Raw genomic sequence first — 119,919 nt, 5'->3', positions numbered from 1 at the left:
ACCCATTCTGATCTCTATTTTCATTATTTCCTGGAGAAGTTGGTACGGGTCATGTCTCATAGTGTATCCCAGTTACTCAACTCTCCTTCATTTGAACGATAGTAATTGGTGAATTTTGCCGACTTTATTTAGTACCTTTTTATCCATCGGTCGGAGAGTCCAAGATCGAAACACGAGATCACAAAACGCAACATCCTGGTATTACGCCTTTTCCAGCCACATTTTCATGGCTTTTATCCTATTTTATCACTTTTTTTAGGGTCCGGGTTCATATTCTACATTATTATTGTTCAAATATATACATTCAGGACTCGGCACTTCACTTCCATAGCAATATTACTTCTTTTTATGTGCAATTTAACGCTGAAGGTTGTCTACGATTATGGCCATTGTGATTTTATTTGTATCTGCTCTAATCAGCGACCAAGTGCTATAAGTGGAATCACTCTCTTAATTTAAAGTCAATCTAAGTATGTTTATAGTCAGGATAAACGCATTCTTTTCATGCTAAAATTATCGACTTTGTCTTGTAATATAACAACATGACTAAGTATAAGTCTCCCTCCATAAAATAGCCAAAACACTCCAGCTTAACTGTCAAGCCAAATTATTATTAGCACTTTTTAGCCAAATTACATTATTACTATTGGCACTTTTAATCCATTTATATTTCTGATATCTATTGTATTCTTTCCAGTGCCCTTTATTTTAATCTAAAATAAAATTTATACAGTGTATAAAATGTACACAGGCCATGCCTTTGTGGGATCTTTTTTATTTTTTTGTTGTACTTTTAATTATAATATATTGTATTATGCAAAAATATAATAAATTGCTAGGCCTCACTGGTATCAGTCTCTTGATTCACCGATCTTCACTCCACATGTCCTGTTTTCGGTTTAAATCGTATCCATATTATTCTTTTGGTATTTGCGACATCTCTACTCTCATATTATTTTTTAACATCTCATCAAATATGAAGAAGAATATGGAAGTCTGGGCATTTACGGGGCTGACGACCGTCATAGGCTGGTTTAAGTGATCACTTTACACACGTGTAACATTCACCAATTCTACCCATCATTGACAACCACACTACTCAAATTCTCGGAATTACATCTCACCAATAGATGTCTCTAGTGAAGTTCTAGTGATTCAAGAACAAGGTTTCTAAATTGGTTCATGTATATAGAATGTCTAAGAATTTGAGTAGTGTGGTTGTCAATAATGGGTAGAATTGGTGAATGTTACACGTGTGTAAAGTGATCACTTAAACCAGCCTATGACGGTCTTCAGCCCCGTAAATGCCCAGACTTCCATATTCTTCTTCATCTTTGGTGAGATGTTAAAAAATAATATGAAAATAACTCCTGTAATTGGAGATAATCCAGATTTTGTGAACAAGTATTTGGATACACTCAAAATGTTGTATCTCTACTCTCACTTTAAGAATAACACTATACATAAAATGTCACTTTTGCGCATACCATCTAATTGAATTATTAAAACAAAGGAATCTTACAAAATTTATTGGAGTTTTGCTGCTGCGAATAAACTCTACATTGCAGGATAAACTGAGAAAGAACAGAATACACGCAAAACCAAAACAGCCAGCCATCGGGACGTTTTTTTACTCAATTCTGCAATGTTCTTGTTCAATCGCTACAAAAAATATACATAATTTTATGTATTATCTATACATTATTAAAATTAATGTGTTTTTAATGATAGGAAGTCGTGCAGGTATCAATAATTATATACTCGTATAAATCTACATTGTGTATAAGAAAAAAAAACTAAACAATATCGACATTAATGTGGTCAAAAGTTCTTACTTTGTTTATTTGGTACCTAATTATTTTGATTATTATCATTATATATGTATTATTATAAATAGTACAGAGAACTACAATAAGGCAATAGGATCTATCAATGTAGAGTGGAACCTCTCATAACGAGCATAATTCGTTCCAGCATCTTACTCGTTAAACGAAACATTTTGTTCCCATAGAAATCAATGTAAAATACGACAATGCGTTCCATGCCGAATGAATACTAAATTTTTATTGACATGTATTTAAATATAATTACTAATTAATTGTCAAGGAGTGTAACCACTAAGAAAACGATTTAGATTTGAAAAAAACGTAAATGGAAATATGAATTGATGACCTAATTAATTAATCCTTTTTTAGTTAAAAAATAGAAAAGTGTCTAAAGTCTGTCTGTTTATTTTGAAAAGTGTTTATTTTTGCCGACGCTTTAAAATTTGACGAAAATGTATCACAGCATTATGACTGAATACATTTGTAGCACGAATAGCCACTACCTTATTAGGGTGATGCTTCTTAATGTACGATGCAACAGTTTCCCATGCTTTCAGTATTTCTCTTATTGTGCTAGAAGATTGTTGCTCTGCTACTTCCTCCTCCTCCATGAACAAGCTCTCCTCCATAATTTCTTGCTGTGAAACACGATGCAACTCCATAAGCTCTTCGGTGGTCAGCTTTTGACTGTGCTCTTTCACAAGCTCTTCAATATCGTTGTTATCCACCTCGAGTCCCGGCGCGGAAGTCCCAGCTTACATGTGAAAGTTGTGAAAAAGGAACTTGCCCTTTCTCTGTAACTCGATATGCAAAATGTCGCTCGTTAATGGAGCAACTTTTTCACATTTTCTTGCTCTTTATGCGAATTACTCGTTATGAGAGGCTACACTGTATTTTTGAAATTAAATTTAATGATAAAAAAATAATGCTAAATAATTAGATGACGATTGATGTATATAAGTAAAATGTAAATATTTATTATTATTTAAGTATGACTTTATTTACAGTATCGATCAGATTAACTGAAACAAAACTTTTTTTGTTGTGTTTTCGTAAAAAGTTTTGTAAAATCTTTTGTTTATTAGTTACATCACAAATTAATATTTTATATGATCTCATCTGGGCTCAATCAAAGATTTTACTCGTCTTGGCATCTATTACATAAGGTTTTGGCACGTGGATGCCATTTTCGTGTCGTAACCATGCCTGAATTATGCACAAAATGAGCTTTTCCACCGTAGTGCAATCGATTTCGGAAAGCCGATTCTTACAGATTGCCGATAGATTTTCAATTAGGTTTATGTCTGGCAAAATGCTTGACCAGTCCAATACAGTTCATTGTTTTTGTGTGAAGAATTTCATATTTTTTTTGGTTTTGTGGCAGCGAGTTAAATCCTGCTGAAATATTCCAATACCATTTTTACCTTCGTTTTTGTATCTCTGGCAGTATCTTTTCCCGTTTCTACCGGAAAATATTGAATAAATATTCTCGCTAATCATCATCTCAGCCACTGAAAGAAGCAGCCCTGGTCCATAATACGAGTAACACCCCCAAAACATTTTTTTAGGTGCTGAAAATACGAAAAAAAGTTTTGTTTAAATTAATCTGTTCGATACCTACTGTATAATCGCAGAACAAGATAATGATATAAAAAACCAAATAATTTCATCAAAATATAATTAATTATCTGGAAATTAGAGTGCTACATTGGAGTAGAATGAAAAAATTGCAAGGAAGATCCCGAAATTAATTGCGGTTTACCACGAAACAATTAAACGTAGGTACTCGAACTATTATAGCTACAAACCATATATGAAAACTTCCTTCACGAACCCGGAACTCTTTTAGACCAATGAAATAAATTACTTTGAATTGGTTAACGACTAATTTTTAGTCTAACGAATTTTTAACGTTTCTCTGTCATCGTGTCTTCGATCAGTCTTAAACGATATTTAAAGTTAACATTTTAAAGATATTTTGACATCAAAAATAGGTCAAGAATCTTCTTCTTGGCTACATCCCAGCTTATTGTCCTTGTAGACTGCTGTGGTCAGCTCTCCTCGTCCTCAGGAGGTCCTTCTGTCCTTGACAACGTCGCCTAGGCCATGCCTTCGAATCATCATTTTATAAAAATAGGTCAATAAGCGAAAAAATTGAAATAAATTCAGCTAATAACAAAAAACCAACTATTAAAGTAACGTTTTTTGAGCGAACGAAGGCGTAGAAAAGAGCAGAAATTAAGAAATTATTCTAATTTATGTTTATTATCGTTGGAAATTTCTTTAAACATAACGCAACGGGTTGCGTTAATATTCATGTTGAGCACATAAGATTGAAGGCAATTCACAAATTCAAAACAGTATTGACTATTTGATGGAATGAGGGTAGGATACAAGGGTGAAGATTGGTATTTTCTTCTGTTTTGTATGGACTTTTCGTTAACAGCACTAGTGATTGCCATTTACTGATATTAAAAATAAAACGACGGTGTCACTGATGTTTATTATTTAAAAAAAATAAACACGGGTGATTAGTAAAACTGTCGATGAAAACAACTGTACTTTTCAAAAATAGTCGTGTATAATGAAATAAAACTCAATAAGTGGTATTATACAAGTGTTAATTTAAAAAAAATAACATGGCATTCCACAAAGTTAATGCTGAGTCAATAAATAATATAACTGTTGTGTCTTGAACGAAAGAAAGTAAAGAGAATATGCACGAAAACAATTTTTTTTATTATTGATACTTTAAATTTCCTTAAACTTTACGATTCTAGGGTGCGTTTACATTGATTTTAACCACATGGATGACGGTTGCATACATCGCTCTCTCCTTTCAACAACGTCTTATTCGTAAATCAAAAAACTGATTTTTCAGGAGATCGTTTTTAATGTTTAAAAATAAAATGCAATGTATTAAAAATAAATATCAAGCCACTTATTGAACTTTTTAATATGCAACAGATCTTTTTTGGTAAAACCTGAAGGTTTTTTCTCCCTTTGAAATATATTTAGTATATTTAAAAAAAATAATTAAACAACACCTTTTCTTCAAAATGCAAAAACAACACTTTCTGCCCAGTAGCGGGTAAACATAAAGTTAAAAATATACCGCTTTTGCTGGGATATAGTACATTTTTTGGGCATTCCGAAAACATGCACAACTCAAAATCGTCGATTTTTGTTATATGCCGTTGTTGAAAGGAGTGAGCGACATGGGGCCAGGATCGGCCTGAACTCTTTTGACTTATCGTTATAAGGTCAAATATAAATGTGATTTCAGAATATAACATTGAACATGTTTTATCTTGCACACTTGATATCTTTTGTTCGAGCTACCTGTACATATGATTGTGTAGGTATATATATTACACCTCACCTAAAGAGGCTACGCTTTGGGGCAATTCGTGGCTCGCAAGAGGGGCAGGTTGATCAGTCCTCATACCAAACAATGAGCTAATCCATATATTTGTGGATGTGACGTTTCTGTGCGTCTTTGCCAGAACACGGTGGCAAAACACTCTGCTGCTCTGAAAATGAGTTTAAAAAAAAAAGAACAAACCTTTCGGAAAACTGTATTGAAAGCTGTGCAACCGCATTCCCAGATCTGATACAGAAGGATCTAGGCTTCCTGGCAGACCTTCTCTTGCAAAGCATTTTTTTGTTTGTTTGTTTTGTTTTATGAACTCAGTTGCGAAATATATAGAAAATGTGAAACAAAATTGTATCGCGATTTTACTCTGAATTTATATTCAAAAGGCTTTAATATCCCTGTCACCTTACCTCCAGTAAGTATACAGAGAGGGTGGGTTTTGATTTTCTAATTTTAACAGGATGTGTGAATGCAGATTGCAGATTGTATTTTATAGCTGGCGCCACCAAATTAAAGTTTGCCAATTTGTGTCCGATTTACGTCCTTTTCGATTATTTTGTCGTTAATTTCGAAAAACTATGGTTCGTAATAAGTGGCTTGATCTAATAATCAAATATTTCAAGCACTTGAAAGTGGTCAGATCAGGAGTCGAAATAATTGGCGGGTATGTATTGAGGAGATTATTCATGGTTGTGGAAGCGGCGAAGAATGTTCGCAAAGACAGATTAGTGTGGCGTTCTTTTCTCTCTGCCTACCCCTGCAGATAAGCGACGTGATGGTTAGTTAGTTAGTTAAATTTTCCAAAGTGCCTCAAGGGATGATGGAATGTATATGCTACGAGTGTCCAACTTACCAAACTTGTGAGAGTACAGGTATGTAACTACGGATGCACTAGCCATTGCTGCTTTATTCTGCTAAGCTTCCATATTCTTCTTCGTCTATGTTGAGATATTAATTGACGATTAAGTTATTCAATCAAGATTCGATCCACTATTGGGCGCAGCCATTCGATAATTTTTTTTTAAATAGTACAAATTTTAAAAACGGTCTTTACAATAACAAAATACTTAAAAATAATATAAAATAAAATACCAAACATGTTTTTTAAGACACCGTGCAGGAATATGATGTGGCGTGTCGGAGAATATAACAATTTTAAATCCATTTACGTTAGTCTTAAATCAAGACAATTTTCGTATTATTTTTAATAGTATTTCATCACGAGTAATATCTTTAGCGGAACCGTATCCATGATATTGTATCCATGATAATTAATCACAATTACGGTCGAATAATGATTTGACCACACAAGTAAATTCTATCGACGAAAATATTAAATATTGAAAAATTAATGGATATCGTCAAGCATCATTCAAATATTAAATCTAGATCAAAGGTTTAATTTAACGGACAATTATATATTTCATGATTGAATTCAATTGAAGGTTATTTTATTAGTGAGAAAAAAAATGTAAATAAAACTTCCCGTATTCATAAAAATTTCCCATAGTAAGACTGTAGGTAAGCAACATAGTAATTTCATAAATATTTCATCTATATTTTTTCTCTTTACTTTACAAATTATGTATAAGCTTATAAAATTCGAAGAAAATAAATGCTCAACCGTGAATCAAATACCAATACGTGCATTATTCTTCTTCTTCTAACCCTAATCCACACTCAATGGTGCATAGGGCACTGTATCGTATTGATGCAGTGTCATCTCGATCGTTACTTACATGAAGGCATGATAACCAGTCCAGGGTAATTTTAAATAAATATTTGAATGTTAAATCACCAAAATTTATTTCCAACCGCCTCCTGGGAATCTAACCCGGGATAGAGGTATGAAGTTGACAAAAATTGATGATGCAATATAGAACTTCCAAGAATTTGAGTAGTGTGGTTGTCAATAATGGGTAGAATTGGTGAATGTTACACGTGTGTAAAGTGATCACTTAAACCAGCCTATGACGTTCGTCAGCCCCGTAAATGCCCAGACTTCCATATTCTTCTCCATCTTTGATGAGATGTTAAAAAATAATAAATATTATACATATTTTTTTTTCTTGGTAATTGCAACCTAACCTCTAACTTCGCCTGACCAGTAAGCAGAAATTTAGTCTTATTCCCTTTATAAATGACGAGCATATCGTATTCAGCGAACGTCACTCGATATGACATATATGTAGGTACTAGGTACATAATATGACACATGCCGTAGTGTATTTTTCTGCATGTCTGATGACACTAGACGGCTTCAGTGTCAGACTGACAGAAAGGTGTACATACTTGAGACACGAGACAGCGTAATATGAAACGGAAACCGAGAAATAAATAGTCATGTTACAAGATCCAAAACACAGAAAAGCGTCAAACAAAACCTAACACATATCTCCTTTCAAGAACGCCATAAATCAAAAAACTTGATTTTTCAGGAGAACGTTTTTAAAGTTTAAAAATAAAATACAATGTGTTAAAAATAAATATCAAGCCACTTATTGAACTTTCAACTGTGCAACAGATCTTTTTAGGTAAAACTTGAAGGTTTTTTTCTCCATTTGAAAAATATTTAGTATATTTGAAAAAAATAATTAAATAATACATATTCTTCAAAATGCAAAAACAACACTTTCCGCCATGTAGCGGATAAATATTATGTTAAAAATATGCCTCTTTTGCTAGGATATAGTACATTTTCTGGGCGAAAAGATGCACAACTGAAAATTGTCGATTTTTGATTTATTACGTCCTTGAAAGGAGGGAGCGATATCTCTTTTGGTCGCAGCATTGATTATTATGCAATAAAGCATTACAACCTGCTTCTATTCACCATAATGTGATTAAAAAACGAAATTTAGTATGGATAATGGAGGTGGATAGATCTGAAATAGATCGCATCATTCGGCCATGTCGTAATTTTCTTTCACATAGTTTTATAAATAACTTTTGTAAAATGTGCCTTCGTCGTTATGTGTATGATGAAGTAAATAAATATATTTTGTATAAAAATAGCAATTTACTTACTGAATAAATATTTTAATTGTGTATACTAGAAATGCATTTAAAATACGTTTTTGGGTTTTTCTTTCATACTCAATGCTACTTAAATAATTCTGTAGATCAAATGTTTTCGTCGGTTTCGAAATGAATTTTGATTCGTTGTGCCATTTTTTAAGAAAATTAAGTTATTGAACAATTTTTTTAAAATGAATTCCGATTGGTATTACCACTCTCTACGAAAATTTAGATATTGAACAGATTTTTTAAATGATAGGTAGTTAAATTTCCTTCGAAAAATCAGAAATTGACCAACTATTCTGAAATGAATTTTGATGAGTATTTCCATTTTCTACGAAAATTAAGATATTGAACAGATTTAAAAAAATGAATTTTGATCGGTAGTTCAATTTCCTACGAAAAATTAGATATTGACCAACTATGTACATTAAAATAAATTTTGATTAGTATTTCCATTTTCTACGAAAATTTAGATATGGAACAATTTAAAAAAAAAAATTGATAGGTAGTTCAATTTTTCTGCGAAATTTTAGATTCAGAAACACATTTAAAAAAAAAAAATTTTTCATTGGTAGTTCAACTTCCTTCGAAAATTAAAATATTGAACAACTTTTTAAAAATTATTTTAATTGGTAGTACCATATTTACGAAAATTTAGATATTAAACAACACAACTCATATAAAATATTAATTACTAGATCGAAAGCCACAATAATTGATAATATTCAAAATACTTGATGATCTTTTTATACTTGAGAAAATGTGTTATTTGAGGGCAAATCTATGTAATGTTTTCATTGTTTCTCTCGTTCACTTTGTCAAACAAATATATGTACCATAGTACATTTATTTCCATTTGAGTGTATTCATTCCTCAACACGAGTCACAAAAGAGGTTCCTTGTCGGTATTATTGAGTGAATCACCATAGATGATATCACTTTTTCGAAAATTATGCACATGCTAATACATCGTAAGTGAAGACCTGTTATTTTTTAAGACCATAGACATCAACAAATAATAATATATAAATAATAAAACCGTTATCCGCACCCCAATGGTGCATAGGGCACTGTTTCATATAAAGGCAGTGTTATATTGATCGTTTTACACATGACGGAAATGTGATCAGCCCTCCGCTTCAGGTACCAGTCAATATTTCAATAAATATTACAGTGAAAAATTACTTATATTTATTTGACCCCCCCTGGGAATCGAAACTGGGACCCCCAGAACGGTAGCCAAGCGTGCTGACCATTACACTACGGAGGCGGATAAATAGAGCCACAATAATAATTGGGCAGGCAATAGAAGTAGGTAGTGAGGTAAGCTAGGTTCTACTTACTATGGTAGGCAGTAGAGGTAGGTGGTAAGGTAAGCTAGGTACTACTTACTAGGGTACGCAGTAGAGGTAGGTAGTAAGGTAAGCTAGGTACTACTTACTAGGGTAGGCAGTAGAGGTAGGTAGTAAGGTAAGCTAGGTACTACTTACTAGGGTAGGCAGTAGAGGTAGGTAGTAAGGTAAACTAGGTACTACTTACTAGGGTAGGCAGTAGAGGTAAGCTGGTACTACTTAGTAAGCTAGGGTAAGTACTGTTAGCGTTTTTAAATGTCACGCCGGTAAGTTAGGAAGGCACGCCCCTGGGCCTCTAAATATTTCACACTCATTTCAACTCCAGAAAGTAAAAAGAAAAACAAAAAAACAAAAGGTCACTGTCATTATGAGTAGGTAACGAACAGGTAAGAAGACCGTATATCATTTTCATGTATGAACTTGATTAGACTGGAAATTTATTTAGAATCTATCTTTAGATAATATGTCATGCAGTGTGGATGACCGTTGCCAATGTACTCTATCTATAAAACTAGTTAAAACTTGTCGTTCTTCAACGAAAATGACGCTACAAAAATATATACTTATTAGTACATCATGTTGCTCACTCCTTTTAAGAACGTCATAAATCAAAAATCGTCAATTTTCAGTTGTGCATGTTTTCGGAATGCCCAGAAAATGTACTATATCCCAGCAAAAGAGGCATATTTTTAACTTAATATTAACCTGCTACAGGGCAGAAAGTGTTGTATTTGCATTTTGAAGAAAAGGTACTGTTTATTTTTTTTATTTTTAATACTAAATATTTTTCGAATGGAGAAAAAACCTTCAGATTTTACTTAAAAAGATCTGATGCACAGTAAAACGTTTAGTAAGTGGCTTGATATTATTTTTTAATACATTGGATTATATTTTTAAACTATAAAAACGTTCTCCTGAAAAATCAAGTTTTTTGATTAATGACATTCTTGAAAGGAGTGAGCGATGTGTGGAGGTCCTCACCAAAACGTTACATTTACATTGTAAATGATTTTAATCAGGAATTCTAGCTCGTAAAATTGTTACGTTTTAGTGAGATTTAATGATTTCATATTGGTTTAACACAGGATTGGTCACGTTTTGTCGCAACTTTAATTAAGATTTCGATAGAATACAGTAACATAACAGATTTGCATTTAAAGGATTTTTCGTGCAATATTGGAAATGTAACTTTTTGGTGAGGACCTCCACATTTGCGAAAATTATAACATTTTCCGATACGGTGATTCATTTTGTGCCATCTGTTTAATCAGGTATATTTTTTTATCATAGAATATTGGATTTTTAATTAATGTTTTACTTCATTTTGAGTGTGTCCAAATACTTGTTCACAAAATCTGGATTATCTCCAATTACAGGAGTTATTTTCATATTATTTTTTGACATCTCATCAAAGATGAAGAAGAATATGGAAGTCTGGGCATTTACGGGGCTTACGACCGTCATAGGCTGGTTTGAGTGATCACTTTACACACGTGTAACATTCACCAATTCTACCCATTATTGACAACCACACTACTCAAATTCTTGGAAGTTCTATATATATGAACCAATTTAGAAACCTTGTTCATGAATCACTAAAACTTCACTAGAGACATCTATTGGTGAGATGTAAAGAAGCTTTTTATTAAATACATACTAATCACATACTAATATAAGAGTTTCTGCTTAATAAAAAGCTTCTTTACATCTCACCAATAGATGTCTCTAGTGAAGTTTTAGTGATTCATGAACAAGGTTTCTAAATTGGTTCATATATATAGAACTTCCAAGAATTTGAGTAGTGTGGTTGTCAATAATGGGTAGAATTGGTGAATGTTACACGTGTGTAAAGTGATCACTCAAACCAGCCTATGACGGTCGTCAGTCCCGTAAATGCCCAGACTTCCATATTCTTCTTCATCTTTGATGAGATGTCAAAAAATAATGTTTTACTTAGTAAATACCACTATTTCTTAAAATATACTGTTACACGTGTTTCGATGCATTCCGCATCATTTTCAAACACCGTATGTGAAGCTAATTCTAAATTTTAGAGTTGGGTCCTTGGGACGTTGAAGGATGAAGAGGGGGTAGGAGGTGTTTCTTATTTTTATTTGTTTATTTAATTTTATTTTTTTATTTTTATTTCTTATCAGTGGGAACATAGACAATAGGGAGGAGGCTTTGTTCATTGTCATATTGTTATTTATGGGTTTATTGTTATTTATATTTTTATGAATTTCTATTGTTTCTCAATGTTGCAGTTTATGGCTTTTCGTATTAATTATTTTATTTTAGGATTTCACGTTATTGTGGTTAAATTTGTGATCATTATCTATTAAATGGTTAGCGAATTCCGAAAAATTATTATTTGTCAAACATAATTCATGTTCCCTAATTCTTGTTTTGAATTTTCTGGAAGTCAAATCAATATACGAACTTCCACAGTCGCAGTTTCTTCACGGTGCCCCTTCTTTCCGTTTCTTCCGGTCGGTTACTGGTTACTTTGCTGACACATTTTGTATTTGACACGTGACTTAAATAATAGATGTGCAGCCGGTTGACATCACGTCATAATAGCATAGATTGCCTTCCACCGGCTCCACTGAACCGTGACTACGCCCCTGGGGCATTATAATAAATTCGATAGTTATTATTTCAGTTATGGCTTTTGTGCATTATGGTAAAGTTGGGGTAATTATTTAAAATCAGTTGGACCCTATTCGGTTATTAAATTAAAATTTCACTGAACCTATATTTTGTATTTTTCTGATTATATATTGCTTAGTTGGCGGCAGATGTCGACAGGGGTGGATTCGGAAACGATTGATTTAAAAAAAAACATGTAAAAATAAAGTTTGGAACTATTTGACATACTTGTCGAATAGGCATAAACGCGTCCAAGCAATGAGTACACTTTGCCTAAGAATTAACAAACCTAAGAACGCTTGTGCACTACACGGAATTTTACCGTCCGGCAGTCCGTTTTTTTATTAAATAAAAGTGACTACGACAGTTTAGCATAATCGAATTTACGCGCACCGTGATCATGCACCGATCAAGCGCACCGATCTGAAGAAAGACGGCCAAAAGCACAAGCCAATCTAAGCCGATCATCAGTTTTATCATGCTAACCGGACTGCCGGACAGTAAAATTCCGTGTAGTGCACAAGCGCCCTAAGCCATGTCCTGGCGGTTTGCGGTGTTTGAAAGTAATGCGGAATGCATAGAAACACGTGTCACAATTAGATTTTAAGAAATAGTAGTATTTACTACATCAATTTTTTACAAAAAATGTAAAATAAAAACTTCAAAATTAAAAAAAAAAAATACGGATTGTTCCCGCGAATAAATCTTATTTCATTTTCAAACTAGTTAATCGATCCATATTTATAATTAACCTTATAAAAAAACAATTCAAATTAGTACGGAATATATGAAACTGAACTTAAGTCTATGTATATTTCCAAAAATAACGAAAAAAATCTAATTACAGGTTTTTACATAAAAATAATCTAAAATAACTTTCGTGCACATAAGTATAACTACAATATATAATATTATAACATACATTTCTTAATCAAACATACATCAACAATATTTCATCATAACACATCACCTTCCGTTATAGATAGATATAGGTACGAATAATATCATAGTCTCTTAAAAATCATTCGTTTTTTATTGCAGACCACTAACATTCTGATAATAAATCCCTTTTTGAGCTTTGGCCCTATATTTTTTATCTAGAAAAGTCTACAAAATGTGCAATAAACACAGGATAATAAGCAGTTGAAAAATGAGATATTAGAAAACAATTGAAAAGTCTTTATAAAAAATATATCTTGCATCACAGAAGACGATAACACAGGAACTACTCCTCTTCAAAACCTCATCCACATCCGATGGTGCATAGGGCACTGCATCACATAAACGCAGTGTTATCTTGATCGTTAACACATGAAGGAAAGGTGATCATCCCTCCACTTCAGGTATCAGTCCAGGGTTATACTGAATAAATATTATTATAACCCTTATCCGCACCCAATAGTGCATAGGGCACTGCATCGAATTGACGCAGTGTTATCTTGATCATTTTTTACATGAAGGCAAGGTGATCACTCGCGCTCCAGGAACCAGTCCAGGGTAAATAGTAGAAAAGTCCAGGGTAAATATTACAGTGTAAAATCACTAATATTTATTTTCACCCCCCCTGGGAATCGAACCCGGGACCTCCAGCACGGTAGCTAAACACGCTGACCATTACACGACGGAGGCGTACATAAATATTAGAGTGAAAAAATCACTTATATTTTTTTACAGGAACTATTGGGCTGGTGTAACTTTTTCGGACAAACATATAATTTATCTTGTGTTTTGTTGAAATTTTCACCATTAATCCCTAGTCCTGCCTTTCGCGCGAATGAAGTCACGAGTTTCGAATCGATAGGTCACCATTAATTTAAAGTGGGTGGGTGTCCCGCAATATTGAACTAAACTAAACAAAGCTCCGGTGGTTGGATAGAATTATTCTGTGTAATTGGCCATGATCCGTGATCACGGGCTGTGTATGCATGTCGGCTGCTATATCAATAATTGTTTCAGACTGTGCTTTTGCGGTTGGTTGTAGACTTGCAAAGAATGGAAATGCACAATCACCGGGTGTCTAATATGATTAGTTTTACTGCATATGCACTTACTCTTTAGCCAATCCAGCTGTCACGCGACTCCATTTTGTAGAACTAACAACGGTTTATTTTAATTTTAAATATTGATATCATTAGCTATAATTATTTAAAGGTGGCTCAACTTGATATGAGAAATGTATCGTTCGTTCTTCCGTTTTTATGAAAGAAGATGGAAATCTGAGCATCACAGGATGATCACTTTATACACTTATGTAACGTTCACCATTCTACAGCCAAATTTCAGGTCTGAAGTCATGGGATGCTCAAACTTCCATCTTTTCCATAAAAGAAAAAAATGGACATCTCATCCGTACGGTGAATAATCCAGTGTCCGAAATAATAAATAATATTAATATAGCTATAATTATCTTAACTAAGCGCCTTTGATGTAGTCTTTTACGAAAATGGTCCAAATTTATTATATTTATTGACTACTTTTATGAACTATATTTGTCTATTCACTGTAAACCAAGCTTTAATTTCAATAATGGATTCGTCAGTCATTTCATGGTAATATCTATCCATTTTTAATTTAAATTTTACTTGGTAAATACCACTTGTTATTGAAATCTATTGTTACATCTGTTTCGATGTACCTACTCAGTATTATTATCTATTACGGTGTTTGATAATGATGTAAAATGCATCGAAAGACGTGTTACAACAGATTTTTAGAAATAGTGGTATTCGCAAGTAAAATAAAAATAAGTTCTCATTTTTCTGACCCTTTATCGTGCCGAATGGTATATAGGGCACTTCATCGTTTATAAGCAGCGTTATCTTGAATATATAAATACTGATCGTCAAATACACGAAGGAAAGCCCTGAGCTTCATGTACCAGTTCAGAGCAACGTTAAATCAATTTTTACGTTGCTCAACGTTAAGTTACAAATGATATGTATATTTATTGTGACTCCTTTTTAATCGAACTCGGGCCTCCAGCAGGGTAGCTATACGCGCTGACCACTACACTAAGGAGGCGGACTACATATAGTGTTAAGAATAACAAAGTAATAACAATAATTTATTTGTTGACGAGTTAAAACTCAACAATATCTTTAGAGCCCCTTTCTTAGTTTAAAAATGAGAAAAATGTTTTAAATATTCAAGATCTTTGGGTATGTACACCATTTCACAAACAACAAAAAAAACAAATAAAACAAATTAAAATATGTTTGATTACATTTAAGATCTCAGCTAAAGACACTATAAACCGATTGGTTCTGTGAATATTGATTTACAACTAAACCATTCATCACGTTAGTGTAATTATTTTTTGGTTGTTTAAATGAATAAAGTATTTAGTTCATTTTCAACTTTGTAATTAAGTCAATGTTTTTTATAAACAAATATTGTTGAAAACTAACTATGCCAGTTTTTGTCAACCTAGATATTTTCAGTATGATTGGATTTTTTTGGCTAAACATTTAGTAAAACCAGTTTTAAACATTGGTAACGATGTATCGGGCAAAAACACTAAATATTCTTTAAAAAAAAACATACTACACATTTAAAAGGAGTGCACGTGTTAATCTAACTAGTAGAAACATTTATACGAAATAATCTTGCAACATATCATAAATTATTTCACAATAAAAAAGTACTCAAAATTTATTAAAAACGTGTGTACACACACACACACACACACACACACACACACACACACACACACACACACACACACACACACACACACACACACACACACACACACACACACACACACACACACACTTATGTGAATATTATCTGATACTAAATACATGATTTTAAGACTGATTGCAAATAAAAATATGTCCATGGAAGCTAAACTGGAGGTTTGCAACGGAGTGCTGGTACCAACAGTGATGAATGGAAGCGAAACATGGAATTGGCAAAGGAAGGATAAAAGCAGATTGAATGCTGTTGAAATGCGTTTCATCAGGCAAATATGTGGAAAATCGTTGTATGACAGAATTAAAAACGAAGATATTAAGAAAAGTTCTTTAAGGTGGTATAGTCATATGGAGCAAATGAATAACGAGAGAATGACCAAGAAAGGGTTTTTTGCTAATGTGAACGGGAGAACGGAACGAGGACGACCAAAAATAACTTGGCATGACCAGATCAACCAGAACCTAAAATCTGGTGGTGTGAAAAGTCTAGCTAATCGGAGGGTATGTTAACTAGATGTACGGATGTTAAGGAAGCTAGGAGTGTACGTCAGGACAGAAGAGTGTGACGTTCCATCTTCTCTGCCAATCTTTGCAGAGAAATGAGATGATGGTAGTAGTAGAAATTGCTGCCTATATCAGCAATATAGCGTTTTAATCAGCAATTTAATATTTCTTGTTCAATAGTGTCAATAACTGGGAGGGTAATGTCAATCAATACTTTCGTTTACCCTATATATTTATATGCACGTATAAGAAAGTCAAGATGAGTGAAATAATATTCATTCAATGGTGCATAGGGCACTGCATCATATAAAAGCAGTGTTATCGTGATCGTTAACACACAAATAAAAGGTGATCAACCCTCCGCTTCCGGCACCAGTCCAGGGTAATTTTGAAATAATATACGCAAACGTAAAATTGATTTAAAACAACTTTTCACTGAAGGGGTTAAATGAATGTGTTTCAATGTAAGTTGAACATAGCCACGAGTGTAAAATCAGCGCAGGACGCGTTGAGTTGTGCCAGTATCGGTAATGTAATGTGATTTTAATTAGTAACGCGATATTTTCAGCTGTTGGCCTCGTGTACATTCGCTACACAAGTCAACGGTCATAGCTGGATGATTGATTGATTTCAAATTATTATATACACAGATTATTACGGTTTTGATTTCCGAGCGTAATTACCATTTGATAATAAAGGATGTAGAATATTACCCAAAATTGATAGGTTTATTTAAAAAAAACGTTATATCGTAAACTTCTTGCATTTTCATATATAGCCCGGCAAATTAAATAGTCCCTATTTTTTTATATATTTATTTTTTATTTATTTGTCTGCCTCCGTAGTGTAATGGTCACGCTCGGCTATCGTTCTGGAGGTCCCGGGTTCGATTCTCAGGGGGGGTCAAATAAATATATGTGATTTTTTCACTGTAATATTTATTCCATATTACCCTGGACTGGTACCTGGAGCGGAGGGCTGATCACCTTTCCTTCATGTGTTAACAATCAAGATAACACTGCGTTATATGACGCAGTGCCCTATGCACCATTGGGGTGCGGATAAGGGTTTTATTACTATTATTTTTTTATTTTTTTATTTAATTTATTTGTTAAATATATATATGTACTTATAAATACATCTATACACGGTGGGCGTGGTCACTTCCTTATTTAAAAAAATCAAAACACAAAAAAGTATTGTCAGTATGGATTTAATTTTTTTTCTATATACAGGGACACAATTTAAGTTTTATTTTTTTTAGTTTTAAAAACGACATCTCGAATGTTCTCGTCGATGCGCTAAGATAGGCGAATTTCGACATTTCTGACAAGTTTTTTTCCAGCATATCTGTGCCCATGTTGGTATGCCAATAATATTGCCCTTCAACTAACCATCAAATATTGATCTGTTCCATGTGTCTGAGTGGGTATTCCGAATCGGGATTATTTTACAACTTTAACAAATTATTTACTTGTTATTTGTTGTCTTTATTGTTATTGTCTTTTTATGTAGATGAAAGCAGAGTGAACGCTGTTGAAATGCGCTCCCTCAGACGAATGTGTGGAAAATCATTGTATGACAGAATAAAAAACGAAGATATAAGAAAGGAATGTAAGGCTGAACTAGGAATAATTGAAAAGATTAGGAAGAGTTCTTTGCGGTGGTATGGACATGTGGAGCGAATGGAAAACGAGAGAATGACTAAGAAAATATATGTGGCAAATGTGAGAGGGAAAACAGAACGAGGATGAAAAAGACTTGGCACGATCAGATCAATCAGAACCTAAAATCTGGCGTTGTCAAAAGTCTGCGTAATCGGAGGGCATGTATGACTAGATGTATGGATGTGAAGGAGGCGAGGAGTGTGTCAGGACAGAAAAGTGTGGCGTTCCATCCTCTCTGCCTACCCCTGCGGGAAACGACGTGATAGTAGTAGTAGTTATTTGTATTATTAATATATACGCCTTAAATGAAAATTTGTCATGTGTATGTTAATTATTTAATAAATTGATTTGAAAAATCTGAACGAATCGGCATTCGTGAGCGAGATTTATTAAAAATTGAGATCCGGTCGATTAACTCTTTTTGAACGGATCATTGAGATCTGGTAGTTCTAAGCCCACTAATGTACTGATCTATAGTAGAAGAAGTTATAAATAAATGAAGAGATTTAATCACACTATCCGAATGTATTGTATATTTATTATTCCAGTTGTTTTAATCCGCGGAATTGCCGCCCGCACTTCCGTTCTGTATCCTGATTGTGCTTCCGTTCCGGCGGTTAGGTTTTGAAGGATGGACCTCCGCTCCGCAGCTCCACACTGCGCCACTCAGTTCCACTGTTCTGCCTTCTACCGACCACCATAAACCACTCATCACCTGCGATTTCCTTCAGGTTACATCTTAGCAGTGGCGGCGCAACCATCCGGACAAAATATGAAGTTTGTATTTTATTTTCTAATTCTTGATGAGTGTAAACAAAAAATCGCATATTGTTTATATTTATATGGATGTATGCATGTATGTTTTTATATGAATATAATAGATTATATTTTAATTTGAAATTCGGTAAAACAAAGTACCTACCAGGGATATTCTTAAGATATTTACGGTCGAAAAAGAAGGTTTTTTTAGATTTTTCTGTAAGATGTCGATAATTTTAGGTTTTGTCATTAGCCGTGCGTCGAAATAAATCTTAGTTGGACTTGCTATTTTAAGAAAAAAAATTCTTAGGTGTTACAGATTTGTAGACGAACCCTTTTAACTGATGAGTTTATTTGAAATGAAGATTTTATTTGGAAAGGGGCAGGTTTTTTTAATTTTATTTCTGATGTTGAAATAATGTATACTTGCGATGCATTAAATAACAATATTTTCCTGATTTTATGAATTATTTAAATGTTTTTATTGAATGTTTAGACTAAGAAATATTTTATAACATTTTGACTGTGTCCAAATACTTGTTTTCAAATCTGGATTATCTCCAATTAATCCAAGTATTTGGACAAATTATAATGGGCAAATTATAATCTAAAATGGGCAAATTATAATCTAAAATAAGTTGAAAATTATGTTTTCAAGCGTTTCTCAAGTATCTATGTGAATATGTACAATCCAGGATTCGAACCTCACATACAAATTGAAAGAGTCTCTACTTAATAAAAAGCTTTCTTTATCCCGCATGTAAATTGCTACTGTGAACTCGCGGATACTGTGTAACGAGTTTGATTAATATATCTAGAACTTTAGAATATTACACGTGTATAAAGTGATCTATTAATCAAGCCTATGACAGTCGTAAGCCCAGACTTCCATATTCTTCTTATGAAGAATTTTTTGTTGAGGACGACCCGCTTGAACGTGGACCAAGTTATCTTTGAAATACGCTTTAGTGGGCACGCTAAATGAAGAGATGAGGATAGAGTCGGGTGGAGACTAGCACTTATAATAATAATAGCCACTTATGGGATTGAGGCAAGAGCAGATACTTCAAGAACAAAATCCCGACTTCGAACCTCCGAGATGGAGACTCTCCGATCCATAATCGAAAACACATTGCGAGACCGAGTAAGAAATACTGACATCCGGAGCATGTGTAAGACGAACGATATCGTGAGGTGGGGACTACAACGAAGGCGATACTGGAATGAACATATAAACAGAATGTCAGAAGACAGACTTCCACGTATCGCCCTCCAAGGTAACCCTGCAGGACGCAGACCCCCAGGCAGGCCTCCGAAAAGATGGAAAGACAGCTGGGAGTCAACATCCCAAGAGCGACATGCGGAGGCACAAACAGATCCCTAGGATCTACAAAAAGAAGAAGAAGAGGAGACTAACCACGAAAGAAGTACATCAGTCATCACTCAGATTGTAACCGACGAAGAAGACTAGGTATACTCGTATAGTTATGGGTTTATGTGACATCACCGGCCGCCATTGGAAATAACCGTCGCACCCGCGCACCGTGACAGTACCGGAATAAGCCCCGATCCATAGTTCACTAGGCACTAGGCAGCTACCTACCCTCGCCTACCCACAACTCTGCAGGCAATCCACATTCAATCAAGTATCGGCGGTGTAAGTAGCGAGTACTTCCTGCGCTCAAATGCGGGGCAGGTGTGAACAGTACTTGCGTGAATTTGGCTACACAAACTACTGCAAGATGGTTCTATGTCCCCTTTTTCCAACTTCTTGATAAATACCAATATTTCTTAAAATCTATTATGACACGTTTTTCCGTGATTTCCGCATCATTTTGAAGCATCGTATCATATACGATGCTTTAAAATGTATTAAAAAGTTCAAAATAGCTTCAAAAGCTAAATCTAAATTTTAAAGTTGTGTCCTTGGGACGTTGAAGGATGAACAGTAGGAGCTGTTTCTTATTTTAGATCAATTTAGTGGTTTTTACCAATAAAACTTAAATTAAAAATGGATACATATTACCACAAAGTGACGAATTAATTAACATAATTTCATAACGTCACACTTTTTTTTTAATGGTTAACACGTTTGGCTTCTATTACAATTCACCAAGTTCTGGGATCGATTCCTGAGACTGATATAATACGATTATATCGGCTAGATAATAAACTCAATAACAATAATACCAAAAAAATAATGCTTTTATTACAATGGAAGGAAGGAACCGTTATTTTGAACGGTGACACTATGTTTTATTTATTATTTCAGCATTCACTAAAAACACAAACAATTAAAACACTTGTTTCTTACCACTTGAGTTATATTTATTTTTAACAGTTTATATTTAGACCCGAAGATGAAATTGATGCCCGCCAATGTACTTATTTATTTTCTGTACATGAAGTTTAAAATAAAATTAAAAAAAATATATATATTTAAAATATTCTCATTTCTGGTGATACATTAGAATTAACATAGATCAGTGCGGTTCTAAGTTCCCATTTATCCCCCTGACAGCGAAATGACTTATACTGTATGTACCATCTTCCACCATTTTATCAATGGATAACCGAAATTGAGTTAGGATTACGGAATTATTCATAGTAGACCCGTATACTAGTAATGAATGAATAATTCTATTGAATTATCGAGGTATAGATGACAATTGGGACGGATTCTTCTACATCTGCCGTTATACATATGTATATTTTTTGTTTGTTGTGGCTTAGTCTGATTAAATGGAAAAGAAAGAAAATAAAAAGCCCGCATTTCTAAAAATGTTTGTGAAGCAATGTATCTAATTAAAATCTATGAAACACATTGCAATCGAAAACATAAAAAATGCTAGGAGCTATTATTGAGTTCAATTTCAATTTCAAAGCAATCGGTGAATAACTTTTGGAGATTTGAATAAAATAACATCGAATTTATTTTATATAGATACGTGAACATGTTTAAAATAAACTATTTTTATGACGTACAAAAAATGGATTAAATGCATTCCTTTTAGGTCGAGTTTTTTTGGCACTATTCAAAAGTTATACAATTTGTATTTATTAATTTGTCCGCCTATGTAGTGTAATGGTCAGCACGCTCGGCTACCGTTCTGGAGGTCCCGGGTTCGATTCCCAAGGGGGGTAAAATAAATATAAGTGATTTTTTCACTGTCATATTTATTCAATATTACCCTGGACTGGTACCTGAAGCGGAGGGCTGATCACATTTCCTTCATGTGTAAACGATCAAGATAACACTGCGTTTATATGACGCAGTGCCCTATGCATCATTGGGGTACGGATAAGGGTTTTATTATTATTTATTAATTTTAGATTTAAGTTTTGTACTGACATTTCTTGGTCGAACTGCGTTTTATAAAATAAAATAACAACCATATTGTTTTTTCCACATAAATTTTATTTAACAAGCGACCGGGTTTCTTTGTAACCGACACCAGTCTGATGATGTCGGGATGAAACCCGGTCATTGGTCAAATAAAATTTATGTGGAAAAAACTTTGTAGATGTTATTTTATTATATTTAATAAAAAAATTTACTTGTGAGAGAAAGATTTATGAACTTTTGAAAAATATATTTTTGATAAGTTATTTTGACAAATCGCTCACTCCTTTCAAGAACGTCATAAATCAAAAGACTTGATTTTTCAGGAGAACATTTGTAAAGTTTAAAAATATAATCAACAACAGATCTTTTTAGGTAAATCCTGAAGGTTTTTTCTCCATTTGAAAAATATTTAGGATATTAAAAAAAAATTAAACAATACCTTTTATTCAAAATGCAAAAACAACACTTTCTGTCCTGTAGCAGGTAAATATTAAGTTTAAAATATGCTTCTTTTGCTGGGATATAGTACATTTTCTAGGCATTTCGAAAATATGCACAACTTAAAATTAACAATTTTTGATTTATGACGTTTTTGAAAGGAATGAGCGAAATGTTAAAAAAAAATTAGGCAAATATGTTCTCTTTGTGACGTTCATAGTACTCTTCGCAGTAGCTCTCACACGTGAGTATGCAACCCTAAGTGCCCTAGCTATTGCTGCTATTCTCTTGTTCCTATCCCTCCACCATTTTCTTCTTCTCGGAGTAGGTCTTGTGGCCTGTTTTTAAGAGAGATTAGCCTTTTGCAATATCGATCCCAGCTGTCAATCCATCTCTTTGGTGGTCTCCCCAGAAGTCGTCTACCTTGGGGTAGCTGTGTAATTTAATGTGGCGGAGTCTGGATAGTTCCATTCTCCTCACATGCGATTGTCTCCTTCCTTGCCTTCCCCACCTAACTACATCTTCAATCTCGCATATTTCTCTTATCCTGGTGTTCCCTATTCTGTCTCATAGACTCTTGCCAGATATCGCTCACTCCTTTCAAGAACGTCATAAATAAAAAATCATCAATTTTCAGTTGTGCATGTTTTCGGAATGCCCAGAAAATGTACTATATCCCAGCAAAAGCGACATATTTTTAACTCAATATTTACCCGTTACAGGGCAGAAAGTGTTGTTTTTGCATTTTGAAGAAAAGGTATTGTTTAATTATTTTTTTAAAAATACTAAATATTTTTCAAATGGAGAAAAAACATTCACGTTTTACTTAAAAAGTTCTGTTTCACAGTAAAAAGTTCAATAAGTGGCTTGATATTTATTTTTAAAACATTGTATTCTATTTTTTTATTTATGACGTTCTTGAAAGGAGTGTCTCTGCCTATTGATCGGGGGACATAATGCGATGACGCTGTTTAATTAAGAGAGGCAGCCACGATAATGACTGCTCAAACGGTAATCGGCAGGAATAATCATCGTGCGCGCTGGGTCGATCTGATAGCGATCACTCTTCAATTCCCCAACATATATCTGTATACGGGAGCATCTGTTACTGACTCTAAGGAGCATTCCTTAGAGTCTTCATTTCTGACAATCTTATTGTGTTTTATGTTACTGCAGTGTCGGCTTTGCATTCAATTAAATTTCATTCCAGCAATATCTTTCACTTTCCTCATCAAATATATCCCACTCCTATTCCTAAGAATTTGGAGATTCATACAAAAAAATATCATGTCATAAAAAACAAGGGATAAATAAAAAAGACGTATGAAAAATTTGAACACTATTTATTGCAAAATTGAATAGTAAAATATTTACATTTTTATTACGTGCTATGTACAAAAATACATATTACATTTTTACACTAGTGAATCGATACTAAAATGGCTTTTACATATAATGATAAATACAGAAATGTAGAATACTTGTTCTGAACCTTTTACATAAAATATTTTTTTTCCTAAAAAATATCTAAATATGGGGGAAAGAGATAAGACAAATATTTACAAGTTTTTTTTAGAATTCCAAAGGCAGGCACATTTTTGGCAATTTAGGTAACAGTTTTCAAAATAAAGTTACATTACATTTTGACATCTCAACATAGATGAAGAAGAATATGGAAGTCTGGGCATTTACGAGGCTTACGACCGTTATAAACTGGTTTAAGTGATCGCTTTACACATGTGTAACATTCACCAATTCTACCCATGATTGACAACCACACTACTCATATTCTTGGAACTTCTAGATATATTGATCAAACTCGAAACACTGTGCTTGACTTCACAAGAGGCATAAGCAAAAACTCTTTCATTTGTATGTGAGATGTCAAAAAATAATGTAAAAAATAACTCCTAGTTGGAGATAATCGAGATTTGTGAACAAGTATTTGGACTCTCAAAATTTTGTAAACTTACATTATGTTTTTAATTTTTTTGCACAACTTTTTTGATGAGATGAAACTATTTTAAGAGGCGTCACAACTAAGTGTTTTATTATCCCATCATAGATATTTATTTTACCATTAACTCTATACATAAGAATGATATATTTACATACTTAAAAAAAGAAGATAAAAAAATTAGATAAGTGTGAATAAAATTTTATTTACATACTAGTATTAAAACTTATTAACAATATCAATAAATAAAAAGGTAAAAACTGAACTAAACTAATAAACAAGGCTTAATAAATAATAAATACACGCCTTTATAAAGATTATCAACAAAAAATGGCATTAGCAGCATAATATTCTTTGGCGAATTATTTTGGGACTATTCTAACAAATGGGGTTAAAATTTTATACAGTGATGCCTCGTAAAACAAACTTTCTGTTCTTCTACTAAGCGACTCACACAGCGAACCTCGCTTCATACAATGGACTCTATCGTATTTCTTCTTGCTGCATAAAGGAGAATGTGGAGCAGCTTATTGAAGAAGAGCTAACAACTGAAGAGCTCCAAGGACTTCTAGTCCGGCAACATGATGAAGCTCAAAGGGAAGCTTCATCTGAAAACGAGGAGGAGAAATCAAACAATCTCAACTGAAAGGACATTCTGGTCGAATGGGGAGAGGTTTAGGAATTTACCAACACTCACTATCCAAACTCAGCTGGGGCCAACAGGATCAACAAACTCTACAATGACACCCTTGCCCGTCATTTTCGGCAGGTGTTGAAGAAGCGGGAGAAACAGACAACTTTGGAAAGGTTTTTCAGGAAGCCAGCAGCCAAGAAGCAAAGGATGAAACAAGAGGATTTGACCCTGTAAGCCTCAAGACTCCTAAATCTGTCAGACTGAAAAAAAAATCTTTTTTATGTTACAGTACCATATTTTATAGTACAGAATGCTTATGCTTAGATAGTCAGCGTGTGGAGTGTCTCTTAGAGACAAAATAAAGGAGTTCACACATTCGTGGAAGGCCTGCGTGCAATAGATATCAATAATAAGGTAGAGGAAAAGCAATTGAGATGGAATGGGCACATAGGACTTGGAGAACCTGAACATATTGTAAACCAGGCGATCGCAATGGATCTTCCTCAAAAGACATCTAGAGGAAGATCAAAAAAATTCATGGATGCTATAGAAAGATAACATGATTCGAAGGCATGGCGTAGGTGACGTTGTCCATGATAGAAGGACCTACAACCTAAGGACGCGGAGAGCTGACCACAACAGTATCAAAGAAGATAACTTGGGATGGAACCGGGAAGAGTAAGATTTTTTTAAAATGTATTGTTATGGGAAAAAAACGCTTTTCATATAACGCACTTGCTCCTGGAACGAATGAAGTATAGTATGTATATGCGAGGGATCACTGTATAAAGATAATAGATTTTAAACTAAAATATTTGTATGAAAATATTGGTGAAATCTTAAAAAAAAAAGAAAATACTGGTAGGTGGAGTGAAGTAGTTAGTTATAGGCCCTTTAAGCAGACTAGTTTCCGGTAATAATAATGATTTACAACTAAAGCATTCATTGTATTACCCGAATTATTATTTTTTTTGCATAAATTAAGGTTTAGTTCACTGTAAGCTATTTATGTATTTAAAAAAATTCTTAACCCTTTGAAATAATTTAAAAAAAATAAAAATACTAAACATGTCATTATTGGCCCCTAGAAAAAATGATTAACATTTTGTAATACGATCATTAAAAAACTAGAATAAAAACAGTTTGATGCATGGTATGTATGTACTATCTATTTTCACATTAACACACAAAGGACGGGTAAGGTATTTCTACCCGTTTGGTCGATTGATGCTTAAGGACGGGAAGGGTATTTTTACCTTCTGCGCCGGCCTCATTTCAAAGTCAGAAAAGAAGGAATTACATATTTAATGTTTTTATATGAATATTATGTACCAATCTCTTTATTAAGGTCTTAACCATATGTATATAATTATCAAATCCCATAGCCAGCGGTCTACAGGCGTAAAAAACACCAATCCTTAGTGTGTTAATATGTATAAAACTAAACATTATGGTAAAATAAATTCATAAAAATGTAATGTTAGTATGAGCCTTAATTATCTAATGCATTCCAGGCAGCGTTATAATATTTTAATTACTACAAATGACCCTTATCCGCACCCAATGGTGCATAGGGCACTGCACCAAATTGATGCAATGTTAATTTGATTGTTTATAATATGAAGGCAAGGCAATCGTGCTCACAGGTACCAGCCCAAGGTAATATTAAATAAATACAGTGGAAGTCGGTTATAATGCCGATTTGCAGTGTATCTGACCCGTGTTATATGATCACTGCGGTACAGTAAATGAACTATCTAAAATTATGATTTTTTCTATGAAGAATAAAGCATTTAAAAAAAATCTTAATTGTTTCATACAATTTTATGAAATAACAACACAATCACTTTTAAAAGCATTCAGTAAACGGTTTTTTCTGAAGTATCATTTTTGAGGATAGAATTTTTCAGGGAAACCAACTGCATGAGTCAATAATGATGTAATAACTTCCTGCTTATATTAAAACAGCACCAGATCTGTTTTGTGGGTAAGCTTTGGTTGCGTTTTGTATAGTAATTCATTGATTTGATTAATCCTAATTGAATATATAAACGTGTGTATTATGCATGTAACTAAAACTGAATATGTACATCAAAAATGATACACACTGAATATTTTCATAAAACAGACAACATTTATCTGGGTTGTTCCTTGCAGCCTATGAAGTACTTGAACATATGTACATTATTGCATGTTTCGTTAATTGTTAATTAATACATGCAATATTTTATTCTAGTAGCCTTCAATATGAAAGAATTTCTTAAAATTAGTCCTTTAATATTAAACAAATAAATACATAAAAAATATAGGAATTTCTGTGTAATTAAAAAAACAAAATCAAAAAAGGTTCGAGTAATTTTTTTTTTAAATTTGTGAATAGAAAGCTTTTTTACTAATTGATTCGGCAGTCACTTTGTGGTAAAACCTATCCATTTTTAATTAAAATTTTTACTTAGTAAATTCAAAACAAGAATCAGGGAATATGAATTATGTTTGAGAAATAATAATTTTTTCTGAATTCGCTAACCATTCAATAGATAATGATCACAAATTTGACCACAATAACGTAGAAATCCTAAAAATAATTAATACGAAAAGCCATAAACTACAACATTTTGAAAAAATAGAAATTCATAAAAATATAAATAACATTAAACCATAATTGACAATATGACAATGACTAAAGCATCCCCCCTATTGTCTATGTACCCACTGATAAGAAAAAAAAATTAAATAAATAAATAAAAATTAGAAACAGCTCCTACCCCCTCTTTCAACCTTCAACATCCCAAGGACCCAACTCTAAAATTTAGAATTAGCTTCACATACGGTGTTTGAAAATGATGTGGAATGCATGGAAACATGTCGCTCACTCCTTTCAAGAACGTCATAAATCAAAATTTGTCAATTTTTAGTTGTGCATGTTTCCGGAATGCCCAGAAAATGTGCCCGCTCCAGGGCAGAAAGTGTTGTTTTTGCATTTTGAAGAAAAGGTATTGTTTAATTATTTTTTTAAATAAACTAAATATTTTTCAAATGGAGAAAAAACCATCACGTTTTACTTAAAAAGAGAAGTCACAGTAGATTTTAAGAAATAGTGGTACATATTTACTAAGTAAATTTTTTAAATTAAAAATAGGAAACTAGAACTGTATTTTAAATAACGAAAAAATCAATCAAAAGGCCCAGCAGTTGTAAAATAGAGGCTAAAGACCTATGGCCAAATCGCTTACGGAGCAGTATAGTCGCAGCGGTTGATGGGTGTTAAAATTGTTATTTTTTTGGATATTTTTACATTGCTTATTTGCCTCATCAAATAACAGTGATTAATGAAACAAAACTCGTGATTCATTTAAAAATCAGACCTTCCGCCACTCGCCTTCAACCTTTAGAGCAGTGGTTCTTAACCTGGGTTCAATCGAACCCCAGGGGTTCCGTGAGTCAGTCTCCCGGGTTCTGCGGAGGTCAAAACACACATCCAACTTATTGTACGATATTATGAAAAACGATACGACGTACGATATATTAATTTATCCAATAGATCTAGAATATTATTTGAAACGAATATATGTATCAATCTAGCAATAAAAATAATACATGACCTCAAACGCTAAAACAACACACCTACTACTGAGCATCGTAGTTTTTTTTTTTTTACTAGGATGGGACTTCAAATAAGTCATACCAAATGTACTAGATCTATTCGGCTGTCCAAATTTAAAACACAGTAAGGGACATTTTTTTGTAGTACGTTTTTTTTTGCATTTTTGGACTAAGTAGAGTCTACTTAGTCCATAAATGCAAAAAAAACGTACTACAAAATAATGTCCCTTACTGTGTTTTAAATTTGGACAGCCGTATTGTTATAATGTATTGTCATTGCAAAATGTGTATTATTTTGTTTTTGTTTTTATGTGAAAATCGTGTTATAATGCTTTTGTTTATTTTGTGCACCTATGTATAAATATATACCTTTTATTTTATTTGAAACAATCATATTTTATTTTTCATATGAAACGGTGGGGTTCGGTACTTCTAACACGGTTAAGAACCACTGCTTTGGAGTCTAGTTACACCCTTTGTGCTTAGTATGGCGGGGATTATGATCAAATGAAGGCCAATTAATTTTAATTACCAATGTATGATATGTTTAGCGAATTTTTAAGAGCATCTGGAGGCTGACATATCACCCCTCCGGTTCTTCTTTGTACTATTGAAGAAGGGGTTGGATTCTTATCAGATTTCGTGAATGTTGAGCAACCTGAAAAATGAACACATTTTAAAATTATATTATTTTTAAGAAAACAAAAGGTAATAAGTAATTAACCATAATTCACATCTCGCTCACTCCTTTCAGGAACGTCATAAATCAAAAATCGTTAATTTTCAGTTGTGCATGTTTTGGAATGCCCAGTAAATGTACTTTATCCCAGGAAAAGCGGCATATTTTTAACTTAATATTTACCCACTACAGGGCTGAAAGTGTTGTTTTTGGATTTTAAAGAAAAGGTATTGTTTAATTATTTTTTAAAATATACTTAATATTTTTCAAATGTAGAAAAAACATTCAGGTTTTACATGAAAAGATCTGTTGAACAGTAAAAAGTTCAATAAGTGGCATTTCTTTTTAATACATTGTAATATATTTTTAAAATTTAAAAACGTTCTCCTGAAAAATCATGTTTTTTGACGTTCTTGAAAGGAGTGAGCTATCTGTGTAAGCACCCTTAAGGTAGTATGTATTCATAAATTCTATTGGATGGTTAAATTATAATATTTTAAACTTTCTACTGTAGATTGAGCTCAGATGGAGCTAGACAGCTTACAGATTGAGCCGACAATATATAATGCAGTCAAGAAAAAAATATTACTGAAAATAGTGTGCATGTGTCAACTCAACTAGTAGAAACATTTAGACAAAACCATAGATGCGTGCATGCAATGCATTCATGAAAAGGTAATATACTGAAAAATGTGTCAAATATTCATCTGATAATATTAACATACTTCGGACGGGAAAGGTAATTCTACCCGTTTGGTCGATTGATGCTTAAGGACGGTAAAGGTATTTTTACCTTCTGAGTCGGCCTTTTCAAAGTCAGAAAAGAAGGTTTTATTCAATATTTTAATATGAATATTATGTACCAATTTCTTTGTTAAGGTCTACACTATTTGTACGCAACTATCAAACGCCGTCGCCAGCAGTCCACAGCCAAAAAAAAACACCCGTCCGAAATGTGAATAATAATTTGTAGTATTGTGAATACTGAATTCAATATTTTTGTTAAATATCTATCTACTACTGACATCAGTGGTAATCAAGTGTAACTTCTTTAAAAAAGACATAAATATTTAAATAACATTTTGTTTAAATCTTACCTCGGTACGACTTTCAGTTTCGAGTTTTTCTGGTTTTCTATCCCTGCAAAAATAAAAATAAATGAACTACTTTATTTTATTTTTATTAAAGTATAAAAAAAAAGTTGCATGTTAATGTGTTTCAACTGCGTTAAGTTAAGTATTTCCAATATGTTTTCCAAATATTTCAGCCCAACATAATATTTGTCTCAGGAGCCGAAACATGTACTTCAAAATGACAATATAATAATAAAATAAAACAAAAAAAGTATTTTTATTATTATTCTTGAAAGTTTGATTGTTAATTATATGAAGGCAAGGCCTTCATCAGTCTTAGGGTCCAGATTCTAGTATGCGGGAGCAGATAAGAAGGAATACAAATGAAGTTAAGGAGCTCATGGTTAAGGACATTACTGCTGAATGGGAAAGGAAATGCATGTAAAACCTGTGTTCACTGGGTACGGCTTACATAATTAAATAAAAATAATTAAGATATTTATTTGAAAAGAAGGTTACTTTGATTTATCATCCGGATTGGAGTGAAATCTTCCGCCTTCTCCACGAACCCTGTTCATGGCGTGTCGGTGTCTTGATTCATGGAGGTATTTCTGAAAAAAAAAACAAGTAGTTGCAGGCATCTTGCGAAAAAGGTTAATCCTGCTAAAACTGACCAAGTAAAGAAAATAATTCAATCAACCACACTATGTACTCAAATTTTGGAATTTATATTTATCCTTCAATTGACACATTCTTTTATATGCTAGTTCTTGGCACCATCAATGGTCGAGCAAGTTATATATTAACACAAAAATTATGAAGTAAACAAGATCACTCTTATTTTATAGATGTGGAAGAATCCCGCTTCGGAATACCCCCTCAGACACATTAAACAGATCAATATCCAGCATGATATTATTCAGCATAGCGGTAGCTCTTCTTACAGGCATAACCGTCGGCAGGTTGGTTTTGTATCTAGGAATGCAAAACAATCTATGCCGACGCTGTCTTAGGTAACTATCGGGAACATACAGAACAATGCAATTCAAAATTTTGTCTAAATTATTTATTAAAAACAGATCTAATTACCTTCTTCTTTTAAATGTATAACTCATATAGTACATATTTGCTAACTTTTTTCATTTTCATCTTTTTGATTGTTTTGTTTTCTGTTCAAATTAAATATTTGTAGTATATATAGGCACTTTTAATTTTATTTCTGATATCTATTGTATTCTTGCCAGTGCCCTTTTATTATAACCTAAAATAAAATGTATACCCACACACAGGCCATGCATTTGTGGGATATTTTTTTGTATTATTACAATATTTTTTTTGTACTTGTAATTAAAATATATTGTGAAGTGCAAAAGAATTTAAAATAAAGAAAAAAATTAAATAAACAAAAATGCTCTGGATAATTTCAGGATTTTCAATCATACCGCGCAACAATCGATAAAAATGTGTAATCAAATACACATTCCTTCTAGTCTCTTCTTTGACCTTACCGGTCTCTCTTTGGGTATCTTTCCGAGGTCCACAAGACGTGCGCGTGCCTGGCGCCTGCGCAGGATCCGGCGGTACTGGCGCGCGTTCACGTACAGCAGGGGTTCCTCGTCCGCGGGCTCGCTCACGGCGCCGCCCGACACCGCGCCCGTGCCGGCGCCCCCCGCCACCGTCATGCCCGCCCCCGCGCCCGGGTTGCTCACCATCTGAACAGAAGAAACACAGAAAACTCTAATGAAAAACCCTAACGAGAACAATTAAAATTTAATCGGTCAGATATCTATAAGTATAATATTGTGGGTATACTGGCAAAAACGCTAACTCGAAAACTCCATTTTAATTTATATATTAAATGTTAATATCAAACACTGATTTTTTGAGTCTACTAAGTTGTATTTTATTGTTAAAAAACATATCAAATATAAGTTTTGCGACAATAGTTTCGCCTAGTCATGGCAATTTCAAACGCATAAATGATGAACGATATTAGTTTGAAAATGCCATAACTAAGCGAAACAATTGTCACAAAATATATTTTTTACATAATACATACAACTTGTAGACTCAAAAAATCAGTGTTTGATTTTAACATTTAATATATAAATTAAAACGGAGTTCTACAAATTAAACGCCAAATCTATGAATAAATTTTTTATTAAAACTCATCAGTCAATGGGTTAAAAACTACACGGCTACCGACTTCAGAGTAACCATTTCATCATCAGCTTAAAAAGCTGCTCTCCGGCATTACCATTACACAGTGAGGCGCCCTGTCCAACATTTTGGCCATGCTCCAGCCCAAGAAGACCGAGAAGAAAGCGCAACAATACGGCGGCTCCACTTTCCTGCCATCAGACTCAGCCGATTGACGACGTTTTTCATTAACATATTTTTTAAATTTTCACTCATTATTATTTTCATATCATAATCCATACCTGTATAAGCGCCCTTGAGGTAGTTTTTTACGAAAATGGCGCTATATAAATCATCCAAGATGATTATTATTATTATCAGGTCAAGTACAGATGACCTGATATCTGGTTACTATTACTAGTAAGCTCGTCAGCAGGAAGTAATTACAGTGAAACCTCTATCTATCGTTCCTCGAATAATCGTTTTCCCGGATGTGTCATTTATTTCTTCTATCCCGACTTAATTTCCTACTAAACTAAACCGCATCGATCGTTTCTTTATCACCATTTACCGCATTTATCGTTCAAATTAAGCTGCATATTTGATACATTTTGTCTGCTTTTTTTACATTATTTTCAATTTTCTTAGATTCAACGGCAACGTATGGGATAGAAACTATCGAAAGCTTGTGTAACCGATAGCAGGAGAGGTCAGTATTGATGCAAAGGAGCCGCTGCCTGTACCTGCATTTCCAGAAGCATGCACACTCTTTGAAAGAAAACTTTCTACAACGCACATTCAATAACCGATGCTGAAAATAATACTATTTGCAAAGCCGAAAATATACTATTGACTTATGAAAATAAAACAATTAATAAACAAATGGTTATGCAAATTGGGAGGACGGTATCTTTACTCGGTTGTACATATTTGCGTATTGACCTCTTAATCCTGCATTATTTTAATAGGTCCCTTTAAAAACGATAGATAGAGGTTTCACTGTATTATTATCAGGTCAACTACAGATCACCTGATGTCTGGTTACTATTACTTGTAAGCTCGTCAGCAGGAAGTAATTACCATGACAATATTTCCCCCATTGATGATGGGCTGCTGGGCTGGCTGCTGCAGCGAGGCGGCCTGCACGCCGCTGACCTGCACCAGGGAGCCGTTGATGTTGACATAGGCGTTGCCCCCGAGGTGCTGGCTGTCTATCTGCACCGGCTGGTACAAGTAAGTTTGCCCGTCGGCGCCCTGCACTATTTGGGCCTGCTGGCCGCTCATAACCTGCGGGTTGTTGGCACCTGAAATGTAATTTAATATTTTATGAAGTGTTTGCATTTTGACATCTCAATGTAGATGAAGAATAATCTGGAAGTAATTAGTACACTGAATCTACAGTTATTTTACCTCTGATTTATTTGCATTCATATTTATTTTATTTAATTTTATTTATGTTCAAATTTATTTTACTTTATACATATTTGTACATATTTATGTTAATATTTATTTTACCTCTGATTTATATTTAGTTAGTCAACATAACAACTAGAGGTAAAATAACTGTAGATTCACTGTATGAATAATATGTGTACAAATAAAATAAATATGAATATAAATAAATCAGAGGTAAAATAAATATGAACGGACAGAACGGAGTAAAAATAACTTCTAAGTGGAGAAACCCAGATTTGTGAACAAGATGGTTTGACTTTGTGAGGAATTTTTAAATTTTATTTATAATGAAGAGATAAGGCGTAGGACGCAACAAATCTTGGTCACAACTGTCGTCAAGAAAAGGCGATTCATTTGGCTTGGCAATGTACTCCGCATGCCTCCTGACAGCCCTTATCAAGCTTGCCTCTTTTACAAGGCAACAGGTTTGCGCTGCCCAGGACGACCACTGCTGACAATTCGTCGGCAGTTCTAGTTAGAACTTCGGGACGGGGATTTGACTTGGGAGGATGCAAAGGAGTTGGCAGCCGACAGAAAAGATTGGAGACAGTTTGTGGACTCCATATGCTCGGATATGGATCGATATAGGGATCGGATATGGTTGAAATAAAAAAAGTTCAATTATAAATTTAATATGAAAGAATAACAAGTTAGCTCATTGCATCTGTAGACGTAAATCATTGCTATTTGGTTAAGTAGATACTTAAAATAACTTGACAGCCATATTTTTTTATTTTTTATATTTTTACACAGGCAACATTAAATTTAACTGTCAAATTATGAATGTGACATTTCAGAATGCATTTGGGCAATGAAATGTCTTTTACTACAATAGCTTAATGTAGTTTCCTTGCAATTGTCCTGTAAATGAAACGTAAGCAAGACAGTACATACCTTGAAGTGCAGAAACTGGCACAACTTGTATTTGCTGGAGAGATTGTCCATTAGGAGCGGCCATCTGAAAAATAATAAAGAGAAAATTAAAAATGGAAAAGAGATTCTGTCCATTTTCAAAGTTGAATAAAAAAATCTCCTTTCATAATACATTTATTAAAAAATAAAACTAACTAACAAACCATCACGCCGCTTCCCCGCAGGGATAGGCAAAGAGAACAGAACACCACACCACTCTGTCTTTGCAAACATTCTTCGCCTCTTCCACGTTCATGCATCTCCTCATACATACCCGCCGATTATTACGACTCTTAACTTGACCGCTTTCAAGTATTTGGCATACCTGATCGTGTCAAGTTTTTCTCGGTCTTCCTTTGCTCCTTTTCCAATTACATTCGCCTCATAAATTTGTTTTACTGTTCTTTCTTCACTCATTCGTTTTACATGTCCAAACCATCTCAAAACACCTTTCTTAATTTTATCGATAATGCTTATCTCAGCTTTGCATTCCTTCCTTATTTCACTATTCAAAAATCTATCATACATCGTTTTGTCGCACATTCTTCTGAGAGATCGCATTTCGACTGCATTCAGTCTACTTTCATCCTTCTTTTGCCAACTCCACTTTTCACTTCCATGCATTAGGAAATATATATAAAAATATATTATTTTTTATAACCCTTATCCGCACCTAATGGTGCATAGGGCACTGCATCAAATTGACGCAATGTTATCTTGATCATTACTTACATGAAGGCAAGGTGATCACTCTTGCGCTTCAGGAACCAGTCCAGGGTAATATTAAATAAATATTACAGTGTTAAATTACTAATATTTATTTTCACCTCCCCCCCTGGGAATCGAACCCGGGACCTCCAGCACGGTAGCTAAACACGCTGACTATTACACCACGGAGGCGGACAAAATTAAATATTATCAAATGTTATTTTTTATTGGATTGTTTAGACAATATTTATTTATAAAATAGTGAGAATACAACTACCTGGATGGCTTGTGTTCCCATCTGGGGAGAAGCATGGAAAAAGAAAAAGAAAACAATAATATCAAATAGTTTATAATTAAAATTACCAATTATGTATATTTAGGTTGTTATGCGTTGTAACATTCAGAGGCGTGCATTCTATATAGGCAGAAAAGCAGTGCCTACCCTGGATTACTTGTGTTCCACATAGAAACACAACCATCGCCTACTATGCCTTATTCTTACCCAACCCTACTGCCTACCCAGATTAAAAACTCTGTGCACGCCACTGGTCATACTATTCAAAACACAGTAAACTCTGAAACTATAGTGCACATTTAACCATATTAAATAAAACATAATTTTATTTTTTTTGATTGTTGCGCAGTATGATCGATAATCTTGAAATTATCCGGAGCATTGGTCTGTATGTTCCCGATAGTTACCTAAGACAGCGTCGGCATAGATTGTTTCACATTCTTATACACAGGACCAACCTGCCGATGGTTATGTCTGTAGGAAGAGCTACCGCTATGTTGAACAATATCACATTGGATATTGATCTGTTCCATGTGTCCGAAGGAGTTTTCCGAAGCGGAATTCTTCTACACATTTAACAAGAGTATTCTTGCTTACTTTTTAATTTTTTTTTTTTTAATGTATACGCCTTAAATGTTAGTTTGTAATGTATATATTAATAATTGAATAAATTGAATTGAATAATTTATTTACCTACAAACCAAAAGATACAGATCCTTAGTGGAGGTAAATATAATTTTTTTGGTAAGGGAATATGAAAGTCAGCCTGAAATTGGCTAGTTTAACTGATCACTTTATACACTTGTTAAATGTTCGCCCATGATTAAAATCATCCAAACTTATTCATTTTTGGAATAATCCCTCGAGGATTTGTATACAATGATTTGGACATACCCAAAATATTTTTAACTAAAAATGATTCTTGATTCAATTACAACGTTTATTTTGGGAGAGTCCCGGTTTTTAGACAAAATTCAATAACCCGTCAGGTTTACTTCACATTTCGGTAAAAATTCAATAAAAATACGATGATAAAAAAAGTCTAAAAATAATTAACTGCGAAGGATTATTTGGGATAAATAATTTGTCATTTATTTCGCTGTACTGTACGCTGGGGGCATTTCGGTGTACCGGTCAAACATTTCAGAAATCTGGCAATCCTATTTGTTTTTAATAAAATAAAAACATGAGTATGGAGGGATGATTGTATTATAAGTAGGAAAGATTTCTTACCTGAATTGTAGGTGTTCCGGATGGCACTGCATGAACCATGATTTGTTGGCCATTGGAGCCCTGCAGCATGTGTGTGGGTTGGTTCATCTGCAACATCTGTAGCTGCTGGGCGCTCAGCACTATCTGCTGTTGCCCGTCGCCCATCCCTTGGTGCTCCATTGCAAAACAAAGTCACTACATACAAAATGATAAAAACACTTAAATTTTGAATAAAATCCAAAAACTAACATGATTCCCCATTTCAGCTTTCAAAGATAACAGGAGACGTTGCAGAAGCCTGGGTGAGGAACTCTCTGACATTGGATTTGTGATAGTTCATAAGGAAGAGGTGGTATCATACATCGCTCATTCCTTTCAAGAACATCATAAATCAAAAATTGTCAATTTTCAGTTGTGCATGTTTTCGGAATGCCCAGAAAATGTACTTTATCCCAGCAAAAGAGGTATATTTTTAACTTAATATTTACCCGCTACAGGGCAGAAAGTGTTGTTTTTGCATTTTGAAGAAAAGGTATTGTTTAATTATTTTTTTAAATATATTAAATATTTTTCAAATGGAGAAAAAACCTTCAGGTTTTACCTAAAAAGATCTGTTGTACAGTAAAAAGTTCAATAAGTGGCTTGATATTTATTTTTAAAACATTGTTTTATATTTTAAAACTTTAAAAACGTTCTCCTGAAAAATCAAATTTTTTGATTTATGACGTTCTTGAAAGGAGTGACCGACATGATAAAAATAGTGAAGGACATTGGTACCATAAACCAAGCTAGGACACAAAATGCCTAACCCTCTTCTAGTGGAACAAAAGGTCTGTTGACGACAGTCAATAGTCCGGCTTCTCCTAAAGAGTTTAACGTGGTTTCCTCCCAGCAATGAGCAAATACTGAGAAGCTTTGGATTTGCCGATACTAGATTATACCTCCTGTTCCCAACACAGATTAAAATATTTATATTTTTTATGAGCTAGAGAAACAACAATCCACTTAGTGATCTATGAACCTTGTACTTAATAAGCAAGGTAAATAATGACTGCAACTTCCATCTAAAAAAAAAACATGATTCATACAGCTTTGTCCGCCTCCGTAGTGTAATGTTCAGCACGCTCGGCTACCGTTCTGGAGGTCCCGGGTTCGATTCCCAGGGGGGGGATCAAATAAATATACGTGATTTTTTCACTCAAATATTTATTCAATATTACCCTGGACGGGTACCTAGGTGGAGGGCTGATTACCTTTCCTTCATGTGTTAATGATCAAGATAAACTGCGTTTATATGATGCAGTGCCCTATGCACCATTGGGGTGCGTGTAAGGGTTTGACATACAGCATTTACAAGAGGACAATGATTAAGAATTTAGACATCCTACTACGCCGAGCTAATAATGGCATGTAAATAGGAGTTTTGAGATGATGAAATGTCCCCTCGTTCTATTTTTTCATGGAAATATTAATTTTCTTACAATACGGATTGACAACTATGTAGGTTTGTCAAGAAGCAAAATTTCAAATTTATATCTACATAATATATATTTATTGACTTGGCGTTTAATTTGTAGAACTCCATTTTAATTTATGTATTTATTTTAAATCAAACACAGATTTTTTGAGTCTACTAAGTTGTTTTTATTAATAAAAAACACATAAAAAATTATATTGTGACAATTGTTTCGCCTTGTTAGGGCATTATTAGGGCCTTGTCTTCGCCTTGTTAGGGCAAACATTCGTTTGATAATGCCCTAACAAGGCGAAACAATTGTCACAATATAATTTTTTATGTGTTTTTTGTTAATAAAATACAACTTAGTAGACTCAAAAAATCTGTGTTTGATTTAAAATAAGTACATAAATATACATAATATATTATATGGCGTTCATAAAAGAGATTTAGGATGACATACTTAATAAATATTAGAGTGAAATAAATCATTATCTACATTCATTTTGAACCCTCTGTGAATTTAATCTCACCTCAGCACCTCATAAGTATTAGCAAAATGTGCCAAGTACTACACTATGTATGCATTTTATACATTTCTACATATACATAACATTCTCGCTATTGTCAAATAAGAGGTAATTCCAATTAAGAAATATTGATGTGCAGCAATATAATGATTTTAATATCGGATCGTTTCTTATCAGTTATCAAATTGATGAATATTTTTACTATTATTTGAATAATATTAAAATAAAATGTAAAAGTACTTTTGGTAAGCAAGGCTAAATTCAGATATATTTAATTTCCTCGTCTAAAGCAACAGTCATTTAGAGGGCCAGGAAAATATAGTCACTTTCAAAATAATACGCCAAAAACTTTGTAAAAATAGTAATATCCGAAGAAATATTGTGCGCGAAATATTCTTATTGACAAATATAGATATTGAAATCCTTTGACGTCAGAAGCGCATCACATATCAAAATGGCCTCTCGTCGGTAGGAATAACAAGAAAAGGAAAAAATATTAATTAATTTAATATAATTCATTTGCCCGCTCATTTAAGACATTGGCATTATGAATTCGCTAAATCAAAGGATGAACTTACATTGGATATTTCTCGTCGGCCGGATTTCCAATGATTGGTCGACAAATTATAGACCAATAGTCGCCTTTTGTGAAGCGAGAGCAAGTAGAAGATTGGTGCTGTCGACTACCACTCCCTGAACAGTTATCGATAAACTACAAGGCGGGAATTATGTTTTTTCACAGTTCCATGGGTGATTATTTTAATATTTTTGTATCCGAATTCTGGATTTTCGGATTTTGAACTTGTAAAAGGGTATTTTCATTTGGGAGAAGTATTGGATATAAATATACTCTAAAAGCTCCCGCCACATTTCCAGGTCCGGTATAAAAACTCTTAATAATTCCTGTAAATTTGGACCCATCTATTCGAAATCTTTTATTGTTATTTTTAATTATTTAAAAATATTGTAAAGACTTGCTTAGATTCTTCATATTTATAAATAAATAAAAAAACAAAAAAAAAATAATCGAAAAACAGCACTTCAGTGTGGGTAATATATGTTACCTTTTTTGCATGAACAAATCAAACGTTTCGGAATCCCATGTCGGGAATATTTTCTTTTGAAAAATACGAACATGTGTATAGTTTCTGAATGGGTTTTGTAATAGATTTCATGTGTTGAGAAAACTGCGAAAATTATTTTAAACGTTGAAAACAAATAATGATGATTCCATTTTGATGAGAATTGAAAAACAAATTAAGGTAGATCACCTGTTTATATTGAGTAAAATGGTGATACAATATAACGTCTAATATTCCGATTTTCAAGGAAAAAATATTACTTATTACACCAACGTTAAAATAAGATATAACTCACATGCATGAGAAGATTTTTGGATATTGTATTATATTTGAGCTATGATATAGTGTATTATTTCAATAGGATTTTGTAAATAAATATGAAAGGACTATCCGTAAAATAAAATACTTTTTAGTGTGCAATATTTTTTATTTTGGTGAATGTAATAAATTGTTTTTACAAGAATATTTTTTAAGAAAGACTGAACATTTTTTGCATAAGTTTGACTGTTATTCAGTAAAATTCTTGAATTTCAAATAAATATTAAACAATATAATATTTTAATAAATTTGAAAGTACCTCATTTCAGCTAAATAGAACCTGTAGGTAGGCACCGATTTCTAGCAAAATATTTCTCTGCCCATTACTTAAACTTCAACTTCCGTGGCAACAGACGCCACGAGGTGACGCCATAGTCGGTAAAAGTTGTAAGTTCGTCTGTGATTTTGAGTGACGGTTTATTTGTAAACGATAGATTTTAAAAATGAAAAAATAGTTCATCGTAGCACCCTTAAGAAACGCAAGAATAATATTGTTTTGATCGTTTCACGATGAGTTTCCTATCGGGAAAGCGGACAAAAGTTACAAGAGAAGAATTAGCATCTGACACTGGTCAAGGAATATGTATGTTTTTGTTTTGTAGTCATGGAGATTATTTTTTGTTTTAGTTTGTATTTTATATCAGTGAAATATCATAATTTATTCTTCGTTTTAGCCTCCCTCGCTATTAATAATACTAATTTGATGGAATTGCACAAAAACCTACTTCAGTCTAACATGACATTGACGGCATATGTGAACGAGAGTCGCAAGATGATTGCTGACCTGAAAATTTCAATTGCAATGACAAAAAAGCACCCTTCAGAAGTCCGTCGAGTTTTACAATAATATACTTTATCAGAATACATTAATCTGGTAAGTTTTGAGTGATTTTTCAGTACAAACTGTTAATACAATAAATGTAAATTTATAAGGGAAAATATTGTGTTTTTATTCATTACATACTGCCAATCCATTTTTTCCATGACAAAAAACAAGTGAAGCTTCTGTATTTAAAAATTCCTTTGATGTCTAAATATATTTTTGTAGCGATTTGTATTTTGATCACTTTCTCTACAGAAATACTAAAAAAGGTGCAAAATTATGCAAAGTTTTTAATTTAATACTCATTGGTATTATCTTCTTCCCCAATCCAACTCAACTTTATCCTTGAAGTCTGAATAAACTGAGAAAATATATTTACTGTGTAGCTATAGTTAAGTCACAACTAATAGACACCGAAGAATGTGTTTTTAATGAAATATAAACAATTTAGGTAAATGGCAAGTTCAGCATTTTCTCATGTTTTCCATATTTCTTGGCGTGAGGCACATCCGCTAGTCTTGGCAGTTTGTAAAAACATCCATCTTGCTTTAGTTTATGGAAAATTGATGAGCATGCTCCAAGTATTTCAAACACTCACATGTGGTCAGGTCAGAACAATCAGCAAGTATGTATGAGGAAATGCATGAATGTGGAAGAGGCGAAGATTGTTTGCATACGTATTGGTGTGATGTTCTATTCTCTCTGCCTATCCCTCCGGAAAGTAGCATAATGGTTAGTTTAACAAGTAAAAAAAAATATCATCCAGACACTCGTGAGCCAAAGGGACTATGCGAATAGCTATCCCTTGGTTTGATTGCATCATTTTTTATTTGAATTATCTAACGTCCAAGTGACTCTGAAATCTAGCTACGGCTTATGCAACACCGCTTATCATGACCCTACTCGGGTTTCAACTTTCTAAGCTTCATAGCCTATGCCTACTCGTGGGCGGATTTACTCTATGCTTAAAGTTATAGTTTCATGTAATTCATGAGTGAAAATTCTAGACAAAAACACTTGCTTGATTGCACTATACTTATATGTAAGGTTTTTAAACTGAAGTTTACTTTCGTATCATGAATTACGAGGCGGTTGATTCCTTTACTAAGTGATAATTTATGAGATTATGAATAAGTACTCAGTAAGTGTCTATGGTTTATAGAATGATTGAACATAATGGGAATTTTTAAGAAAGAAAATTTATATTTTATTCTGTCAGGAGACTGACCGGAGCACTTCGTCGTAACGGTACGATGCGAGCATTCAGGCAGTCAGTACACCGAGCCGAGCACTCCATCCGCAGTTTCGGATGCTCGGTGATGCTCGCCGCGAGCGATGTTACGACAAAATGCTCCAGTCAGTCTCCAGAGTCTTGTATCATTCCTCACTTTGTTTAATTTTCTTTTACATTTGACACTTATGTACAAGCACTATATCCCCATAACTTTCAAACCTTCATTTAAGGTACAAATTGCCAGTCACTCACCAGTGTTTTTGGTTTAGAAAATACTTCTTCAAAGCAATAAGTCTGCCAGTGTACACATTTATTGCATGAATACTTAAATAAATTAGTAAAAACTGGAATGAAAGCAGAACACTGTCAGTATTCCAGGTTTTAACTGTGAGGGGTGTAAAGGGATTAAAGATATTTTTTATTTGTTTACAAACTGCATATATAAAACGGTGTACAAATATAATCTTTGTGAATTATTACATACATTTTATGGGGGCCATTGTGGGCTTTGATAATTAAGTTCTGAAAATTAAACGCCAAATCTATAAATAAATTATCAAATATTGATTTTGGGAAATTAACAATCTAAGTCATTTTTAGAATATAACTTTGTTTTAAAATCACTATTAAAATTTATTATAACTTAATAATAATGTCTACCGGTTTTGAAGCTGTCTACTTCATTTTCAAGACTTATTAATAATTATTCTGAATTTGCCAATCACCTAATAGAAAATAATCACTCCTTTGATAAAAATAAAGGTCTAAATATATTACACATATGCAATAGAGGACTTACATTAGATTACTTAGAAATATTAGAAATTAAAAAGGCAATTAGTAATAATTTACAAGTAATAAATACACAAGTAAATGATTTTTCTAAAAATCTGTTATAAAATATGTTTCCAATCACTCATCATCCCTGATCCCTTTTGACTGTGACTGCCAATAATAAAAAAAAATAAAGCCACTCGAGATCTACCCAAGATACTTTGCATAACCATAAAATCTTTTGAATTTTGTTAAGTAGATAGTGTTAATCAGTCTTGATAAAGAAGCGGTTAGCTTCGAAACCGGTAGACATTATAATTAAGTTATAATAAAATATTTTGAGTGATTTGAAAATAAATTTATATTTTAATTGTAAAATGGAAAATCACAAAGTTATTGCATCAAGTTATATTTTTAGAATTAAATTGCATTTTTTTTTAATACAAAGAATCGATAATTATTTCAGTACTATTTTCCAGATAGATATGGCGTCCCGTTCTCCTAAAAGCTCGGCTCAAATCCACAAGACCAAGTCTTCCAAGGATGAGAGCAAGGACGCCCGAATGAACGCAATCAACAACAATGTCCTTCGCGTGTCGCCGAGGCGTCAGGCGAACCTCTTCGCCGATTGGTACAAGAAGCTCGTGGACTCCGACCGCAGCAGCTTGTGCCTGTACTTGTCAGATAATGCCACTCTCCAGTGGTTCGGGAGGACCATCAAGACGAAAAAGACCATCTCCGGATTCCTCAAGTACGACATGCACTGCACCAGCCACCGGGTCACCTCTGTCGAAGTCTGCGGACCCATCGCTGTCAGGGGAGAGAGAGAAGAAAGTCAATTGCAAAAGTGAGTTATGGAAATATATATATTTTTGTAATGAACATTTTTTAAAAAGGAATAACCGCAAAGCCTCTACTTTCAGAGGCTTGTCTGAAAGTAGGATAGTAAGGATAGCAAAAGTAAATGTAAAAAATGCTTCACAAACACCCAGACCAATTGAAAATAAACCTTTCTTGAATTTATCTTTGTAATTGGCGGGAATCGAACCCGTGATGCCAATTTTGCTGTAGAGCGTCTACACAACTATGCCATGGCTTCTAATAAAAATTATTATTAACACGGCACATAATTAAACTTAAATAGGATTCATCATGTCTATGGATTGGCAGAAAGCCACAGCCAAGTTATTGATACTGATTTGTGGAAAAATATCCCTGTTCCTATGCGTAGTGTCAGTTGTTGATTATTTTATTTGTTTGGGAATTGTACAGCTTTACATTTAAAAAAGTACATAATCAAAAATAGTGACATTAACAATAATAAACATTACATTACATTATAAAAGTAGTTAATAAAAATACATTAAAAGTACATTAATAAAAATATTATTGAAGATAATATAATTGTATATTACATTTGCATACGTACTATATTTTGTCCGCCTCCAAAGTGTAGTAGTTAGCGCTCTAGGCTACCTTAGCTGGAGGTCCGGGGTTCGATTCCCAAGAGAGTCAAAATAAATATTAGTGATTTTTCAGTCTAATATTGATTTAATATCACCCTGGACTGAAGCGCAAGGCTGATCATCTTGTCTTCGTGTATTTAACAATCAAGATAACTCTGCTTTTATACAATGCAGTGCCCAATGCACCATTGGGTGCGGATAAAAGTTAGAATAAGTGTAGTATCACAAACCAATATTACTTCATGGTTTATTAGAATTGTGTTTCATCCAAAAACTTTTTAATGAATTTCATATCGAGAGAATGATACAGTTTTAAGAAAAAACAACATTTGGTGAAACGAGTTAGAAATATAAAATGGCTCTACTTACGATAACCTATATATTTTCCATTTTTTTCCTTTTTCCCTTTTCAACATGTCATTATACTGTGATAAAAAAAGCATTTTTTAATTGTGAACTATTTTACTTGGAACTTTTTTAAATCTATCAAATCAATAGTTTTCAAAATAACTCAAATGTGCATATTTAGATGCGGAAAGTAATTTTTGAACAAACCAATATATTTGTTCACATTTCAGCTGCCCTCCCGTGGAAGACGACGAAGTGTTGGCAACACCGCTGAACAGCGATACTCCATCGGGAATCCTCAACGCCTGCCTCAACCGCGTGTCGCTGAGGAGTCTCTCCGTCAAGAGATCTCGAGCTTCCTCCTCCAGCCCCGACAGTCCGGTCGCCTGCGTCAAGAGATCTAGATTTGACAAAAGTCCGGGTCAAAACATGGAAGTGGAACCGGATTTATCGAGCGCCGCGAGGGTGCGATCAGGAGCCAGATCGCTTTTCAAAAGTGAGAAAAAAACCAGTGGAGGAAAAGGTGACGAATCAATCACGGTTCTGGAAGAAGGCCAAGGCGATTGTTTGCCATCGACAAGCGGTTTGAACAGTCAAAGAAAGCGAGCGAAGGAAAAAAATGACGAATTCTTCTCCCAACTCCCGCACAGCTACATGGAAGCTCGCTGCGTTATAGAATTTACAAAGAGCAGGATCAAACGCGGGGCGGAGCTGTTGAAATGGGAGAGACAGTGCAAGCTGCAAGTGGCCTATACCGAGGACCCGATGTATGTCGGTGAATACATCATTTGGACCATAATTTACAGTGACAATAATAAGTGCCGTAGGAATCTGCTAGCGGCGTTTGAAGCCGTAGCAAACGAGTGACCGTTACATTTAGTGCAGAAACTATTACATGTACATTATTCTATGTCCAGTTATTTTACATATATAGTTTTTATAAATTGTTGGCGATTCGGAATAGAAAATATTATTTGTAAATAAGTATATTGTACCAGTGTTGAAATCGTGTCACATTTTATGTAGAATTTTATTTTTTTAAATTCTAAGAAATTATCAGTGTTTTTAAAGCGGCCCAGATTCGTATGCGATTTATATACGTACACAACAAATCCATGCTTCCAATATATACCTACTACCTTTTTTTTATTATTAAAATGTTAGGTTAAAATTTTGGTACGTTTTACACATTGATGCTCAATGTACCTACCAACCTACTAATTACAGAGATAATATTTTGTTTTTTTTTTTTGTTTATGTTTTGATTTTTTTTTTACAAGGATCATATATTTTTTCTTTTTAATATAGTCATTACTTAGATAAGTCAAATAATAAACATAATGACATTTTTGTCTTCGTCATACATATTAAACTTTAAAGAATTTCTCTTGGAAAATAGTAATTAGTACGTTTATGCGCCTAAACATTGATACATAGATGGGGGGCCATAGAAATAAATAGCCAAGTGTCCACTTTAATATATGTACATTCATTGATGGAAGTGTATACATAAATTGATTGAATTTTTGTGAAAGTAAATTCTTTCAATACTTAAGATTGTAAAATTCAATACTGAATTAAAAAAAGAAGTGTGTATAATATTGTTAATTTAAAATCTCCAGTGGATAATTTTTTTTTTCTTCTATGCCCCTTATTAAATAATGTCTTTATTTTAGTACATGCAAATACTTGATATTTGAAGAAAGCAAAATTACATGATATTTTTAATTGACAAACTTTTGATTGAAGTTTGATTCTATTTTGCTTAACACAAAAACTTGACATTCCTAATTCTTAATTTTTTTTCATTATGTTCAAAGTAGATTTTTTAAATTCCGTATAAATTAATTAATTTCTTTCGAGGCCGATACAGTATTTAGTAAACTATATTAAAGTTAAGATACACGCAATCTTAGAGTAGAAGTCATGTCACAATATATTTTTCTGAAGTTAATCTCCAGTTCTAGAAGGTTCAATAATTATTATTACTTTTAAACTATCTTTATTATTTAGTGTTCTACCAAAACACTTATTCCTGGTTTTTAGGGAGTCTATTCTCAAAGACACAAGGGGGTCCATTGCCCTCACAAATGCCTTACATATTGTAGATTGTGATGTGTGATGGTGCAAAGTGTCTCCTACCTCATACCTCGTGATTCTTGGCATCATTTAGTACAGCGTGCTGCAGGTGGTTTAAACTCCTGCCTTGTATGCATCCAGCCCATTTTTTCATTCCTTCAAAAGGCTGACTGCAAAATAAAGAAAAAAGGTTTACTGATTTTTCTAAAGTATCCGATTCTCATCTAATGACGCATTGGATACTGCGCTAAATTAAAGCACGGTTATCTTGCTCGTAAATTACACTAAGGTAGATCAGCCTTACACTTGGGGTGTCCGGGTTATTTTAATTGCAGTAAAAAAAAATATTATTGCCGTTGGAAATCAATTTCTGAACCTCAGACATGTTATTCAAATGCTCTAACCACTACACAATGGACGTATTTTTTTTTTCAAAATTCCTTACAAAATGTACATTATGGTCTTTAGACTCCCTTGATAGTTTTTAAACAATTATGATAATTACTGTTGTAAAATAGGATTTTTCTTAATTTTTGTCGAAGGATCTTCGTAAATCATTATTCTTTTTATCTGCGCTTTGTAAATATTCGCTACAAAAAGTGTTTTTTTAAGTTCGATAGAATTCGAATAGTTTTAATACTCTCGAGTCATTTAATGCGACAAAGGCTCTTTATTGAAGAAATTAAGCAAATATTTTTTTATTTTTTTTCTATTGCATCGATTGCAATTCTATATATTACATTTCACTACCTACTACATACTCGGGATACTAATTTTCCTATTTAGTTTACTATTTTCAATACTTAAGCTTTTTTCAGTGTATGACTGTAGAACCCATGGTAATATTCTTTTGCAGTCGTAGATTAAATACTGACAGGTGCCGTGGCATAGTTGGGTAGATGCTCGACTGTGAAACTGGTGTCGTGGATTCGATTCCCTGCAATTGCAAACTAAATTCAAGAAAGATTTATTTTGAATTGGACTGGGCGTTTGTGATGTATTTTTCACATTTACCTTTCCTGTCTTTACTATTCTACCCACAGAAAAGCCTCTAAGGGTTTGTGGGTCATTCCTTAAAAAATAGAAATCTCTTAATTGCCGGTTGGGCTTTTGTTGCATTAAGCGACCCATTTTAGATCTGACTTTACTAATACCTTAAATCCTATGTATTAACAATGATAACATGTATTATTTTTTTTTACTGTTGATCAATAAAGTAATTGTGATATTTAGAATGCTCAAATGTAAAAAAATGGCGTTTTATCGATTTTATCACATTTGAAATGAATAAGTTCAAAATAGTTCCTATGTTACAATTTTTTAACGATTTGAACTGTTTTAGCATTTTATGGCAGTAACTGATTGAAAGAGGATAGAATTCAACATAACATGATGCTATTTCATATTAATAATGATCCTTTCTTATTTTATCAAAACCAAAAAACAGTCTGTACTCAAACATTCCTAAAGAAAATAGTTCAAATTCCTTTTTTATATGTAAACCTAATTTTACTGATGTATTTTTGGAAGTACAAATATTACTGGTATTTTTTTTAAATATTTCTTTTTAATTATCAGATTCAATGCTATATGTATCCAGGGGTTAAAAAGAGCTACGCATTACTGTTAGGTGCTTAAATATTATTTTAGATTAGCTAGTCTGCCTTTCACTGCAAAAGAAGCGACGGTAGTAGTATAGTAGTAGTATTATCCCTAATTATCTGGAATAAAATTGGAGGGATTAAAAGATGCAATTTTATTTCAGATAAATCTTTATCTGTGGTCTCAATCTTGTGGATTGGCCTGCAGCAACAAATGACATCTCCTTCGCCATTCCGGTTTATTCTAATTCTATCAGATAAATATATATATATTTTTTTAATTTGGCAATTTGATTTTTGGATCGTTAATAATAATTATATATTGACAGTAATTATCTTTACTGTTACACATTCTTAATCAATAAACTGCGGTTTTGTATATTAAAAAAAAAAAACAAAAATACCGGGATTTATTGTGAATTAAGAAATTCTATGTGGAAATCACAAAGCATTTGGGATTATTTTGGTCTAGATTGAACTACTTTCTGGTACAGATTTCGATGATAAAGTCCAGCAACCCGCCGAAATAGTAACTGGGTTGAATAAAAGATAAAAAATATATTTTGTAATACCGTAAAGTGGGTATACATTGCACCAAAATACTGCATTTTTTCAAAAAATTGTGTATTCAGATCAGGTTTTTTACTTTTTCTGAGGTTTCAACTATTGCAATGTAATAACACATATACCTGTAACATGTCTGATACATTTTTAAATTTTTATCTATTTTGCCTGTATTTTTTTTTAATATTTATATTTTGGTGCAAAGTATCCCGGGGTAAAGTACAACTTTGCACCATGATATTTTCTCTACACTTTTCGTACTAGAATCCAAATTGATGCAAAGTAAAGGCTATCCTACAAGTTTCGTTGCACCTTATGAAGGGTTTTGGCTCACAGTTCGCTAAATGCAGATTCTAATATTGTATAATTATGAAAAAATAAGACAGTTGATAGAAATTAAAAAAAAATATATTGAAAAATCTAACAAAAATGATCTTTTTTCCAATACTGAAGGTTTAAAATTATATAAAATAAAAGGTGGATATTAAAACATATCGTACTACATAGGTAATAGGAATTAAAATTAAATTAGGTCTTAATATGGTCAAGTTCCAGGACGGTAAAGAAACCCCTTTTGGATTGCATTTTCGGTTCTTTTATGGAACCCACTACATCCTTCCAAGAATATTGAAGAAAGTCATCCTTCATCGGCCACTTCCACGATTTGAGACTCTCCTGCATGGATTTAACAGCTCTGTCTTTCTTTATTGTCAAAATCTGTCCCGGAAATTTTTCTCCTTCATAATGAAATACAACATATTCTCCCACTTTCTTTTTTACTGGTCCTAATGAAACGGAAGAACAAATACGATTACTGGTTTCAGTCATCGTTTTTGTTCTTCTCCCTCTTCCTCAAAGCTTCCGTGTGAACTATTATCAGTTAATGCTAAATATGCTGGAAGTTTCGATGCGGAAGATGGGATCATTGGTGTAGTTGGTTCAGGTAGCATTTGTGTCTCGTCAACGTTCATTTCGACATTTGGATCGTGAGCAATGCTCTTACCTGGTTCTATCGGTATCGTTTTCCTGCGTTTTAAGACTGAATTCTTTGGGTTGAATCTGTTTTCTTCCAAAAACTGTTGAAAACTCTGGCGCACGTCATCGTCATACGCTTTTAATGGCAACCGATTAAGCAACTGACTAGTTTTAGTAACAGTCAAGGTTTTATGTCTTTGCAAAAATGATCTTATCCATTCAGAGCCTGGTACGTCGCTCTTTAATATTCGTATTCTTCTGCCAAATCTATTCAAATAGGCTATAAGAATGTAGCGAATGTTAAAAACACTCACTGGGAAACCGTACTCATTCATGTCTACTATGCAGTTTACGAAAGATTGCTCTTCGCCCTTGTCACATATCGGAGGTTTTCCCACAGGTTTTGTGTGCTGACCTTTGAGCTTATAGTTAATCGTCTTTCTGGGGATTTTGAAAATTTCTTCAGCCTTTCTTTGACTGATTGTACTATTTCGAATGGCCTCCAAACACTGCTCCACTCTCTTCATGTATAAAATCGCAGTATCGTCTGGCATAAGGCCGCTGTTTGTGTGTTCTTGACATTTTTGAAAAAAATATACCATCAGGAATTAAGTAAGTACACAAAACCTATAGATATTTAGCAAAAATGTCAAGTTGTATTAGCCGTTTTAAGACTTTTCATCAAATTAATTAACTATGGCCTTTTGTGGATACTTTGCACCTGGTGCAATGTTACCCCAAATGTGGTCAATACAAGTCAGTTCTTAAAAAAATATTATTTTTACATAAACTAGACAACGTAACTAAAAAATACAGCATTTGAGAAAAGCAGGGCTTACCTACCTACGATTTAGAGACCACTCACTTGTTGTAACTTGTTTCAGTATACTGATTACACTGGATTTTTTCGGACACAATTTTCAGACAGAAAACTTTCTTTACATTCGGACAGGAAAAACGCATTGAAGCAATAGCGACCGACTGTTACTTCTGTAAACCAAAAAGTAGATTGAAGTGCCATCTATCAGAAACAAAAGAAAGTAGAATGAAAAATGACATGTATCAGAGATGACCAGCTCCACAATTTCTTTACAGAAGGTGGTGCAAAGTATCACCCATGGTGCAAAGTATACCCACTTTACGGTATTTTAAAATTATACTTTTGTGTATGGTTATATGTACGTATTTCATATGGGACCATTTGATAGTGTATGTTGTTGTTCCTCGAGGTGTGAAACATTTTCAAATTTTTATCGTTTGATTGGGATGGATGTAATCAATTAATTTCCAGTGAAATTTTACAATGTCTTTTTTTCTTTCTTATTATTGATTAATTCTAAGGTGAAGTGAAGAAGTTTTATAAAGAGAAAATTGTCTGGGTCCAGTAGGTTTTTAAAAAGAAAGCATTTAAAAAAGACTGAAGAAAAAAAAGGAAAAATGTGCCAAAATAATATGAAAAAAAAAAACAGTTTTTACTGAAGCAAAATTCCTTATTTGTATCCCATGATGTTATAAATTAAATAAATTTAACAACCGAATTTTGACTTTCATTTTTATTTCAGGTATTATAAAATATAAAAAAAAACATTGCCATGCGTTCTTTGCATTTTGTTGTTGATATTGTTAATGCACTCATATCTCATGAATGGTAGTCAGATATGCTAGGCATTAATTACAGTATGTGGGGAGAAATAATTGAAATAATTAATATTTTATGCTATCATATACCTAGGTGCAACAAGTCAACCATTATTTTAAATAATAATTTTACACGGTAATATAAAACAATGATTTATGTATAAAACCAAAACACTTGTATAAGAACACTTTTGAATCTATTAATGTGAACACGACTAGTTTCGATTACTACAAATGTTCTCATCAACATGCGAAAATATAAACAGTTTGCATTTTCTGTTACTGAGAAAATCTGAAGTTCTCAAAACTAGTCATTAATAAATTTAAAAATAGTTTTTGTACAAGTATTTTATTTTTATATTTAAACATTGTTAATGCCAGATTAATAAAAAAAATATTCATATACCGACACAATTTGTACTACTTTACATAAGTAAATACCACTATTTCTTAAAATCTACTGTGACGCGTGTTTCGATGCATTCTGCATTAAAACGCGTGTCACAGAAGATTTTAAGAAATAGTGGTATTTACTAAGTAAAACTCAAATTAAAAATGGATAGTTTTCACCACAAAGTGACTGCCGAATCAATTAATGAAATTAAATACATTTCTTCTGTGAAATCTAGTCTGAATTTATATCAGGTAAATTATTTATAAAACAACCTATAATTTCCCTTTATTCAAAGGTATCCTGAAAACTGACCTAAATATGTATGAATATTTAGGTTTAAAATACCACAAGAGGATATCCCGGAGTAAGGATAGTAAAATTTATTGTGGTTAAGCTTCCTAGACTATCATTCAGTGTAGTAACAAATTTCTTCCGGCTGATACAATTGTGTGACGGTGAACTTGATCAACTTGGAGGGAATCCATTTCTGTATTCCTGATAACTGTCTTTGGTTTCGGGAGGTTAATTCTCCCATCTGATGAGTAGAATCAATAAAAATGTTGATTGAGAGAGTACGGCCAACCCCAAGGTAGACGACTTCCGGGTAGACCACCAAAGAGATGGATCGACAGCTAGGAATCAACCTCGTAGGAGGCTAATCCATCATAGGCCACAAGGCCAAACCAAGAAGAAGAAAAGAAAGTGGTATCCTTTAGAGATAAAATGGATATCCGGTAACTATCTGGCCTTTTTTACTATCCGACCGGATACCGGATAGTGAAAAAATATCTAATTTTGTTTAAATTAATGCAATTAATGCTACTCTCCATATTACATAGATAGGTATGATATTTCATCAATAATAGCATATGTCGCTCACTCCTTCCAACAACGTCATATATCAAAAAAAAATATTTTTCAGGAGATCGTTTTTAATGTTTGAGAATATAAGAAAATGAATTAAAAATAAATATCAAGCCACTTACTGAACTTTTTACTGTGCAAGAGATCTTTTTAGGTAAAACCTGAAGGTTTACTCCATTTGAAAAATATTTAGTTTTAAAAAAAATAATTAAACAATACCTTTTCTTCAAAATGCAAAATCAACACTTTCTGCCCTGTAGCGGGTAAATATAAGGTTAAAAATATGCCTCTTTTGCTGGGATATAGTGCATTTTCTGGGCATTCCGAAAACATGCACAACTGAAAATTGATAATTTTTGATTTATGACGTTCTTGAAAGGAGTGAGCGATATATGACCATACTCCTGGACAGGTTAATATTCAAAGTTAACTAAAGGCTCTGCATTTGTGGGCAAAAGGCAATTTCGCTTGTTTTCATAGATAAAGCCGGCTTCAGAAAACAACCTCTCACTATAAACAGTGCTGCATGGAGCTGAAAGGTAAATTCTTGCAAACTTTGTAAACTTTGGATATTGTTTCGCATTGACCACTAATATTAAGGATTGGAATATCCGGCCAAATCACTATCCGTTTCATAACTAGTATCCTTACTCAGTCGACTAGATTCTCTCACTCTTTCATTTTAACTGTCCGTTGAAATTGGAGAAGGGGAAGCGTTTTACTTTTTCGTCTGATCCAGGCCAATTTGCTTTGCCGTGCTTAAAGAAGTTTCACTTCCAGATAATGCCGGAGAGAAAAATCACATCAAATAATATTTTGAATATTGAAAGCATTAACTTTGTGGATCATACTGATATATTATTTTGAGAAATAAAAAGATTTGAAAACTTTAGTACACTAAGACCTCACTTTGCGTCGTAGATATGTTCCAAAATATCGCGACGCAAATTGAAACAACGTAAAGCGAATTGTTATTTTCCATTGGAAATCATATAAACATCAAAGATAGCGAAAATGAGTCTTAGTTCAGTAACGACGCAACTTTGAAAAAATGCAAAGTGAAACGACGCAAAGCGAGGTCTGAGTGTATACAGTACTGTACCTGTATTGCTACTCAAGTACTGTAATATGTAATAAATTGAAATGTAAAAAGTTGCAAATGATGTACACATACATTACAATAAATAAAGTCATATGGTACTTCATTAACATTAGAGCCGAATGAACAAGAAAAAACACAAAAGTAACACACACAGGTACTGTATTACAAATTTCTCGGCAAATTCGAACTTTTCCAAATCCGAACAGGCCACAGTCTCAATTAGTTCGGATTTCCATGCAGCTTAAGTTGTTAACGCCAGTAGCCAATTTGTACATAATATTTATTTATTTATTTAAACTTCATGTACAGAAAAGAAATAAGTACATTGGCGGGCTTGTTGCTAAAAAGCAATTTCTTCCAACCAACCCAAAACAGACTAGTGATATTGATCAAAACGTTTGATACCATAAAAATAGCTGTTTGCAATCAGAGGGTAGGTAGTACTTGAACATTAAAAAAAAACATAAATTACAAATTGATGATAATTGAAAAGAAGTTTAGGGATGGAGGTAGAGGGAAAAACTAAGGGAGGAGGTTTGACGGACAGTTAGGTTTCTGATGATAATAGTAATGTCTCAGACGTTTCTTGAAAATTATTAGAGAATGTGCATTTTTTACAAGGAGAGTAATTCATTCCATAGTCTGGCGGCTTGGAGATAGAAGTATGATGTGTTATGGTTCTTTCTTGGGAAGAATGAAGTGATAGACCATGATTTGAGAGGTATATAATTTTTTTAACAAGATATTTGAAAAGTACTTATCTAAACAAGGATAAACATATATAAAACAAGGAATTATGCATTAGCCTGAAATATGGTAATTATTATCGCTTTATACTTAGGAAGTGACATATTCCAGATAACGGTATAGTCCGGGAAATCATTCCCGAGGTTTTGCATTCGGTGCATAGGAGTATTGAATTCAGACACTGTCCGGCTGTTATTACACTAAAATATATGATGGTTTCTCCTGTTTCTAGTAAAAAAAGGGGCGTAAATATTTATTATTTGCAATAATAAGGGACCCATCATGATGTATGGAATCGAAAGTAGAGCAGACACCGCTGTCACAAAAAACGCGCTTAGAGTGTCAGAAATGAAGATTCTGAGAAGCATAACAGGCAAGAGTCTTCGGGATAGAATCAGAAATTCCAGGATCAGGGAAATATGCGAGATGGAAGATGTCGTTAGGTGGGGAAGGCAACGAAGGAGACAATGGTATGCGCATGTGAGGAGAATGGAACCATCCAGACTCCCCCACATCGCACAGTACGGCCAACCCCATGGTAGACGACTCCCGGGCAGACCACCAAAGAGATGGGCCGATAGCTGGGAATCGACATCGCAGGAGGCTAATGCCTTTTAAAAACAGCCGCGAGGCCTATAATAATAATAATAAGAAGAAGAATAATAAGGGACAGTCTAAAATATTATTAAAATTTTATTATAAATTAATCAGATCAAATAGTTTTCTCCTGTCACTCAATTTTATTAAATTTAGTATCAGAAGTAGTTGATTATAATGCAAATAATCCCCAGGTGAATTTATTACTTCGAAAATTGATTTTGTGCCCTTTCTATTGATTCTGCGCACATTTAATAGCTGATTCAAATGTAGCTATTAATTACAGCTGCGCTCCAATGTTCTACTGTGGAAGCTTGAAACAGTTTACCCCAACCGCTTAAGGGTGCTAGCAGTATTTTTCTACATTAAAAATATTAAAAAAAAATAATACAAATTTTTAAAATTTGAATACATATTGCATAAAAAAAATCTTTTGAGTTTAACCTCATTTCATTTGGGCAATTTATTAAATTAAAGATTTTGATAATCAATAAATTATATCAACTGAAATATTAAAAGCTTTTTTTTAAAAAAAAACTTAGTAATTAAGATTATTAATACACACCCGTTACTATATTAATAAAATATATTATGTTTTTAAAGAAAATTTTAAATTACATTAAAAAAAAAGATGGCCCTTAATTATTAAATATAAATATACCTTACGTATTGTATTATATAGTTTAATAGTAGGCATAGGAAATATATTTCGCAATAGTAGTAAAACATAAAATAAAAAGATTGATAAAAATTAATGTATTTAAACATAATCTAATTCGCAAGAATTTTCACGCCTACAAACTTTTTTTCTCTACAGAGGATTTCAATATCAAGTACATATTTTTACTATACATAAATTTACAAGCTGCAAAATAAGAAATAGTGCAAAAAATCGTTAGTTCTTATTCGACCATGTAAGTAAATTGTAGGATATTAATAATCATAAGAAATAATAAAAATGATATGCAAAAAAAACTTACTTGGGAATGTTGACCCGGATCAGATGTTGAGTGAGTTCACAGTTCAGCAAAGTTTTATTTTCACATTTTGAAGGGACTTCGTCTAGAACTTACGGTCAAATATTTGTAAAAAGGTTCTGAGGGCTTTCAAATTATATTTCTCATCATTAAAATGGAAGAAACACATATACTTTTTATACAATCGTAGAATTAGGTTCACGTCAGCAACACCGGAATAGCGATTGCCGGCCTGGCATTTTGTAAATGTCATTGCCCTTGAAAAAGTGGCGGGACCGTTGCGCTAGACACAGCTGTAGATATCTTTTTTGCATTCTCAACATTTTTTTTTTAATTTATCATTTTATTTTATAAGGTTCCTACCTACTCCCAATATACCATTTTCGAGCTTTGCCTTTCCAATACCTACCGTATTAATTCTGTTATAAAACATCACTAATTAAATATGATTTCATTTAAATATTTATGTTTTACTACATGAAAAGTCAAAGTTCGTTGTTTTCGGGTAATTTAAAATATAAATATTCGGATAGGGATTAATATTAAAAATTTTAATAAATGAGAAATAAGGGTAGATTTTATGGAGAACCCATATTTATTGTACATTAATAATTTATTACTGTTAATATAAAACAAAACGACTTTTATGATTCTATTGAATTTGTTTATTTTTGTAACAGCTGTCACCTTGCGAGGGTGTTTTTACTGTGTCGAAGAAAGGCGGTATATTTAAATATGTGTAACCGGTTTTTTTCGACACGGTTTAACTTTAGTACAAAAATTGTTTACAACAGTGAACAAAATTGAATTTGTACTTAAGTACAAAATTTGCATACAGGAGTAAAAAAAGGATTGTTCTATTATGAGGTGAGTGAATATTTCTAAGATGTGCGTCTGAAACACGCGTTTAAAATAATTGGCTTCTTTGCTATGGATTCAAAAGGTTTATTATATTGTATTTAGGAATGTATGGTCTTCTGTCGGCACGTCTAAAACTAGCAACATTTTTTACTAATGTTGTTTATGAAGACTTTTCTAAAACTAACAATATTTTTTTGGTAATTTCGTTTACGAAGACTATTCCAAAAATATTAAAAGTGCTCGTTAAGTTTGTTAAAGTCCGAATCCAACTTTTGCAATTAATTTATGTCAATGTCCATTATTCGTTGTCTGTGGGGTTGAATGAGTTGATTTTTCCATTTCTTTGACTCCTCGGGGTTTATTGATTCTAGAATAACAAAGAACGTCATCAGAATCGAGAATTCTTATATTTTTATGGCAGTTTTATAGTTTAATTGTTAAATTCATGAAGTTGTTGCAGGGATAAGGTAATTAAATAATTACTCTATTTAAACATATCTAAATGTGGAAATAAATTATATTTGATTATATATAGATTAACATCAGGATCTAATTATTCTAACATATATTAATCAATATTTTTATATGGATAGGAATAAGAATCTACAAAGTAAATGGTAATTTGATAAATAAATTACATAGATGGTACCTACTTACTGCTTATCCAATATAGTGTTGCCAGGTGATCTGGGAATAAAATCGGCCATGTTTAGTTTTAGAGGATACAATGAAAAAATTCAAAACATTTTATTTCCAGATGTAAGTTTTTATTTGATCAAACGTAATATATTTAGATATTAACTCTGGTTACAGGAAACTGGAAATTTTTATTCGAACAAAACAATTCGTGATACTTTGTGTTACAATTTCAAATATGTAGATTATAGGTACATGTACGTTATAACACGATGCATATGCCAAATAAATAAATATGTAAAATGTATTGAGTTAAATATATAAAACAGCCATTTGAGTAAATATAATTACAATATGTATATAAAAATAAAATATGTACATATTAATGTAGTACTAAATCTGGAAAAGTCTTCCTCCATAAACCTTCATATTTCTCTCTTTCTGTCTTTCACTCTCATCCCTAAGTATTCTTATAATGTATGTATTTATTATTATACTAAAAGGGACTAATACTTTCCGTTTTTAATACACCATCCCTTAGTATACACGGTTTTACTTAACGCATTTAGTCAGAACATGTCCTCTTGGTTACGCAAATTTTACAGGTAATATAATTGTACCAAAGTAATTTATAATTCATTCTAATTTTAAATAAAAAAATAACGAATGCACAACTGCGCGCGTACGGTGATTTAAATAAATAAATAATTTGTAAGGTCGATTTTTTACCATATACTATAGAATTATCGCAGTAATTTATAAACAAAAAAAAATTTTACACAAACATAATAAAATATAAATCGACAAAAGCACGAATCTTATTTATATTGGGTCGTTAGATACATTTAACGTGTTTTTTTTTAAATGTAGGAATCAGTAATTTTACATTTATAAATATTTATTAATGACTATTCTGGAACTAATCTTTCGATCGTATCTCAATTTAGGCGATTTTCCTGGGATTTATCTACCGTGTAAATAAAGGGATTTAAGGATTTTTTTTCTTTATTTTTTTTTTATGTTTATCCTCTCGAGTAATAAGATAGTAATGAAAGGTTGTACTCTGCAGAGTGAATTATTTATGTAAATTTTTAATTCCAATACTAAATTTTTAGATTGAATATCAACATTTCAAACGTGCAAATAATCCATAAATATTGTCAAAAAAAAACACTCTCCTTACCATCCATTTTTTACTTTGTGTAATACCACTTTTTTATTACCATACCACAATGTTAGCAATGCTTTTAATATCCAAAATATTGTCAATTAGAAAAATAATCACTACACTCCAAACGTGGGGCCAAACGCTATCTGACCTGCGTAACTCTCCAACTATGGGGCCATTAAATAGGCCCCATAGTTGGAGAGTTACGCACGTGCCGGTAAATATTCTAATAACGATCAAAATGTCTAATCGAACATCCTCCAATCCTCATTTTCATCTCCTACAAAGGGTAACACAGTCTTATTAAATCAAATCTCAGCAATAATATCAAACGAGACATATTGTGTTTGTTCATATGACACTATCTCCGTTTACATGAGCAGGTGAACAAGTCAAAGTAGGCTCCTGTGGAGCACTCTGTGGCGAATGGACATTCGCACGTGCAAGTATTCGAGTCCCATATGCGTCCAGCCATTACGCATTCCATTTCCCGTCCTCTTCCGTTGTTTGAACAAACGCACCTACACTCGTTCCTGCTGTACTCTTGATTACTACTGCAGTCCTGGGAAATTAGTAAAAAAATGCATTTCAAATTTGCATTATTATAAAAAATTTCAAATAGTCAGGAGAAGAGTAAATAAACGTAAAGAGTTTTATATAACAGGATTTTCAAAAAAATAAAATTTGAATGACAACTAAAAGCTGAAAGAAAATATCTTTTCCAGACAAAATGTCATTAAAGCCACCAGTTATAAATACGACTTTGCATATTCAGTGGAACCCCGGAAATCCTAAGTTCCGTGAAATCCGAACAGGATTTTGAAGAAAAACATTTGATAAACACGCAAAGACTAATGGAAACATTTATTATTACATAAAATAATTATAAATAACCTAAGAATCAAACGATTTAAATTTATTGAAAAGTTAATAAAGTATACAATGGATGCGTTTATTTTTAATTAATTTGCTAAAACAAACTGGTTTAAACTATATTTTGACGCGAAATGGTAGATATTAGAGAAGAAGGGCGCTTTTCAGCAAGTTTTCTACTGAAATTCATATAAACAGTAAAAAAAAGACGATTTAATTTTGTTATAAGTGCAAATATTTAATATTTAAAAATAGACTTACCCCATCTTTGACAATGCAATCACATTTGCACATGGTATGTTCTTCGACGTTGACGTTCACGAATCTTTTGTAGAAAGGAGAGTTTTTCTTTTGAGTCAACTCGTATATCTAAAACGATACATCAAAATAAATTATTTTTAACACTTAATTAGGAATAAATATACTTACATACTAGATTAATTTTATTGATTGTTTCGGCGGTCATTTTGAGATAATATCTGTCCATTTTTATTTTATGTTTCACTTGGTAAATACCTCTATTTAATAAAATCTATTGTGACACGTGTTTCGATGCTGTCCGCATCATTTTCACACACACTTATTGTATCCCACTGATAAAAAATATAAAATAATAAACAGTAAAACTTAAATTTAAATGAACAGATATTACATTTATTAATTTTAAATTAAGTTTTACTTGGTAAATACAACTACATATTTCTTAAAATCTATTGTGATACGTGTTTCCATGCATTCCGCATCATTTTAAAACACGTAATGTATCCCTCTGATAAGAAAGAAATAAATAAATAAAAATAAGAAACAACTCCTACCAACATTCAACCTTCAACGTCCCAAGGGCTCAACTCTAAAATTTAGTCTTAGCTTCACATATGGTGTTTAAAAATGATCCGTAATGCATGCAAACACGTGTCACAATAGATTTGAAGAAATAATAGTATTTACCTATTAAAACTTAAGTTAAAAATTAATAAAATATTGCCTGAAAGAGTACTCACTCTGAACGTCTTGATTTTAGTTTGCGTCGGCTGGCAGGACAGTAAATGGTTGCTGCAGCAGCCTCCACACCGCAACACTCTTGTGCAAGATGGCACGTGGAACACCCCCGGATCCCGGGCGCCTTCGGGCACAAGAGGAACTACAGTCATTTCCGGTACACAGGCGGCGGGTTTCGCCATGTTTACTGTCTCTGAAAGGATGCATCAATGATAGGTTAATGGCGGCATTCATAATTGCTGTTCAAAATCGACCTTGAAACGTAACGCTTCTAAAAATATTAAATTAGGCCGGTATTACCAAATGCTAAACGGTTGAATGCCAAAGGGCCAAATGCCGAAAGACACCCATGATTCCAGCGTTAGAAATGTCCATTTCTTTTTCGAACATAAAAATGTTGACGATTTAAAATACTATTTTTGGAATAAAGAGTTTACTTTCTTTATATGAGTTGTGGCCCTTTGGCATTCATCCATCAATATATATTTATTTGACTTATTTCTGTCATAATAAATACTATTTAAAAAAAACATACAACAGTACCTACAGTAAATGTATACAAAAATACAACAGTACCTACAGTAAATGCTAAAAGATATTAAATGTTGTATTGTAGGATGTTAGCTAAGGGGTTGGGGATGAAGTCTTTGTGCGGGCATCGACATACCTAGCCACGGCACTACCTACTCAATAATATATATTTTTTAAATGTATACATAAAGCATAAATACCTGTTGCGAGTTTTATGTTGTCTATGTTTTGTCGCGCTGTAAACAAAAAATAAATACTTAAAACATGCTTAAATAATATTTCATATGTGTAGAATGGCATACTTATATTTATAATTATTTTATGTCACAATCGTCATTTAAATCATATTTAATATCCAATAGCCACATGAATATATGTACCATGTGCTCACCAAGCGAGAAAATGATGATTTTTGTATATTAATTTTATATAGGTTAATTGAAATGTCGTAAAAACTGTTGATATAATCAGTAGTTTATAGGTGAGTATACAATGATTTTCATGGCCACAGTTTGGCAATGTATGTTTATACCAAACCCGCTAACCATTACACTACGGAGGCGGACAAATAAACATAGATATTACCAGGGTTTTTTTTAAACAAAAAAGGTCCCGGAACTCACTTCATGTCAACCTTTTTACTTTAAATAAACATATATGTATTTTCAAATATCATTTATATATTCATTATAATACCATATTTTATCATTTTGACGAATTATATTAATATATATTGTAATTACGTAAGCGCAAACATTGTTTCGTCTAATTGATTTTGAAAAAAAAAAAATCCGTGACAAAAGGTTTCGGAACGCCGTTCAGTCGTGTTACATGGAAAAAAGCCCTCGATATTACTTATGCTTATTTAAAAGGAAATATTGATTTCCTGGTTTCGTCTCACAAACAAATATGTAATATTTTTAGTTAAAATATCGAAAATTAAACGAGGTTTATTGGATTGAATTCTACTTTAATTAACATATATATATATATATATATATATATATATATATATATATATATATATATATATATATATATATATATATATATATATATATATATATATATATATATATATATATATATATATATATATATTTATATATATATATATATATATTATATATATATATATATATATATATATATATATATATATATATATATATATTTATATATATATATATATATATATATATATATATATATATATATATATATATATATATATATATATATATATATATATATATATATATATATATATATATATTGCAAATATGTGACCGTTTCGTCTTATTAAGACATTATTAAACCCGTTTGAAAAAAAAAAGTTTGATAAGACGAAACGCGTCACATATTTTCATTATATATATGTAAATAAAAGTATATATTAATCCAATAACCTCGTTTAATTTTTGATATGTTACCCAAAAATTTAAAATGAACTTCTACCAACTGTCTGCAGTTACAATAAATAAATATGTCGAATAAAAAAAAAACTTATTATTAATGAGATCATGTAACTGTATTTGTAAATACATATTAATTATTGTGTTTTATTTTATATCAGACGATACGTGGACAACACAGACGACATGTTTTCGGAAAGATTTTCATATTGTACATATCAGACAGGCTGGCGACAAGGAGTTATATTATTTAAAGAAAAGTTAGTCATAGCAAATGTTGCCACTCCACTTACCATTAATTGTGATTATATTGTCTCGTTGGAGTTCATTTTTATTGATGACGAATCGGTCTATGAAAGTTTCCATGTCTTCAATGTCGTTGAAACTTCTAGCAAGTTCCAGAGGCATCTGATGAAAAGAAGAAACAGTGGTTAAAACGGAAATAATGAAAATAAATTTTTATTCATGCAAAAAAAAAAAACACAACTATCGTGAGTGTCGGGTTGTGGTCCCGTGGTAAGTGTCTCGGACTCTTGAGTCAGAGTTTCTGGGTTCGAACCCACCCTACCACAAGTTGATACCTATTTTAAATAATGAGTCGCTTGGGCTCACAGAAATAATATGAAATTTAAAAGTATTTTTGTAAATAATAAAAACTCAAATATTGATCTTTTTTTAATATAAAAAAATCTTTGTTTTTTCACTATTATTTTATTTAACCAGTTTCGTCTTACTGACATCATCAGATTGGTGGGAGGCTAGACAAAATTCCATGTTATGTACACATTTCTATGTCATAAGGCGGGGACAATTTACTTAAAAATAATTAATTTAACTAGATTTTTGTGTGACAACCCTGACCCACGGCAAGTATTTGCAATGCACAAAAAACCCATTTTCAATCGTACCGAGTCGCAATAAAAAAGAACAATGACAATACTCCTTTCGGCGAATTCGTTTAATAAACAAGTTTTATTTTTAAACCAATCCATGTGGTCGATAGCAATGTAAACAATACATGATTTCGGGGAAATAAAATAGAAAAACGATTTAAGCCGCTTGTGCACTATACGGAATTTTACCGTCCGGTGTAGAAAAATGAAAGCGTCTACGACAGTTTAGCGTGATCGAATTTACGCGCAACGTGTTCACGCACCGATCAAGAACACCAATCTGAAGAAAAATGCATAAAAGCACAAGCCACTTTAAGACAATTATCCGTTTTATATGCTAACTGACGTGCCGGACGGTAAAATTCCGTGTAGTGCACAAACGCCCTTACGGTCATAATAAGCTTCGTCTATTTTCATCGATATAAATAAAAATGTAAATGTCAGTTTATTCAAAATCTTAGATCTCCTCAAGCTGTTGACCGAATGCTTTGAATTTTTTGCACATCGTTGCATTCTAATACATGTTTGTTTTTATTCACAATATGTGTTTTTTACCTGGGGCTGTAAAAAAAAAAAATTCTACCGCAATGGCAGCGCCGTCTGTTGATCGAAACAGCAACAAACACAATACTAAACATTTATTATATTAGTGATTTTTCACTCTTATATTTATTTCTGTCTGCCTCCGTAGTGTTATGGTCAGCACGCTCGGCTGCCGTTCTGGAGGTCCCGAGTTCGATTCCCAGGGTGGTTCGGAGGGCTGATCACCTTTCCTTCGTGTGTTGACGATCAAGATTACACTGTGTTTATATAATGCAGTGCCCTATGCACCATTGGGGTGCGGATAAGGGTTTGAATTTGAAAAAACATATTTTTTTAACATCATCCTGGACTGGTACATGAATCGCAGGACTGATCACCTTGTTATATTATTTTAACAAGTCAACATTGTGATACCTGATGCAGTGCCCTATGCACCACTGACTCAGGATAAGGGTCAGAAGGAGTGAGGTAAAAAGGTGGCTTTCGGTCCCATTAGCGTAGTCACAACCGTAGTTGATACATACTCGTACATAGATAAATAACTAGTTGTGAAATTGTAGCGTTATTATTGTACTTGGTGAAATATTTATAAAAATTAATAATTATATTAAATGCTTTAAAAACCAACTGAATCTTAGTTCCTAGAATTTTAAAGAAAGAAACATAATCCTCAAGTAGAGAAACTCTCAATAAAAATGTGTTACACTCGATTAAAAAAATGAGTGTTGGGTTTGTATGTACTAAGAATTACTAATTGTTGTTTTGATTCAATTTTATTAATATCAATATTCTGAGAAATCCTGAAAAAACTCTTTACTTAGATGAAGTTATCATGAAATTAATACTGATTTAATATTATTTGCTGATATCTGAGGATGAAGAAGAATATGAAAGTCTGGGCATTTACGGGGCTTACGATCGTCATAGGCTGGTGTAAGTGATCACTTTACACAAGTGTAACATTCTCCAATTCTACCCATGATTGACAACCACACTACTCGAATTCTTGGAAGTTCTATATATCGCTCACTCCTTTCAACAACGTCATAAATAAAAAATAAAACTTAATTTTTCAGGAGAACGTTTTTAATGTCTAAAAATATAATACAATATATTTCACATAAATATCAAGCCATTTATTGAACTTTTTACTGTGCAACAGATCTTTTTAAGTAAAAAACTGAAGGTTTTTTCTCCATTTGAAAAATATTAAGTATATTCTAAAAATTATCAAACAATACCTTTTCTTCGAAATGCAAAAACAATACTTTCTGCCATGTAGCAGGTATATATTAAGTTAAAAATATGGCTCTTTTGCTGGGATATAGTACATTTTCTGGGCACAACTGAAAATTGACGATTTTTGTTGAAAATATACCGCTTTTGCTGGAATATAGTACATTTTCTGGGCATTCCGAAAACATGCCAAACAACTGAAAATTGACGATTTTTGATTTATGACGTTGTTGAAAGGAGTGAGCGATATATGATCCAATTTCGAAACATTGTACTTGAATCCCTAGAATTTTCACTAGATGAACACAAAACGTTGCTGATATACGAGTATATACATATATATATACAGTATCTACTCAATGAATTAGGGCCACGCAGAATTTCGCGCATTTTCTCAATTCAAACAGGAAAAACTCAGAGAAAACCTTGAATAAAACAACATTGAATTTTATTTACACATGAACACTTTATTACGCTTAAATTATGCATATATTTTCATATAAATATAGATAGTATTTAGTATTTCCACCTTTGGCAGAAATAACTGCCTCAATTCTTTTTGGCATACTTAAAATGCACTGTTTTATCATTTTTTTATTTCTTCGTCTTCTGACCAAATTTTTTGAATATTTTTTTTAGACAGTCTACTGTCGGATTTGGAAATGAGTATACCTTATTTTTTAACATGCTCCATACGTTTTCTATAGGATTAAGGTCCGGAGAATTTCCAGGCCAGGGGAGCAAAGGCAGATTTTTGTTAGACAAAAATTTTATTATTGATTTAGCCCGGTGGCAAGGTGCTCCATCCTGCATGAAGGTGTATGGACCTTCTGTTGGGTCGAGTGTATGGTAGAAGGGCAATAAAATTCGTTCGAGGACCTGCTTATAGGAATTTTGGTTCATTGTTCCTTCCACGAAAAACAACGGCCCAGGTAAATTGTTAATAATACATGACCATATCATTGTTGCAGGGGGGTGTTTGATAACTTTTACCACACAGGCCTCATTGTAACGTTCCATTGGTGTTCTCCTGACGAATCGACGGCTCTCTGTCACGGCTTCTAACCGGCACTCATCACTAAAGATGACCTGAAAAATAATGAAAATTTAAGTTTAATTCAAATATATAAGTTTATTTACTAAAATGATATGTTGAAAATTCAATTTAAATAAATACCTTTTTCCAATCATCTACCGAGTAATTTCGATGTAGCCTGGCCCATTTTAATCGATCCGCTTTCATTCGTGGTGTCAATTTTGGTACTTTTACAGGGCGCCTGCATTTCAGATTTATTTCGTAAAGACGTCGCCTCAGTGTTGATACCGATATATTTATACCCTCTTCTTCCAATTTTATTTTTAACGTTTTTGCTGATGCACTACGGTTTTCTAAGGCACTTTGAACGATTTTTCGATCAGTCCTCGGTGTTGTTTTTCTAATCCTACGACAGTTCTTTCGCCGATTGCTGGTGGCGGGTGACTGATTTTTTATTGATTTTGAAATTCTGTCCACTGTTTGACGAGAAACGTTTTCTTTTTTTGAAATTTCTCTATTAGATAGTATTCCTAATTTCAGTAGCACTATAACACTAGACTTTTTTTCCTCAGAAATGTCTTTACTTTTTCCCATTTTGCCCTTTTCAAAAAAAACACTTGTGCTTACAAAAAATTTTTATACTTTATGAACTAAAATTAAAAATTAAGTTTTTTTCACAAGACACGATAACTATATAACCTCTCTGAACAAAACAACAACCAGAACTCAAGAAACTTCACTAATAAATGAGATAGGACTATTTTTTGAACTTTCAACTATCTGTCTACCTGTGCTAATTAGGGACCTTTCTCAGAAAAAGGGTTTGAAATTTTGTAAAGGCTTAAATAATCCAGGTATATTTTACATATTATTGAAGGTAATATACATGATATTAGATGTCAATAGAAAACTTAAAGTATTTATGTAAAATAAATATAATAATCCAAAAGATTTCAGAGTATTCAAAAAAATAATGGGTGGCCCTAATTCATTGAGTAGATACTGTACATTCTTGAGTATAGAAGAGGTGAAGGATGTTTACAAATACAGTGGTGTGGGGCTGTATTCTCTCTGCCTACCCCTTCGGAGAAGTGGGGTGATGATTAGTTGGTTTGTTTAAATGTTAATTAAACCTCGTATAAACACCTACCTATCTGGGTGTGCATACGTAGTCGTGGGATTCCCAAACACACGTGATTCAGCAGGTAAGTTTTACGAGGATAATGAATCAAAATATACCAATGTGGTCGGGTTATCAATGCTTTAAAGTGTTTATTTTTAATGTGCGGTTTATCCAATAAATCCATATTTCTCAAATAGTTTAAATATATGTAGGTGTAGAAAAACCGTGACACGTAGCATGTATGGTTTTATCTTCTTTTTTCATTTATTTTATATAAAATATATCATACAAATGCCATATGAACCATAGAGGCTTTCACACTTTGCCTCAAGGTTTGGAATAAAGATAAATAAGTATAATGTTCAAATATCAGTTTGCCTCGTTAGTATAATGGTTAGAGCGCTTGGCTACAGTGCTGCAGGTTCTAGGTTCGATTCCCAGGGCGGTAAACTAAATTGATGATCGCGTAATCGCCTTGTATTGGGATGATTAGAATTCGTTCTCGTAAATCTTGAGACCTTTTTTCGATTTTCCCAGTAATTTTCTCGCGGGCAACAATGTTTTATTTTATATTTTATTTTATTTGGAAATTTTGCAGAACCGTTACATAAATACATTTAGATTAATGAGTAACAAAAACAGGAATTTGTAATATCCCTGTTACAAAATTTCACATATGTAATTTAATATAAATACCTACAAGAAGGACGGGAGGGAGGAAAAGGGGAAAAGGGAAAGATCAAAGATGGAAGCTCAAGTCCAAGACAAATTATGTGAAAATTGGGACACACTACGATATGAATATTTACTTTCGTGCTGAAAATGTCGAGTCGAACATATCAAAATTTCCATATTCTTCGTTGACCAATTTTAATGAACGATAAATATAGGAACCTTGTTTAGAGTATGTTTTACTCGTGGGAAGCGCTAAGGTTTCAGTTTGTCCTGGTGATCCGACCGGGAACTCTAAAACTTTCCAGCAATTCCAGCGAATCAATGAATGAGTTTAACAATCTATAAAAGAAGATCACATCTGCTGATTTTCTGCTATCATCCCGAGAGTCATTTGACCAAAGAAGCAGTTCATGTTAGATCAAAGAAGTAATGTAAGACTTTAAAAATACCTGTCCAAACGTAGTATTTCCTTCTCTCCCTTTCCAATGGTCGTGCTGTCTCGTGTTGAAGACGCGGTGTGCTGTATCTGGAAACACCACAGCATCAGGGTCCGGCATTCCTCTCCTTGTCCCAGCGCGTCGACTAGATCCTCCATCAACAGCCACAACAGTCAAAGAAGCAATCACCATGATAACCAATGATAATTGATCCATTTCGCAAATGTCTGAAGTCAGCACTAGACCTTGGGTGTATTTCCGAAACGTACTGTCAAATTGTTCAATTCGTTGTTCTATAGATTTATTGTTTACTTTTCCTTATTTTCACTTTTCACTCCAGTTTTATGGTATATTGCTCGTATATTGCTTTTTTTACTTTTTTTTTCCTGTACAAAACACGCTTAAATAAATTTTAAAAAGTACAAGGTTGCTTCTTCTTCAAATTGTAAACACATGCATATATCGTTCAGTCCTTTCAGAAACGTCATAAATCAAAAATCGTCAATTTTCAGTTGTGCATGTTTTCCGAATGCCCAGAAAATGTACTATATCCCAGCAAAAGAGGCATATTTTTAACTTAATATTTACCCGCTACAGGGCAGAAACGGTTTGTTTTTGCATTTTTGAGAAAAAGTATTGTTTAATTATTTTTTGAAATATAGGTACTAAATATTTTTCAAATATTTAGAGAAAAAACATTCAGGTTTTACCTAAAAAAATCTGTTTTACAGTAAAAAGTTCAATAAATGGCTTGATATTTATTTTTAATACATTGTTGTATATTACATGTATATATATATTATATATATATATATATATATATATATATATATATATATATATATATATATATATATATATATATATATATATATATATATATATATATATATATATATATATATATATATATATATATATATATAAATATATATTGGGTTGATGCAAAAGTTTTGACCGTTTTTTACATATATTTTTAAAAAAAAATTTTTTCTTGTGTATTATTTATTTAATAAATTATATAATTTCCATCAGTTCTTATAACCTTCTTCCATCTTTCTATCAACTTATTAATACCAGTAGTATAAAATTCCGAAGATTTTAATACGAAAAATGAAGTAAGGGATGTTTTTACCTGCTCTATTGAATAATTTTTTTCATCATTAAAATTTTTTCGCAGTGATCGGAATAAATAAAAATCAGAAAGAGCAAGATCTGGAAAATACAGTGGATGCTTGATAACATCCCAATTTAACTCATTTAGCTTGTGTTGGGTCATCATAGCCACATGTGGTCGCGCGTTGTCGTGATGAAACACCGCCCCTTTTCTGTTTACCAATTCTGGTCTATCCTTTTGAAGGACCATGTTCAATTTGGATAATTGTTGACAATATCGTTCTGCTGTACTTGTCTTATCGTGTTCCAAGAGTTCAAAATACACAATACCCTTATTATTCCACCAAACACAAAGTATAACTTTTTTAATGGATTTCGGCCTTCGAAGTTATTAATGGGGCTTGTCCAGGTATAGTCCAATGTCTTTTTCTTGTCACGTTGTTGTACACGACCCATTTCTCATCTCCCGTCACCAAACGATGCAAAAAAGGTTCATGTTTTTGTCTCGCACTCAAAGCAACGCGCGTTGAAACACGATCCAATAAATTGGCAGCCGACAATTGATGAGGTATCCAAACGTCGTACCGCAAAACCATTTCCATACGCTTCAAATGTATTAATGCGATTGTTTGGTTGACTCCCATCATTGACACAATCTCCCTGATGGTTAGACGTGGATTGGTGTCAATTATGACTTTTAATTCGTCGTCATCAGACTTCAATGGCCGCCCGGTACGTGGTTTATCAATGAGTGAAAAATCTCCAGATCGGAATTTTGCAAACCATCTTCGTACCTGTCGAACTTTGATGACATCTGCTCCATACACTTCACAAATGTTTTTGGTTGCCACACTCGCGGTATTGTCTTTATGGAATTCATAAAGTAAACAATACGTAAATGCACTTTATCGAACGACATTTTGAAAAAATACAAGGGGTTATTACTGTACTCTGGCCAGGCCAAAACTGAATAGAAAGTAGAGGGAAAGCATCCTTTATACAATGGAATCATAAAAAAGAAGATACTCTTCATAATTTATGAAAAAATTTTTTTTTTACCTGGGATCATAAAAAACGGTCATTACTTTTGCATCAACCCAATATATATGTATATTTATAAATATATATATATATATATACATATATATATATATATATATATATATATATATATATATATATATATATATATATATATATATATATATATATATATATATATATATATATATATATATATATATATTATATATATATATATATATATATATATATATATATATATATATATACATATATATATATATATATATATATATACTTTAAAAACGTTCTCCTGAAAAATCAAGTTTTTTGATTTATGATGTTCTTGAAAGGAGTGAGCGATATGTATTATGTATAATAGTTTTAATCTCGAGTTTCTGATACAAGTTAAAAGTAATAAAAATATTTTATTATATTCGATACATAAATACAAAAAAAATAGTTGAAATGTTTTACAAAAAAATGAAGACATTTTGCATAAATGCATAAATATTTCAATTCAACATATACCACTTTCACACGATACGTTTAGTCAACTGTAAAACGGGTTTTCAAGACATTTATAAATAGTCCAGAGAAACGTTAATATTGCAAAATATTTTTTTGGTATAAAAGAAATTTCACAAATTCGTTCATGGGTGTTTTATAGTAATCTTTCTCAAAAGAAATTTCGAGTTTCACCAATCAATTTTATAAAAGAAAGTCCGTATTCAAATTATTTTTTTAATATAATTTGTATATTAAAAGCATTGATAACTTTGTGGTATGGTAATAAAACACTCTCCTTACCATCCATTGTTTACTTTGTGTAATACAAAAAATCTATAATGTAAAAAAAAATATATATATTATGACTTGTGTAATATAATACCAAATAATATTACAATGAGTAGATATATTTATTGATGCATTAGTTATTTTGATAAATATTCTATTTTATAATTATGTATTTCTTCAAGTTTATTATTAAATGAAGCTAGGTTGATTAGCACTACGCTCTAATAACCAAGGTAATATTTACTCAGAACATTTTAAATGTGTTCAAATACGAATAAGAATATGGAAGTCTGGGTTTTCTTCTTCATCTTTGTTGAGATGTCAAAAATGTAAAATAACTCGTGAGAAGAGAAACCCATATATGTAAACAAGTATTTCGACACACTCAAAATGCTGTGAATAAAAAAAACTGGTCAAAGTATAAATCATGTTTTCAGGCTTTTTCCAGTATGTAAAATAATCCGGGTTCGGATCTTGCATAAAATTAAAAATGTTACTGCTAAATAAAAACTTTCTGAATTCAATTATAGATGACTATTATGAACTCTGTCATGGAATGACATGAAATTGGTCATCATGTATCACTTCCAAAATTTGAGCAGTGTGGTTGTCAATCATGGGTAGAATGGTGAATGTTGAACGTATGTAAAGTGATCACTTAACCAGCCTATGACAGGGCATAAGCCCTTTAAATACCCATTCATCCATATTCTTCTTCATCTACGTAGAGATGTCAATTTACAGTAATATCTACTGCTTAATGTTAATTCGACAAACAGAACTTAACTCTAATTTTTTTTTCGTCGATTCTTAAAATCTTAAACATTTCATACTGATTTCCCCGTAAAGACTTGAACCCGAGACCTCTCGCATCGTCACTATATGAGTTAACCACACTATCTAATATATTATACATACAATATAAATCACTTATATTTTTCGAGTATGTTATGATTATTTTGGTTGGTTGAAAGATATTCCTTTTTAGCAACTAGCCCGCAATGTACTTATTTATTTTCCGTACATGAAGTTCAAATAAATGAATATTTTATGAGTAAATTTGCATTCAACTCTAGAATTACTTGCTATTTATTTGACTTTACACCTTGACCGAATACTGTTTACATTTTTAAAAGCTAGTATTACTTTTATTACCGCTCAGTTCGAATATTTTTGATATTTTATGTCCGCTTATCGTCCAATTTCGAAGGGGATTCTCCAAATATCGCACACTTTCGTTTAACGTTGCTTATTTCACAATGTTTTGATTTATTCACTCGGCGTTTCTTCTGCAAAGGAAAGTGAAGTTGTCCGGCGCGAGAGTTGATCAAATACTAAATGTGTCCCGCCAAACACGACGGGTCTGAAGCGTTATTGGTTCTGTTATACAGGTCCGAACTAAAAGTGAGGAGAAATTGGGTATTTTTTAAATATTTTTTATTATTTATTTAGTTAGCTTATACTACATTTAATGCAAACTATTATTTACTTATTATCTGTCCGCCTCCGTAGTGTAATGATCAGCACGCTCGGCTACCGTCCTGGAGGTCCCAGGTACGATTCCCAGGGGGGGTCAAATAAATATAAGTGATTTTTTTCTCTCTAATATTTATTCCATATTACCCTGGACTGGTAACTGAAGCGGAGGGCTGATCACCTTTCCTTCATGTGTTAAAGATCAAGATAACACTGCGTTTGTATGATGCAGTGCCCTATGCACTATTGGTGTGCGGATAAGGGTTTGAATGAATTATTTACATTTAATTTACATCATGTATATATATTTACATCTTCTTACAGTAAACAAAACATTTATTTTCAAATTCTTTTAGACTCTTTTCATTCTTCATACATTCAGGCATCTCATCATACGTTTTCAAACCCTTATACATTAAACAATTTTGCGACAATGTTTTTTCAAAAGTGAAATATTAACTCGACATGGAAGATTGAATTGAGAAATCTATTTTATTCTCTCGAAGAAATCGAAGGTTCGAATTTATCTTTCGTAAATTCAATACCAGAATTAAGGAGATACAACGCAATACATGATTCATTCCGCCGTAGACCACAGGAGAGGTCACATGTCTTTGCACACCCGTTTTTTTAAAGAATATATATTGGATTTTATTTTTATTTATTGGAATAAACATTGAAAAAATATTTTTATAATTTTTATTAACTCATTACCTTTCAACAACTCTTTTCTTTTTAAAACCATATATTTATTTCGAAGAAAAAAATATATTTTATCAATGCTAAAACGGTTTTTAAGAAAAAATATCTATTACGTCATATGTTACCTGGGTTTAAAGAAAGTTAAGTTGACAGACAGAGTTAAGGAGACATGGGAGATCGAAATAACAAATCGAATTTAAGGCGGGATATTCGATAGCCCGCCACGTATTTTTATTTTCTAACAACACCGCCTTTGTATTAAAAAAATAAGTTTTTCTTTAAAATAAATGTATTTATATAAGAGGTATTTGTATTTATTTAAGTAAGATGTATTTATATTTATAATTTTATATAAGAGGTTATATACATACATACATACGCAGGAGGCTAATCCCTCTTAAAAACAGGCAAGGCCTACACCAAGAAGAAGAAGAAGATTAAGATTTTTTTAATGTGCGCGGACACACGGAGTATTTATTTGTCTAGAATTTCCTCCATGCCGGCTCTGTACGTACAATATATTATTACTAGCCTGCAAATTAATGAACGATGTTGATTACCATATCGCTTAGTGGTCGACAATTCTATAAAGCCATCGCAGTACGCGTCATCGTCATATTCTTGCGACATCAGAATAGAACACTATATTGACCGTAGTGGTTAGCACGTTAATTATTTCACGCAAGACCTCGGGTTCCACTCCTGTTTGGGTCAACATTCATACTGTCATTTTCAAATTCATACATACGTAGTATTACGCGGGATATTTAATGCGTTACTTTGTTAGGGTTGCCATATTTGCCCAAGGTTTCGCCAAGACATTTTGACTTAAAGATACCGAGTATAAATTGTTGGCTCGCATTTTTTTTAGGTTTTCAGAACTTAACATCAATTTATTATTAGTTTTTAGGAGTTTTACAAATATCAGGATGTTTTCAAGTCGATAATAGAGACGTTTTAACGTACGAGTATAAATAGCAACCCTCATTTTTTACTAAGTATACCCCTCCATAGGTTTTAAATTGGATAATATTTCAATTGAACAATAGATTTTAAAAATAGTATTTATCTAAATAAGATTTAAATGAAAATGGCAGATCACCACAAAGTGACTGCCGAATCAATTAATGAAATTTTCAAATTGAAAATTGGCAGTATAATGACTTGAAAAAAAAGTAAAACAGAAAATTACACCAAATTAAAAACGATTCTCGCCTTTCTAAGTGCATATTATACAACTAACAAAGATTGGTAAGAATGATGCATAAAAGTATCGGGCGAGTACCCTTATGCATGCTGTGAAATGTGAGCCTTGAAATTTTCGTGTGGACCCATTTTATGCACTATACAGAAAAGTCTAATACATCTAGACGATTAGACTTTTAGATAAGCATATATTTCTCTTCAAATTCTCTGAAAATAGTTCAAATCCTTCCTACTTCTTTTGATTGCATATGTCCATTCTAAGGGGTGATTTTCCTTTGAACAGAAAATGGCAGCCTTCGAAAATGATTGGGAGTGCGTTTAGGACTTTCAGGCATCGCATTCAATAGTATGAAGACTCTATGAAGATCGGATGTGTACTCGGTGAAGATCAAATGCCGTCTATATAATGCCTGCATCGTTCCTATTCTCTTATACGACTATGTATGTACAATATGTATATGTACATGGCAATTTACTAGGACTCGTAGGAGCCGTATAGCGTACACTCAGCTTTGAAAATAGATACCTGCGAATAATTTTTGGTGTGCAGTGGTTACATTTCATAAGGAACGAGGAAATACGGCGTAGGACGCAGCGACCCATGGTCACAACTATCGTCAAGAAAAGGAGATTCAATTGGCTAGGCCATGTACTTCGCTTGTCTCCCGAGAGCCGCCATCAAGCTTGCCTCTTTAACAAGCCATCAGGTTCCCGCCGCCCAGGACGTCCTCTGTTGACAATTTTAAGTAGTTGTATGTAGTAGGCAGTTTTTTTCTGAATTTCGTGATGCAGACTTGACTTTGGAGTCATCTGCAAGAGAGTTGGCAGCCGATAGAAGAGCCTGGAGGCAGTTGGCGGACTCCATATGCTCCACATAGGGAGCGGATATGGTCAAATAGATGAAATGAATTTCCTTGTATATATTGTACTTTGCAGTACCGTCATATTCGTCACACATCCTTGTGTGATTACTCGGTAATGTGATGACGCAGTAGTACCTACTGTGGGACCATTTATATAAATTGTTTAAAAAATTGGAGGAAAAAGGTTTATTAAAAATATTTATTTAAAAATCGTTTTTATAACTGTGAATAATAATACTTTTAAGTTTTGTACTGACATTTCTTGGTGGAACTGCATTTTATAGAGTAAAATATCAACTATATAGTTTTTTCCACATGAATTTTATTTGACCAGCGACCGGGTTTTGTCGTAACCGACGTCATTTGGCACGATACCAATTTGATGATGTCGGTTACGACGAAAGCCGGTCACTGGCCAAATAAAATTAATGCGGGAAAAACTAAACCAACCAACTAACCATCACGCCGCTACCCCGAAGGGGTAGGCAGAGAGAATAGAACGCCACACCACTCTGTCTTTGCAAACATTCTTCGCCTCTTCCAAGTTCATGCATCTCCTCATACATACCCGCCGATTATTACGACTCCTAACCTGACCACTTTCAAGTATTTGGAATACCTGATCGTGCCATGTTTTTCTTGGTCTTCCTCTGAAAAAACTACATAGTTGTTATTTTATTCCAATCAATAATACTTTTTAGGAATGACGGGCGCCAGTTTCGTAATTTGTTCTAGGCGCAAGTTTTGGTAACAAAGTCAATTTTTCAACAATAAAACCGTTTGAATAATGACACCGCGTTGCATGTTAGTTTCAATGGGATAAGAATCGGATGTTTTAATTATACCATGTCCAGTGCATTAATTATTATAAATCATCATATTATAAATCGAAGGGTTACCATTAAAAACACAGGATATTGATCGTGTTTTTTTGCTGTTGCTTGATGCTTCAGAGACCAATGAAAATGGTTTCGTCTGAAGTAAAAAAGAGGAAGTAACATGTTAATTTTTTGTCGTTTGTCTCCTGTTGAACAAATAGCAAAATACGCAAATCATTATTCAGTAATTACTTGATTAGTTTCGTCGATAGGTAACTGTGCCATATAAATGTCCGATTAAAGAGACTCGGGGTAAGTACAGGTTAACAATTTAGGTGTATTTGATTGATATTTATTTTTTTAGTTACTTAACGTCCAATTGATTCTGAAATTTAGCTACGGCCATGGCCCTACTAAGCCTTTAACTTTATAAATTTTATGGGATTTTTTCTAAATGTGAGTGGATTTACTCTTTGTTTAAAAATGCTTTTATTTCGTGTAAGCCGTAAGCGGAAATTCTAGACAAAAACACTCGCGACTAGCAGCTACAACAGGACAAGTTAATACAGAAGAATACCTATTTTTATTGTTTTTCCCGCATTTTTGTAAAATAAATAAATATTAAATTGTTTTCAACATTTAGAGTGTATCCAAATACTTGTTCACAAATCTGGATTATCTCCAATTATAGGAGATTTTTTTAACAAGTATTTGGACACACTCAAATGTTGTAAATTCACATTTTCATCTCACCAATCTCTCTAGTGAAGTTCTAGTGATTCAATAACAATGTTTCAAAATTGGTTCATATATTATAAATGTTTTGTCCGCCTCCGTAGTGTAATGGTCAGCACGCTCGGCTACCGTTCTGGAGGTCCCGGGTTCGATTCCCAAGGGGGGTAAAATAAATATGAGTGATTTTTTCACTGTCATATTTATTCAATATTACCCTGGACTGGTACCTGAAGCGGAGGGCTGATCACCTTTCCTTCATGTGTAAACAATCAAGATAACATTGCGTTTATATGACGCAGTGCCCTATGCACCATCGGGGTGCGGATAAGGGTTTTATTATTTATTTATTATATTATAAATAGAACTTACAAAAATTGAGTAGTGTGGTTGTCAATAATGGGTAGAATTGGTGAATGTTACACGTGTGTAAAGTGATCACTTAAACCAGCCTATGACAGTCGTCAGCTCCGTAAATGCCCAGAATTCCATATTCTTCTTCATCTATGATGAGATGTCAATAAATAATATAAAAAAAATGTTAATTAATTTTGTACTAATGTAGATTTCATCACCATTGAAATGATATTTTCAGGATTATAGTAAATAACCTAAAGGTGAACTTAATAACAGTTCCTTATTTTTTAGCAGCCCTAGTTTACATCATAGTAATGTTTTAAAATGTATCATTTTATCATATTTTTTCATGAATGATATAGAATCCAATGCAGTAATCTCCTATTTCAATAAAATAATGAAGTGCTTTTATTTTACATAAATAAATATTTTATATATATATATGTATATATATATATATATATATATATATATATATATATATATATATATATATATATATATATATATATATATATATATATATATATATATATATATATATATATATATATATATATATATATATATATATATATAATATACTTAAACATGAAAAATAAATAACCACAAAGTAAATTTAATTATAAAATGAATAATTTGAAAATACTTACATTATTATAAAAAAATATTAATAATGCAAGTATTTTCATTTATATCTATGTATTGTCCGCCTCCGTGATGTAATTGTAATAGTTTGCGTGTTTAGCTACCGTGCTGGAAATCTCGGGTTCCTTTCCTAGGGGGGGGGGGGTAAAAATAAGTACCTATTGGTGATTTTACACTCTAATATTGAATTAATACTACCCTGGACTAGTCCTCAAGGACTTAGTCTTGATGAAGATACCACTGCATCAATACGATACAGTGTCGTATGCACCATTGGGTGCCATAGATATAATAAATTGTATTGAATGTTTGCATAAAACTCGTATTGCGCGCATCAAAATATAATAAATAGCCTCTTTTTCCAAAAAATGCTTCCTCAAACGCGATTCCATTAAATTGTAAATTAAAAATAGGATTTAATTGCCTTACTAGATATTACCGATGATTATATTTAGACATTTTTTTTACAAATGTTTATTTAAAAAAATGGAAATAACTCCATATCATTCTGCAAATCTGTATGTATGTTTATCTTGATCGATCAGACACAAAGGTAATTTTTAACAATTGTGCATTGAACATATATAAATATATACACCCTGCACTTGTATTTCATTTTACATATAACAGTTGCGATGGCAGTCATACTAAAAAAATGGTTCAAACTCAACATCGTAATATTATTTCTAGTCTACATGGATGAAAGCTCATCAATAGATTCAAGTATGCTTCTTCTGGTAAGGATTGCGAAAATTTTGATTTTTACTTTTGAGATTGAAAAAAAAACGGAAGAAATAAAATATGATAAAAAGATATTTACAGGGTTATCACAGGCTGGTTGATTGAATTTTTACCATTCTACCCATGATTGACAACCACAATACTCAAATTTTTAGAAAAATTTCAAATTCATGACACAGTACATATCGCTCACTCCTTTCAACAACGTCATATTTCAAAATACTTGATTTTTCAGGAGATCGTTTTTAAAGTTTTAAAATATAATCAAATGTATTAAAAATAAATATCAAGCCACTTATTGAACTTTTTACTATGCAACAGATCTTTGTAGGTAAAACCTGAATGTTTATTATCCATTTGAAAAATATTTAGTATTTAAAAAAAAAGAAAAACAATACTTTTTCTTCAAAATTCAAATACAACACTTACTGCCTTGTAGCGGGTAAATATTAAGTTAAAAATATGCCGCTTTTCTGGGATATAGTACATTTTCTGGACATTCCGAAAACATGCACAACTAAAAATTGTCGATTTTTGAAATATGACGTTGTTGAAATGAGTGAGCGATACGAGTTCACAACAGCCACCTATGTTGGATGAAGAAAGCTTTTATTTAGCTGAGACCCTTTTATTGGACTATATGCAAGATTAACGTCGGATTATTATTTTAAATACTGGGAAACGCCTGAAAACATGATTTCCATTTATTTATGTATCATAAAATTTGACCAGTCATTCACAAGTCATTTTGAGTGTGTCTAAAACTTGTTTAAAAATCTGTGTTTCTCCATTGAGGAGTTTAAAAAAATATATTTTTGATATTTCCATATAGATGACGAAGAATATGTAAGTCTGGGTATTTTTCTTTATCTATGTTGAGACGTGAAAAATGTAAAAAAAACTCCATAGTGGAAAAACCCTGATTTGTGAATAAGTTATTGGACGCACTCAAAATGGTCGTAATAAAATAATTGATCAAAGTATAAGCTTCACAATAATTGGATACCAGGTTTCAGGTTTGTAAAAAATCCGGGTTACATGTTTAAATTTTTCAAGCAATACTTTTTTTTATTATTTCAGTTTACTACTATTTGTATGTGTATTTCCATTTTTTACAGGGCCCAGCGGAATTTGTTATCCAAAATACCGAAAAGTGTGAAGATGAGGAACAATTTCCTTCCTTTGTCAACATTCAGCCAAAAAAATTGAACAGAACACACGTGTCTTTCAATGTACAGATGTATACTGATTTCGACCTGGATGATGACGTCATGGTAATTAATATGCAATTTGTGGATCGTAAATCTAAGCCCTTGTAGATCGTCATATAAAAATATCATTATATAATATGTACTGTTGACATACTTTGGAGTCTGGTTATGTGGTACTATCGTATGATGTTCATGGTTTGAAGCCTATTTTACCACGTTCAAGACTTGAAGTACCATAAAATTTCTTGAATGTTTTTCGCAGATACTTTGTGGCACGTTTTATGAACTTTATAAAATTAAACAATTTTGTTTTAACCACTTTTTTCTTATTAGTACACTTTAACCTACCGGTTTCGACAATAACCTTGTCGTCATCAGGGTATATTAAATTTTAAAACATTAAAAACATTAAAATACTCATAATTAATAACATTTCCTTACCAAAAACTAAATCCTAAATGAAAACGAAATAAAGTCAACATTACAACAAAACAGTATTAATAAATTTTAATTTAAGTTTTACTTAGTAAATACCACATTTTTTTAAATAATCTATTGTGACACGTGTTTCGATGCATTCCGCATCGTTTTCAAACACCGTATGTGAAGTTTAATCTAAATTTTAGGGTTGTGTCCTTGGGACGTTGAAGGTTGAAGAGGGGGTAGGAGCTGTTTCTTATTTTTATTAATTAATCAATTTATTATTTCTTATAGACAATAGTAAAACTTAATTAAAAAGTGGATAGATTTTCACACAAGTGCCGAAATTGATGAAAATATAAAAATTATTTGTTATATCAGGCACTGAATTATTGAAGGATGAGAAGGTAAATCAATATTATAGGTATCTTAACTTGATATGCAATACAACATTTTAAGTCTGTCCAAATACTTGTTCACAAAATCTGGATTATCTCCAATAACAGGAGTTATTTTCATATTAAATGAATAATACGCCAGCCCCGTAAATACCCAGACTTCCACATTCTTCTTCATCTTTGATGAGATGTCAAAAAATAATATGATATGTAATAATTCAATAATGATCAGAATCGAGAACGTTACACAAGTCGCTCACTCCTTTCAAGAACGTCATAAATCAAAAAACTCTATTTTTCAGGAGAACGTTTTTTTACGATGAAAAATATAAAACACTTCATTAAAAATAAATTACTAGCCACTTATTGAACTTTTTACTGTGCAACATATCTTTTTAGGTAAAACCTGAAGATTTTTTCTCCATTTGAAAAATATTGAGTATGTTCAAAAAAATAGTTAAACAATATCATTTCTTCAAAATGCAAAAACAATACTTTCTTCCCTGTAGCGGGTAAATATTAAGTTAAAAATATGCCTCCTTTGCTGGGATATAGTACATATTCTGGGCATTCCGAAAACATGCACAACTGAAAATTGACGATTTTTGATTTATGACGTTGTGAAAGGAGTGAGCGAAATGTGCAAAATGATCACTTAAGCCAGCCAAATATGCCAGGTTGTAAGCTCTGGGATGCTCAGACTTCCATCTTCTTTAATATAAAGAGGAACGAAAGATGTTTCACATCAAGTTAGGACACCTTTAAAATTATGTTCTTTATTGATTTGGCATTAACTTTGCGGAATGACACGTTGCTATCTGTAATATAACCACATTGTTTGAGTATCTAATCTGCATCCGTAGTATAATGATCACCGTACTGGAGGTCCCGGGTTCGATTCCCAGGGGGGTCAGATAAATATAAGTGTTTTTTTCACTCTAATATTTAGTCAATATTACCCTGGATTGTAGGGCTGTCTTGTTGTGGTTCTGTGGTTAGTATCGCGGACTCGGAGTCAGAGTTTCTCGGTTTGAACCTACTTTACCACAATTTGATACCTATTTTTAATAATGAACCGCTTAGGTTCACAGAAATAGTATAAAATTAAAGTATTTTTGTAAATACTAAAAACAAAAATTAATCTCTTTTTTCAATTAAAAAAAAAACTTCTGACTAGTTTAGGAAGCATCTGTAGCTTCCGAAACTAGTTTTTAATAATACGATACTCATGTGGTTAATAACAAGTGTTTTATTTATCAATATTTATAGTTTTATTTATATATTTAATACGGCATGTCAAGGGGATACATTCATATGCATTACGGAGAACTCTAATGCCTTTAAACAGTTTTAAAAAAATCATATGTATATTGTTTCAGGTGCATTTGAATTCGGCAAAGTGGGGTGACGGCGGATACAAACCCAACTTTGTAATATACGAGGAAAAATTTTGCGTCATTATTGTGAAATGGGTCAGAAATATTTTTGCCAATCTTTTGACATCGTGGGAAAGGCCTACTGAGTGCCCTATTAAAGGCGTAAGTACGAAATTAATAATAACAATAAATGAAGCGATACCTTAAAACAAGCGTGGCCAACCCGCGGATCCCCTACGTGCGGCCCGCGATCATGTATGACGAATTAAAATAAAAAAAAATATCGGGTCATTTAGAATATATTTCGCTCACTCCTCTCAAAAACGTCATAAATCAAAAATCAAAAATCGCCAATTTTCAGCTATGCATGTTTTCAGAATGCCCAGAAAATGTACCATATCCCAGCAAAAGCGGCATGTTTTTAACTTAATATTTACCCGCTACAGGGCAGAAAGTGTTGTTTTTGCATTTTGAAGAAAAGGTATTTTATATATATATTTTTTTAAATATATACAAATATTTTTCAAATGGAGAAAAAACATTCATGTTTTACCTAAAAAGGTGTGTTGCACAGTAAAAAATTCAATACGTGGCTTGATATTTATTTTTATTACATTTTATTATATTCTAAAACATTAAAAACGGTCTCCTGAAAAATCAAGTTTTTTGATATTTGACGTTGTTGAAAAGAGTGAGCGATTCGTGTTTTAATTTATATTTAAAAAAACAATCAAGTTTCTGTTATAAGTTGAAATGCATATATTCTGGTAAAAAAACTCAAATCTCGCTGTGAGTTGCCATTGATAAATTGGTTTTGTTTTAAATAAAATTGGTAAAATTGTTTGTTTTATGTGTCCTCATAAATAATTTTGATTGTTAAAATTGAAAAAATAGTTTATAATTATACAGATATATTTCTTGTTGGTTCGATAATTATTTTCTTCTTACATCTGGTTCTAGTAATGTTTTTTTCTTCTTCATAATTACCCTGATTGTACATAATAATTACCTCTGCATTCAAATCATTTATAATACTAAAAAATCAGTAAACATGAAATGCATTGTATTTTTTTAAAAATATTACTGTCTTTATCCGGCCCTTGGGAATTTTTTGGCCATAGATACGGCCCGGGGTTGGCCAGGCCTGCCTTAAAGATAATTGGATGTTTAATTTTGATTAAGTTTTATTTTAAATGAGTAATTTAAGTTAATTCGAAGGCTTATTTTCCTCTGGGTCAAATTGCCTGGTCATCTGGTTTGGGTCCGTTAGGATCGTATAGCCATCGAACATTTTCACTTTTAACACATTTAAAAAATACAATAACGTAAATTGTACTTGATATTTTACAGGGAAATTTCTCACTCATAAGTAACTACATGTTGGACAACAACGAGTTTCCTTCGAAGATGATTTACGGAAAATTTAGATCGAAGATCACGGCGACCAAAAACGGCGTGTTAAAAATCTGCTTCCTTGTCTACATTACAATAGATCCGAAATACCCAGTTACTGGATAAATCCACTATAAAAAACTTTGTGATTTTTCCAATTCATAACTAAAATGTTTTAAATTTACTATAAATATTTTATTATAACTTAATTATAATGTCTAACGATTTCAAACCTGACCGCTTCTTTATCAAGACTGATTAATGCTAAAACATTATCTACTTAACAAAATTAAAAAATATTTTGACGGTTAGGCAAAGGAGCTTTACCGGTTTTGAAGCTAACTTTGGTTAGCTCCTTTGCCTAACCGTCAAAATATTTTGAATTTTGTTAAGTAGATAGTGTTTTAGTATTAATCGGTCTCGATTAAGAAGCGGTTAGCTTCGAAACCGGATGATATAATAATAAAATATTTATGGTGATTTTAAAACAAAGTTTATTTTAATTATAAAAAATAAATGTTTCATATAGTAGTATCCATTAAAACTTCGTTGAGAGTATATTGTTTTATTCGCTAGATTTTGTTCCACATTTTCACATACCTACTATGTAATTTCAGTGCTGCCATCTATCTGTTAAAATCTTAATATATATTTTTAGCATTAATATATATTTTTGCATTTTGACATCATGAATATGAATATGAGTGTCGGGTTGTGGTCCCGTGGTTAGTGTCGCGGACTCTTAAGTCAGAGTTTCTCGGTTCGAACACACTCTACCACAATTTGAAACCTATTTAAAAAAAATGTTTCTATAATAATCTATCAGGCTCACAGAAATAGTATGAAAAACTAACTAGCTAACCATCTCGTCGCTTCCCCGCAGGGGTAGGCACAGAGAATAGAATGCCACACCACTCTGTCTTTGCAAACTTTCTTCGCCTCTTCTACATTCATGCATCTCCTCATACATACTCGCCGATTGTTACGACTCCTAACCTGACCACTTTCAAGTATTTGGCATACCTGATCGTGCCATGTTTTTCTCGGTCTTCCTCTGCTCTTTTTTCCACTTACATTCGCCTCATAAATTTGTTTTACCGTTCTTTCCTCACTCATTCGTTCTACATGTCCAAACCATCTCAACACACATTTCTTAATTTTATCGATACTGCTTATCTCAGCTTTGCATTCCTTCCTTATTTCACTATTCGTACATCTATCATACATCGTTTTGTCGCACATTCTTCTGAGAGATCGCATTTTTAGAATTCCTACATATATCATTGATATCATGACGATGTAAGTATGAGTTCACTAGAGCCATCTATGGGTGGATTTGGAAAGCTTTATTTAGCAGAGAACCTTCATTTGGGTGTGTGCAAGATCATAACAGGATTATTTTATATACTTGGGAAACGCCTGAAAAATGAAATTAAATTTTTATGGAGCGTATAATTTTACCGGTAATTTTTTCTAAACATTTTGAGTTTGTCCAAATACTTATTTACTAATCTGGCTTTCTTCACATAGGGTTTTTTCTAAACATGTTTGTATTGAAAAAAAAAAACTAAAATAGTATCTAAAGTTGCATATGAACTGATGTGAGATTCCTTTCGTATGTTCGTTGAAATTTTGACAGATAGTGCTGATTAAAAATATTGTAATTGCTTTGCTATTCATATGTCGAAGTACATACATATATTTGGTACAAAATATTTGTGATAATTTCTACGTTATCAATTTTCATGAAAATGTTTAATTTAATTCAAATTAATAATATCATGTTTGTTTTATTTATAATTATTCATTTGAGCGAAACCGATGATAGTTACAAAGATACTTAGACGGGTATTCTCAATATTTCAATAATTAAATAATGGTGTGACATTAATTCAACTAAATATATATTTTTTGACATCTCATCAAAGATGAAGAAGAATATGAAAGTCTGGACATTTACACGGCTTACGACTTTAATAGGCTGGTTTAAGTGATCACTTCACACACGTGTAACATTCATCTATTCTACCCATGATTGACAGCCACACTACTGAAATTCTTGAAACTTCTAGATAACTTGATCAAACTCAAAACACAAAGCTTGAATTTACATTTAGTTTTATGACAATGAAACTATTTTTGTGAATTTGAAATTCGCCAATGAGATGTCATAATTACTCCGAGTGTGGCGTTTCATCCTCTTTGTCTGCCCTGTAGGGAAACCGAGTGACGGTAGTTGCAGTACTCCTAGAAAAGTCATCGTTACGGAGAGAAAGTTAAAACACAAATCATTTTTTTTATTTGTATGATTGGATGACATCAAAAACAATTTTAAAACAATAATATCCATAAAACTTTTAGAAAATTCAATCAGCCAAATCAAGACCAAAGAGTTAAAACTGGAGTTTTTTTTATCAAAAAAAGCATTTGTGAGAAAATTAAAAAAAATTAGAATAGGTAATAATTTTTTTCGAAGACTTGAAAAAAAAACACAAGTAGGTAATCTAGTTATATATAGTAAATGTATATACATACATATATTTTGTAATGAATAACCCGCAAAACCTCTATTTTTAAAGATTTGTCTGCAGGTAAGATATTAAGGATAGGAAAGGTAGATGTGAAAAATACATCACAAACACCCAGACCAATTGAAAACAAATGTTTCTTGAATTTATTTTGCAATTGGCGGGAATCAAACCTAGGGCTCTAATTTATCAGTCGAGCGTCTTCTCAACTACGCCACGGCGCCGGCGCTTGTCATGAAGGATGTACTGCAGGTAAGAAAGATTTTTATCGTTGGTTGGTGTCAGGATCCTAAATTTCCATTAATTTTCCCGACTTAAATTGATGATGCTTGACTGGAGGCCTAAAACAGGATGCAGAAGCGTCGGTAGCCCCAGACAAGATGGTCCGATGACATTACGGAAGAGATCCCCCTTCACTGGAAGAGAGTCTGTATAAAACTGTGGATGTCCAAGAGAGAGGCCTTTGTTCAATACTTGACACAAGAAGAAGGCTGAAGTAAAGTAAAAGTTGTGGTCCCGTGGTTAGTATCGCGGATACTTAAGTTAGAGTTTCTCGGTTCGAACCCACTCTACCACAATCTAATACCTATTTCTAATAATGAGCTGCTTAGGCTCACAGAAATAGTATGATATTGAAATATTTGTGTTAATAATAAAAACACAGCTATTTCTCTATTAAAAAATAAATTAGATACGTGAGGGTCACGAAACTCTAGGTGGCACTGCAAATTAAAAAAATTAAAAAATAATTGTTGAGAAGCTCTGACATGTAGATTAGAAAATCGAATCCCGCTAATAGCTAGTGTGGATATAAATACGTATATTTTACATTCAGTCCAACTTAGGATCAACTGCTGAACGTACGCGGGCATGCATAAGGCTTCTCCAGACGTATAAATTACTCGTGTTACTAAGGACCATTATCGCGTACGGCCACCAGTTCGGTAGTTCGTCCACGCTCGCGTGAAAAGTGCTCGAATTCGGGAAGGCGAGGGATATTTAAAATTTGATTTTTCTAATTTGGACTATAAAATGGCGTGCCCAATGAGGTGAGTTTTGAATAAAAATCATCGCTTATAATCGTCAGGAATAAAGTAAAAATATGTACATACATTGTGTCTAAAAACCGTGAGAAAAACATAGAAATATTTGTTCTGTTTTTTATTATTTTTTTTATTAGAATTTATCCTTAATTTTAGTCCTTATTACATTCGTATACCTAACGCGTTTTTACAAATAACCATTTTGATTTTAAAAAATTATATAATAAAATAAAGTCGTGGTATAAGAAATTCTAATTTCAATTAAAATAAATTTTAAAGTAGGTACGTAATTAAAAAAAAGTGAAATACGATATTCCGTTTATGACGATTAAAAATTATTATATATGTATTTCAAAAAAGGTAAATATGTATGGTTTTATTATTTACACAAATATTTCAATTTCATACTATATATGTGAGCCTAAGCGGCTCATTATTAGAAATAGGTATCAAATCGTGGTAGAGTGGGTTCGAACTGAGAAACTCTGACTCAAGAGTCCGCGACACTAACTACGGGACCACAACCTGACACATTTGATTATCGGATTGGGCTAGCATGATATTGTTTTCTCAGTATTTCATTTCTTATTTTAATTACTTATTTTTATATTCATAAAAAAGTCTCGTCAATTTGATAAGAAACAAAAATATTATTTTGCATTTTAAATCAAACAATCACCATATATGTATATGTATATAAATATATATATATATATATATATATATATATATATATATATATATATATATATATATATATATATATACACATATATATATATATATATATATATATATATATATATATATATATATATATATATATATATATACACATATATATATATATATATATATATATATATATATATATATATATATATATATACACACACACATATATATATATATATATATATATATATATATATATATATATATATATATATATATATATATATATATATATATATATATATATATATATATATATATATATTTTAAAGATTTTCACAGAAATCGGATAGGAAAATCCAATACCAATTAAATGATTTTATATTTAAAAAAAAGATATTCCGAGAAAATACAGGATTATTAATTTGTATTGCGAAATAGTTTTTTTCTTTTTGATGTTTCGCTCACTCCTTTCAACAACGTCATACATATAGGAAAAATCGTCAATTTTAAGTTGTTTTCGGAATGCCCAGAAAATGTACTTTATCCCAGCAAAAGCGGAATATTTTTAACCTAATATTTACCTGCTACAGGGCAGAAAGTCTTGTTTTTGCATTTTGAAGAAAAGGTATTGTTTAATTATTTTTTTTAAATACACAAAATATTTTTCATGGAAAAATAAATATTCAGGTTTTACCTAAAAAGATCCGTTGCACAGTAAAAAGTTCAATAAGTGGCATGATATTTATTTTTAATACATGTTATTATATTTTTAAACTTTTAAAACGATCTTCTGAAAAATCAATTTTTCTTTTATATATGACGTTATTGAAAGGAGTGGGCGATTTGTGTTAGTGGTTAGTTATATTTTCTCATTTGTTCCCTTTAAACATGCTTCTTACTTTATGTTTTTTCATATGCGTATTTAATATACCCATCATTGTTTTATATTTTACATTTTGACCAGTGTTTGTTTATTTATGTACTTAAAAAAATATAACATTGTTTTAAATCACTTTAAATATTTTATTATAACTTAATTATATTGTCTACCGGTTAGCTTCGAAACCAATAGACATTATAATTAAGGTATAATAAAATATTTATAGTGATTTTAACAGTGTTATATTTTAATAGATTTATATTATCCACTGACACTTCGTGATGGAATTGCATTTTTAATTTATTATTAGATTAAAACCAATATTTTTAGCTTTTCCACTTTTTTATTTGACCAGCGACCGGGTTTCGTCGTTACCGACATCATCAGACCAGTCTGATGATGTCGGTAACGACGAAACCCGGTCGCTGGTCAAATAAAAAAGTGGAAAAGCTAAAAATATTGGTTTTAATCTAATAATAAATTATATTTTAATTATGAAATGGAATCACAACGTTATTGCTTCAAATATAAATTATAATATTTTTTAAACTTTGTTAACCTTAATACCAAAGTTAGTAATGGAGATAACTCTCCGGGAATATTATAAATGTAACTTATGTATGTAATAATAAATAAAAAATAAAATATTTTCCATCAATCTTTTGAGATAAAATATATGCTGAATTTGAAATATTTCTATAGGCTACAGCCGACAAATTAACCCCAATTCTAGCGCTAAGATAGACAGGAAGAACTGATCCTTTTGAATTTAAAAAAAGTATTATTTTTTTACATCTCATAAAAGATGGAGAAGAATATGGAAGCCTGGGCATTTACGGGGCTGACGACTGTCATAGGCTGGTTTAAGTGATCACTTTACACACGTGTAACTTTCACCAATTCTACCCATTATTGACAACCAGATTTTCCCAGACTTCCATATTCTTCTTCATCTTTGATGAGATGTCAAAAAATAATATGAAGATAATTCCTGTAAATGGAGATAATCCAGATTTTGTGAATTAGTATTTGGACACACTCAAAATGTTGTTAATATAAAGTATGTACGCAAGGAATGTGCAAAAATTGTCATCTTTTAAAACTCTTGAAAGAATTCATGCTCTACGCATGTATGATAAACATAAGTATTTAATATCTTGTTTATTGATTGTCACGTTGCGTTGTGCACAGGGGTTCTGTAGCCGTGGCTAGAAACGAGGAGGTGTCGGGTATCGAACCGGTGATACTTCTCTCGTAGTCAATGAACCGAACTGATCGCAGGGATCGCTTACATACATTGGCGCGCTGTGCTTCAAAAGTGAAAGCTTTTAATAAATAATTAAAGAAAAATAAATGAATAAAACATCATATTATTTTTTGACATCTCATCAATAGATGTCTCTAGTGAAATTCTAGTGATTCAAGAAAAATGTTTGGTTCATATTTATGTAGAACTTCCAAGAATTTGAGTAGTGTGGTTGTCAATAATGGTAGAATTGGTGAATGTTACACGTGTGTAAAGTGATCACTAAAACCAGCCTATGACGGTCGTCAGCCCCGTAAATGCCCAGACTTCCATATTATTCTTCATCTTTGATGAGATGTCAAAAAATAATGTGAAAATAACTCCTGTAAATGGAGATAATCCAGATTTTGTGAACAAGTATATGAAAACACTCAAAATGTTGTGAATAAAACTTCAATGCATACCAACGAATGGACAAAGTGGATATTTGGTTGATTTTATTTTGTTAATTTTATTATCTTACCACAGTAAATTAGCACAATGGCTTTCATGATTCCGTAGCTGAAAATGTCGTGGTATGAAAATTCAATAAAAAAAACATTAATTGTTTCGGCAGTCACTTTGTGGTGATATCTATCTATTTTTAATTACATTTTGAGTCTATCTTAATCCTGGTTCAAAAATCTGGGGTTTCCACTTATTTTTACATTTTGACAACATAGATGAAGAAGAATATAGATGTCTGGGTATTATAGAGCTTACATCCTGTGCTAGGCTGGTTTTAAGTGATCAATTTATACACCTTCCCTACATGCAATTAATGATTATGATAACACTGCGTCGCTACGATGCAGTGCCCTATGCAACATTGGTTGCGGATAAGGGTTAAAATAAAAAAATAAGAACATTCACTTTCCTATCTATAATTGATTACCTCATTATTAAAAATTTTGGAACTCCTACATAAATAATATCATAAATCTTAAGACGGTTTATGTGTAAATACCGTGACTTCAATATTCCTCTTCATCTATGTTGGGATGTCACAATGTATCTATTTTTAATTCATATTTCACTCGGGAAATGCCAATAGCTTACAAAGTGCAATTAAAAATGAAAATTGATCTGTATTCTTTTATTTTCAATTGTATTTAATTCAGTTTGTTGTCACATCTCGACTAAGTATTTTTTAATTCGTTACATTTATGCCCTTTTAAGTAAATTAATGTGCATTATTTAAGTGCAACTTTGTAAGAAACTGTAATATTTTAATGCAAAATGATAGTGAGCCAATTATTTATTTGTCCTAACGTATTCAATAATGTATTAATTTATAAAATACTAAGAAATATATAAATACTATGCTAAGATAATATTTATTAAACTATACTTTTAATTGCACTCATCTGACTAAAAAGATTTCTGATAAATAAAAGCTTTCTCAATCCAACATAGATGGCTGTTGTGAACTCATATGTACTGTTACCAATAGGTATAAGTAATAGGTAAAAAGTCTTCCTATTTCGAAGTGGCAATAGTTATTTAAATTAAAATTTTCGATCTAATGCCGATGATAGGAATCATCGCCATATTTCGATTTCTTAGTTTTTCTTTTTTTTGTCGGGAACTTGCACATATGCGGTATATATGAACTTACATATCATCAGTTTCTTAATTTAGATTGTTCCTCAATTATAATTATCGTATTTAATAAAACGTTTTTAATAACATTTGATAAACTCTGATCTCCTTGAAACCAGATTGAGCTTGTCGCAGTTATTTCCCGAAATAATTATTTCATAATTTAAAAAAAAAATTAAATTTAAATTGAAGTTGATAAATTTAAAAAGTATGTACACAGGGATTATGCCCATGTGAAATAGGTAGATGCATGAACGTGGAAGAGGAAAATATTGTTTACAGAGACAGATTGCTGTCTCAGCTTACCCCTACGGTAAGCGGCGTGATAGTAAGTTAGTTAGTATTTGTTTTTTTTAAGTATTAATTAATCAAATATCGACAAATTTAAAAAAAATAACGTTTAAACTTTAAGCGTTTATTTAAAAATAGACGAATTTAATAATAACAGCAAACATAACAAAAGCTCTCCTGTTTTTTGTAAACTTTATGCAAACACAGATACGACATTTAGTTACGGTATTTTAGTAATCTATCCAGTATGTCACAGTTGCGCAGTGCGCTAACTACATGTCATTTATAACGTTACATGTTACATACGGGTTATTCTAATGTAATCACGATTATTCTAATATTAAAAATTATCATGATAGTTTGCAATATTACATTGGCATCAAATAAATTTACATTAAAATTACATGTTCAGTAAACAAACACACATAACGTCTCTTTTATCCTTCACATATTAATTAATTATATTTAATTATGTTTTCGTAAAACAAAATCATTATCAGATGTTCATTTGTTTTTTATGATTTAATTTCAAATAAATAGAAATACCTGCATTAAACGTAAAAAATACTTTCTTATAACCTCGCGAAATTGATATTTTTATTTTAAAGTTGTAAAAAATCTACTTTGTAAAAAACAAACATTTACTTTTTGATCTATTTTTGTTTGTATATTTATTTAGTTAAATTAAGGCAGCAGCAGGCACCTCAGTGGTTGGAGCGCTACGTGCAGCGCAGTCAAGGGATAACTGGAGAAGAGTCATTGCTTCTGCAAGGGTCACAACCCTCAGCAATGAGGAATAAGACGGAGAAGAAGAATTATATTATAATATATTCTGTAACTCTCACGTGATAGTCGACATCAGGGGACCTGACATGACACGAACAGAAGAAACCACCCTTCACGAAGCTTTAAAAAGCTATTCAAATATATAAACATGTGCTTTAAGTTTTATCTAAAAATGTAAAAAAAAATGTTTTTAAGTATGTAACAGTATTTGTGATAAGTGGGACATCCAATTTATTAGTTTGTGTATTAAATATGAAATCAAACACTTATTTTTTGACTCTACTAAGCTGTATTTTATTGTAAAAAAACACAAACATTTCGTCAAGTTATGGTATTTTCAAACTTATATTTGACATTCGTTTGAAAATGCCATAGTTAGGCGTAACAATTGTCACAAAATAGATTTTAAAGTGTTTTTTTTTCAACACTAAAATATAATTTAGTAGACTCAAAAAATCAGTGTTTGATTTAACATTTAATACATAGATTAAAATGGAGTTCTACAAATTAAACGCCAAATCTATAAATAACAATTTATTAGTATTCACCATAATACTTAATAAACGTGTTTATTTATTATTAATTGGCGATATATAAATGCGTAATTCAATTTATACAAAATGTATCATCCAATGACTTTATGTCATCATTTGCATAAATTATGTTTTAAGTATTAACTAACATATGAACGTAGTTTTGCAATTTCAATCGTAAGCATTATAAATTTTATGTTAACCGTGGTAAATAACATACATATATGTATATATATATATATATATATATATATATATATATATATATATATATATATATATATATATATATATATATATATATATATATATAAATATATAAATATATATATATATATATATATATATATATATATATATATATATATATATATATATATATATATATATATATATATATATATATATATATATATATGTATATATATATATTTATATATATATATATATATATATATATATATATATATATATATATATATATATATATATATATATAATATATTATGTAAATAAATAAATCATCTTCATTTATTTTCAAACGAATTAATTTATAATTAATAATATCGTAATTATTTAATTCATTAGTTACTGTGTCAAGTGACAATGTGCAGTTCCATAAAATGAATAATTACTAAGTAAATAATAATTATACGAGAATATATTATCCATTTGCATGAGAATTAAATTATTTGATATGAATATTATTCTGCAATTTATTTCTCTCATATTAGATACAAATAAGATAACGCAGATTTTAAAAATCAATTGGGTATTTTTTATAAAAAAACAGAACCTTACATATGTTATATTCCAAGTATTGTCCATAGCTTTCCACAAATTTTACCCATTATTTAGTTAGCATACGTATACAGCGGAAAAATGCTTCATCTTTTGAAGTTATCCACGAATTGACCAAATTTCCTGTATCTACATATCAAAAGAAAAAAAGGAGAGAAAAATCCCTCTTCAAGCACAAGGGCTTAGTCACTTTTTTTGGAGAGGCTCAGCGCAACTAAAATTATAAAATTGTATTAAGTAGAAATGTATAGAAATTATATTAAATCGTGTAAAACAATATATTAAATACTAAAAAATAAAAACTCGACACTGGCTAGAATACTCATAAAGGGTGAAAAGCCATTAAAAAATACACACGGTATAAAATGTCAAAATGAGGGTTTTTTTCATTAAGTGATAGTTGTTTGAAAAAACATATGTAAACCTCATTTTGGTAGGTGTAATTATATCAGACGACATTATGACGTCAGTGTATGATTGAAACCCCTTTAGAGTCCACGTCGGGAGATGTCAGCAATGTGACAATAATAAATAGACATGTCAATAGACAGTGACATCCAGACGTCCTATAAAATGTCACGTTTTTAGTCCAAAATCTATGAATTTAGTAGGTGTAATGATATCAGACTACATTGTTATGGCGTCAGTATAGGATTGACATATGTGCCATGTGCATGTCGGGACATTCACCTATAAACAATAACACAGTGATATCCGGACGTCCCAGAAAATATCAGGTATTTAGCTATGAATTTAATTTATAAGTGAGTTGCGACCAATTTTATATGAAAAATCTTGAAAGGTGAAAATAGAGATGTGAATTTTTTCCTCTCACTTGACGTGGTTTTTAATGATTTTGAAAGTCTTGAAAAAATATGAAAATTGAAAACAAATTTGTACAAAGTCCTCTTTCATCCTACCAAAATTTTCATTTTTTTTCTGCGAAATCTGCCCCGTTCCTTGAAAACTTCCGTTATTTGACCCGTTACCGGGTTTTATGTTAATTGTTATATTTTAAATTTTAAACCGTATTCTAATATAATTACTACATTCTTATGTTTCACAATTATTAATAATTTTCCATGTTTAAATGAAATAAATAAAAAAATATTTGTGTATTATTGAAAACGTTGTAAAAATATGTTAAAAGGTACCTGAAAGGTTTTGAAAGATATGAAAATCTCAAAATAAATGTTATTTTCGAAGTACTGCGTATTTTATTTCATAGTTACATTTGAGGTAACAATCATGTTTGCTGTCCACATTTTAATATGATTTAATTAATGCAGATCGAATAGTTTATTTTATGTTTTCCTTAATGTCCATTAGTATTATTATTATTGTTGTTTTTTTGCTTCCACCTCTTTTATCCTTTATTTATTGTTATTACAATGTATTTTACAATGATTAAAGAAAACACTTGTTTTTTACCACTTGAGTTTTATTATAGACTACATGTTTCAGAAGTTAAACTTCCATAATTCAGGTCTGTATAGTTATTAAACAGACCTGAATGATGGAAGTTTAACATGTCTTACCACAAAGTTAATGCCGAAACAATAAATAAAATAACAATGTATTTTGTTTGTTAGAGCTAAAATCACTCGCAAATGAGTGGAGCCTTAAAAAAAAGTATTGCGCAACTGCATAACGCAATTCACTTTTAAACTGGTCAACAAAATTTTACTAATTGTATGTTTACATTAGAGTTAAGGGGATATTCGGTAATACAGAATTCATTCCACTGGAGACCACCGGAAAGGTGTTCACGTCCGATTTTTAAATGTATGTATTTTGGATATTTTCTTGTTTTTTAGAATATACGAGTATAAAGATTTTTTAAAACCTTTTACTAACTCTTTTTTTTCCAAAACCATATAATTATTTCGAAGAAAACTTATTTTTTCAGTGCAAAAAAGGTGTTTTAAGGATAAAATCAATTACGTAAAATGTTACCAGGATTTAGAAAAAAATAAGTTGCGACTTAACGAATACTGGAACTTACCCAGCATTAAAGCAAAGAAATGCGAAAAGCTTAGCAATTTGGATGAAAGAAATGTGGAAGTCCTCACCGAAACGTTACATTTCTATTATAAATTATTTAAAGTAATCAGGAATTCTAGCTTGTAAAATTGTTATGTTTTGGTGCGATTTAATGATTTCATATTGGTTTAACACAGGATTTGTCGCAATTTTAATTAAGATTTCGAAAGGATACAAGTAAATAGAACAGATTTGCATGTAAAGGATTTTTTAGTGCAATATTGGAAATGTAACTTGTTGATAAGGACCTCCAAAAGTAAGAGTAGATTTATCGAATATAAGAGTAGCTATACCTAATATCGCTGAAATTTGTAAAAGTCGACTAGCTCAGGTGTCACATTAAATAAATTCCACCGCAAAAAGATTCATTGGAGTATTAATGATTTATATTATTTATTGATTCGGCATTAACTTTGTGGAATGACATGATTATTTTATTAAAATTAAACACTGGAATATACCACTTTCATGAGTTTTATTTTTATTTACGACTAGTTTCGAAAACGACAGATGTTTTCACCTTCTGGTACAAATTAAAACAATACCAGAATTAATTTGTACCAGAAGATGAAAACATCTGTCGTTTTCGAAACTAGTCGTAAATAAAAATAAAACTCATTAAAGTGGTATATTCAAGTGTTTAATTTTAATAAAATATTGATGTTTTTATGTATTTTTTAAATGTATCGCTATATCTTTTTGGTCACACTATTCCGACATTGTCTACTCTCGTCTACAGTGACCCTATTGATTCCGTTTTTAGAGTAAACTGTGTTGTAGTAGTATTTGCGGAAAGTATTACGCCAGGAACTACCCTTGACACGACTGTAGGCAGCACGAGTGGTGTCAGGCTTCCGTTGACCGGTCATCGACCCGAACTAGCATACATGCTGATAAACATACACCACTAGTCTAGCGTTACATATTAAATAAGTAATACAGGCGTACATTTAGTAGGAGAAAAATCCGAAGACATTCCCAATAAAGCAAACTTAAGTGCCATGTAACTGGTTCCTATTTTTAATAAATACTTTTGATGAAGTTGCACGTTTTTAATTGCGTAGTCCGCCAGACGAATGTTAAGTCATTAAGGGTTAAAAATAATAATAATAATAAAACCCTTATCCGCACCCAAATGGTGCATAGGGCACTGCGTCATATAACGCAGTGTTATCTTGATCGTTTTTACACATGAAGGAAAGGTGATCAGCCCTCCGCTTCAGGTACCAGTCCAGGGTAATATTGAATAAATATTACAGTGGAAAATCACTTATATTTATTTGAAAACCCCTGGAAATCGAACCCGGGACCTAAAGAACGGTAGCCGAGCGTGCTGACCATTACACTACGGAGGCAGACAAAGGGTTAATACTTGAAATTGCTAATTTTATCGATAATGCCCCGCCTTATCGGGCCCGGCTTATCAAGCCCCGGCTTGCATTCTTTACTTTTATAACCATTCGAACATCTATCATACATTGTTTTGTCGTATATTTGTCTAATAGAAAGCCAATAAAAAAATATTTATTTATCTAAAATGACTTTTGTTTTAGGGATGAAAGGATTATCACTGGGTGTGAGGGTGGGAAAGAGAAGGGGATGCTGTACGCAGAGTACCTGCAGCTAGACAGGGTCCTGAACGCGCAGAGGATGCTGTCTGCAAGATCAAACAGGCCAGTGCACGACGAGCATCTCTTCATAGTCACACATCAAGGTGAAAATAGAACAATTCCCAACTTTTACTGTATATTACACAGGCTAACACATATTATGCTGCCCGCGATTTCCTGCAAAATCCAAAATAGCCCTCAGAATTTGTTTATCTATTTTTTGAGATATGCTATATGTTATAACTATTACTAGATTTAAAATAATAATAAACCCTTATCCGCACCCCAATGGTGCATAGGGCACTGCGTCATATAAACGCAGTGTTGTCTTGATCGTTCACACATGAAGGAAAGGTGATCAGCCCTCCGCTTCAGGTACCAGTCCAGGGTAATATTGAATAAATATTAGAGTGAAAAAATAACTTATATTTATTTTACCCCCCTTGGGAATCGAACCCGGGACCTCCAGAACGGTAGCCGAGCGTGCTGACCATTACACTACGGAGGCGGACAAGGCGGATTTAAAAAAATACACGGATAAAAGTATTTATTAACAGGAAAACATATATTTTAAGTATTTATTGCAAAATTTACATACGTTAGTCACTTATCACTTAAAAATCATTTTTTACGACTTCCTAGCATGGAGTTTAGTAGGCTAGTTTTGCAGAAGGCTCCAACGGTAGTCGGCCATCATATGGATATCCCATCATCCTTGATATCGATCTTCCATAGTTTATCATTTAGTCCTGATGAAATCTTTAACCCCTGCTCTTCACTAAAATCACCCAAGTTTTCTGGAAAGCGATCTAGGTGGCTGTGGAGGTAGTGAACTTTTATGCTCATGTTACAACCGAGAATTTTAAATTTGAAAGCATAATTTCCAGTAATTATTCATTATTCTTTGTTTCATGACTCCCAAGAAAATTATTCATTATTCTTTGTTTCATGACTCCCAAGTGTTTTGTACTACTTGAACCAATGAACACCGAGATTCAGCCTCGTTCATTGATGTGGTAAATTGTGGATCAACACGTTTCTTGAGGACCATCAAATATACCAGCTTTTAGTTTTTCCGTGCTAATCCCAGGAAATTACTTAAAACAATTTCCATTCCGATTTAAAGTATTCAAAAATTTCTTCATCAGCCTCAACATATGTAATATGCAAAGGCGAAAGTAATATTTTTCTCTCGTAACCAAAGCTTCGTTAATTACGTTTTTTTTCCTTGAATCATGACATCTCTTGATGGCCAATTTCTGTTAATCCAATATTTATTGCTCAGGTTGAATCAGGTATAATTCCAGGTATATATTTTGATAGTTAAATTCTAATTTTGAGTAGGAAATTTCTATTTAAGGCGTTAAATATATATATTTTTTCTTCATTTTTGGTTTGTATCAGAACAAAAATCAATAAACCTGTATCTCAAAAACTAGAGCTGATAGACAAAATCTGGTGGCATTTTTGAAAAAAAGAGTCAGCACATTGAAAACATTAACCATCAGTTGTTAAATTTCCAGCACCAATTTTTTTTCAATTTTTTTGGCCAGTGTTATCAATTCTCTGTAGTCAGTTTTTGCTTACTAGATTCTGTCTTTTGTCCGCCTCCGTAGTGTAATGGTCAGCACGCTCGGCTACCGTTCTGGAGGTCCCGGGGGGTCAAATAAATAAGTGATTTTTCATTCTAATATTTAATCAATATTACCCCAGAAAAATAGTACAATAATCAATTGTACCTGGAGCGAAGGGCTGCTAACCTTTCCTTCATTTGTTAACTATCAATATAACCACTGCTTTTAAATGATGCAGTGCCCTATGGACTATTGGGGTGCGGATAAGAATTCTAAGTGAAGTGAAGAAGTTTCCACCTTTACCCGAATTACTTTTACCCGAATGTCTTTTCGTGAGAGCAATCATGATATCAGCATTCAACACTTCACCCATAGCACTTTTTACACACTTACACTACTACTACTACCATCACGCTGTCTCCCTGCAGGGGTAGTCAGAGATGATGGAACGTCACACTCTTCTGTCATGACACACACTCTTAGCTTCCTTCACATCCATATTTTTTAATTTTATTTTTTATTACCTAACGTCCAAGTGACTCTGAAATCTAGCTACGGCTTATGCAACACCGCTTATCATGACCCTACTCAGGCTTCAACTTTTTAGGTTTCATAGCCTATGCCTACTCGTGAGTGGATTTATGTTTAAAGTTACTATAATTTCATGTAATTATTGAGTGAAAATTCTAGGCAACACATCCATACATCTAGGCATACATACATATCCTCTCTGCTCACTCAAGTTGGATAGTTATCTTCTTCTTTTTTCCAGCGTACGAGTTATGGTTCAAACAAATTATATTCGAATTGGACTCCATCAGAGACCTGTTTGATGTGGAAGTCTTGGACGAGAGCCATACAATGGAAGTACTCAAGAGACTTAATAGAATTGTGCTTATTTTGAAGGTAAGATTTTGTATTTTACACCTATAAAATTAATTGAAAATATAAATTCTATTATTATTGGCTTATGACCTCTATGGGCTTATGCCTATAGAGTTCCCGGGTTCGCCAGGGCGTAAAAAAAAATATCGCTCACTCCTTTCAAGAACGTCATAAATCAAAAAAATTGATTTTTCAGGACAGCGTTTTTAAAGTTTGAAAATATAATACAATTTATTAAAAATAAATATCTAGCCACTTATTAAACTTTTTACTGTGCAGCAGATCTTTTTAAGTTTAACCTGAAGGTTTTTTCTCCATTTGAAAAAATAACTAGTTTATGTAAAAAAAGTTAAACAATACCTTTTCTTCAAAATGCAAAACCAACACTTTCATCCCTGTAGCGGGTAAATATTGAATTAAAAATATGCCTCTTTTGCTGGGATATAGTACATTTTCTGGGCATTCCGAAAACATGCACAACTGAAAATTTACGATTTTTGATTTATGAAGTTCTTGAAAGGAGTGAGCGATATGTGACTTCGATTTTAATTATTTAATATTACCTGAAACGCAGGACTGATCACCTTGCCTTCATGTAATAAACGACCAAACAAATATTGCGTCCATTTGATGCAGTGCTCTTTGCACAGTTGTGTACATTTTTATCATCCTACGAACTTATTGAGTAATGGATTACGTTGTAGACAATTTTTTCTTGCACCCTTTAAGTTAGGGGGAGTACTTTATGTTTGTAGGCAATGTACACTGTACCCACAATAATGTAAACTTCGCTAATTTCTCGCCCTGCTGCCTGACTTTGTATAATCCTTTAGGTTTACTGCAAACTTAGGGTAGGAATTATCCTTACCAATAAACAGAACAACTACGATGTAATCCTTTTACAATTTCATAAGAAAAACTCTTGTCTCACGAATGATAAATTTATAAAATTTTATCCAGAATTAAAGTTAGAAAATTAAAGAATTAAATGTAATATTCTTTAAAATCGATGATTTTCTTTTTAAAGTTAATGATATTCATCGAGCACTAACTTTAGAAATAAAAATAATGGGTTTTTGACGATTTTCTAATTTTATATGCAATTTTTAGATCTATTTTATGATATAGGTATGCTAAGTTTCGATGCCCTTGTATTTGGTGAAATATGTTTGTTTTTGTTGTATACAATATTGTTTAAACATTGCGAAAATTTCATAATTTTTCTCAGTTTATATTTCTATCTCACTTTCGCTCTCCCTAACCCTTATCCGCAGCCAATAGAGCATAGAGTTCTGGATCGGATAGAAGCAGTGTTATCTTAATCGTTAAAAACATGAAGGAATGGTGATTAGCTCTGTGTACCAGTACAGGGTAATGGATAATACAAAAGGAATATTGGGGTGATAAATCACTTACAATAATTTATTTTGACCTCCCTGGGAATCGAGCCCTGGAAATCAAGCGCGCTAAACAAACATGCTAAGCACTAAATTATGGAAGCGGACAGTCTATAATTCACATTCCTTAACATTGTTTACTTTGTATAATACCACTAACGATAGTAATACAGTAACAATGATTGTTATACTAATTTTTAAGTAGTATTTATTACAAAAAGTGAATTATGATTGATACGGAGAGAATATATTACCATACCACAAAGTTGACAAGCTTTTAATATGGTATACAACATAGTTTATATTTCTTTACATCTTAAGATTTTGATGTCGAATTGCCAAATATATTGAAGCTAGAAATTTGTACGTATTTCGCAACCAAATTAGCTTAGAATGTTCAAATGAAAAAAAACAGACTTATTCGACTTTAATTAAAGAAGTCGTTATTTGATTCGGTAACGTAGTGGTTTTTATTACACAAAATGAACTATGATTGATACGGAGAGAATATATTACCATACCACAAAGTTGACGAGCTTTTGATATGATATACAACATAGTTTATATTTCTTTACATCTTAAGATTTTGATGTCGAATTGCCAAATATATTGAAGCTAGAAATTTGTACGTATTTCGCAACCAAATTAGCTTAGAATGTTCAAATGAAAAAAAAAACAGACTTATTCGACTTTAATTAAAGAAGTCGTTATTTGATTAGGTTTTTAAGTTCGATCGCCAAGTCTAATTTTGACTCGTTTTTCAACGCATTTTTCGCTATTTATAAGCTCCATTTATCATTTATTAAATTACAAACTATTAATATCTGAATTCGTTCTTCCACGTGCCACGCAACGTCAACGATGTATGAAAAAGTTTTGAATTAATGTTTCAGGAAGGTGTCAAATTACTACCGGACCTTGTAGTAGAAAGTACTCGTAGTTAGTAGATAGTAGGGCTTCCGTTTCTAGCGAGTAGTAGGTGTTATACAGAGTGTGCCAATAATAATAATGACAAAAAACATGTCACACACTTTTTTTTTCTTAAAAACATTTTCTTAAATAGTAAAGGGTGCAAGTTGAAAGGCATCTTTTAAGGATTTTACGTACATTCTATTTTACATTCAGCTTCTCGAAATTCATTTAGACGCTGACCCATTGCTGTGTATTTTTGAATGAAATTGTCATGTTTTTAAACATTATTTCATTTTCTATAGGATTTCCATATCAAAATCATCTGTAGACATTACTAAGATAAATTTACTGTTTTTTTTTAAAACAATGTTTGTGTTTTTATAATTTACAAAAATATTTCAATTTCATACTATTTATGTGAGTCTAAGATTCTCATTATTAAAAAGAGGTATCAAATTGTGGTAGATTGGAATCGAACCCAGAAACTCTGACTCAAGAGTCCTCGGCACTAACAATATATATATCGGCCACAACCCGATATATATATTATATTATTTATTTATATATACAAACAGAAGAGCTCCAATTATACGAAGCAATAAAATATTCAGAAAAAAAATTAAGACGCAAACGTATTTGCAAAATAATGACTTTCTCTACTTCTACTTTTGTTAGAGGGCGAAGACGAAGAAGGTGTGTTGGCAAACCATATATATATATATATATATATATATATATATATATATATATATATATATATATATATATATATATATATATATATATATATATATATATATATATATATATATATATATATATATATATATATATAAATATATATGTATATATATATATTTATATATGTATATATATATATATATATATATATATATATATATATATATATATATATATATATATATATATATATATATATATATATATATATATATATACACACGTCCTTTCAAAGGCATGTATAAACATGCCATGAAAGGTCGTTATGTATGTATAAATAAATAGGTAGTTTATTTTATAGGAGTTCAATACTTACCACAGCCGAGATTACTTACTTTGCTAGAGATTTTGTAACTATGCGGTGAAATGCGAAATTCCGTATGTAACATAAATCCAGATAGATTTGTTCTACATAATTATTATTTCAAACCGCATCCGCCATGGCGCCACTCCGCATAACTAAACCATTCATTATTAGCACGTTATCATTAGACGTCGTATGACACGTGGAAAGACATATTCAGATTTCACTGGTTTGTAATAAGTTATCACTGGTTTGTAATTTAATAGCGTAAAATGTGTTGAAAATTTTATTCAGACTTGACATGACGATCATACTTAAAAACAATTAAGACTTTATTAGTAAAAGTCGTTACTGATGGTTTGAATTCGATCATTTGAAGCTAATCACGTCATTAAGTGCACAAATTCGATTTTTGAATCCGATCACTTAAAGCTAATCACGCAAATTGTTGCACAAATTTGGTTTTTGAATTCGATCACTTAAAACAAATCACGTAAATTAGTGAAAATTCGGTTTTTTAATTGGATCACTTGAAGATAATCGCACCGATCAGTGTACAAATTCGCCATTTGAATTCGATCACTTAAAACTAACCACGCCAATTGATGAAAATTCGGTTTTTGAATTCGATAGCTCAAAGCTAATCGCTTCAATTATTGGACGAATTCGGTATTTGAATTCGATCACTTGAAGATAATCGCACCGATCAGTGCACAAATTCGACATTTGAATTCGATCACTTAAAACTAATCACGACAACTGATGAAAATTCGGTTTTTGAATTCGATAGCTCAAAGCTAATCGCTTCAATTATTGGACGAATTCGGTATTTGAATTCGATCACTTGAAGATAATCGCACCAATCAGTGCACAAATTCGGCATTTGAATTCGATCACTTAAAACTGATCACGCCAGGTGATGAAAATTCGGTTTTCGAATTCGATAGCTTAAAGTTAATCGCGTCAATTATTGGACGAATTCGGTATTTGAATTGGATCACTTAAAGCTAATCACGCCAAAATTAATTTTGATTTTTTCCTGTAAAATGTATTTACCAATACCCTGGACCATGGGTCCTAAACTTGTACACAGATTTGACTCTCAAGAAAAATTGTTATCATTGTAATGTAAATCTTGATTGATATAAGATGTTGAATCCATTCAATTCAATTTATTTAAAATTAAACTACACATTACAAACTTAAAATTTAAAGTGTATACATTAAAATACATTAAAATCGAAAATATGCAAGAATACTATTGCTAAAGGTGTAGAAGAATGCTGCTTCGGAAAACTCCTTCAGACACATGAAACAGATCAATATCCAATGAGATATTGTTTAACATAGCGGTAGTTGTGTCTGTTGTATTGTTGTATCTTTTGTATTGTTTTTAGGGATCAATTTGACTAATTTATTATGAACTATACATATTCGCTATCATTTTAAAGACATATAAACTAAATATAATATAAACCCTTGTACATAATAGGAAATGATAAGTTTCTAAAGTAACTAATAAATTTATTTTAAAAAAATCGTTGCAATGTGCGAATTAAGCTCTTTGGCTTATATAACCGAATTAGGTTACAAAACTTATGGTACATCGGTAAAAAGTTTCGAATATCAGATTAAAAAAAATCGAACAAAAATGATGTGTGTGTTTTATTCGATATTATACTGAAATATATTTTATAATGGTCCATTTTGTGAAATTACGCAATCAATCGCGTTAATTAAATAATAAACTATTAATAAACAGAAAGCGGTCATTAAAAACACACTTATCTAATATAAACATATTTTTCAAAACAATTAATTCCGTGATAAACCACGGCTGTTTTCGAACTAACTCGTATGTTAATTTGACGTCATGGCACTCGGAAAATATTTTTGTTAATTTTTTTCTTAATTTTATAATATAAAAACTATTTTTGTTCATTTTTATCTTAATTTTAAAATATAAACAATATACTTATAATGTACGTATTAAAACGAGATTTTAAATCAGTGGTCGTCAAACCCACACAGAGCCAAATATCCGTCAATAATTAATATCCTAAAAGAAACGTGGTTTCTTTAAGGCAGGGGTGTTTTATAAAATATATTACAATCATAATTTCGGTCACAATACAGGATTTTCTCAGCTTCTTATGTAGTTGTCTACGTCTAGTCGGGGAACCGGGTAAAAAAAATATTTGTGGTAATAAGGAAATTTTTCTAGTTTGCTATTTCATAAACTTGCTTGTATTTTTACAAACTTAAACAATTCATAAATCGATTAAAAGCTAAAGACTATTCAAATTGCTCTTACATCAAAAAGTTCTAATTTCGAAGCACTTGTATGAAACATGAAGCAACACGAACATCACTTCTCAAAAAACTGAAAAGGAAACCTGAAAACCTGAATTTTCGTTTGATGCAATTTGAGAATTTTATTTTGTTTGTCTATTACATACTTTTTTCGTGTAAATTATTTCAATAAATAAGTTTTATTTAAAAAATACATTGATTGTCTTCTTTTTAAAATGGAGGGAAGGGGTAATATCAACTTACGCAAAAATATTTTGCGGTAATGGTTAAAAAAGTTCTCCGACCACTGATCTAATTAGATACATTTATTGAGAGTACCACCGGAGGCGAACAATTGGTTCTTAGTGCGATACAAATATATAAAAGAATATTTAAAAAAACTTCAAGATAAAAATGTATTTAGAGTGACCCGCGGTCTTTTTTTTATAATGTGGCCCGACAGCAAAGAACTTTTCCCACCCCTATTGTAAGGTATATGTTCATTATTTGCAACTTTTTACATTTCAATCTAATACATATTACAGTACTTCAGTAGCAACACGGGTACAGTACTGTATACTTTATTGACTGTTCAATAATTTAAAATCAAAATTCGGTTATTTACGAGTATACTATTTAATAATTTTATGTAATAATAAACGTATTCTTCAGCCTTTGCTTATTTTTAAAAATGTATTCCCACAAACGTTTTTCTCAAAAATCTTGTTCGGGTTTTACTGTAATTTCTTTCCATCGAAATATTTATCTATTTCTAGTCAATTACGTTACTTAAGTGATGAAAGCTACTGAAGCGTTGAGCACTAAACCACGGACTAATACCGCTATGGCCTCTGAATTATTTCAAAATGGATTCAGTTTCATACTGGCCTTCACATTCTTACTAAAGGTGACAATTGGTATTTAGTAATCGCCGTAGAAAGCAGTTTTTAAAATAATATTTATTATTTTAAAAACTTACTTCTTAAACACTTCAATAAACTCCCTAAAGAATTTTAAAAAAATATATCAAAATTATATTATTTTGAGAAATAAAAAGACTTTGTTTTTTGATCCACTCACATCTCACATTTAATATTTTTCCCATAAAATCCAACCCAACCTAAACACAGTTATCCCCTTCTTTGCTCTTACCCCTCCTTAAAACACCATTACCCCCACCCCTATCCTTGTCAAAACCCAATAACTTGTACACTGTTTCTTTTATATTTATTTGTATATATATATATATATATATATATATATATATATATATATATATATATATATATATATATATATATATATATATATATATGTATATATATATATATATATATATATATATATATATATATATATATATATATATATATATATATATATATACATATATAAATCGTTTAGAACATGATTTGCCAACTGCCAATTAATTTTTTTAATACTGTCTGTTATATCAGCGACTTGTGTACGTCATCTGATTACTTCAATTTCAATCTAAATAAATGTCTAAATAGAACAAATGTACATTTTTATTTTCAGCTGTTGGTGGACCAAGTGATGATTCTGGAAACAATGACCCCGCTAGACTTCATGGACTTCCGGGAGTACTTGTGTCCAGCATCGGGATTCCAAAGTTTGCAGTTCCGCTTGATGGAAAATAAAGTAAATTCTAATTTATTTACATTATCACATTGAAAGAAAATTCATAATCTGCACTATTTAAATATGTTCAAGTTAGAAAACATATAAATGTTTAAGTTTTGAGATAAACGTACTACTTAAAATGGAATCAATGAGATATAGCAGTTGTTCACATTGAGATAATAATATAACACATTGATTGAATTTAAATAGAAATGCATTTCAAGAAGTTCCCATTGAAAGAAGATTCAGAATCTGCACTATTTAAATATGTTCAAGTTAGAAAACATGGAAATGTTTAAGTTTTGAGATAAATGTACTACTTAAAATGGAATAAAATATTGCTAAAGCAGTTATTCATATTGAGATAATAATATAACACATTGATTGAATTTAAATAGAAATACATTTCAAGAAGATTCCGTTTAAAGATGATTCCAGAATCTGCACTATTTACATATGTTCAAGTTAGAAAACATGGAAATGTTTAAGTTTTGAGATAAACGTACTACTTAAAATGTAATCAATGAGATATAGCAGTTGTTCATATTGAGATAATAATATAACACATAATTAAATTTAAATAGAAATACATTTCAAGAAGATTCCGTTTAAAGATGATTCCAGAATCTGCACTATTTACATATGTTCAAGTTAGAAAACATGGAAATCTTTAAGTTTTGAGATAAACGTACTACTTAAAATGTAATCAATGAGATATAGCAGTTGTTCATATTGAGATAATAATATAACACATAATTAAATTTAAATAGAAATACATTTCAAGAAGATTCCGTTTAAAGATGATTCCAGAATCTGCACTATTTACATATGTTCAAGTTAGAAAACATGGAAATCTTTAAGTTTTGAGATAAACGTACTACTTAAAATTGAATTAAATATTGCTACAGCAGTTGTTCACATTGAGATAATAATATAACACATTTATTAGATTCAAACATAAATACATTATCGCGTATTACGTCAGATACGTTTGGGGATCGTCCGATCAACAGATTTGTTTATAAAACAGTGGCACAATGTACCCATACACAATAGCATGTTTCTTTTTATAATATGTGATAATTTTTTTACTTGCGTGATAATTATATCAGCGAATGCTTGTGTCATGCTAAAATGTGTTATTGAAGGTCGTTGTTATTGAGAATGTTGTCATTCTAAGCAGATGGGGTATCTGCATACCTCCTAGCCAACTGGAGAAAGTTTTTTTTTATGCATTTATAACATTTTAAACATATCCTAATCTTTATTCACAAATGCTGGATTTACATCACTTACGAGCTATACATCAAGATTATATTGATATCTTATCATCTTATTTTGTCCGCCTCCGTAGTGTAATGGTCAGCACGCTACCGGCTACCGGCTACCGTTCTGGAGGTCCCGGGTTCGATTCCCAAGGGGGTTAAAATAAATATAAGTGATTTTTTCACTGTCATATTTATTCAATATTACCCTGGACTGGTACCTGAAGCTGAGGGCTGATCACCTTTCCTTCATGTGTAAACAATCAAGATAACACTGCGTTTATATGACGCAGTGCCCTATGCACCATTGAGGTGCGGATAAGGGTTTATTATTATAATTATTATCATAGAGAGCACTTGATGAGATTTTTCATACATGCTGTTTGTTTCATTCGGCAAATCCAAAATTATGGTTTTTAAAAGAGATGAATGTAGATCTGAGTGTGAAATATTGGTAAATGGAGAGATTTTGGAGCAGGTAAATGATTTCATTTATTTGGGGACAGAATATGTTTTCTAGGAATGGAAATATTGATAAAGACATAGAAAGAAGAGAGAATGCTGGGAACAAAGTGAATGGTGCACTGAAATCAGTTATAGCAAATAAAAATCTATCAGCGAAAGCTAAACTGGCAGTACACAATGGAGTCCTGGTTCCGACCCTAATGTATGGAAGTGAAACATGGAGTTGGCAAAAGAAGGATGAAAGTAGACCGAATGCAGTCGAAATGCGATCTCTCAGAAGAATGTGTGACAAAACGATGTATGATAGATGTTCGAATAGTGAAATAAGGAAGGAATGCATAACTGAGACAAGCATTATCGATAAAATTAAAAAATGTGTATCGAGATGGTTTGGACATGTAGAACAAATGAGTGAGGAAATTATGGTAAAACAAATTTATGATGCGAATGTAATTGGAAAAAGGAGCAGAGGAAGACTGAGAAAACTTGGCAAGATCAAGTATGCCAAATACGTGAAAGTGGTCAGGTTAGGAGTTAAAACAATAGGCGGGTATGTATGAGGAGATGCATGAACGTGGAAGAGGAAAACAATGTGTGCAAGGACAGAGGGGTGAGGCATTCTATTCTCTCTGTCTACCCCTGCGGTGAAGCAGTGTGATGGTTAGTTAGTTAGTTGGTTCTGTTTCATTCTGGAAATTGGTTTCTCTTTTTTCAGCCTGCGTAAATTATTCACAACACACGCAAATGGGTGTGTTCAAATACTTGTTCTCAAATCTGGGTTTTGTCCACTTAGGAGTGATTTATATTAATATCTCAACGTCTATGTTGAGATATTAATACCTACATCTATGTAGAAGAATATAGAGGTTATTTAGGAGTTATCAAAAGGTTGCGAATAAGATAACCGGTCAAAGATAAACTGCTTTTACCACCCTACCTTCTGGTTATTTTCAGCCATATTTTTTATAAACAACCAAAAAAATCACAACGTTTGTTGTCACAAAATATTGTCAGGTATGAAACCTGATGAAAATTTGTTAGTGTATCCGGTACGCATAAAATATTTTTGGAACAGATCTCTTTTCTCGTGCGCGTAGGCCATACAGGTTAGCGCGGAATGTTGAAGAAAAGGCGGGCGATTGAAATTGAAAATCATGTTTTCAGGCATCTCCCAGTGTGTTAAATAATCCGGGTTCAGATCATGCATACTAATAAAAGGGTCTCTGCTTAATGAAAGCATTCTAAATCCAATCATAGATGGCTGTTGTAAACTCAATCATGGAACGTCACAAGATTGATCATATATGTATGACTCCCAAAATTTGAGTAGTGTGGTTGTTAATCATGAGTAGAATGGTGAATGTTACATATGTGTTATCAGTATCACTTAACATATTGACTGAAATGGCAATTTTCAGAATGACGCACTAAAATGCCAACCTTACAAATATTCTTTTACTTGTTGAGATGAATAATTTTTTATAATTATGTTTTCTGTTAATTTATTAATAAATTTTCTGTTCATGTAAGCCAGCATTGATTTTTGTTCTCTACCTAGAAGTTATCTATCTATATTAACACTTTTATACTAGGAACTTCATCATAGCTGCACGAATATCGCTCACTCCTTTCAACAACGTCATAAATCAAAAATTGTCAATTTTTAATTGTGCATGTTTTCGGAATGCCCAGAAAATGTACTATTTTTAACTTAATATTTACCCGCTACAGGGCAGAATGTGTTTTTTTGCATTTTGAAGAAAAGGTATAATAATTTTTTTAAATATACTAAATATTTTTCAAATGGAGAAAAAACATTCAGGTTTTACCTTAAAAGATCCGTTGCCCAGTAAAAAGTTCAAAAAGTGGCTTGATATTTATTTTCAATACATTTTATTATATTCTTAAGCTTTAAAAACGTTCTCCTGAAAAATCAAGTTTTTTGATAAATGACGTTGTTGAAAGGAGTGAGCGATATGGCAAGTAAACACAGTACAATACCTTGTAATCGACGTCCTAGCAAATAACGCAATCTACGAGTTATCTCGTAGTCGGGAGTCGACGTGTTAACCAGCCTATGTCATTAGCTCTGTAAATACCCAGACTTCCATATTCTTCTTCAACTACATTGAGATGTCAAAAGATTATGCCCACAGGTCTTGACTGCAGGCAATACTGTCTTATTCTCTGCTCTGATATTTTCAGATAGGCGTAAAGCACGAACACCGTGTTAAATATAACCAGCGTTACTCCAATGTGTTCGGCCGAGATCCAGAAGCCATGAGCTCCATAGAAAGGTCGGAGAAGGAGCCCTCCCTGATCACACTAGTGCAGAAGTGGCTGGAGAGAACTCCAGGATTGGAGAATGATGGATTTGACTTTTGGGGGAAGTTCAAGACGGCTGTTGACAAGTTGATTTCGGACCAGGTTGAACTAGCGCAGGTAAGTTATGAGGATAATATAAAACCTGAATGAATGAATGGTATTTTTTATTTATATTTCACATGATTAATATTAATATTTCCTAAAAATCTATTGTGACACATGTTTCGATGCATTCCACATCATTTTCAAACACTGTATGAAAAACATATTTCATACGGTAAGTCTAAATATTAGAGTTGTGTCCTTGGGGCTTTGAAGGATGAAGATGATGAAGCAGATGTTTCTTGTTTTTATTTATTTAATGTGAATAATAATAATGTTTTTTTTTCTTCAGAGTTTGCTAAGCATTTAAAAGATAACAATCACACTGCAACAACAATAACATGGAAATTCTAAAATTTATTAAATTCAAAAGTAATCAAATACAGCATTTTGAAACAAAATAAATTCATAAACACAAACCCAAAATTAACAATATGACAATGATTAAAGTCTTTCCTCTATTGTCCGTGTTCCCACTGATAACAAAAAATAAAAAAAAAAACTCTAAAACTTGTTGAAAAACTTTATTTCACTTTACTTAAAATAGTTGAGGTGAGGATTCATCTTAATTTTAATCCAATCATCTGAATTTTTGTTGTTACAGGGTGAATCAACTGAAGTTACAAAGAACATAATGTTAGATGTGGAGAATAGAAAGGAAGTATACAGATCTATTTTTGAGCCGGAAGCGCATGAAGCTTTAGTGTCCCGTGGGGAAAGAAGGTTTTTACATATTTTATTATCTAATTTTTTTACTTTTTATTTTATTTTTATTTTATTTATTGGAAATCAACAGCCGTTAACAAAAATAATATAAATATACAATATAAGGAGCCGATATTGAGGCCAATTACTGATTTCACATTTTATACAACAATATATGTAATATATATATAACAACAAGAAAGAGTGAAAATACTATTAAGCTCAAAATAAAATGTGGTTGCCTGATGTGGCGTGTGGTGTGGTGTGGTGTGGTGTGTTGTATTAGTGTATTTTGTATTAGAGTAAAGAGTGTGCAAGGTCTAGAGTTATAGTCGTGAATTATCCCTAAGCCAAGTTCCGAACATGCTTCGCACATTGGACCCTATACTGAATCCAATGCTCAAAACATAACCAAGAACTGAGCCTAGATCCTCTCCACGACCAAAACCCGCAGCCTAAGTGTGTAAAGATGCATCTTGCTCAGTTAGCACTCATAGTTAGTTATAATATTTTGTTTGAATTTATTTTTTGTGGTAGTAAAAAAAAAAAAAAAACAATCTTACTCTACTTTCACGACTGCACTGTCAGGTCCCTGAACGTTACCGATCACTGTGGTATCTTAATTTTACTTAAAAAATACTTCAAAATCAAAGAGTACAAAAATAATTCACCAACTCTCCTTCTGTATACCCATCTGCACCTTGTACTGCGAGGGATGTATGATATTCCAAATTACTGAATAATTTTTTCTCTTTCTTTTTTTTTTGTAATGTGTCATTTCAAAATTGTGTAAAAAGAAAGTACTTTACTTTCATTACCGCAACTAAACTTATAGTAAATCTCCATAAAATACATTTTCTATTGCAGATTCACTCACCAGGCTCTCCAAGGTGCTATAATGATAACATTCTACAGAGATGAACCAAGATTTTCCCAGCCTCATCAAATATTGATGCTTTTGATGGACATTGATTCACTCATCACAAAATGGAGATGTAAGTATAAAAATACAAGTATAGAAACAAATAAATTATTAAGGTAACACACCATTAACCCCTCATGACCGGGTCACACACAAATGTTTCACTTTGTGTTTTATGTTTATTGTATTTTATGAGACGTATATTAATGTGAAGGGATACCTAAGAACCTCGACATTTTCGTAATTTCTTATGGTTTTAAATTCCTAGACAATGATTTAGATATGAAGTAATTAACCTTATGTCGTGCCATACGCAGGTGTGTATAAGGGTCGTGGGTGTAGATAAGGTCTAAAAACACTCATACCACGTTAATCCTAATGTTTTCAGCACGAAACACACAATTAACATGACAAGACGTGTTTCATTGTGTATTTCTAGCAGCTATTAAAGAAATATGTAGCAGCCATAATTAAATAGATGTTCTTTAGTGGGAAAAATGGTGAATATTACCCAAGAGTTCAAAGGTATCACTTTACCTAGCCAAATGGCAGGTAGTAAGCCCTCTAATGATCAGACTTCTATCTTCCTTCGGATAAAAAAAACAGTTATATTGTAAGTCTGTTGTAGGTGTCTCAGTTAAAACACCTTCAATATATATCATGTAGTACCTTTACTAGCCAGTTAAATAGAACTGAATGTGAGGATTATATAAAAATATTTTTTCTAGATAACCACGTAATAATGGTTCAGAGGATGATTGGGTCTCAACAATTAGGAACGGGTGGTTCTTCAGGATATCAATATTTACGGTCTACTCTGAGGTATGTACATTAAGTCACTAGTGGAGATTTTACTATAAAATAATACACACAGTAAGTTTACGTTTAACTTTACTTTTGTTCACAATAAATAAATACCCATTTCTTAAAATGATAAAATTTCCAAAAAAAAAACTTTCTAAAAAATATGTGTTGATAACCACCTGGTTTAAAAATTCTTTGCAAATGGAAGCAAAGTAACCTTTTTTTTAAAAAAGGATTAACCCTCAAAACCCCTACTTTAAGAGGGTTGTCTGCATGTAGGATAATAAGGATAGGGAAGGTAAATGTAAAAAAATCATCATAAAAACACCCAAACCAACTGAAAATTAATCTTTCTTGAATTCACTTTGCAATTGGCGGGAATTAAACTCGCAACGCTAGTTTCGCAGTTGAGCGTCTACCCAACTACGCCATGACACCTGTCTATGCAATGTTTATTGATGCTATAGTTTGATACAGAAATATGTTTGAATTTCTTTTGTGGTAATTATTTCATTTGATAACGTCTTTCCAACTGATAAACTGTCAAATTGGTCTTGCAAAGTCACGGCACAAATAATGCCAATTTACTGTGTTCTTTCAGTGACCGCTACAAAGTATTCATCGATCTGTTCAACCTGTCAACGTTTCTTATTCCCCGTCACCTGATTCCTCCTTTGGACCAGTCAATGAGGCACTGTCTCAGTTTGGCGTGGGGATCCCGAGATCGCCAAAATAACCAGCAAGACCAAAACGGATTGATTCAAAATGGACACTCTAATGAACTAGAAACCTCTACAGAAACCTCTATGTGATACTCCCGAGTATATTGTAATTTATATAGACGTCTTGAGCATACTTTTACAAATAGAAAATACAATTCTTGCCATTGTAGATATCGGTACAGCTTTGTCATTATTTTAAAGGAATAAATGACACCTTAAATGGCAAGATAGTTGTTGACGTACCACAAATAATATTATTTTTTTTTTATTGCTAGATCACTTGATTATTAGTTGACTAACCATCTCTGGCCACCATCATATGCATTGAGATAAGACATGGGTCGTTCTTGAACAACCAGATATTAATATTTTTTGGAATACAGTAAAACCTCCATATAACGGACTAATAAGGGGAAGAGGGTGTCCGATGAAGCTGAAAGCCAGACATGTAAAAAAAGGTTTAAAATAAATTTAAAAAACTTAAAAAAATATTATTTACACTGTATTTAAATATATATAAACAATATGAAACACAAAATAAATTCTATTTATTGTCTTCGGACAATAATCGTGAAGTAACATCGCTGTTTGATATCGATGCGCTTGTTTTTGGTAATCCTGCTTTGAAAAAGGAAACAAAGTTTGTTTGTGATTACCATGGTCGTTAAAAATTGTTTACATGCGGCGACACTTGAATATAATAATATGTATTAAGAATCGTATTAATTAAGCATGTATTAGAATTAACAGGATGTTTTTAATTTTTTTACATTTGACCCTATTTTTGTTTGTCATATCCAAAGTTCATCATAGAGGTCAGTTGTGTCGAAGTTTTACTGTATTCATTTATATGATTTTGGAAAAGCATAGCCAGGTCTAAATCTATGAAATGATCATGGTCAACTTTACTTTACTGTTGAATTACTGTGTTCTTAGATAGATCCCTTTGTTGTTCGATAATGTGTTCAATTTTTTGTAAGAAAAATGTGTCAATTAATTAATATATTAAATATATATGAATTATCTTTTCTAGTGTACTCTTAATTGTCAATGTATTAAAAAAAATAGCATACATAATTTTATGAGCAAATATCAACATGCCCTATGAATGTGAATTCACATTGGTAGAAAAAATAGGTTAAGGTAAAACACAGATAAGATAAGATAGATTATAAAAAAATAAAGTGAAATTTATATTCAATAATTGCTACTAAGAGATTCACCGGCAGAATTGGTGAAAAGTGTACTCATAGTATACAAAGCTTTCCAATTATTATTTTGTTTTCAAATTAAAGATCAAATTGTTGGCTAGTTAGGTGCGTCGATGAGAAATAATTATTTTCAGTAACAGAAAAATCTTTTATATGAAAAATAATATTAATGACATGTAATTTTACTGGTGAAATAGTATAAGGGCGTTTGTGCACTACATGGAATTACACAGTATTTTACCGTCCGGCACGTCAGTTAGCATTTTATAACGATTGTTAGCTTGGATTGGCTTGTGCTTTTGTCCATCTTTCTTCTGATCGGTGCGTGATCATGTTGTGCGTAAATTCGATCACGCTAAACTGTCGTAGTCGCTTTCATTTTTCAAAACCGGACTGCCGGACATTAAAATTCCGTGTAGTGCACAAACGCCCTAAAAGCGCTTGTGCACTACATGGAATTTTACCGTCCGGCAGTCCGGTTTTGAAAAATAAAAGCGACTACAACAGTTTATCGTGATCGAATTTACGCGCAACATGATCACGCGCCGATCAAGAGCACCGATCCGAAGAAAGATGGATAAAAGCACAAGCCAATCCAAGCCTATCATCCGTTTTATCACGGTAAAATTTCTTGTAGTGCACAAACGCCCTGTATGTAAAATACTATTCATTTATTTAGTATAGAATATTATAATATGGAAAATGAAGTGTGAATATTAAAATTTTATCGATAAATTAAATAACTATTGTATTATTTTTAACAACCATAATTTGTGGTGTAATTATACAATAATTTTTTAAGGATAGTGATTATTTTACATAGTAAAAAATAAGTATGTAATTTAGAAAACTACCTATAACTTATACAAATAATTAACCAATACAACTTTATTTGTAATTATTGTTTTTAAAAAAATCTTAAAATGTTCAATACTATAATTATATAAATATGTAAATGATATAGTATTTAATTCTCCATTTATAAATTTACTTAAACCTAGTGCCAAGAAGCAAGGCGCGTGATGTAAACAATATAATTTTCGTAGCTATAGCTTTCAGACAAATATGTTTATATTAAAAATAAAAATATAAAATACTTTATATTAAGTTAGTGTGATCGAATATTTAAATATAAAAATAAAACATTTGCAAAGACCACTTTTGAGTTTATTAATGTAAACACGACTAGCTTAGATAACTCAAGATTTTATCATCAACAGTTTAATTAACAAAAATACAAAACCAGTTTTGCGTGACGCAAAAACAAAACACGTTTGCCTGATTCTTTTTTTTTATTGATCAAAGCTGTAAGTAAGGGAAGGAAAAGGACAAAATATATAACTTTGCTCTCCTCCGGGTGCATGTGGAGAGAAAAGAATTCCAAACCATCCAACCTTTAAAAAAATACTTGCCTATTCTACACCTTTTAGATCCAGACCCTTCCTACATAGATCTCCGTGAAGTGAGCCCAGGACTTCACAGGTGGCAGCCAAACAAAATGTTAGTGTATATTTCTGCTATCCAAAATTGTTGTCTAGTGGTTTGATGTAGCCGTCACTTCGTCAGGACAATCTTCTTTGAAAGCTGTCCCAGATCTGATACAGAAGCATCTCTAGGCTTCCTGACAGATCTGCTCTTGCTAAGCAATTTTTTTTTAACTAAGTTTCGAAATTTATTGAAAATGTGAAACAATATAAAATTGTATCCCGATTTTACTGTGAATTTACATTTAAAAGCTTTCAATATACCTGTCACTGCCAATCGAAATAAATACAAGATTGTAAGTCCATCACCAAATTTTCTAGAAGTACCCCAGTGTAGGCAGTGAAAGGGATTAGTGTTTAGTTCAATTAGTCAGCTAGATCCGATTCCGACTCGACGTCAAGACAATATATATAGGGAGGTAAATACATACTTTGAAGGGTAACTTCTAAATGAAGTACATTTTGTTTTACGATGTCAGTCTGCGTATTGATTGAACAGGCCATGTATGTATTTTCCAAAATGGTCATGTTATCACATTTCTGATGGTATTTTTTTCGCCTGCGGACGGGATTTGATAATTTATGTACATATAGTTAAGATCACAACAAAGAGATTGGTACATAATATTTATATAAGAACATTAAATATGTAATTCCTTCTTTACTGCCTTTGAAATCAGGCCGGTGCAAAAGGTAAAAACACCCTTCCCGTCCTTAAGCATCAATCGACCAAACGGGTATAAATACTTTTCCCGTCCATAGCGTCTAATTATAAGTATATTTAAAAAAAATAAACCTTTAAAGTGCATAAATAACTTTATTAATAATTTCATAAACATGTATAAATAGTATGTCAGTGAATTGAGCAACATTTATTTAAAGGATTATATATTTATATAAAGTTGAATATAATGAGATACAATAAATGATATATTTTAATAAATATTTTAATATAACTTAATTATAATGTCTACTGGTTTCAAAGCTAACCGCTTCTTTATCAAGACTAATTAATACAAGTATTATTACCATACCGTACTGTATTAGTAAGTACCGCTTCTTTATCAAGACTGATTAATATTAGTACTGATTAATACTAGACTGATTAATACTAGTACAGTATTAGAAGATTATAGTTTAGAGAAGCGGTTATCTTCGAAACCGGTTAGCTTCGAAACCGGTAGACATTATAAATAAGTTATAGTAAAATATTTATAGTGATTTTAAAACAAAGTCACATTTTAATTATAAAATGGATAAATTTTAATTTAACATCTTAATATTAGACTTTTTTACAAGTCATCAACATTCATTAAGTCACAAGACATTGGATTATGTAAGTCTCATATAAAGTTCTACGAGAGACTGTGTTGACTATCGTTTGATAATGTATGGGTTGTGATCAACACTTGGTGTAAAATAGTGTTTTCTGTCATCGATCAATGAATAAATAAAGGAAAATTATAAATAATTTGGGAAACTTTCAGGTATACAAAAAAACCTAATTAGAAAG

The 119,919-nt window shown here is 32.0% G+C and overlaps 4 protein-coding genes and 1 long non-coding RNA gene across 9 annotated transcripts; 3 read left to right on the top strand and 2 right to left on the bottom strand.

Annotated features, from left to right (window-relative positions):
- Positions 1 to 29,053: 29,053 nt before the first annotated feature.
- Positions 29,054 to 39,967, bottom strand: LOC148302419 (nuclear transcription factor Y subunit alpha-like). 2 transcript variants are annotated; one of them, XM_088271639.1, is made up of 9 exons: positions 39,865 to 39,967; positions 37,322 to 37,495; positions 36,068 to 36,091; positions 35,068 to 35,131; positions 33,799 to 34,022; positions 32,088 to 32,291; positions 31,099 to 31,190; positions 30,604 to 30,646; positions 29,054 to 29,485 (listed from the first exon to the last, which is right to left on the bottom strand). In XM_088271639.1, the coding sequence occupies exons 2-9, from the start codon at positions 37,478 to 37,480 to the stop codon at positions 29,435 to 29,437; spliced, it is 861 nt and encodes a 286-aa protein (XP_088127765.1). In that variant the 5' UTR covers positions 37,481 to 37,495; positions 39,865 to 39,967; the 3' UTR covers positions 29,054 to 29,434. The 2 variants fall into 2 exon arrangements, with proteins under 2 accessions (XP_088127765.1, XP_088127766.1); XM_088271640.1 differs by lacking the exon at positions 36,068 to 36,091.
- A 1,049-nt stretch (positions 39,968 to 41,016) lies between these two features.
- On the top strand, positions 41,017 to 47,566 carry LOC148302418 (uncharacterized). 2 transcript variants are annotated; one of them, XM_088271673.1, is made up of 4 exons: positions 41,025 to 41,269; positions 41,361 to 41,560; positions 43,997 to 44,364; positions 45,562 to 47,566. In XM_088271673.1, exons 3-4 carry the CDS (start codon positions 44,003 to 44,005, stop codon positions 46,196 to 46,198), a joined length of 999 nt encoding a protein of 332 aa, XP_088127799.1. In that variant the 5' UTR covers positions 41,025 to 41,269; positions 41,361 to 41,560; positions 43,997 to 44,002; the 3' UTR covers positions 46,199 to 47,566. The 2 variants fall into 2 exon arrangements, with proteins under 2 accessions (XP_088127798.1, XP_088127799.1); XM_088271672.1 differs by having other exon boundaries at positions 41,017 to 41,269; positions 41,361 to 44,364.
- Positions 47,567 to 58,427: 10,861 nt separating this feature from the next.
- LOC148302417 (uncharacterized) lies at positions 58,428 to 73,609 on the bottom strand. 3 transcript variants are annotated; one of them, XM_088271648.1, is made up of 7 exons: positions 73,379 to 73,609; positions 69,308 to 69,681; positions 63,646 to 63,760; positions 62,138 to 62,173; positions 61,409 to 61,599; positions 60,669 to 60,776; positions 58,428 to 60,096 (listed from the first exon to the last, which is right to left on the bottom strand). In XM_088271648.1, exons 2-7 carry the CDS (start codon positions 69,509 to 69,511, stop codon positions 59,896 to 59,898), a joined length of 855 nt encoding a protein of 284 aa, XP_088127774.1. In that variant the 5' UTR covers positions 69,512 to 69,681; positions 73,379 to 73,609; the 3' UTR covers positions 58,428 to 59,895. The 3 variants fall into 3 exon arrangements, with proteins under 3 accessions (XP_088127774.1, XP_088127773.1, XP_088127775.1); XM_088271647.1 differs by having other exon boundaries at positions 73,388 to 73,609; XM_088271649.1 differs by having other exon boundaries at positions 69,308 to 69,563; positions 73,388 to 73,609.
- Positions 73,610 to 80,905: 7,296 nt separating this feature from the next.
- Positions 80,906 to 84,619, top strand: LOC148302416 (uncharacterized). Its single transcript, XR_015838643.1, has 3 exons — positions 80,906 to 81,049; positions 83,184 to 83,342; positions 84,531 to 84,619. It is a non-coding gene; the product is annotated as an uncharacterized LOC148302416 (long non-coding RNA).
- Positions 84,620 to 87,933: 3,314 nt separating this feature from the next.
- LOC148302415 (tryptophan 2,3-dioxygenase-like) lies at positions 87,934 to 116,895 on the top strand. The gene is made up of 9 exons (XM_088271637.1): positions 87,934 to 88,149; positions 98,596 to 98,756; positions 100,999 to 101,132; positions 108,297 to 108,419; positions 112,337 to 112,573; positions 113,163 to 113,281; positions 114,131 to 114,258; positions 114,914 to 115,007; positions 115,591 to 116,895. Exons 1-9 carry the CDS (start codon positions 88,133 to 88,135, stop codon positions 115,799 to 115,801), a joined length of 1,224 nt encoding a protein of 407 aa, XP_088127763.1. The 5' UTR covers positions 87,934 to 88,132; the 3' UTR covers positions 115,802 to 116,895.
- The last annotated feature ends 3,024 nt before the right edge of the window (positions 116,896 to 119,919 follow it).

The sequence above is a fragment of the Brachycentrus maculatus genome, unplaced genomic scaffold, assembly GCF_059751285.1.
Source record: "Brachycentrus maculatus isolate JH-2025_06_01 unplaced genomic scaffold, ASM5975128v1 h1tg000454l, whole genome shotgun sequence".
NCBI classification, from domain to species: domain Eukaryota; kingdom Metazoa; phylum Arthropoda; class Insecta; order Trichoptera; family Brachycentridae; genus Brachycentrus; species Brachycentrus maculatus.
This window is presented reverse-complemented; position numbering and strand designations above follow the sequence as displayed.

Bases quoted from the DNA above. Each gene is read 5' to 3' on its own strand.
- LOC148302415 (XM_088271637.1), top strand. The intron at 113,282-114,130 runs GTTTTTACATAT...TTTCTATTGCAG, and splicing joins GTGTCCCGTGGGGAAAGAAG to ATTCACTCACCAGGCTCTCC. The intron at 114,259-114,913 runs GTAAGTATAAAA...TATTTTTTCTAG, and splicing joins ACTCATCACAAAATGGAGAT to ATAACCACGTAATAATGGTT.
- LOC148302418 (XM_088271672.1), top strand. From the start codon at position 43,895: ATGGAAAATCACAAAGTTATTGCATCAAGTTATATTTTTAGAATTAAA. The intron at 44,365-45,561 runs GTGAGTTATGGA...TTCACATTTCAG, and splicing joins GAAGAAAGTCAATTGCAAAA to CTGCCCTCCCGTGGAAGACG.
- LOC148302417 (XM_088271648.1), bottom strand. From the start codon at position 69,511: ATGGATCAATTATCATTGGTTATCATGGTGATTGCTTCTTTGACTGTT. The intron at 63,761-69,307 runs GTATTTTTAAAG...TCTTTTCATCAG, and splicing joins GAAATACTACGTTTGGACAG to ATGCCTCTGGAACTTGCTAG. The intron at 60,097-60,668 runs GTAAGTCTATTT...CTAATTTCCCAG, and splicing joins ATTGCATTGTCAAAGATGGG to GACTGCAGTAGTAATCAAGA.
- LOC148302419 (XM_088271639.1), bottom strand. From the start codon at position 37,480: ATGGAGCACCAAGGGATGGGCGACGGGCAACAGCAGATAGTGCTGAGC. The intron at 35,132-36,067 runs GTTGTATTCTCA...ATTATTTTTCAG, and splicing joins GAACACAAGCCATCCAGGTA to ATGGCCGCTCCTAATGGACA. The intron at 31,191-32,087 runs GTAAGGTCAAAG...TTTTTTTTTCAG, and splicing joins AGATACCCAAAGAGAGACCG to AAATACCTCCATGAATCAAG.